This window comes from Ammodytes marinus (genome assembly GCF_949987685.1).
Source record: "Ammodytes marinus genome assembly, chromosome: 14".
NCBI classification, from domain to species: domain Eukaryota; kingdom Metazoa; phylum Chordata; class Actinopteri; order Uranoscopiformes; family Ammodytidae; genus Ammodytes; species Ammodytes marinus.
In genome coordinates, this window is record NC_137218.1 from 17,199,920 (window position 1) to 17,334,574 (window position 134,655).

Sequence of the window (134,655 nt, forward strand, 5' to 3'; positions counted from 1 at the left end):
ATAAGTTCTGGGTCCATTAAAACAAGTTGTGTCGCCTGTGCAGAATATTCGTAGGGTTGCTGGGTCCTGCTGAAGTAAAAGGTTTTTCAATGTTACAGGCAAACTGGACGGGCTGTGGTGATTCCTAACATAATCCATTTACAAACTATAGTGTTTCTTCATAGCATTAAAAAAATTAAAAACAGTCAAAAAAAGAACCAAAAAAAAAGAGGTATTACTAGAGTGTAAACTCAGTAGGACAGTTTCATGTGGTTTCATCCGATTTGATTGACAGCAAACAACCCAACAATTTGAATTCAAAAGTAGCTAAGTCCTGATTGTTCAAATCTAAGTATGTTATGTCACCATTTTGCTAACTGAGCTTCACCCAATTCAGTTCGGATTGAGACGAGCAAAGATACAGAAAAAATTAATTGGAAAAAATATCTGTTAAATAAGAAAAACTGTTCATCGCTCACGGTCAAAAAAGAAACAATTTGGGTTTTCAAGGCCTTTTGAAATCACTCATGACTATTGTGTGCAGTCACCCACTTAACTATGAGGTCTAAAAACAGCTGGAGTGGCTGTGTCAACACACACATCCCCCCTGTTGGACTGCACATTCCCAGAGCTCCCGGGCCAGAGAGTGTGACATGACGAAGACCATCCTCCTCTTCTGTGCTCTGATTGGGGGAGGCTGTGGTCCAGGCTCCCTCAGGGTCAATCATGTTGAGCCTATGCCCAAGAAGAAGTTCAGCTGGATGTCACAGGAGGCAAAGTCAGTAAGTGACCTCTACGTGTGGTTTGATAATGTTTTTCTATTGTTATACACCCATTGTTTACACATAAAGCCACTATGCTACCATTGCTTTTGTAGCAACATATCTTTATTAAAAAAACACGCCTATTTTGTACTGCTTATAACAAATTATTGCAGACAGGTGGTTTTGCTGAACCCCTATGTTAACTCACTCCAGAATCAGACCCACATTAACAATCCTCTTAATCGATCATTTCTAATTTCAGTGAGCTAAAAGGGAACCACTTCAATTAAAGACCGAGAAAACAGCCTTTGCCACAAACAAAAGTAGGTACTGAATGGTTGTTGCTTAATTAATTCCTTACTCTTTCAGCTATAATTCAACAACAGAGCTTTTAATGATGACAGAACAAAACAAAAGAAATTGACTAAATGTAGCAAATCAAGTGAGGCCGACTGAGCAAAATGTACAATTATAATTTTCCTAGCCTGGTCCTTCAGACCATCGTACTTCCTTTCATTTGTACAGAGGGTCTGGAATCGCTCAATTGCCAAACGTCAACTCACTTGAAGGCGGGTGTCTGTTGGAGTTTAAAACTATTGGATCTGCCCAGTGCCAATCTGGATCTGCCAACCAATCACATAACGTTTGGTTGTGACGTATGTCATGCGCCGGCTTCTGACAACAACTGAAACTCAACGTTATTGTTCTCAGCCTTTCCCTCTGTTCGCTGATTGGACCGCCAACAATCTGGTGGAGAAATCCCGCGAATATACCGCAGGCCCAGACTGACTACTGAAGGGAAATGAAAATTGAGCGGAAATACATAGATGAGGGGTGCCAGGCTATAATTTCCCCCCAGGAAGAAACAAAGAGATAACTAAAATGTCTTCCAGCAAAACTATTACCGTGGCCATTTCTGGAGTGTTAGTAACATTGTTTGCCTGTTTTCATTCGTTTTCATGGTTTCCCCATTACAGTGTGTGTGTGTGTGTGGAACTATGCAAGCCTTATAAGATGATTCATTGCTGTGCCAGTAGCGTCAAACAGATTAGCGATTCCTTGTACGCAATTCTACAATGATGATACTGATTCATCAACTCAGAGGTGACAGACCGCAAACATTCAGGTGACTTTCATGAGGTAATTACTGTGTATTTATCAATGAACTGTCTTAAACTGAGGGTGCAAAGGTCTGAAATGATTGCTGTTATGGACTTATTTCACCTCTGAATTGCTGTTATTTCAGCTGCTTTCACATCGATTGTTGCTTTATTTCCTTTGTGGTCACAGAGTAATTTTCACAACCCTCAATCAAAATGAATCACAACATCTTAATGAGTTCCTCTTAGTGTGAAATAGACTGACAACAACACCCACTGGGCTAGATCAGGGCTCCTATGGAGACTGTATTTTAATCATTCTCCGTCTCATTTCATGTGTTAAAAAGCCGATTTATGAGCGAGGCCGTTCCGCCAATGATGCGACAAGCTGATCTCATGTTCCAATGACAATAATAAATATCTTTACTCTGAGCTGAGATACAGTTTGACACTCTCAATTTCACATGTTGTGATTGGCTGAAATGGCATCAAGGTATCTGCATTGTATGACATGGTCGCACTGCCACAGCATTCAAGGCCATGTTAGCAACACATGACTAGTGTATGCATTATTTCTGAATGAGTAATGCTCAACCTAAAATTGTTTGTTGTTTTATTTGACCTGGCCCTGTGTCTAATCAGAGAAAATGCTGCTTCTTTGCCTTCATTTCACCTCTGCAGTGTTTGAACCCTTTTTTCCCTTTTGGTTCAGGTTTTAGGACTTGGTTCCTGTGCTATCCCTTTGAGCGGGCCCCGTAGCTAATCAGAGCACCTCTTTCTGCCTAGCTGTCATGCAAACAAATTCCCAGCAGCACATCCTTATTAGCCCTGAGTCGAAAGCGCACCAAAAGTCAACTGACAAGGCCCTCCAGTCCCTTCAGGCAAGAGCAGTTCTTAAGAAGGGTTTCATTCTGTCTGTCAGAAACACGTGGATCTGAGCTGCTGACTTTGCATCTTATGCCTGAGAGCCTCTCCTCCCACCTCTGTGACTGTTTTCAGGGCGTGATGATTTCAGTTTGAGGGGGCCGTGGCGGCTGTGTGTATGGCAACTGCCATCATTTTCACCCAACATCAAATCATCAGTAAGTGTTCTGGTTGTCCCTAGATCCCCGCCAAAAAAAAATGGTTTTCAGTGTTTTGTTGGCAAATCATACGCCACTAAGGTCCATGGATTGCTTTTTTGCCCGCACACCCCAGGGTTTAGCGAACAATATGAACTCATAAATAACAACATAGCTCCCTCATGAGCTGAAACCAATTTTTTTGAAACTCCTGCATCTTGTCACCAAAACGGCGAGAGCTGACTGGAGGAAGTGTGAGCTACATTATTGCTAGCTAGATTTTTTATTTTTTGATTCCAAATGTTTAAATGTGAGCATAAGTCCCTTGAGATGCACCACTTCGGTTTTCAAGGGGGTCCTCATTACAATCCTGTACTGAAAGGACCTGAAAGAGGTGTCAGTCAGAGTGACGTACTGAGGGAAAAGATACTTGGTTATTTATTCAGTGATTCATGAGAAGTGGGACAAAAGACCGTCTTAAAGCTGGGGTGGAGGATTTGGGGAGAAAATGGCAGTTGGGATAGAGATTCAAATCCTCAACCTCCACTTGTTCTCTTTGGTCCCTCCCCTATGGTCCCTCCCTGACACGCTCTACACCAACAAAGTCGTGCCAAAGTGAATGGACAGTCCCAACAGCCAATAAGAACAGAGAACCGGAGCCTCGCTCTGATTGGTAAAAGTGTACAGCTCATGTTAATTTTGACCAATCAGAAATCACATACCCCAGCTTTAAAGTAACTGCTGTTATGTTTAAAAATAAAAATATTCAGAGAAGGGTTCAATCATTCATATGCAATTAAACTGATTAAAAATCTATACTTTAAAGATTAAAAAGTGCTTGTTTCATCGAAACAACACTTAACAATCTCTCATAAAAATAAAAACTGTTTTTCTACAACACATTCATGTTTTATAAGGTTTCTAAGTGGTGACAGACAGGCTCTGATAAGTGTTGTAGTTTTAAAATATTTTACATTCAAAATTTTAATGTTCTGCGTAACAACCATGATATGTCTACACCGACTTCCAATTACTGAAAAAGTTATTTGAAATGTTTGGATAATTGTATTGTCCTGAAGTAGTTTATACTAGCACCAAACATCAACAGAAAAACAAAATGGCTACTAGATTAACTCCATTTGTTTTGTTTAAGAAATGTGAAATGTGTCAACACCATCAGATGTCAACTTGATGATATTCAATGTGAAGGCATTATATTTTGGTGGTTTTCATGTCTATAATTATATTAAATATTTAAATTAAGGAAAACAGAACCACTTCAGAGATCTCATGGAAACTCTCAATCTTCCTTTGTCATAGATGATTCTTAAAAAAATAAAGGATGCTTTACAAAATGAGGCGATTTGGTGTGACTTTGTTACGAGTCTGTCTGATTGAAAGACTGTAATGTGAATCTTGAATTAACGCCCAACCAATAATATTCTGTTACAAAATCACCACAATTAATTATCTCTACGTATTTGATGGTTAAATTGACTAGATCTGGGTTTTTGTCACCACTGTCAGATATGTCAACTCCGTCAGATGTAGGCCTACTTGTCAACTCCGTTAGATATGTGTCAATTCCGTCAGATGGTTGGTCATATGTGAAAATCTAACCTGTCACCTAACATGAGAATGTGTTTTGAAATTTGACCTACATTAACCGTTAGCTCGCGAGCTATCCGCTAGCTAACGGCTAACCTCTACTAGCCATTGGTAGCGCTAACCGCTAACGTCAGCTTTACTTTACTCTGACGTTCAGCACACTAGCTAACCATTAGCTTCAGTAAACCATGGACCTATTATAAATGGGGCAGTACCGGGCAGTACATGTGTGGTTTGAACAATTGCGGTGCTGTAATAGGTTCATGAGCTGCCGTGAGCATCGCAGGTTTGTTTTGAAAGCAGCGCGGGGGTTAACCTTTGACTCAGGAAGATGATGCTCTGTCTTAAAGAGTGAGTATGACAGCTGATCCTGACTGCTAAATGGAGAGCTACTAAACAAACAAACTAAAGGGATTTATTGAACTGAATCAGGCATTGTTCATGTATGAATCCTTTTCTATCTAAGTCCAAGGAGAGGTATTCAGGTGGGAATTATGAGAAACATATTTTAGTGGAGCTAAAAACAGCAGCAGGTAAACCGAGGTCAAAACAAGTAAATATCATGTGAATGTGAACTGTGAATAGTGGAAAACATCAATGTTGCTGAATTAAGATGAATGCTCATTTTTGTGAATTTCCAATTTACTTAATGTGAAATTTCATTCTAGGTTTTTGACTGAGTTTGGGACTGATACGGATGGACAGTTCTGTGACAGAGATACCAGAGTTACCAGAATGGCAGCTTAAAAAGGTACGTATATTTTCATTTAGGCCTAGATATACCGTTGAGATGTTATTATGAAGGGACAGAAAGCAAAATGTACTATCTTGCTAAATCATTATTGGTGTGAATGCTACAAGCATTCACACCAATTAAAAAAATTCATAATTTCATATTTTTTCAACGTTTTATGAAAAATATTCAAATCCCAGCCACTCATTCATACTTATTCCCACAAACTTCATATACCCTTCCAATTGTTCAGCTATTTCAGGACATTAATTTGTATGTTTCAGAATTTTTTGGAACCTCCGCAAAATTCTGAGATAATTAAACTTTTATGAATTTTAATATTTCATGCAAAATTATGATCATTCCTACTCGTTCATACTTCATCGTAGAAACTCCATCAAACGTTTTTCCTGTTCGTCTTGCACAGGTGCACACTTTCATAATTCACTATTTTTTCATAAAATTTATAACTTCAGAGATATTAAAGCTTATAAAAGGCTTATAAAAGTCTCTCCATGCAAATGAATAGAGAAGGATCCAAACGCGAAGCGTTTGGACATGACGCCAAACACTACTCCTCATTCATACTTTATCCTAGAAACTTAATTCAAACAGATAAATATTCAGCCGACTTCCCTCTTTCATAGCTCATGAACAATTTTTTCAACAAATGTATAGTTCTCACATGAGCCAGCCTAGTTTGAAGGCACGCAAAATCAAAATCAAACAGTGAGTGGATTGAGCAACGTCCCTAGAAAAGAGGCCAAATGTACTCCATTTTCAACTTGCTGGCCTAGCCAAATTGTTTACACTACAGACCCAAATTTCACACTGAATATTAATTGGAATCTTCTGGTTCTCACGGTATAATTATTTTTTCTGTCAGACAAGCGGTTTGCGAGATACGGCCATTAGTTCGGGCTTAGCGTTCATTTGAAATCGCCTGTCTGTTTCATCCCAGAGGGGGAGAGATCTCTAACTGCATGCATAACAGCTGTTTGCAATTGACACACTGATTAGCTGTCAATCACTATAGAGACCTCTGCACCTGTCTGTGACATCATAGGCTAATGTAGGTCAAACTCCAATCATTAGGATCCATAGAGAGAGAGAGAGGGAGGGAGAGACACACACACACACACACACACACACACACACACACACACCCTACACACACCACAGAGACACACACCCTACACACACACACACACACCCACCCTACATATACCACAGAGACACACACACACATGCACACACACACACACACACACACTCACACACACACACACACACACACACAAAAGCCCCTTTTACACAGCCAGTGAAAGCCGGGAATATGCCGGCCTTTCGGCCCTCCGCCCTGCTGTATAAATGCGACAGTTGCGGAACGAGGGAAGAAAGGTGCGAGAGATTGTTGCGGGAATTTTACTACCTCGGGGGGTAGTAAGATTCCCGACACAATCAGTTCCGCCTCTCTGTTTAAATGCTCCAGCTTGTTGTTGCGGAACAGGGAGGCGTTTGACGTTCCATAGTCTATGTTCTAAACATGCGACCATGTTAGCAGTTGAAGGACGTGTGTTTAACATTAATCACGGCGGCCTGATGTCCCGTAAAAATCACCAAATAAAAGGAACGGTGTATAATCTAGCTGATCATAAGGTCCGTTGCTCAATCCAAACCCCCGCGCTTCATTTTGCAGAGTGTATGAGTCTATTTCTGCCCAGGAGAAGTTGTACAATGGGAAAGCTAGGCTAGGCTAAGTAAGGGATAAAGTATAGCGAACGGGTCACTTGCTAGAAATAAAGACCGACAAGCTGAAGCAGAAGCCCGACGCGCAGCGGAGGGCTCTTGTTCAGCTTGAATGTCGACCTAGTAACGGGGGAATAGTCTGCTCGCCCCGCTAGACTGTCTGCTTCAGCTGACTGAAGGCTCCGGCTCAGCACAACACATTCCGCCGCCGCTATTATTATCCTAAGTCTGAGCGTATATCCACACTTCATTTCTGTCTACAGTAACGTGACTTCACACACTGTGTGTATGTGTATGTTTATGTCTGATTGGCAGATCTCTGCCCTCACAAAGAGACTCGCTTACAACCAACCTGTCACACACACACACACACACACACACACACACACACACACACACACACACACACACACACACACACACACACACAGAGGTGAAGCGGTCGGATTGATTTAGTCAGTTTGGTTAACTGTCCCAGTGATGTTGGACTCAGCGCGTAGCGAGATCAACTGGCACATCGTCGGGACAGTAAAATACGGCCCTCTTACTGCAAGCTCCAGCACTTCTGCTCTCAATTCACCGGCCAGTGTTGTTGTAAAGCAGCTGACCGGCGCGGCGCTAAATGTTTACGTCACACCTGACGCTGTTCACAAGCACCTCTTTCATTCCGGAGCGCTGTGTAAAAGGGGCTACTGATGCGCCAGCAGGCCGGCGTTGCTTGGTTCTGTGTAAATAACACAGAAGCAAGCAAAGCCGGCATTTTGGAGTGATGTTGTTCCGTCAATATGCCGCAATCTCTGTGTAAAAGGGGCTAATGACACACACACACACACACACACACACACACCACAGTGAGACACACTCACACACACACGCAGGCACGCACACACACACACACCCTACACATACCACAGAGACTCACACACCACACACACACACACACAAAATTCAAGTTGCGTTTACTCAGTCAGTTTTCATCCGATAAACTTCATACCACATTCTACATGTTCAGCTCCTTCAGGACATTACATGGTAGTATCCTGATTGAGCTGAACACAGGGTTGGGGGTTCAATTCCCCGTTCCAACACCAAATTTTAGACTTCACCGGATTTTCTTCAAATTTTGCACAGATGTTGATTATGACTCAGAGATGACATCACAAGAGTTTAGAGGTCAAAGGTCAAATTTCAAGGTCACTGTGACGTTGCCTTTTGTGACTGCATTCTCATGAACGCTTCCACGGTTTTTCTTCAAATTTTGCACAAATGTTGATTCTGACTCAAAGATGAACTGATTACATTTTGGAGGTCATACTTCAAGGTCATAATTCATTCCTCAATTCAGCTAGAAAGTCCATTCAAACTTCCAAATATTCCACATTTCTCAAACATTCTATTTTTCAACCATTCTGTTCATTCAGATATATTCATCCTTCGTTCTTCATCAACATTCAGCAGTGAAGTTTATTCAGCATCAGCTTCAGTTCAGCAGCGCAGCATTCACACCGCAATTTCTTCAGGAATTGCATTTCTAGTTAGGGGGCCAAGCCCGAGCAGGAGCTGGGACCGCGTTTTGCACAGCAACGCGGTTCCCAAGCCCTGCGGGGCAGGGAACCCTATTGTTTTAGTGGCGATTGTTAGGGGGCCAAGCCCGAGCAGGAGCTGGGACCGCGTTTTGCACAGCAACGCGGTTCCCAAGCCCTGCGGGGCAGGGAACCCTATTGTTTTTGTAAGGATTGTTATTATTATTATTATACTTCGCCGCATAAAACTGTGTCCACAGCCCAAACCGTAAAGGGTGCAGACATGCCAATAGCATCATTAGTTCAGACCCCCGGCCTCTCAGCCTACAAAAAAATTCAGACATGCCGGCCACTAGGTGGCGCTACAACGAAGGAAAACGCGTTTGGGGTCATAACTCCCACACCGAACGTCCCACAGTCAAAAACTTTATATCCACAGATGCACTGGAGTCAGCTGCATCATTTGGCATAGGCCACGCCCATTTGCGATATTATAGATTTTTCGCAAAATCGCGAAAACTGCAAAACATATTTTTCGCTACTCCTCCCACAATTTTTGGACAATTGACACCAAACTTTGCACAGAACATCTACCGACCCACACGGAAATAAATCCTGCTAAAGCATTTTGATCCGACCATCGATAACGAAACGGTAGTGTTTTAAATATTTGTTGATTAGCTACGTTTTACGAAAAAATTCATAAATCCAAAATCATAAGTCGGATCAAGTCCAAATTTTAGACATATGTTGGGGCTACCCTTAATTGCGTTCAATAAAAAATTTGGAGAATTTTGCCATAAGGGGGCGCCATAAATTAGGAAATTTTATATCTCCTAATTGGCCAGAGGAATTTTCTTAAAACTCACGGGAAACCATCAAGGGGCATACCCAAGTCTATATGAAAAATATGGCCAAGAAATAGTAATGTTTAAGGGACTTTTTAATAAAATTAGATTTTTTTTTTTCCGTCAAAGAAAAAAGGCGGGAATGTTAGCATGTCCATTGACATTACATTGTGCAATTAGCTCCGGCGGCCATTTTGTCAAGGCTGACAATCTGCTTTTGCTCATAACTCGCCAACCACACATCGCACATTAAAAAACTTGACATCCACTTGTTCTGTGAATTGAGCTGCATCGTTCCACCGTGGCACTTTCGCGAAATTCATCCGTAAACAGCGATACCTATACAACTCCCGCACCGAACATCCCACGGTCAAAAACTTTACATCCACGGATTCTGCGAAGTGAGCGGCCGGCGCGGCGGTTGACGACGAGTCGCGTCGGAGGCTTGGCCCCCGGTAAAAACTGCTTGCAGTTCTAGTTATTCTTATTATTTGTCGCCGCTAGAACTGCGTCCACAGCCCAAACCGTAAAGGGTGCAGACATGCCAATTGCATGACTAGATCCAGGTCCGTGAAATCTCAGCATACAACAAAATTCAGACATGCCGGCCACTAGGTGGCGCTACAACGAAGGAAAACGCGTTTGGGGTCATAACTCCCACACCGAACGTCCCACAGTCAAAAACTTTATATCCACAGATGCACTGGAGTCAGCTGCATCATTTGGCATAGGCCACGCCCATTTGCGATATTATAAATTTTTCGCAAAATCGCGAAAACTGAAAAACATATTTTTCGCTACTCCTCCCACAATTTTTGGACAATTGACACCAAAGTTTGCACAGAACATCTACCGACCCACACGGTAAAAACTTGTGTAAAAGAATTTTGATTTGACCATGGATAACGAAACGGTAGCGTTTTAAATATTTGTTGATTAGCTACGTTTTACGTAGAAATTCATAAATCCAAAATCATTAATCGGATCAAGTCCAAATTTTAGACATATGTTGGGGCTACCCTTAATTGCGTTCAATAAAAAATTTGGAGAATTTCGCCATAAGGGGGCGCCATAAATTATGAAATTTCATATCTCCTAATTGGCCAGAGGAAATTTCTTAAAACTCACGGGAAACCATCAAGGGGCATACCCAAGTCTATATGAAAAATATGGCCAAGAAATAGTAATGTTTAAGGGACTTTTTAATAAAATTAGATATTTTTTTTTTCCGTCAAAGAAAAAAGGCGGGAATGTTAGCATGTCCATTGACATTACATTGTGCAATTAGCTCCGGCGGCCATTTTGTCAAGGCTGACAATCTACTTTTGCTCATAACTCGCCAACCACACATCGCACATTAAAAAACTTGACATGCACTTGTTCTGTGAATTGAGCTGCATCGTTCCACCGTGGCAGTTTCGCAAAATTCATCCATAAACAGCGATACCTATACAACTCCCGCACCGAACATCCCACGGTCAAAAACTTTACATCCACAGGTTCTGTGGAGTGAGCGGCAGGCACGGCGCTTGACGACGAGTTGCGTCGGAGGCTTGGCCCCCGGTAAAAACTGCTTGCAGTTCTAGTTATTATTATTTTTATTTTTCTCCGAGTAAAAGTGGTGCTGCAGCCCAAACCGTAAAGGGTTGGGACATGCCACTTGTATGACTAGTTCAGACCCCCGGCCTCTCGGCCTACAAAAAAATTCAGACATGCCGGCCACTAGGTGGCGCTACAACGAAGGAAAACGCGTTTGGGGTCATAACTCCCAAACCGAACGTCCCACAGTCAAAAACTTTATACCCACAGATGCACTGGAGTCAGTTGCATCATTTGGCATAGGCCACGCCCATTTGCGATATTATAGATTTTTCGCAGAATCGCGAAAACTGAAAAACTTATTTTTCGCTACACCTCCCACAATTTTTGGACAATTGACACCAGACTTTGCACAGAACATCTACCGACCCACACGGAAAGAAATCATTTGAAAGAATTGTGATCCGACCATGGATAACGAAACGGTAGCGTTTTAAATATTTGTTGATTAGCTACGTTTTACGAAAAAATTCATAAATCCAAAATCATAAGTCGGATCAAGTCCAAATTTTAGACATATGTTGGGGCTACCCTTAATTGCGTTCAATAAAAAATTTGGAGAATTTCGCCATAAGGGGGCGCCATAAATTAGGAAATTTTATATCTCCTAATTGGCCAGAGGAATTTTCTTAAAACTCACGGGAAACCATCAAGGGGCATACCCAAGTCTATATGGAAAATATGGCCAAGAAATAGTAATGTTTAAGGGACTTTTTAATAAAATTAGATTTTTTTTTTTCCGTCAAAGAAAAAAGGCGGGAATGTTAGCATGTCCATTGACATTACATTGTGCAATTAGCTCCGGCGGCCATTTTGTCAAGGCTGACAATCTGCTTTTGCTCATAACTCGCCAACCACACATCGCACATTAAAAAACTTGACATCCACTTGTTCTGTGAATTGAGCTGCATCGTTCCACCGTGGCACTTTCGCGAAATTCATCCATAAACAGCGATACCTATACAACTCCCGCACCGAACATCCCACGGTCAAAAACTTTACATACACGGATTCCGCGAAGTGAGCGGCCGGCGCGGCGGTTGACGACGAGTCGCGTCGGAGGCTTGGCCCCCGGTAAAAACTGCTTGCAGTTCTAGTTATTATTAATATCATATATTATTACGTATAAACTGTGTTCGAACAACATATTGGGTTTTTTATTGTATTTCGATCTGCATCACATTCTATACTATTAGATTTTTGTCTGAGTGATCTTTCAAATGGACATATCTTCGTGTACTGTCTGCCTTCTGATTATAATTCTTCCAACAGTGTTGTTTTAGTTACATTTGTTTTCTGTTTTTTCACATTTTATTAGATATCACAAGACTTCCAGCGGCTTCATCCTGAGGCGACCCTTGCAAACCAGGCTGCTCTCGGTAATGACCAGCGAGAGAGAAAACTACGGCTGGATGACAAAATACAAGGTAAGATATTTCATATAGTAATATGTCACAATCCATTAAACAAATGTTATTAAAGGACAATTTTGTTTTTGTATAGTTTTTTCTGTAATAAGAATGTCATTTATGTATTTAACCCAGCATAGGTTTAATTTAACCCAATAGGTTGGGTCAAATTAATAACCCAGTTTATGGGTAGTTATAGCCCAGCATAGGGTTACCGGTAATTCAACCCAATAGGTTGGGTCAAATGAATAACCCAGTGTATGGGTAGTTATAGCCCAGCATAGGGTTAATTCAACCCAATAGGTTGGGTCAAATGAATAACCCAGTGTATGGGTAGTTATAGCCCAGCATAGGGTTAATTCAACCCAATAGGTTGGGTCAAATGAATAACCCAGTATTCTGGGTTAAAAACTGTAACCCAGCCCTTGGGTCAATTCAACCCAGCACGTGTTCTGTCCAATAGTGACCCAGGAGCTGGGTTATGGTTGGGTTGTTTTTTAACCCAGTACTTTTTAGTGTGTAGTTGGCTTTCTGTAGGTCTTCCTCCGACTGTCAGCGCCTGCAGATGTGCTCCCACTGAAGCTTATTCTGCTTTTTTGTGGCTGTGACAGAAGCGATGGATTATTCAATAGTGTAATGAATGAGGTGTCAGAAACATTCAGCTCCGCTGTTGGGCAGAATGATTTCTCTCTGTCTACCTCTGCAGAGCCATACGTTGCACTTATTGATTATGATGAGGCTTTCTCCTCTCCAGTTATTACAATATTGATCACAAGCAGATGTAGAAGAGCCGAGTGAATAGAGGGGTGAGGTGTTCAGAGGCTGACAAACTAAGAGCAGAGACGTAGAGATGAATGGATGGGTAGGGACCACATACCAGCACAATAAGTGAAGTTTGGTATTGCTGTGAGAGAGGTGGTTGACAGTTTAAATAACCAATGTAAGCTTCATCTTTCAAAAGAGGACTAAACCTTTTTGGGACAGATGAGTCCCCAGGAGACACACCATAATTTTTTGTGGTTCACACACAGGCATTCCACAGCCGTCTTTTGTTGGTGACATTGTTTCTTCCTTTCTAGTCAAGCACAATAGGCATTGTTTTTTGAAGTTGAACAGCTGAGTCGTTGGCAGCTTATTATCTTTTATTTGACCTTTATTCAACCAGGTAGGTCATTAAGAAAATAATCGTATTTAAAAAGACGGCCTGGCCTGTTGTGTCCATCTCTGCACTCCGTAATTGACTCTGTGATTTAAATCACAACCCAGGTAAGGTAACTAGTTTGCAGAGTAACAGTGAGACATATTGAGGGATCAAATCATATGAAATGTCTAAATCTTAAAGGTCTTAAAATAACAAATTATTTTTGTCCTCGCCTTCACAGATATTGCATCAATCAAATTAGAGTATGTAATGATAGTGTAACATCGCCCACTGGTGAACACTAATGTAGAGGGTGCTATCATAGCAGAAGAATAAACAAAACTGAAAACAATTTTTTTTAATTTTGGTTATTACAGTTTTCACCATGTTACAATGTTTAAAATCCTGGTTACACTATCTATTAATGTACAGTACATCAATCATATTGAAGAAACGCTGAGTTTCTCACATTTAAAAAAATATTTTGATTCAAGTGAGACTTCACTCCGACCAAACGTCCCTTAGGTTTTGTATCAGGTTTGTCCTCAGTGTGTCCCCAACTGTCTCCCTGCACTTTGTCTCTAAACACAAACTCCACCATGGTCTGGGGAGGTTTGCATCCCCTCACTTTATTTCTGTGTCTGTTTTCTCCGTCCCTTAGCGCTTAAGAGAGACAGTCTCTCTCCAAACTCAGCCTCCCCCGGCGTGCGACCTCAATTACAGCGGCAGAGAGATTATGGGTCAGAATTAATACCACTCTTAATCTGTACACACTCCACTCCAACTGCCTCTATCTGCTCATACCCGTCGTCTTTAGTGACTTGATTCCATGCCAGTTTCATTTAATAAACAGAGGATAGGTGGACCTCTGATTCTTCCATAACTTCCCATTATTTCTGTCTTCGTCTATCACAAGTGCACAGACATGGACTTTCTTCACCCCACTTCTGTTCTGTAGGCTTATTTTGTGCGCTACGCATCATCGAGGTTTGTCTGACATATTGTCCTGTGGTTTTTTTTATTTTTTTATCAAATACGTCCCACAATGTTTTCCATACATGTCCCCCAGTCTTGCAAACACTGCAGACATTACTGTTAGATTTTTTTCTTCTTATATTGGCTGGAGCTTCTTTAAAATGCATGGTTATTTTTGAGAAAATTAACTGAAATCACAATTTTCGCAGTGACCTGCTTGCTATTTTTACCCTCAACAGAAAATGAATGAGTTTCTCTTCTCTACAACTACAGTACATTTCATCAAGGTTGAGCTTCATTGTCATTATACAATACAGGATTTCACTATGAACCACAGTTGTAGCCTCCTCCACAGTACAGCTGTGTACAATATGTGCAATATAAGTGTAACAAGTAAATTATAGTGTGAAACCTTCAGTTATTACATCAGACCGACAAAACAAAGAATAGTTTCAAGTAAAATTCCCAGATGCGGTGTAATGTACAGAACAGTGTGCTATCTGCAATCATATCAGTAAACACTTCACATGCTCTACACACTCTTAAGTCTAAACTTGCTCATTAGATGATAAAGTTCACATTAAGAACAAACACACACGCACATCTATTATTCTAATATTTGAGCGTCAGTCATACTGCTGCCATTAGTCTTGGCTTCTTGTCTTGTTTATTTTGGAAATGTTTTGCTTATGTATAAGTTATCACTTCTGCAGAGATTTGTTTTGTCATCTTGACTGTCGAGACGACTGTTTGTCACAGTGCTGTCAGCTGTCATCAAAGGAAATAAGCTATCTGCTGTCAGTTGCCAACAAACACGAGCTGAACTTATTTGCATATGAATACCACCATCACAATTATGTTTATACAAAATAAGAATGTAAGAGAGAGCAAATCACTGAAATTGATTTTAAGTTGAAAAGTATGGTGCCGAAGTACATTAAAAACATTTCCTGTCACATTTGCTTGTCGTGTTGTGTCGATAAAATAATCGACTACTTATACCTTCACTTACTCACATGAATTGTGCATATGGCACACTATCAAGGTGTTTCCTTTCAGACTGAAAGCATCTATGACAAAATAACATTCAACTATTTATTGGGGGGATGCCTCATGCAATAAAACATCAAAACAAATACATTGGCAAGTGAAAAGTCTACAAACCATGACTTGCCAATATCAGCACATAACAATATTAAGAATGTTAATATCATATTAATTTTAGAAAATACAAACGTATAACACTGATATCCTGACACTGCAGCTGTTTATGTAAGCTGTGAAAGAGTGAACATCTTATTTTACATGTGTTATTAAATAGATAATTTGAGATCAACTTATGTTATGAGAAGAGAAATAAAAAAATTATCGTTGTTGGTGTGCAGTAAAACATGTTCCTCTAGAGTGACCAGCAATGTATAAGTATGTTGCAGTTCAGTGTTGTGCATTGTGACCATGGAAGCACAATAAAATGTGAGTTGAATAACACAGAAGCTGAAAGACATGGTTTATTCAAAGGATAATTCCCCTGGTGTTAAAAGTTCCCTGCACCCAGTTTCTTGCCATCAACATGAGAGCATGTTTACTTCTGTTCTTATACTAATCCTCGGCAGGCTGTTCCGTATATATTGCTAGATTTAATGGGTGGCACAGTTTGTTGGACTCTGTTTGTGTTTATGATGAAGGAGGGGGGGGGGTGCTGGAAAGGGAAGATAGTAATAGGGAGAAGGCAGGAAAAAACCTACAACTTGAAAAAAAAAGAAGGATTTATAACTGTAAAGCCCTTGGCAGTATCTATACCTCTGAGATATTCCATCTACCCCTCTTCTCCATCCCCTCTTTCACTCCCATTCTGATATCCCTTCATCCCCCCTGTAATTCTCCACATTCCCAGACATTTCTCTCCGTTCTCTCCAGTCCATCTATCTGAGCAGCGAGGGCCAGAGATGAATCCATTAAGTTGCATAATTTACCCGCAAAGCAAAAGTCTTAAAAAGGCCCTCTGCCATTGTGCGTGTTTCAATAGAGATGAAGAGCTTTTGTGTAAGCCTCACCCTACCAGACAGTAGGCTTTTAAGATCTGTCCACCGGCGTGATGTACTCAAAAGACTAAAAAGCCAGTTGGGAATCTCAGCTGAAATCCGCCCCGTGATGACTTATACTTACATTAAATGAAAATAAATAAATAACAATACTCACAAACTACTACTTATAATGCATTTAAGTTTCAAATTGTGTCCAGGTTTTCACATAGATGTGGATAAGTGTGACAATATATTTGGAAGAACAAAGGGCTGCCATGTCGGTCTAACAGATGTAAGTGCAGTGACATCATCAGAGATCCACCCTGGCTGGCATTTATAACACCATAACAATCTGATTGTGTGTGTCTGCACGGTTAACTGTAGCAGTGTATTATTATTTGTTTCCATATTATGTGTATTTCCATTTGAGTCTGTGTTGGTGTGATGTACTACGAATATCAGCCATCTCAATCTCAAGGTGGATATTAAGCCTCAAGGTGAAAAACATCCAAGTGAACGTTGAGTGTTTTAAAAGGGACTTAGAGTTTACAGCCTGCTACTCAGACACAGTAGAGCTTAAGCCAAATGCTAACATCAGCATGTATAAACAGTAGCAACGTTACCTTGATGTTGTTTAACAGGTCAAATGTTCACATGTTCACTGTCTTATTTTAGGGTTTTAGCTTTGCACATCAATGTATGTGAATTCAACACTGCAAGCAAAACAAAAAATCAACATACTTTTGAAACACAGATTTCATTGCACATGGTAATCTATTCAAAGCAGGGTTTCAAGTAACTAATAAAAGTGTCTGTTGGCTGAAACGAGAACTTGTTTTGCTTCATCATCCGTGGCTCAGCTGATGAGTTTACATGACTTCAGGCGATATTTAGAAATAAAAAAATTAAGTAGTTTACAATATCAATGTGAGCTTTTACTTGCTGAATCTATACATACATCCAGAACACTTTTGTTTAAGGCAAGGACTAATCGACTTTTTTCTTTTCTTTTTACACAATTTGTGCAAAAGAATTAAATATGCTATGAGGAACTATTAAATATTTATGAGACAGTCAATTGTTTTCTCTGATGATTATAAATTACATGTATCAGCAAACCATCAGTGCAAAGAATGCTATTTTTACATTGTTTTTCTTAATACCTTTGTCATGTGTACGCTCACCCAGGAACAACAGCTGGCATAGTAAAAACACAACCGCTTTTGTCCAAAGGGGGTGCAAGAATTAACACAAACTGAAAGTTCCTCGGAGCACCTTTAACTAATTTATCAGACTTGCAGCTCCCTGCTGAGCCTTGGAAAACGTATACAACTGCTGTACACTGAAGGAACCCACTCTACCTGCATACAGCTAACTGACATCTACGACTGAGTTATTTTTGTTGCACTTGAGGCTATTCTCAACAAAAAAAAACACTTGGTGAAATAATGGACAGACATTGAACACACACACACACACACATTCAGTGGCTGAAATGATTAACTTTGATTCTGGTCACATTCTGGATATTGCAAACTGAAATTGAAGATTCTGATTAAGGAGCATATCATGTTTTGCTTTGTTTTTATCACTATTTTGTGGCAGAGTGGGTGCTGCCACTTTCATGCCAGCACTTAATTATGGCTATGCTTTATATTCACAGACCTCCTTTGTGCTTTCAACACTGTGCATCCTGGAGCATGAAGGTTTAACAGCACCGAGCTCTCACTCATCACCTTTTATGCTTATACACTGACAGGCTGCCCTGTCCACTAGCAGACTTATTCACTGGCAGTGTTTTGTCATTAAGGCCACTCTTGTTCTAAAGACATGCATCAAACACTTCATCTTCATTTTCCTCCCTCTCTCTTTCTCTCTCTCCTCTCTCCAAGCAGACACAATATTTCTGCACGCTATCTCTGCGTGTGTAATTTGGTAGAGGATGAGGCATAACGACACACAATCATTTGGCAAAAATACAAATGCAACCATATGTAAAGAGTTACCTTTATTGTTAAAATTTTAAATCAAAATTGTAATATTCTTTTGTGTCAGCACAAAGGCTAAAACACCACCTCATTGCTTACTTAATAGAGTCATACATATCAATGCATTTCCTCAGGGATCATTTTAAAGCTCATTATTGTCTCTCCTAATAACGTTTGGATAGTTATTCAATGGACAATGGGTTTTACTCCCCACGTCGCATTCTCTCTTAGTATCAGTGCTGTCAGCCTCTCTGGGCCTCCTCTCTCCATCTGTTGCCTTGTGTCTCTCACTATGTGCTCTCTCTCACAGAAACATTTCCTCCACCTCCCCGTCAACCAACACCCTGTCTCAATCCCTCTCCTTTGCGCTTTTCGCCAACTAGAGCTGTAATATTGTTGGCCTGCATTTGTAAAAAAAAAAAAAAAAAACAATACTTAAAGGTGCACAATGTTACTTTGGGTTGTCTCAGAGAAGTGAACATTTTCTAAGGTATAGTCTCACGACTGAATAAACAAACTTGTCTCACTGGGAAATTGGAACCCCTGGAACACAGTTTGAAGTTAGAAAGCTTCCTGAAAAGTTACTTTTTCACTGTTGGTGTTTACAGCAGCAGGGCTTTAACGGTTGGTTCTACTGGTGCCTCGAAATAATTTAGTTTTGATGTATTCAATACTGAGAATTACATGTAGGGGAGAACGGGGGAATCTGAGGCATCGGGTAATGTGAGCCACCCCCTGTATCTAGGCAACGGAAAACATTTATGGTCATGTGAGAAATATGTTTTCAAGCCCCTCTCATTTCCCCATGGCCCTGAAAGAGAGGACCTCATGGTGCTGTGGTAAGCATGTTTTTTTCACCAAAATAGGTATTTTGCATGTAAAAGTAAATTTTCTTGCTGTCAACTTAATCAACTGTTGTGCCAAAGCAGATGTATTCACGTAGAAGAACTTCTATCATACGTGTTGATGAACTACCAACATATGAAACCATGTGATGCTGATAACTGAAGATAGCCTGAAATGCTAAGAGAGGTAGTTTTTTCTCAAATTGTGGTGGTGGGGGAAATTGAGCCAAATGCTGTGGGGGAAAGTGAGTCACTGTCTCACTTTCCCCCACCATGAGGCACAAGTTAAGTTTAGTCTTAAACATATTTTAATGTAATATTACATAACATATGTTTTATTTTAATGTCATACACATTGTAGAAAAGCCATCATGCCAAGGAAATACACAAGGAAGACGACCTGGGGCAACCACACGGAAGAGCACCTTCTCATCTTTCCCTGTAACCTTCAGGGCTGTAATGTAGAGTAGGCCTAGTTGTAGAGTATGACAGGCTGATGTTATAATCCAGTTGGGTCTTCTCCTGTGTTCTGAGTCCCAGGCTGTTCTCGCTGGTTCTGATTTTCCTATGCTTTGACCCCCAGACACTAGCTGGCTCTAAGGATCCTGTGTTCTGACCCCCAGACTGTGTTCTAATCTAACTGGTTATATCTTTCATTTGAATCTTATTAAAACATTTTGAATTATAATATGTTGTATTTGATTTTGTTCAGAGTTACTTTCAAGTGTTTAGAAAATTTGCTTTGCTTAATTGACCAAACCCCATCATTCTTTTACTAGTCCGACATTAGTTCTGGAATGTGTGGCTAGCTTTCAGGATTGTTACTGTTACAATATGTGTTGTTATGGTAGTTTCAGAGTGGAAAAAATAAGTGGATCAGTTTACCCCACAGCTGGGGTAAAGTGAGCCACATTTTTAAAACAATCATATTTTCACTGCCCTTTGTCTTGAAAAAAATCTGCTAATGTCCATTTCTAGGAAACATCCTGAATTAATGGGAAATGTGTAAATTTGAGTGATAAATCATTTTAGCTCCCTCAGAGGGGAGCAAATGTAAAAAGTGGCTCAGATTACCCCGTTCTCCCCTACAGTCAATATATTTTGTTAACTGGCTGCAGGCTCTGCATATGTAAACAAATCCCCCTCCCCTCACTTCACTTTTCACTCTTGTATAAAAAAAAGTGAATGTGCCTACTGCAGTTCCTTCACATTCTCCCATACGCCTTTGTTTTTCCAGCCTTTATGTTCGGTAGAGTCTGTGGGAATTGCTCTTCTCTCCTGCTTCCTCTCTCATCATTCTGTTTCTCTTCTAGGTGGCTTTACTTATTCAGCCAGCAGCTGTGTGTTGGCTGTGGCTCATCTCTCCCTCGCTGCCTGTCTGTCTCTCCCTGCCTGTGTTAAATCCCGGGCTTTCCATTAATCTCATCCACCATTCCTGCACAGACAAACATCTCTATGTGGACAATGCAGCGGGTCAGTATAGTATTCAAAGCTCAGATTTATTTTCAAATTCTTACCCCCGACCTATTTGGACCAGTTGCACACAAAATGCTGCACAAACTCTTTGTCATACAATTTTATGATTAGTTGACTGGTGCCATGAAGATATTTTCAATCACAAGAAAAATTGGTTGTAACAAGGAATTATTCTTACCCTACTTGACCAGATATACTGTAGGTAACAACCTGAAACTTCTGCAGCAGGGGTTTGTGTTGCAATTTGACTTTGCAATTTGACCTCAGAGAAAACAAAGTCATATAGGAAAAGTGCATTTTGAAACTGTATTAATTCAAGGAAAGAGAAAACAGAATGCATTGTCCATTCATCTATTTTAAATATGGTATGTTGTGTGTGTGTGTGTGTGTGTGTTCCCTTAAAGGCCTACTTCACCGGTTTGAATATGAAGGTGTATTGAATTCTGAGATCCTATGTAGTATAAATGTGCAATTTTTTTTAAAATCGGTTCATCCTAGCCTGAGAAAAGGCAGAAAGAGTGTTTTTTAACCCTATATTTCTCTTTCTCGTGACATCACAGAAAGAGAAATATAGGGTTAAAAAAATACTTACTTTGTAAATATTACTGTGATGTCTTTTACTGTGACATCACAGTAATATTTACAAAGTACGTTTTTTTTAACCCTATATTTCTCTTTCTGTGATGTCACGAGAAAGAGAAATATAGGGTTAAAAAAACACTCTTTCTGCCTTTTCTCAGGCTAGGATGAACCGATTTTTTTTTTTTTTGCACATTTATACTACATAGGATCTCAGAATTCAATACACCTTCATATTCAAACCGGTGAAGTAGGCCTTTAATTATGGCGTGACAAGAACACAAAAGAGTATAATGATGCATCATCCCTCATCAAAATCCGGGCAGTGGTGTTCGAATAAATATCATCTGAGGTATTAGGTTTGATAGATGTGTTGAGGACAGATTTGGTCCACATTTGTCAGATTCTCATTGAAAGAATACTCCGCGGTTTTTCACCATATTTTCCATGTTTTTCATACTAGAGGAAGTGGGTGTAAAGTCTGTCAATTGTGCCTGAATTGCTAAGGCGATCAATCCAAAGCATGTTCTTAGTTGCTGCAGCACTGTCATATTTAATAGCAGCAGTAGGGTATCATTAAAGGGCAATGTCGTACAGGTAGGCTACATGCTGAAGAAGTGTGGCCACCTTTCTTAAATAACCTTATATAATATATAAATAATCATATTACCTACAGCCTTTAATGTAAAATGCGTGTATCTACAGTATAAATAGAATACATGGATATTCGACTTTATTAAAAAAAACTTAAAAAGGGGGAAAACCTTAAAAGTATCAAGAAAGCTCTTTCAAAGCAACATTTTTCATTCTGATAGTTTTGTCTCTTGTGATGGAGTTTATCACAGTCAGCCATTAGTTGTAGATTCTAAGACAATGAATACAATTAAATTTAAGTTTTACTACAGGCTCACTTAGAATATAAACCAACTTTCAGTGTAAATATACGTTTTTTTTTACTAAGGAGGATGGAATTAATTTAGATGTCACTTTCTGCTATTTGGATTTCTTCACAGCAGAATCCCAGCAAGAGGAAAAGATCATGGATTGCAACGTTAACAGTTAGAGCCCTCTCATAGGCCTTTCACACCGCCGCAAAATCGGAGCTAGTTCTGGGCTTGTTCGGAGTTAGAGCCAGTGTTTTGGTTTCACACCGCCAGAGAGCCTGCTCCGGGCCGTAAAAACCGGGGGAACTCATACCCCAGGATTGAGCAGGGTTTGATAAGAACTGCTTGCGCGAACGGTTGGGGGAGGGATTATCCTGACCAACCAGAGCAACTCAAACCTCATGCCCGCCATATTTAAAAACACCGCTACTACGAGACGTAAACATAACATAATTACCGAACGTAGCGATCAAATTGACCGGCGAGAATACGCTGTATGGGTCCTGTTTGCTTAAGAAAGCAAAGCGAGAGCCAACAAGTGTAAAAATAAGACGTATTCGCCGCTGTTGTTGTGCTTAAAGCTAGCGGTAGCTTTAGCGTTAGCCACAAGAGCAGCGGCGTCGGGTGACGTACACACACGTTTACAGTGACGTCATGACGTTGCTCTCTTGCCGGCTCCATGGCTGTCTCCGGTCGATGTGAAACCAACCGGTTCATAACTGGGATAAGGCTGTAACCAGTTTTGAACTGACCCCAACACCAGCCTGGAACTGACTCTTGGTTCATTTTGGTGTGAAAGGCCTATCAGTGTAGCTTTACATTAGCAGGGGTGATAAAACTATCCAAACTAATAGAAAAGTTTAAGTGTACAGCGGACAAATGCAAAAATGGAACTGACAGCATTGGAGAGTGAAGTAACCAGTGCTGCAGTGCTGTTTCAGTAGGATGAAAAAAAGAAGACACAGCCAACAGGCACAGTCAGAGTTCAGACATGATGGTATATTGTAGGGCAGGTGGAGGAGGCAGAGAGGCTTGTCAAAAGAAGCTCTTAAGCAAAGAAGGGACAGAGGCTGAGCATTGAGGACATGGAGAAAGTTGCAGGGATGAAAGCAAACCTGTTCTCAGGTCAGTCTTTATGTATTAGAGTTGCTACAACAACCTCCCGTTGCAGATTCTCAAAGCACTTAATTAAACTTGTGACGTACCATCTTTAAATCTGCTCACACGACAAGACCTAAAGGTCACGCTGTATCTTTCCCATAGAGAGTTATCACAACACTGTTGATCCTTTGCCAAAACCTTCCACACATAACCGTCAACTCCATGCTGACATCACTGAAAACTATCCAGTACATCACAGATTCAATGACCCGTGTCATTGCAGCTATAGCGAATATGGTCAATAAAATCAGATTGCGCCTTAGCTTATGAACGTACTATTATCACAGAGTCCAATTTATGGCATCATCACATAATCCCTCCATGGTAGATGAACACAATGTTCACATAAATTTGTCTTCACAAAAAAAAAAAAAGTTCTTGGGGAATCTCATTTCACAAAATGTGTTGACTTTAGCAGCAGTGTATTGTAGGCTGACATGCCTAGAGCTTCTGCACTGTCATACCAGATATTTATTGGCGGATGTGTATCACTGTAGGGCAATCTTTATATGCATAGCCACTACAGGGAGGGTTACGACTATCCATATGGAAGAAATTGTGTAAATAGTCCCCTTTTCCAAACATTTAGGCAATAAGCAGTCTGAGGTGAATTCAATGAGGCATTGTGATTGCAAGCATTTGCATATGTTTGTGTTCTCAGGCAGAACTGTTTGCTAGATGTTATCTTTGCAAACAGAAATAAATAGAGCAGTAATGTTTGTCAAATAAATATCAGTGCAGAGTCTTACACTAAAATGTCTAAGCTATATAGTCAACCCTAGCAGTAAGGATGCCAAAAAACACCAAAAAGTTTAATGGAGGGTTAGGTAACAGACCTCCCGACCTGTATGCATTGTGCGTAGCGGGATAATGCCTATTGACATCAGAGCACGCTGGTACGAAATGTCTCTCTAAAACATGCAAGAAGCTTAAGCATTAAGTATCAGCAGCCATTTAATTGGCTAAGACAGTTATATTGTCCGTGTGAAGCAGGAACATCACTGTTAATAAATAGTATTCATAATATTATTTACTGCCACCAAACCCATAAACATAATAAGAGGTGATGTGCATGGCATTGCTTGCTGAAAATAAAAATAAGTGCATGCACTACACACATTTCTGGAAAGTTACAGAGAGAGATGTCCACGCCTCAGCATCTCCAGACTTCCCCACTATGCATTCTGCACAGTCTGAAATATTAATTAGACATCGGTCATTAAGGACCAGAAGATAATAATTGGACATCGAATCAGATGCATTTTCAGAGCAATGTTTTTGTTTGTTTTTGAATTATAAAGGGATTAAATGACAACAGAAATGGCAACACTAGTTTAACAATCGGATAAATTCCCAGGATTAAAATAACATGAAGTGAGTGTAGAAGATCTCCTGGAGAAGGCATCTAGGATCTTGACGTCAAACTGTGTTAGCTTTGCAGCTGAAAATGCTGCAGTAATGCAAGGCTTAACAAAAGGATTTGCAGCAGAGGACCAGCTTATCACAACATACAGTTATTATTTTATAAAATATATAGCCAACTATATTTAGATTTCTGACATTTACAAAATTAGTTTTCTATCCAAAAGACTTTCTTCAAGGATGGCAGGTATTGGCCTATAGTCCTCCACAAAAACAAACCAGTAAAAGCCTTGCAAAAAAGCAAATTGGCAAGTTGCTCTAGCCCGTTTCCAGCATTTATCGTAATCTATGTAACCACTTGTATATTTACTATATACAAATTAGACTGGTTGATCGATCATTTCATCTACCTCATCACAGGAAAGCAAGTATACAAGTTGTTTTATTAAAAATCAACCTACACAGAGGTGAAAAGGGAAATGTGCACATCCTGAAAGTGAAAAGGGGACCCTTTTAGGATCCATCCAAATATTTCCAACATATTATGAAAAGTAACTGTCGAAAAACAAATGAAATTAGCAAGCTAAGTAAAAAAAGTGATCTTAAATTGAGTTCCAATTTTGGTTCATTTTATTCATCCATTTGACACTTAGGGGAAGTTGTGAGAAGAATAATGTTTTGACAATTAGGATGTACACGCACACAAACACAAACATCCAAACGTGTCCTCATTTCAAATGGGAAACATTTAAACTAAAATACTTTTATTCCTTCTTCAGCACAAGACTCTATCGTATCAAGACTAAAAATACGTACAAGAGTGACGTGCAAGTGCCAAACATTATTTGATTGCGCTTATCAGCCTGAAATCACCAAACAACAAAAGTCTTAGCTTGATGATTGGGACATTACATGGCTGTCATAACAGCCCTGTTCCACCACTGCCTCTGAGGCTCTGTTCACTGGTGTAGTAAGATAAAGTGCTCTGTAACAACTCAGTCAGTCAGATGTGGAAGCTGCGTGGATGATGAGAAGAAAGGATGAGATGAACACATTTTTGGCAGAGATGAGGACAAGCTAATTTCAAATATTAACCATGAAGAGCTGAAACATTACATTGGTGGAACTATGCAACCCTGCTACACATTTTCTTCTTCTTGTTACATACAGTACATTGTTTAAGAGCATATTTTTTCCCTGTCCAAGTATTTTTGCTCCGTATTTATTAGATATTGGTTTTATTTTAATAAACAATAGGGCAGAAGAGCCTTGGCACTATACATCCTTGTTAAATGTCTGAGTAAAACAATACAAATCTGTAAAAAGTCAATGACAGATTACTGTATTGTATTTCTTACTAATAATCCTTTCTTGACATAGATGAACAACTACTTAACGACATACATCGTTGAATGGGAGGTTCCTATTTTTACTTACAATTGAAATACTAAAAATGACCTTCAAAGTACTATGTATTTACTCAATATGCTTTGTATACCCCCCACCCCACCCCCACACACACACACGCACACACACTCAAACAAACACACACACACACGCACACACACAAACACTTTTTGGTGACCAGAGGATGTATAATATAATGTTATAATATTATTACCTTGTGTCAGGAAGGGATGGTTATTTCAAGAGGATAGCCTCTTTCTCATCTGCAATCACCAAAGTACTTCGCTGCAAGTAGCCCTATTTTCTTTGCAAAATGTCACCGCACATTACAATCAAGGTCTCTTACAGGTGGATGAAAATAATTGCATGACATCATTCTGTATTTTTTCATAAGAATACATCTGATCTACAGGTCCTGTATAAACAGGTGTGCTGGTTGTTATTTACAATTAAAAATATTCAAGTCTACAGAAGGTCACTGCACTCTTTCTGCACATTTTCTCTGAGTTGTATCAGTATTTTATGATGCAATAGGGAATAATTGGCTAAAATCCAACATCATAATGTCTGAGCAAATCCTGGTAACGTTAATGTGACTGTACATCATCAATTAGCTGGCAAAAATAAATGTTGTATCCTCAAAATAGTATAAATAGCTAAGTTGCTCTCTACATGTTGCAAATCAGCAGGCGAACCAGCTCTGTAAACTGGTGGGCGGTTAATTGTCTTACTTATGAGCACACAAAAATCATCCGGGTGTGGCTGACATCCTTTTTCCCCATCACTGCTCCACTGTGTTCGATGCCCACGAGACACATCAAAATAACTTTTTGTCAAAATCAGTGAATATCACTTCACGATCCACTACCTGTCCATATTGTGTGTGTGTGTGTGTGTGTGTGTGTGTGTGTGTGTGTTGTGTGTGTGTGTGTGTGTGTGTGTGTGTGTGTGTGTGTGTGTGTGTGTGTGTGTGTGTGTGTGTGTGTGTGTGTGTGTGTGTGTGTGTGTGTGCTGAAGGGAACTCTAGTGTTAACTAGTGTTGACTAGGCTGTGTAAATGGGTGTGTAAACAAAGGGTTATCAAAGTGTCTATCATAGAGTATTGGCTGTGTTTTAACACTGGATTTTCTTCCAGCGCATTGGAACTGGTATTGGATTGTGAGGAGATATTCACTGATTTTGACAAAGTGATTTTGAAAATAAAGGTTCTCCAGAATCGCTGACTCCATCTTTATAACCAGAAGCAAAAGGCAAATCACTGTGTCACCCCAAAATCACAACCCGCAATGTAAAATCATCGCAAGATTGTTTTTAGCAAATATTTTTCAACTGTCTAAAAGGGAAGTTTGAAGTCTGTTTGCAGCACATCATGCTAACAGAAAATGTCTGTTCAATCACAGTGAGAGTTAATCCCATAAATGATTACACAAGCCTCAAATGAACTTTTATAACACATTCAGCAGGCTTTGACTGATTAGTATACCCTTTCTGGTTCAAGAAATCTTGTGTTTTATGATGATGGAAGCCTGGCGGACAAGTGACTCGTTTTGTTTGAAAGGAAACATTTTCTGTCTCCTTTCACTTTTAGAAAGTGCTTTTTTGCAAATGGCAAATAGTTGTTGCTTTCCCTTTTTTGTGTGTCGGTATGTGGCAGCTGAAAAGCAGCATTCAAAATAATAAGCCTCCTGTTAAAGTTTTCAAGTCCAAGTGACATGGACTGGAGCTGGAACACATTCATTTGAACCATTTCTTTCTATTACAGTAACAGGACATTTTAATTCATGTATTTTTGTAAATGTTATAGTGTTGAAAAGGTTGAGGTTGAGACAGAAATTCAAATCCTGGCTCCTTTCTCACGTCTGCTCAGATGGACATTCACAGCATGAGTTGTGTGTGAACGCTGTCAGATCATCGGTTTCAGACACAGCCCACCGCATCCAACTTCAGAAAGGAGTTAGGGTAGGGGGTTTCATAAGCAATTTGACCATCCCACAAATACTTCTGAAGGAATGTACAATAGCATCTTGAAACTTACCATAGGCGGGACTGTGGACGGAAATCCTAAACCCTGCTCTTACAGTCTTATTCTTTGTGCATGCATGCAGTGATTGATTCACTCAAAAGAAAATGAACCAGGCGCCAATGAGTTTTTTTTTATTATCACAAAACAATTCAGTCCTTTATAAGATCCTAATTTGTACAAGACTGTGGTGAGGCTGCAGTAAAACAAGGCAATGGAGTATGGAGAGGAGACATTTCAAGTGTGCTACAGCTGAATTTTGTACAGCAATTGTACAGCAGACTTCTTTTGAAGGAAAATCTAAATATTTCCACTTGCCTGTGATTGACTCTCCATAATGATAACAATTGAAACCTGACCGATACTTTAATATTCCCTTCTGTTTTCATCCATGAGCTTCAAATTTTACTGTAAATCACAATAAAACAGCCTGTATCACTTTTACCTGAATAGTGTTTTCCACCTTATGCCGAGGGACTACCTCATCAGACGTTCAGGGGAACAGAACATGGCAATTCACTGTAGACCTGTTTGAGTGTGAGACATATTTTCTGGACCAACTTTGTCCAAAACCCTGCACCCACACAGTCCTGTCAACGTCATTTTATCAAGCAGGTTAAAGTGATCAGATCTAGTTTCATCAAAAGATACATTTAAAATAAGATAGAATTGTGCTTCCGTTACATTTTTATTTAGTAGACCATGTTTGTATCTGTGTGGGGGATTGGGGAAAACCCCAACAAGACCAGCACTAGAAATCCACAGTATTGTGCAGGTTGTGGTTAAGCCATGAGATAGGTGTGTAGAGTTTTGAAAATTGTGTTTAAGCAATGAAAAACGAGCTACAGTTTGGTCCGAATGAACCGCTGCTCTGCATACTGTGGTTAGAGTTTTGCACTTGTCGTTCCAGTTGTGCCCACTGTGGTTTAGCAATCGTAAAAAAATGTAATAAGAAAACCTAATTTTCCCTTTGTGCGTTAAGATTCTGAGTTCATGCCTCGGTTAATTTTAATACATTGTATGTAATATGTGAAGAACAGTACAGCATGTTGACATAGGATTATCCGCCAGTGAATGCACAATTTAACCTTATTAATAAGCACATTAACATAACTGCTTATCTTTTATATAGTATAGAGAAATATTATGAGGACATTGCTGGGACTTTAGGTGGCTCAAATGCCTACTGGGACGGCACAGTGGCTCAGTTGTGATTACTGTCGCTTCACAGGAAGAAGGTCCTTAGTTTGAAGGCCAATATAGAGCTGCACTGTGAAGGCAGGTGTTCTCTCCTGTGTATGCTCCTTCTTCTTCAGACCCTCAATTGCATATGTCAAGCCAGTAGTTGGTTAATACTGCTGTTTTCTATTAAAGGTACAGTGTGTATATACTGAGATTCTAAATTGCAACGCTACCTTGCTAACCCCTCTGTGTTGGAGAATTTACAGGAGCTGCGGTGGCCTTCAAGGTCAAGAAGCATGTCACTAAAAATGGCATCAATAGTTGTACGCTAAACAATGATGTCATTTTTTGGGGAGCAGTTGGCAGAATTTTTGACAAAAAAATAAATAAAGGCCCAGAGCCCTCATGATGTACTTTTTATAATTAAAGGGCAGGGTTATGCCAGTTTCAATTACAGCTTTTTGTTTTTAAATATGAATCATTACACTGTAGCTTGTTCCTGCCACAATGGTGTCATTGTGAATGTAGAAAGTCCAAGACCCTGAAATGACCTCTATCAGTCAGAAGTAGCCGTGAAACAGAGAGAAGCAGCAACTTATCATATATTTACAGCTTCTTAATTATTCAGTCTTTGAGTAAAGCAAATTAAAGTCCAAATAGGATTGATAATGTATGTTTTAGATTGTACCATAAACATTCAACAGTGGTTATTTGCACTGAAACTGACACCAACACGTGTTATCAACACTCCCAATCCCACCAGGATGTATCAGTATTTCCATGCAACACTTGTTGAGCAGTGTGTTAGAAGTTCATACACAGTAGTCATTCAAAGGCAAATCTTTCTCTGTTGGACTGGGAAATTGTCAATGTGACCTTTATTCTTTTTTAACAAATCAGCACACTGTTCAGCAGCTATGTCACAAAATCACACACAGTTATTACACGTTACAGTCAGAATTATTTGGCATGTTTGATATGTCTTTAAAAGAAGGTTAGCATGTAGCACTGTCACTGTACAGTCCCTCAACTGGATTCGTCAAGATACAAACAAAAAACGTTATGGTTCTTGGAATATTCACTTCGTTTTCTCAAAGAAATTGAGAGTAAGCTTCTTTTTTTTTCTTTAAAACTCCTCAACTCATCAAACAAAATGCAAGCCATGTTTGATGTATGTTTACTTTACATAGTGTACAAGTATAAACAAAGCAATTGAAATGTGATGATACACGTAAACTCACATTCACTCATTTAGGCCAGAGCGAACTGGATGCAATTATTACGTAACATTTGTCACTGGATTATGCTGTTCTTTGATATTTTTTGAACAACTGCAGCATCTGTCACCGCACTGTTACACTGTGATTGCTAATGTTTCTCTAGCATGTTTAATTTTTAATATAGTCTGGTTCTGGTTCATGGGTATCCAGCCAGACTTTATATTTAATTTATACTTTTCTTGTACCTAAGCTCGCCGTCACACTTCACAGCTTTGTTAACTGCGATTTCCTCCTGCACTTCTGACCCTCCTGAAGAGAAACTCTCAACAAAATTGTTGTCAAAAACCTGGCATGATGTCATTTTGCCCTGACGCCAGTAACAGTCACTTCATGTCTCTACAAACCTTGCAATATCCCATTAAGTCCAACTTTTATAAATCAAACTCAAGCTTGAAGAAGTGTCAGACCTGCAATTGAAAACCCTCAGCTTTTACACTTCCAGTGCAGTCCTGCTTTTATACTGCCTGTCCTCATCAAAGGGTCTGTCTTCCTGCCAATTAAACCATTGTGTAAACAAGTCCAGCTTTGGTGGCGGTGAAGTGGCGTGGCCATACAGCCTCTTCAAGTGATATTCAAACATCCAAAGAGTTTTCTTTTGTGATCAGTCTTTGGACAATTTCCGTTCTGATCCGTTTGAAGTCGGCGGACTGCTGTTTGAAGTCACCCATCATTGTATAGCTGCAATTTTTACATTACATACAAAGTTCTTTTTAAGGGGGAAATACATGTGTAACTGCTATATAACATCCTTGCAGAACACAGGCAGGTTACTTCTTGCCAAATATCACTATACTTCCTTCCACCTACATCCTTCCAACTGCTTAAATTCACAAGAAAATTAGCCATAAGAGCATAAATCATTAACATCAGAAAGAGCTATTTCAGGCAGAGAGAGAGAGAGAGAGAGAGAGAGAGAGAGAGAGAGAGAGAAAGTGTGTACAGCTCAAAGTGCTGCTCAATGATCAGAGCAGCCAGCAGGCTTTTCAGCCTCTTGTGTCCGTCCCTATCTACGCATCTCGCTCTCACGCACCATCTGAAGCACATGATGGGGAAAGAGCACTAAAAACACACCTCCTAAGGATAAAAAAGGGAGAGGGTATGACAGCAGTAAATTGGCTATTTCCTCCCCTGAGCCTTACTCCAGACATTCCCAGCATGCTGAGCAATTTGAGTTGCGCCCGTAATTGCTCGTGTTGCTTTTCTCTGCTCTTTACTTCCACAATGGAATTTGATCTAATGACTTTCGCCCGTGGATGACTTGTCAGCCACTCGTCCTTTGTAGGAATAATACTAAAAGTGGCGTGTTCACAAAAGAAGCAGAGCATATTACAGTTGCACTCTGTCATATCACATCTTTAAATGAATTGATTTAAAAAAAAAGTGTTTATTCTTCCACTGGTACAAAGCACTTTAAGTGTGGTGGTGCACTTTCTTATTAGCTTGTTGTAAAGTGGATTATCTCACTCAACCATAGAATGAAGGAGGAAGGAAGGAGGGAGGAAGGAAGAGCCGAAGGGGCAACGGAGAAACGGATGTGACATGAGTCATGAAATAGAAATCAAAGCCGTGCCCGGGCCTGGTTGCAATGGAGTAGAGTGGTTAAGGGTTTTCGGGAGTTTGTGTGTAGTGGATGTGCCCTTAGGCGGTGTGCTTCTTTTGAAAAGAGGGGATGTACTTTGAGTGTGAAGCAGGCTTTACGTAGAGTATTTGCCCAGAACAGCATTTCTAAATTCACCCATGCACTCATGTGGCTGCTGCACTTTATTCCCTTCCGTTCATAGGCGAGGGCTCGAGTGAAGACATGGCAGATACTGCAGGACTACTGATATCGTTATTTAAGCTGTTGAGGAGGCAGCGATAGGAGACAGGATACCCACGCAGGGTATTTGAATGGGGGGAAAAAACATGGGAAAAGAAATGGAGTGTTTTCTCCTTGCAAATGTCATGTGTGGTTCATTGATGGTTGCCATGATGGTTTGTAAAAAATGGTAGCTAGTGTAAATTACGAGTGGAGAATGAGATGGAGGCTTCAGTAGCTCCAAAACTGACAGTCCAGGATGAGTGTGGGCAGCAGAAGCAGCAGCAGGAGCGGTAACTTGGGCACCGCTCTGCCAGCTGCTCCACGCTCACTCCCCCTGGCCCTCGATTCAACGTTAGAGTCCTTCTCGGAATAAGGCGGGATGACGTTGAATTCCTCGCTTTCTTCTTCCTCTTTCTCCTCCTGCTCCTCTCCCTCGCTGTGCTCCATCTGCATAAGCGGGGAAAGAGTGATTCTTCCAATTAACAGAAGTGCCGGAGCGTGGACTTCAAGGGAAAGTCCACATCAACGCAGAATTTAAATGTGAATATATATCCTAAAAGCTACAACCAAAACAAACCAATAAAGCTTACTTATTATCCTAAGAGTTTGAACGAAGCGTGACTGTGGACCAACTGACAAAAAAAGTTAAACAATAATGATAATTCAGTAATGATGTAAAGGAACAAAATAAAAACTTCTAGCAGGCCAAAGTCCCTGCAAAATATGATATTTTACCCATTATGAATGCCTCCAATTTATGCTATACAATACAATTATCATAGAATTTTCCCTCCAATTGTTCCACCAACAAATGTAAAATGAGGAGGAAACACTAACACAAATAGCACAAGCTGCCATAGTGAACTGGGAAGAGACTGAGCTTTCGGAACTTTGCTTCTGCCTGACTTTCATTATTCATAAACCTTATTCAAAATGGCCTTGACATGATTTAGACTGGCATTGAGCCACCAACCCTGTAACTTGCATCAAAAAGGATTGAATCATCTAGTGGATTGTGGCGTAGCTATCATGTTTCAGTCTCCATTTTAACATTTGAATGGGCAATTTAGTTTGATATTACTCTTATATAGTTTATTATAGGAGACATTTCCTTTATTGCTGGAGTTCGATTGCATCATCTCAACTTCAGTACTGCATATAAACGAGGAAACTCAAATGCATCATCTTAAAATAAAAAGATACAAATAAGTGTATAGCTGGATGTCCGATATCATATGCAGCCGACCAGGGTTTAGTGCTGGGTAGTGGCGATTGTGAGACTCAAGGGTTAAAATGGTAAGAAAATGGAGAAATTTGGATCAGATAGGTGTGCATATGTGAATATTAACAGTGTGAGTTTGAGTCTAATGCTGCAAACACCTACAGCTAATCCTCATCCACAATGAGGGTATAGGGGTAGAGGAGGGAGCTGCTGGGCTGAACTCACTGCTACAGTCCCTGGTGATACATAGCTGTTACCAACTGATATAGTGTCAAACCTATTCTTAAATTCAGCTTGTAGCGAGTCGCTAACAGTAGCATATGGTGAAGAAGCAGAGAGCCCTTACAGTGTTGAATTCTGGGATAGTGTTAACACTGACGTGGATCCTCTCCTGGTAGACGCGTGAGGGCGGCTGAGAAGCTGGCACTGGAGTGTTCTCCACCGGAGGAGGTGCGGGGATTCCCATGGAGCTGATGGCATTGCCTGAAACAGAATCAGCATGTGGCCTTTAAATTAGGTACACGTTGTTAATTATCCTCGCAGTGCCATACAAAATATTATCAGTGACTTTCAAAAGCATAGTTAGAGCTGCCAACTCTGTAAATACTGTACACGATTGGGCAAAATACTATGGGATATATTAGTCAGGAAATGACTTGTACTCTTGAGCCAAGTTAGTTGGTGTATTATTGGTAGGTCACTTTGTCCACTATGTTGGTCCAGTATGTTACATCTCCACAACTATTGGATGGATTGCCATGACATTTGGTAAATACATCAATGTGCCCCTCAGAATGAACTGTGATAACTTTGGTGATCCTTTTTTACTTTGTTTTTAATCATTAAGTTGAAACTTTTTATTTTTGTAAAATACTTTGCTCCTCATCAGCCTTAGTTATACTTCTTGTTAGTCTGTTAATGCTAAGCACTTATTGCTCCAAACATTTTTGGTGGGTTGGTCAAAAAATGTATTAAATATTTTTATCAAAACTGTCTCTGGATCTAATATGGTTGTGATAAAAGATAAAAGTACACTTTTTTAATTCAAACAACATTATTCCTATTCTCTTAGTGTTACACGTTACATCACATTTTATAGCAAAACTTTACAACTTAAACGGTGCCTATTGAGTAGGTAGCTCTTTGCAACCCTGCTGGTATGGCAACAATTCAACAAGAAGCCACTTTGTGTTTATAAGATTAATTGATTCCACAAAACTTGGAAATCACATGCATATTGGCAGCCAACCAGACACAAGAGAGAATGTGCCTAGACATTCCTTTATATATGAAAACATTTGGGTTCAATGGTTTGCCCTTTCAATGATCAGTGACCCGCCTCAGTTGAATCCTGTATCAATGCACATTATGAAATGCTCAGTTGGAGTAGAGCAGCATCTCAGAAGCAATATCTTCATTAATCATATTTGACAGCTAAAATGGAACATTTCCTCTTTCATTATGTTGGAACGAGAGGGACAGTTTTTGTAGCCAATTACCATAACGTCAAAATGAACAGTGTCTGACATTTCAAAACATTTGTTGCTAAAATAACTGGATTTAAATGATTGATTTACAAATGGCAAACAACATCTCTTAGTAACTTATTCCAATTCCACAAAGTGTAATAATAAAAACCCATATTATTACTAGCTGAAGGACTGCAACAAAACCCTTAAGTCTGGATGAAGAAAACAAATATGAATAAATATAAACAATATTGGCCGCGTTTCCCAGATTCGATCGTTCTTTGGGACCAAAGAAGGGTCGAAAGAAGGGTTCGCCTAAGAAGGAGCGCTAAGATACGGGTGTATCCCTGATGCCATCTTAAGTGCCTTCTTTGGAGAACGTGTAAGATGAAGCGAAAGAAGGTTCTTAGTGGGAGCTGTCCACCGCGGTGGTGCTGAAACTGAATAAATCGATGCCAGGCGAATCGATCACCCACCTCTTTATCAGCGCATAAGTCACACACAGCGCCCCGTGGTCTCCCCCACACAGGTGGAATTAGGCTACGCATGTATCGTGTGTGTGTGGGGGGGTGTGTGGGTGCGGGTGCGGGTATCCAAGTAGTAATCAAGCCCATTAGCGCATATATACCCCGTGGATATAGGCACACACATGTGAGAGTGGAAGAAAGCGGCAGCAAAAGAAACAAGCGGGCACTGTTGTTTACCGCGGAGGAGATGGGCGTCTTAGTGGACGAGGTCTGGCAGCACCGGGGAGTTTTATTCGGGGAAAAAGGGGCAAAAAGAACATCACGGTGAAGAACCGTGTTAGGCAGGCCATAGCCGAAAATATGTCCCCCTCCAGCCCATGTGGCCTGCGTGACTGGCGTGCTGTGAGGAAGAAGTGGCAGGAGTTCTAGAACCAAACAAAAAGGAAGAGTGCGAAGGTTTGACTAATCAATCTCCCTTCGTTGCAGGTGATGCAGACGCCCAGTAAAGACAGCGCGGAGTAACCCCTCCCCCATATGGTTTCAATAAACTATTTTGGTTTCTTTTCAACCATGTTTTGTGTGGATAATTTTGCATTGAAATGAGGGTGTCAAACCTAGCAACAAAAAGTGCCAGGCAATTTTTAATTTATCTAAGCGTAGGTTAATGATGTGTGCGTATTGTGCGCCCTTTCAACAGCATTCCAGTGCCAGACTTTCAGGTAAAGCACCCGGACACTGCAGCAATAATCATAGTGTGCAGGACGTTACATGTAGCCTACATCTGCTGGTTCTGTTTATTTATTTCAGCCTTCAGGCCTGAGAGTTGATATGGGTGATGTGGTGGTTGTGGGTTTATGGTTTAGTGCTCAGTGCTTGGTGACTGGTGACTGGTGGTGAAGAGGTAGGGGCTGGGGTTGTTGGACCTCAGAAGAGGTTGATATGTTCCTAAAAACGCAGCACAGCGAGGAGCTGCATCTCCGGGCTGAAAGCAAAATTGCAGCAGGTTGCTCTGGATGTGTGGAGACACCAGAGTGATCAGCCGTTGGATCTCCGCACGGGGCAGCCGGTACTTTGCCTGGACGGCCCGGTCTGATAGCATGTCCAGTGGGGAGAAGTGCCGACGCACGTATGCATTTATGTAAACCGTCTGGCTTCGCGCACGGCGCAGACTTTGGCAACGCCTTTAAAGCAGGTGGAGCCGCTCTGGATGAGGTTCAGCTGAGTTCAATTAAATCTGTTTCCTTGATATCGGTGAAATGCCACAGGGTTGTTGATGTTTTTTTTTGTATGTGTAGTAGTACTATAAACTCACGTGTGTGGAAAACGTAAACGTCTAATTCATTAAAACAATTTTTTTTCTCTACTATTAGTCTATGTTTCTTGCGCCAGTGGTCCGCATTGAGCATTGTTTTATTATTTCGAAAAGTGGAAGAAATGCATTTCCCTGACGCAGCATGTTCACTGACGATTTGGTCGCTAAGAAGGTTGTAAGAGTGGGTCAGCTCCATCTTACACTTCCGTGTAAAATCTGGGAAACGCATTCTTCTTTCACATCGTTCTTAAGAGCGCTCCAAAGAAGTACTTAGCTCCAAAGAGGCTCTTAACGAATCTGGGAAACGCGGCCATTACCAACATGACCAACATTCATGTGAGAAAGCAAATTTTAGTTTTTCTGGATTTTCTGGGAAATAAGTCTGCGTCATGATTTGTTTAAATAGAAAATGTATGTGTCATATACTGTATACATATTATTATCATGGTTAGAGAAATTCTTCATACGCAATTATCCAAGTAAATATTGATCTGTTTTGAAAGGTCACACTTGGGGGTTGAAAATTACTTAAAGGGACTCACACCCATCGTGCAATTGAGAATTACAGCACTATCTACATCCCGCCTCCATCCAATGCCCCCACACCCTCGTTCCATGCTTGTATCACTGGTTTCACTTCAGAGGTGTCGGCCAGAATACCACTTATGGCCAAAGGCGTCAGACTATAAGCATGAGACTAGGAGAGGAGGAGTAGGGTTTTATCCGCTCTTTATTTTCCTTCTTTCACAGGCACAGCATATAGATCGCGGGAAAAGAACAAAGGTTTAAACTCCGCTCGTGAGGAGACGTTACAACAGCTGTTGCGACCCGCGAATCACATGCAAACTATATATATAACAGCGATCGGGACTGCATGTACATACTCACACACGGGTGATTCACATTTAAACTCAGATAAACACGTTTCCATGTGGAATGATCGCTTACTGCGGCAACGCTCACACATCTGACCGAGGGAGAAGAGAACGGAAACTAAACAGCCTCTCTGTCCGACTGACGTCACGGCCCTAACTGACTGCTATCCACACTGAACAAAACACATTTTAACACTCTGTAAGAACTAACAACACTGTAACTTATGAACGTTGGGTCCTTTTCTACAATGGTCGCTACTCGCTACTGTCTGCCGTGGAATCAAAACAAACCTTCTAGTTGAGAATGCGCAATACAGAAGCAGACCGCAAACAGACAGGTCTGTCGGCCAATCAAATCGTTCGGTCCGAACGATTTGATTGGTTGAATTTTATATATATTTTTCATAATATTATGAGATTGAAATCATTGTTTGTTTTTACTCCTGGTGGGTCTGTCTTATATTTTAGAGTGTAATTACCTTATTAATACCATTTTAACCTAATCCAAAAAAAGTGTAAAAATGCACCAAAGGTAAGAGTCGCTTTAAAGGGAAAGCAGGCAAAAACATAGCTTTTGCTAGCCCTGGTCAATGTTGATGCTCATTCTAGTATAAATGAAAGGTCCGAGTGCAAATTTAGATGTTAATTTTACTCAACCTTCTCTGTTTGCATCTATGTATTTCTCCCATACAACCATCTTTTTCAGTCGTTCTCAACATAATTTTTTCCCACCTCTTTTTATCACATTAGTTTTTTTCATTTACATCAACAAAACTTTCCATAATCTTTCTTAGTACTATTTCGAAGGTTAATATGTAGGGATTTGTTCTTATGTTGTTAATTGTCTGATTCATGATACATTTTGATCTTGAAAGCATGCCAAAAATGTGTTTATTAGAGACTGTACATAGTATTCTTGAAATCTGTTAAGGAAGACATTAGCTATTATTATTATTATTATTATTATTATTATTATTATTATTATTATTATTATTATTATTATTATTATTATTATTATTATTATTATTACAGATTATTTTTTTAGATATTACCAAACTTGCATATTTATTCAAATAATTCTGAAAATGTTTTAATAGATTACAAAACAATATCTATTTAATATAAGTAATCAACTGGCAAAGTTTCATGAATAAAACTTTCCACCCTATTTACCTGTGTGCAGTGTCTCGCCTCAACTCACACTGCATCCCTTAACACATTTTACACTATTGAGTCTTGGTGAATCACTGTGGACATGTGGCCCAGAAGGTGTATTATATCACGTGCCATGACCTGGTGACATTCTACTCACGCAGACATATATTGTTGTTGAACATGTGCAGGATGCGCTGACAGCCCTGCCATTCGTTCCCACTGCCGTCACATGTGCACCACTGGGACACTTCTGTGCTGCTGTTGCTCACATAGTTTGGCGTCATGATGGTTCCTGGTTACAGATAGAAGATCAAGGTTCAAGGTTCAAGGTTTTTATTAGTGTCCCAAGATGGCAAATTGGTTCACAGCGAGGAGTGGCTAACAACACACAACAGTACAATACAATAGCAGACACAAAACATCACAACATGTACACAGGCCTGGGCAAAAAGTGCAAGAAGCAGGGAAAAAAACAACACAACAAAGTCAAAGTGCCAATGCAGTCACAGGTCTTAAGGTCATAAAATCATAAAATCATAACATCATAAAGTGCCAAGATATAAAGTGCTATGTGGTCACTAGCATCAACAGCATCAATCAGTAGCAGCAAAATAAAGTGCAGAGTGCCGTTAGCGGCAACGCCAACAGCAGCAACAAGATCAACAGCACAGTACCAGAACAACACACATTCTGGATCAAGGTCGTGTTAGGCAATATTTTCCTTTAGGCAGCAGATTTCCATTTCAGCACACACACACTTCTATGGAAGGTAAAAATACAACTTGGGAAAAGGGGTATAATATTACCCAGATCATTATGTAGCGCTATTGGAAATGCAATTTTTCAATCAAGTTTTTTGAAGTCTTTCTGAGTGGATCCCTAGGGCAGCAGCTTTTGGCAGTTGACCATTGTGCAACACAATAAAAAATGATTTAAGCCAGATATAATTGGAAGAGACCTGCTAATGATTTCCAATAACGAGTCCTTTGAGAAGCTCTGTGTGTGTTTTTTTTTTAACTGAATTATTTCTGAACTGTTTCTCCTTCAGCCTCCTTTTCCGCCTTAATGTGTTTTTCTCCATCTCACCTATGAGTCCGGCATAGGCCTTCAGGCACATGGCTCTGCTCTCTCGCATACAACCAGAGGCAGACAGAAGAGAGGGCTGGCAGTTGTGTTGGAAATCAGCTAGCCGGGATCTGAAAATACACGCACAGACAAAAACAAAAAACACACACAGAAAACACAGAAAAGTAAACGTGTCAGCACAAAGAAGCAGAGTCAGCATTTTAAAGTAGTTTGACAATTTCATTTTGGAGCTACAACGAAACAACGAAAACACAAAAGAGGAAAGAGAAGAATATACGGTTGCATCAAAACCATGTGGGATTGTTCAGTGAAACCTTGGTCAATTTTATTTACCTACCAACAACACACCTCTCTTTGAAAACCTAATCGGACACCTTCAACGGTATGACAAAGCAATGAAAGCTAATTGTCAGAATAGTAACAAACAGTAGTTTTATCAAAGCAATTACAATTGTCATAAATATAAGCTCTGACAGTGCCAGTTAATTTAAAAGGTTTTCAAGCTATAGATTTTTAGTAGAAGCCTTAAATTCGCAATTATTGTAGGGTACTAAATATGCAGACGCTGTCTAACAGCTTGCAATCATACCTGAATCACAAATTTCATCAATAATCGAAAACAGACTCATTACACCGTAGGCTATATCTTGAGCTGAAACTTAAAACCCTATACGCGTGTGATGACAGTTTCTGTGCTTTTCCCAGGCTTTTCAGAAGAAATAAATGATAATCATGTGTGTGGAACAAAATCCACCCCATGTTAGCTGTGGTGAACACCACCCCCGTCGTCTTTCTTGTTTCAAATCTGCTACAAATACTACAGAGGGGAGGGGGGATTGTCCATGACCTTCTCAGTTTCAAATAACTAACATTATCCTCAATAACGTCTAACATTTACACAAAGGTTAGAATGTAATAAATGTAAGAAAGCCCTCTACATTTATGCAAAGAGCGATATAATCAGCCTCCCAAAATCCAGTATATTTCAATACCATCTGCAAGGGCATAGATCAATTCAAAATATTAATTAAATAATTTTTCCAGATTTTGATCCTTGAGCTAAGAATCGCACATCCAGGTATCCTCTACAAAGTTAATTTCAAGAAGTCATGGATTTTATCCTGGTATTTATTTAACTGGCCACATGGCAGAAATAGGCAGAAAAACATTATTACTTTAATGTTGCCATTCTTGTAGCCTGCGTTGAATAGGGATGAACTATTCAGTCTTTGTGTGCAGCAGATTTGAAGCACATTTTACAAAAATAAAACATATTTCTGGTACTTCATACCATGGTGCTTTATAGTGAGCATTGTGGTAGTGAGCATTGTGAGACCTGCATTCATTCTGTTTTGTGTTGCTCCATACCGAAAACCTTAAAGGTGTCAGCGATTCTGGAGAATGCTTGTCAAAATAACTTCTGGTGGATACACAGCCTAGGCTCTATAAACTGACATGTAAACAAAGGGTATGTAAACAAAAGGGCCTACCGTAGCTTGCAACATGCCAGTTTACAGAGCATAGGCTGTGTATTTACACCCTATTTTTCTCAGCACACACACACAGGACAGGTAGCGGTTGAGGAGAAATTCACTGATTTTAAAATATTGTGATTTTGAATAGAATCATTCTCCAAACTCAACCTTTAAATAAGGGCACTGTGTGTGGGGTATCATCCCTAACACTACTGCTGTCTTACCTACACAGCTCGTCTCTGGAACAGTAGTTCTGCAGGCTGAGGCAGTTGGGCTTGCCCACTCTTTCCTCTCCCCTCACACTCTCCTCATAGGAACACGAGGGGACGATGGTTTTCCTCCGACGCTCGCCACACAGAGTGTCAGAGCAGGGACAGAAGAGCAGAGCAAAGCTGTACTCCTCGGGCACACGCTCCAGGAAGCGCCGCAGGGCTTTGTGGCATTTCTGGCGGTTACAGCTGTTGTCAGAGGCCGCTGCTCGCTTGGTGCAGGCCACGACATACTCTGATCGCAGCGAGCCACATTTCTCATACAGGCCGCAGTCCTGGGCAGCCTTCAGACACTGGTTTTGGCCGTCCACAGAAAGAAATTGAGCTGAATGTCGTCAAGAAGGAAACAGGGTAAGGTATACCAGTAATTAAGGAAAACCTAAAATAAAGGTTTAAATACTGTATAAGAGCATTACCTGACATGATGGAGGCCATACGTGACATCTCAATGTTTCTCACAAGGTTTAACTGCAGCTCTTCGTATGGAGACACTTCGTACTCATCATATGCTAAAAAAACAACAGGGAAAAGTATTGTCACATGGTTCATTCAGCTGAGAATTAAAAAATGCCCCCCTCCACACACACACAAACACACACACACACACACACAAACACACACACACACACACTTGCACACACACACACACACACACACACACATGCCTAATGCTTAAACCTGCACCTGCAAATCTCACAGTCCAGTAGACCCTGAGGCAGTGTTCCTCCCTGCGAGAACCACGCTGACACTTGCAGACTTGAAGTGGGCGGTAATGCTGCAAGGCATTCTGGGCATCCAGGCACTCGGTGCGGGCGTCTGGGCCGAGGGGCGACACAGCCTCCTCGGCTGCACAGTACTCAAGCAGCCGATAGAGCACCATACAGGACTGCTCCTGGACGCAGCCCTGCTCCACCACCACACAGTCCAAGGCAGATACTGGCACACTACCTGGGGGGACATGTTGATATTGTCAACTGCTGGTTGCCAACATTATCACCAATTATGTGCATTGCTGTAATCATGCAAAGCAGTTGGATTTATGGTCCCACCATGTATTGTTTGCCCGTAAGCTAGAATGGCTGTAATTAAGACAACAGGGCAAAGTGAGTGCACTCCATAGACCCTCCACTGCATTACTGGGTTACAATGATATCAAACCAGGTCGATTAAATAAAAAGCACACCAGTGTATAGAGCAGCAACGTGGGCGAGTCTCTTGTATAACCTAACAACACTATAGGGTAACGTTATGGTTCTAATTGATATATAATCATCTCTTAATGTTCTCACTGGGCCTCCATAATGGACTGGTGTTTTTATGTACACAGTCTTATAGTGTGTCCTTCAATCGTTTTATATTGATGATAGTTGCACGTCCATGCAAGTTTTTTGGGGAAATCCTGCTGCCAATCACCTCATATAAAAAAGCAAAGGTTACATGATGTTCACTTTAAGGGATTTCTCGCCTCAAGCAAGGCGGAGTTATCTTACATTTTCCATACTGTATAAATGCTAACAAATAGCTATATTTAGAATAGTAAACATTAATTTATCAATATAAAATACATGTGAAACTATTGAAAATGATTGGTATCAAAGTAAAATTATACACAAATAAATGGGCTTCAGAAATGGAGAGACGCTGGGGTAGTGCTTGAATATTTTACATCTATTCCTGGACGACTTGACCAAAAGCACTGCTGTTATTCTTGTAAAAGGACACATGAACAGCTGGGGGCAAAACCTTTTGCAGCAGGGTCCCCTCCACTTGGAACACGCTTTCATCAATGTCCACCACTGTGTCCACATGTAATGCTAGAGACCAGAAAACCAATTTTTTGGTTTCCCTACCCAAACTATAAACTTTTTGCTTCCAATGCTTCAACCTGGATATCTTAGACATTGACTCCTATCAAATGTCCACCATGGGGATGTTTCCTACCCTGAAGTCCCCACCGACCAACAGACGGAGGCAAACTCTTTTCATCTGACAGATGCATAGGCACATGTTGTTCCTAAAAAATATGTTGCTTGAAAAAAATTGTGAAATTCGACTGTATATGTATTGAAAGGGATTCATCATATTTGGTTATGCAACGGGCCGTTGAGTACAAATGTGTTGCATATCACCAACCACATGTCCTCCCAAACTAATACATTATTCAGTACAAAAACAGTTATGTTGGTCCATAGTCCTTAGGCATTAAGAGGGTTTTGATTGGCAGTGTTCTGTCTAGAATGACTGAAAGAAAAAATAAACTGCAAATCATTTCATAACAATGAGTGTTGCTCCCTGAAAAAAATACAATGCATGAGGTCCAGAGGCAGCCTGAGGGGGACGGGAAAAATAAAGAAAGGCCACTTCATGAAAACGCGTTCTGATGGAGCATTTCAGGAAATTAATTTTCTCAAATGTGACACATAATTGTCCCTACAAATTACATTTCATGCAAAGTGATTCCACAGAAAGAAAATAGCTGGGCTAGGCAATATGCACACGTTCTCCTGCTGCATCTCCTTAATTTACTATATCCTGTCACTTCTTTAGTGCACAAAAGGAATAAACTGGCAATATGTTGTGCACCTAGAGGTCATTTGAATAAATATGTTGCGTTTGAACTTGCTTGTTGATAAATATCCAAGCTTATTCTATCCTCGCGTTAACATTTTACGTCAACCGAGCTCATACACAGACACACACGCTGCATTGTGTTAGATTGGTCACACACTTCGATTAAGCCCCTGCTGGCTGGCGGCGTAAAGCAAGGCTGCAATCCAATTCTGCTGCTGCATGTTTTGCAATCTCAGGCGCCACATGAGTTCCACGTCTCACTTTGGCATGAGACATATCATAAACAGAGGCTCTGCCTGGGCGACGATGCAGGACGCCTGCAGAGGTTACTGCAGTGAATCCACAGGGAGAGGTGTGGGTGGGAACAATACAAACAAGAAGGGCAATGTCCCAGGTATATGTAAAGGTAATGATTCCTTGCCTATATATGTACCACTATTCCTTGATAATTAATATTACATTTCACCATGTTTAGCTGCACTTTAAACAGGCCCCATTTAAAGGTGGAGTCAGCGATTCTGTAAAATGCTTGTCGTCAAAAACACTTCTCGTCAAAATCAGTAAATATCTGCTCAACTGTGTGTGAGCTGAAAAGAAATCTGGTGTTAATACACAGTTTAGGCTCTGTAAACAGGTATGTGAAAAAAGGGTATACAAGCTATAGCTACATGCCCGTTTACAGAGCTTAGGCTGTGTATTAAAACTGGATTATTTTTTTCAGCACACACACATTATGTATAGCGGATCGTGAGGAGATATTCACTGAATTTGACAAAAAAGCGATTATGACAACTCCACCTTTAACCTATACCCTTAAGGCAGTAAACAGTAATTATTTTTTCTCAGAGTTTATTTTTCCATCATTCCTGCTCCTTCAGGTTACCAGTTGAATATTGATGATTTAAAATAAAAATCACTGTATTCACATTATGCTGTTTGAGATGCAACACATTGCTAAAGCAAAAGTCTGCGTTAAGGGGATAGTTGGTCCGACTCCGAGTATGCAGAAAAAAAGGAAAAGGAGAGAAGCGGATAGGAAATGAATTACTGCAATATGTGAGCCATAATACAACCTATTGATTTCTCCCTGGGGTGATTAATAGAATTTGCGAGGCAACACTGATGAAGGTTAATTCCATAAAGGAAAAAAGCGCACACCAAAAAATGACAGGGAGTGAACTGCTTTGCGCAAATTCTTCTTCCGTCTTTTCAAGTACAGGAGGGCCAGCAGAGCATCCAGATTGTTGGACAGTGATTTGTTGTAAAATGTGTTTGGAGATGGTGACAGAGGGGACTTGTAGATAGGAAGTCACAGGCTGGAGGAGGAAGTGGCAGCGAGGTGACAAGATGGAGCTAAAAGGGAGAAAAGATGCCCATGACTGCCTCTGCTCGTTACTACTCGCACTCATTCACTTCACAAGCAGTCAAACTAACGGGATTCCTGAGTGGACTGTAAATGAGGGTGTTTACACGCACATCAATGATCCACATAAAGGCCTGCTGTGGTCTTAATTGGAATATGGTAACCATATGTAGTGATAGTTTTTGTAACTGTGAATATTATTTTATAATCCAGAAATAATTTAAAGCAGAACTCACTTGGTCCACCCTCCTGGTATATGCAGATTCATAATTATTAAAATAAAAACTATATCATAATAAATAGAGTCCTAAAATCAACTGCACTGTGATGGATTGTTAATGTTAGAGTAAACACACTAATTGAGAGAGACCATACAGGAAATGTGGGACTAATGAATGGGTGCAAGTAAGCTGCAGGACAATAGTGATTGTGAATCGAAATAAGGATTTCCGTTTTATTTCGATTTAAGCTACTACATTTTTAAATGTATACATTTATTAAAAATTGGACAGAGCAGATGGTAAATCAAAAAAGAGTTATTTGTAAAGATGAGCAACCGCAACTAGTAGATTAGTTCTAAAATAAATCATATTCCAAAAATGAAATGCATTTATTTCCTACAGTAAATTCTGATTAAAAACAATGCACCATCTTGTCCCATTAGTGTTTATACAGGATCTCTGCACTGATTCAATGTTTGGCAAGACAGATTCCTCAGGAGGGACACAGCTTGTGTGGGCCAATCATCACAATCATTTCCGTTAGCTCTAAATGCAGCTGCCTCCAGTCAGCTCATCGTCTTCTAAAATTAAACTTTCTATTAGCATTAAACATACTGTATGCATTGCTTAAAAGGTTTGAAAATGTCCTCTTTATTATGAGGACAATTACAGGCACTGCCCAGGGCAACCTCAGTCGAGCAGTTATTTTTAAAGAAACAGGATAGTACCATTTAATTTGATTATTTTTTTAGTATTGTATTACTGTCTGATCTAGATGGACAACATTTTCTTTAGATGTGTTTTGGATTTTCAATTTTTCTGTTTTTTTTTACTGATTCGATTCCTCAATTTCCTTCCCTACTTCAGCCTTCCTAGGACCTTTTCCCATTTTGCTGAAATCTTGTAACTTCCTCATTCCCTCCATGATGCTGCACTTTCTTGCCTCCAATTTGGTTTTGCCAAATCATCCAAAAATCTCTCCTCACAGTATGTGTTCATTTCACATCTTTCCACAAGTGGCTCCCGACGCTTTCTTCTCAGTGGCGGTCACAACTGGATCCCACACATGGCACCAATACATACTGAGCCTAACACGCATAATGTAACCATAAAATTGCATCTTCTGTACAAAGTTCATTCAAAAGAACTCAATTTCTGTTGTGTGTTCCCCCTAATAGTACCCTGTCTTCTCAAAATGCTGCAATTTCATTTAATCAAACAACACTGGCTGAGACAGGCACCATGCAAGTTTCTTTACAACAAAAAAAAGCTTGGAGAAATTACTCATTTGTTTGCTCCTCGATTCATGCAAGCTAAGAAGACTAACTCTGTGTGTGACAGAGACATTGAATAATCCAGCACAATTGTATTTGCCTTAATCCGTTATTATGCGCACACCCCACAGAGACACTGTCCTACAAGATACACACCGGAGGTGCGACCATTGTAATTACAATTGCATACAGTCAAGATAGGAACAGCTCAGATACAGGGGTAAACTATCTTACACATGTTACACGCATCACACACATGTTTTGAGCTAGAGAGTAGTTTTTTGAGGACAGGTTTTAAAAATCTGTGAAAACAAAACAAAAAATGTCACGAATGACTTATGCCTGTTCAGGATAAGTCTGACAAGCATGTGGTAAGGGTTCCAGCATCCAAAGGTGACAACTCTACCAGTGTTCACACAAATCATCATTTTGTGTTCTGATTTAATGGTGTATCCAGTTTAATGAGCTGCTGCTGTACTGTGCAGACCCATCAAGCAGGCAGCGTCACTGTACTCCAGGTAAAGTACATACTTGCATGGGGTGTCACATCAGCCAGTCAGAGAGTGTGGGGCTGTGTTAATATTTCAGACTTCTCCCGTCTGCCGCATACTGTGTGGTAACAGTCCTATTCACTGGGCCAAATCGTTTCTTGGCCAGACAGCGACACACAGATTGACAGTTTCCATCAGGGCATTGTTGTTTTTCTGTTGGTGCCATCAGGTTTGTGTGCAAGATAAGTAAAGTAGAACAGGCAAAAACACATTAATGCCATAAAACATTCAATTTGTATTCAATGAGATGGTAGAAATTAGATTAAAAACTCACATTTCATTTTGATAAAAAAATGTTTTAAAAGGTTCTATGATTAACTTTTAAATATTTCTGAAACAGTCTAATTTTTCCTCTGATGATCGTAAATTGCATGTAACAGCAAACGAGACCATCAGTGCAAAGAAAGCTATTTTTATATAGTTTTTCTTAATGCCCTTGTCATGGGTACGCTCACCCAGAAACAACAGCTGCTGTTGGTAAAAACACTACCGCTTTTGTCCAAAGGGGGTGCAAGAATTAACATAAACTGAAAGTTCCTCGGAGCACCTTTAAAGTAGAACTTGAAATATTTTAATTAATTGCATACCCCAAAGCGTTATTTGGTGTCTGTTTTTGCTTTAAGCAATGTCCAATGGGCACATTGCCAACTTCATCTTTGTGTGCTGTCGTCCTAAACGAAACTGAATTACAGGAACAGTAGAGTATGTTAAAGCAGTGCCTCAGCAGAAAGACAAAGAGAAAAATTAAGTCTACGGCACAGTGGAAAAGATAAAGAAGCCAAGGATTGAATAAACCCCTGCACAATGTTAGGTCACTAAGACAACTTCACACAATGTGTATATCAAAACGTCAAACCCTGAACAGAAACAGCTCCAACATGTGGATAATATCAGTCCACATTAGACCTGCGTAACTTAACTACACAACTATGAAAAAGAGCTCTAATACATGTATAGCAACTGTGTTATGGCTCAACCCGTCCACAAAATAACCTACCAAAATAGCAACACTCCATCACCAGTTGCAGGCTGTACGGGGACTTTAGCAATAATCCACAGAGGCCTTGCAGCAAACGGTCAAAGTCAGGTTAAATGTCATTCAACAATAGTCAGCTTTGCCTTTAATTTATCTGGCAAAGATATACCATATGGCCACGTTTAAAGTGATCTCATGCAAAAAATATTCATTTGGAAAACAAAAAGAAACAAATGCAACAACACATGCAAGCAATAAACACAACACAGAGAACAACTGATGTGACATTTGAGTATTAAGTCCAATCAGCAGCATTAACTGGAGGAAACAACGGGCTATTAAATCTAGAATGTGTTTTGCACACACAACACGCTATCCTCATATGTTGTCCCATATGTTTTTTTTATTTCAAAGTATGAAGCCGACTTGGGACCTTTTTTCTACAGGGGAGTTAGAAAATCCATAATCTACTCAGACAGGTGCAATTCTCATTTTGGGACGTTCCAGTCTTGTCAAGACACATTAATGATGGCTTTGGGTAACCCTTAGCTTCGCCGAGAGCCGTTGGTGATGGTGACAGACATGTTGGGGATGGCTCTACCGGTCTACCTGCAAAGTTCCCACGGCCATTGTATATATATATATATAGGTCACATTTGTACAAGGCCAGATATAACACAAGGTAAAAAAAACAGCAATGAAATCAAATACAGTTCAGTGTGGCTATTTATATAATACCTATATAGACATACACATGGAACGCCCTTCAGCACTTAACAGTCTATGATTAGGATGGAGAAATGCCTCATAGAAACAAAGCAACAACAGATGTATTCCTCCAATTAAAAACTAACATAGGCTACTTCCTTTTTCTTCAGTGGTGTCAATTAACACCATTTGAATCCATTTATTTTTTGCAATTAGGTGCAATGGAATAATTCAACATCGTGACAGTCTGTCTAATTTGCATCTGCAACAACTCAGATCTCTATTAAACAGCACTCGGAAATAACTGCCTCTATGGTGTGATTCCACCTAGGTGCCTGGCAGGTGGGTTTGACACACCGGATGATAGACTGGGTGCCTCAGAGGTTTGACATTCACAAGAAAGCATTCATCATTTTATGATACTAATCTCTAATGTGCATGCATTATGTGACATTATCTGAATTTTCCTCAATGCAGTAAAGCGTGTGTGTGTGTGTGTGTGTGTGTGTGTGTCTCATACGGTGACTATTTCTTATGGTCTGCATTAACAATGGATCAGGATACATGACCTGTATACAAACACAATCATAATGATAAAGAATTTCAGCTCCGGCTCGAGCACTGAAGAACACTTAAAAGGACATGATTCAATATTGATAGCCACAGATCAACAAGGTTTGCGCTCCGGTGGGAGATTTCTTATCCAGTCACACATAATTGAATCGAATGATCATATCTCATTTTGCAGGAGCTTGCGTGTGCAGAGATATCCAAACGCATCTCCTGCAATGTCAGAAAGGTATTTTGCCCCCTTGATCATCAGCAAAGAAAACAATATTTTGAAGCAGTGACAGCACTAACTGGTCCCTTATGTTACTGCTATGAATTTCACATCGAATCCCCACTCCTATCGTAGAAATTCAATATTTTTCACTTGTTGTTATTTACACACAAGTCAGAAATACACACATGCACAAACAAGACCTTGCACATGTACATTCATGCAGAGATGTTGGTGCCTTGCTCGAAAGCAAGTGCCCAGGGGGTGAAGTGGCACCTCTCCAGCTATCAGTCAACACTAAATCAAAATGAGTATGGAATTGAACCGACCACCCTCTGAATTTCAAGCCAAGACCCCACAGACTGATTAACCGCCGCCCATGTAGAATATAACCCTAATGCACAACTTATGTAAAATGTCAATGATTTTCAGATGTGGAAGCCAAACTGCTTGAATGTAAAGTAGAACATCTTTCAGTTTCACAGTTCATGGGGGAACTGTGGGATATTACCATGATCTGGGAGTCTAATCATTATTGGGGAGCTCCATTTGGCAAAAATTACAGACCTGAACCCAAGATGTCATCCAGATGTAAAAATCTAAGGATGCTGCTACAATGAAGGGCAACATGATTTTATGGAACTTTTCAGTTTTATTTTGAGGATCATGCCAAAAGTTTCAATATAGGCTACTGTTCAAATCTTTGAAACTAAGAATATGCATAGCCTATTTCAGGTTACGTTACGTACATTATCTTACAAAAAGTTACCACTTAATGAATAAGTTATAATGAGTCTGGAGAATCTTACCAGTAATATAGCCTACATTTAACGTGATATCGTGCGCAGCTGGGCTGGGGTATATAGGCTATTCCTTACATCTAAAATTGTTGCTATTCGCCATACATTTGCATGGAGAAAATCTAACCAACAACTGTTCTGTGTAGGCTACTATACAACAAGATTCTACTATATTCCAACAGTGAATGGTCCAGATTGAACAGAATAAATTAATCAAAACACAATAGGCTATAGTGACGATAAGAAAAATAATCTTCATCTAAAGGATAAGCAAACCAGCTGTTAGAAATGAACAAATGTTGTGCTCACCATGAGAGAAGACATTGAGCAGAAGTCCAATGATCATCATCCTGTCCTGTGACATTGGAGACTCGGGGACTGGGTAAAGTCGCACCCGGCTTGCTGCAGCTCAGTGACCCGTCTCCTGCCACATCCAGCCTCCTCCTCTGCTGCTGCTGCTGCTGCTGTTGCTGTGCCCGCACGGACTGACACAAATCTGATGGTGCTAGTACACAAAGTTGTCCAAACTGAACCGTGCACACATTACTGTAGCGATTCTAGTTCTCACGGTGTTTATTTGTGTCCCATTTATTTCTACGGATTCCAGTTACATTGACCTCTTGAAATATAATATAGGCTGATATAAAAAAATAAATAAAACTACAACACACGTATCCAAAAAGTTTCTGTGCAGCTTATCACCATTCAGTTCCACTCACAGTCCGACAACAAGGCTCCGAGTGCAAGTTGTGTCGCATTTGGACGCGCGCGTGGTGTGCGTCGCAGCTCCACAGTTGTCCAGACCAGAGTTGGGAACAGAGCGCCGAGACTGCATGGCGCATCTTTGTTAAAGGCGCAATGTGATTGGACCCTGAAAAGACTGACATAAGCCCGTGATGTTAAAAGGTTTTCTGTGGAAGAACGTCCACACATCAACATGATGGACAACACAAGGTGTGAATCCTACTATAAATTGCATTTTAAGGAGCACATTTCTTCGAATTATCACTGAATAATCCAATCATTTTTATTTTAAAGGTTGAACATGCTGAAACAAATCACAGCTGAATAAACAACATTAATGGCTTCCAAATTAACACTGAACTTATACTAAATGTGCAATCAAACAGCAGTTTCCTTCTATTTCCATTAGAATCCACTGGTGTAATTTCCCCCATAGGTTTCATGTCTGCTGGTTTGAGCTAGGATGTTAAGTCAAGTATGTTTGCTCCTCTGCCTTGAGACCAGACTCTAGCCCCAAAACCTTTTCATTACATTTATTTAATTTTAATTTGATGTATTTTCTTTTCACAGCAGCGTACAGCAGGGCTGTCTTTCCTTGATCCTGTGCTGCAGCTGACCTGTGGATGGAAAGGGTCGGTCCACAGGGGATGAAATGCCAGTGATACTATAGCAAAGTCTTCTATTCTATATATTATATTCTTCTCACACACAAACCCAAAAACAACCATTGAACATTAGATCAAACAGAAGAAGTCACAATAATCCGTTTGAAAACAAAAAAGTCACTCCACGCTAATTTTGTCCACTTTCTTCGATTTGTGTAACAAACAGTTCCATGACTTTTATGAAATTACTCAATTTACAGTCATTTAAATGAATTAATACTTAACGACAACAAAAATACTGTCCTAAAATATGACTAAACAAACCCAGCGCTGTGTGACTGACTGAGAATAAAAGCAATTTTAGAATTGCAAAGTGCATGGCACTGACCTGTTGTCCCCACTGTAATTACAGCAGATAGTTTAGTGGATTAATTTACACCTACTGTCCTATAGGTGCTCAGGAGTAACACAATTGGACAGTCATTCAAATGCTCACCAAACCAAACAAAAACAACAAAGCAGTGCATAAGGCCCTGTTATCAACAGTAACCATGGCAGCACGAGGAGACCTTGCACCACACTCAAGAGTAAACAATTTGCTCTTGTCAAAGTTGCTTTTAACAGCTGACAACATATTACACAATAGCTGAGGGAATCATTGTTTTATTGTTTTTTGGGCGGCAGTGGCATAGTGGGTAGGGAGATTGCCTCTGGAGTGCAGGGTCAGAGGTTCGATTCCCCGCCTACCCGCCAAATGTCGAAGTGTCCCTGGGCAAGACACTGAACCCCAAATTGCTCCTGATGGTTCAGTGAGCGCCTTGCATGGCAGCTACTGCCATCGGTGTATGGGTAAGAAATGTAAAGCGCTTTGGGGCTGAGAAAATCGGCTAGAAAGCGCTATATAAGTCCATTACCATTTACTAGTTGTTCTTATCTTCGTCAGGTTTTATTCCCTGCTTTCTTGATTTTTCTCCTCCTGCTCCAGCTTCAGAAGTTTGCAGGATTCAAAGGACCGCACGGTGTAACTGCAGCTCCTCCCTTTGGTCAACCCTGTGCATCACACACAACGTACACAGGTTAGAGTGAGTTAAAGAGAGAACTGCTTATTGCTGTGAGATAATGGGTGTTTTAATCAGAAGTCTTATCTGAGCTTTGTGTGGCCACACTAAACCTGGTAAAGCCCTGGAGACAACTTTATGTACCAACTGCTGGCATTGTCTTAATGTGAAGCATATACGCTAGGACATAAAGTTGGAATAAAATATTTTTTACCTCTTCTCATAAAAATGATTGTGATAATGTGATTTATTCTTGATAGATAAAGTGTATATCTTCTCAGAACTGTATTGCTCAATATCATCCAAACTTATCACAGTGAAAATTAAACCACAATTAACATTTGCAAACTGTGTAATTCAGGCTTAAACAAAATTGGGGAACGCAGGCCATGGCACGATAAAGTTGTTCCCAGGCAATAGTTCTCCAGGATGTCCTTGTACACGACAGCGTTGACGTTTCCATCCAGCACCACCAATGTTGTTTTTTCTCCATAATGAATACAGGCCCATACCATCACTTAGCTGCCACCTTCTTGAGTGGTTTCCTGGATGCAGTCATCACAGAGGTTCTAACCACTTAATCGCTGCACCCTTTGTCTTCGGTTAAGGGTATAGCGGCTCTTATCCGATAGCCCAAGCTGTTATGCCTGTGTGGAATAAGTTTTTTGTTGAAGAAAACTTCACTATAGTCCAATATGAAAACAAATCTTTACTTAGTTTCAAAAGACAATGCAGATGATTATGGTCAGCTTTCATGCATGGAGAGAAAACCATAGCATCCTACTCAGAGCAATGCCAGGGTCTTGACTGAATTGTATACACAAAATGAGCTGCTTTATACAGAATGGTTGACATGGTCAGATAGGTAGAATAACAATGGAACAATCAAGTTTGGTTCTTGATGACATCAATGCTAATCTGAATCTGGGAGCTTCCAGGATGGCCCACACCTAGGGTGTCAGCCCAATCGAACTGATTTAATTACAATAGAAACTCCAGACAGGTTACATCAGTAGTTAAGATGAGAGGAATTACACTTCATACAATGACCAAATAATGAATGTAGAGACAAGAGTAGGATTAAACTAATCAATATAAAATTGGCTTCCACACCTGTAAGAGGTGGCCATACTCAATATTAGTGAGTGAGTGACATTTGAAAGAATAATATTGGACATTCCTATGCATGAAATACCCACAAATTTGTGTTTTATGTTCAATTGACCAATGTGCAAAATGTTAAACAAAACCGTTCTTATTGTTCAATACCCCAATTGTTTAATTTTGTTTAAGCCTAAATACACAGTTTGCAAAGGTTAATTGTGTTTTAATGTTTTACCGTGATATGTTTGGATGAGATTGACCTATACAGTTTTGAGAAGTTAAACACTTTATCTATCCTGAGAAGAGGCCAAAAATATTTGATTTCAACTTTATGTGTGACCATGTATTTGACTTCCTGTTCTGTTGCTCGATGAAGCTTGAAATAAAACATAAGGGGTATGAAAAACTGTCCGAGGAACATATTCATCTACTACAAGCAGGAAGAAAACAATGAGTCATATCTGCCGGTTGGGTCTTGGATATAATGTGATCTGACACAGATAAGTTAATTACAAATAAAAAGATCAATAGTTGGATAGATTGATCGATCTTTTATTGGTTAATTCTAAAATATTCTATCAATGGTATTTAAAAAAATAATAATTTCAAGTATTAAGGAAATGTATGTATAATGCTTTAATGTCTTATTTTTGTCCATCTTTCTTCTTTATTGGACATTTAAGATTGAACAAGCAGGAACATACAATATCTCATAGATTATCATATCAAATAGGCCACACAAGAACAAAAAATAGTGAATCTTGAAGAAGACAAGGGGGAATAGTGAAAGGGGGGATTTAAGTCAAATTAAGCGATGTTTCTATTAAAAAGGGAAAACAAATCTAAATAAAACGTCAAGGACATAAACTGTACAAAATGGAGAAAAGACCTTGTGATCCAAATGTGAGGTCCAACAATAAATGAAAATGTATAGTTTTCTGCTATTTGTCTTTTTGAACTCTGTTAGAGGGCATCTTTTCCAGTTCCCTTTTGCGTGCTGCATGCAGTAGCCGAGTCTGTGGCTTCCTCCAACTGACCTTCATCAGCTAACTAAAGATAAAGCCTAGGTCTCTTGTCGCCCTCTGGTGGACACATTTGGTCAAGCCTCAATTCAATGAATGAACCTTCCATTTTTGAATTGAGGCCCTTTATTTATTTATTTACTTATGCAGCAGTGTTCCCCATCCAAGATAGGCCTACGCAGTGCCACTAATTTGCTGTCGCCTATAAAAATCTAAACAAGTTGCATTTCAGCAGGTCGGCTCGTTACGTGGAGAAAAAATAGCAGGTCCATCTCATAGACTGCATAAAAGAAGTCTATCTATAGCCAAACTTGCGAAGGTTTAATCGCACACGTGAAAGGCTATAGCGTCCAGGTTTTTACAAACGGCACAGAAATGCAACAGTGTCTTGGTAAACAGTACACCAACCATGGACATATAAAGAAACACCAACGGGCTGCACTAACATTTAATTTGTTAGTTACAGGCGAGGTTACACAAAACGTTAGGCTACTACAAAAAGGAATGCATCTCGCTGAGAACATACACAAACAGTCTCGTTTTTTTTGACGGTCGTGACATTCACTAAGAGTTGTTTAACATTAGAGTGTACGGTGAGTGTGACCCCTTGGAGACCTTGGCAGACTCTGCAGGCAGGCTTCGACCCTGTGACTTTCCTCCACAATGATTTCCAGGTCAAATGTGATACTGCCAAAGGAAGCTGCTCACCACGTTTGGTTTCTGGGCGCCGCGTGACTCTGGGCAGGAAGCCAAATAAGAACAAGTCCACAGCGGAACTCATTTTCTGTCTAAATTTAGTTAGGCTACTTACTTCACGTGCATTATATGATATCATGATTTACTCGCCCAGGGCCTAGAAAAGTACGCAAAGTGACGTCACCACCAACTACACGACTTTCATTTGCAGATAACCACGTGATGTTGAGGGATTGGCCAAAAATCAGATCCCGTGCACTATCGCGATTCATTGTGTTATATAAATCCCCACCGCGGCTTCGCAATCGGCCATTTCGTCGGTATAGGCCATCAGCTGTAGAGGGCAGCGGGATATATCTAGAGTACTGCATTGATCTGAGAGGCACGTCAAGAACATCTAATCATGACGATGAATGAGACAGCTATATCTTTCGCCAAGGATTTCTTGGCCGGCGGAATCTCTGCTGCCATCTCCAAAACAGCAGTGGCCCCCATCGAGAGAGTGAAGCTTCTCCTCCAGGTAAAAATAAAGTGTTTTCCGGTAGGCTTGCCGCGTTAGCCCGGCTAGCTCTTGTCATTGGACAAAGTTAAGCACGTATCTTTGCCGGTTCTTATCACGCATCCCCAGGCTATGACATTCACACAGCTCAAACGCATGTGTTGATGAAGAAACAACGAGTGAATTAATTGTGATAAGTTCAGGGATATAAGGTCACCATGGGATGGTAAATGACCTACAGTAGCCGGGCTGCTAACGGTAGCTTCACAAGTTAACCTTAGCCGGCCTAGCTAACAAAGGACAAACGCTTAAGTAGTTACATAAGGACATTGTGTACAAAAAGGCTGCAACCCATCTGATATATTCACATCTAAACTGTTTCATGGACGGTTAAATCTGGAGAACATGTTCATCACATTTTTACTTAAATTGACAGGGAAATGGCGGATGTACCTCCTAGCTTACGGTGGGACAGGTTGTTCTAAGGCCCGGCGACTTTCACTGCCGGGTCAACCAAGTTTTTCATACTTTTCTAATAAAACTCGCCCTGCGACATTGTGGTTAAACATTCCTATACGTACCCAATTCGACCTGACTATATTGTATTTATAAAATTATTACTATATTTCTAATTAATTAATGGTGGATCAAGACTTGATCATCGCAGCCATAATCATTTGATTGCCAGTAAACATAGATGGCTGTATTAAGTTGCAAAGAGATTTTTCATCGACTTTACAGGCTTGACATGCATCAAGGTCACAACAAGGATACCTTGTGATTGGCACATGCTCAGCAGTTAATTGGCTTCCCTATTTTAACCATTTCTCCTCTTTTCATCTTCCCAGGTCCAGCATGCCAGCAAGCAGATCGCTGTCGATCAGCAGTACAAGGGAATCGTGGACTGTATTGTCCGTATCCCCAAGGAGCAGGGTTTCGCAGCCTTTTGGAGAGGTAATCTTGCCAATGTCATCAGATATTTCCCCACCCAGGCCCTCAACTTCGCCTTCAAGGACAAGTACAAGAAGGTCTTCCTTGATGGCGTTGACAAGCGCACCCAGTTCTGGAGGTACTTTGCTGGTAACCTGGCCTCCGGTGGCGCTGCCGGAGCCACCTCCCTCTGTTTCGTGTACCCCCTCGACTTCGCCCGTACCCGTCTGGGCGCTGATGTTGGAAAGGCAGGATCTACAAGGGAGTTCAATGGTCTGGCTGACTGCCTGAAGAAGATCTTCAAGTCTGATGGTCTCAGAGGCCTGTACCAGGGTTTCAACGTATCTGTGCAGGGCATTATCATCTACAGGGCTTCATACTTTGGTATCTATGACACAGCTAAAGGTACGTTGGTTTTACATTTACATACACTCAAAACTACTGGAGAGGCTTGTCTGCATCTTCTACATCTATAATATATCTTCCCTCTGTGCCTACAGGTATGCTTCCAGACCCCAAGAACACCACTATCTTGGTGAGCTGGATGATTGCACAGTCTGTGACAGCCGTCGCTGGTTTGACCTCATACCCCTTCGACACGGTCCGTAGACGTATGATGATGCAGTCTGGTCGCAAAGGAGGTGAGTTTATCACGCGGTAGAGAAATGCACCTTGGGAAGAAGTCAGTTAATTGATCTGATGCCTCTGTAATACTACAAGTTTGATTTATACCCACGTCATCTAATTTCTGCTTTTCTTGCCTTCCTCAGCTGACATTATGTACTCTGGCACCATTGACTGCTGGCGTAAGATCGCACGCGATGAAGGTGGCAAGGCTTTCTTCAAGGGAGCCTGGTCCAACGTGCTCAGAGGCATGGGTGGCGCCTTTGTGCTTGTGTTGTATGATGAGCTGAAGAAAGTCATGTAAATTTCCATATTGTCATGTCACTGTCCAATTTGGCTAAATGTAATAACTTTCCATTTCTATGGACTCAGCATTCTGCCTTATTTATGGGAACAAACTATAGTGTCACTCCACTAGCTGTGGGCGACGTCTGTATGTTGTGCATCTTTATTTTAAACGTTCCACACCCTCTTTACCATGTCATTCCTCTTAACGATATCTGATACCTCCTCCTCCTGTCATTCACTAGGTTTGTATGGACCCAACTTGAATAAATTTATTCTGGGGAACAAACTCAAACATTGATGTCCACTGTCTCTACTGTAAGCATGGGATGAGCACTCACTGGATAATGAAATGCACGAAGTGGATTACACCCGACTGCTAATTTTACTCGCGCTTATCTCTTCCTGAGCCGTTCTAGTTTGACCATGATGAAGAAACATGTCTGTGCTTTAGCTCCTTCTTGGGAAAAGGCAGGCCACTGAATGTCAGTAGCAGATAATGAATTGTGTCCTTCATTTTTGTGGTGAACAGTCTCTTAATTTATTATTCTAGATAACCTTATACAGCTAATCCAAATTACTTTCAGCAGTGCACCTTACTCTATTAAAAACGGCATGGAAACAATACAAAGCTTGTGCATGATACCCATATATCAATCTATAAGTTAAGATTGCCCTAGAATCTCATGAGAAGGTTTTTTTTTTTTTGTGTGACGCATAGCAGACCCTGCAATGCAGAATTACACCAGCTGAATGCAGAGCTATTTTGGCTTTAGTCACTATCAACCTGTATACAGTAGTAGGCTAATTCACACCTGCCACACAGCGCATGAATGAACTGAGTTGTGGATAGGAATATTTCGGAGCAAACATGGTAGAAGGCGTATAGCAGAGATAGGTAAGTGTACGCCCCATTAGTCATATCGACTACAGCCGGTAGGTAGGCCTAATTAATTATAACATCGTACTGTCTATTTGTTCTTGGTACTAGCCTAAGCATTTGATGCGCAATGATATTTAAAAAATCTAGGTGTCCTTAGTAGCCATTATCTCACGTTATGTAAGCTCATACTCGACATTTCAACACGGCAGGTGCATTTCTTAATACAGTTTATATGCACCGTTTGTCGTCCTGTGAGGATTATATTTATTCCCAACGTTGTCAGATGAAGGGAAAGACGCCGGTCAGCGAAACATTACACACTCGCCGTGGTTTCGAGGTTATCTCCTCCGTGATTTAAATTCTCATCAAGGCCTTGAATGCCGCAGACTTGACGACAGGGGGCGCCCGCTGCATACAGCTGTGAGACTCCCGCGCTCCTGTACCTTCTGCGCGTTCACTTGTTTGAGAGAAGACCAGAATGAATCTTATAACGAATGATACAGTATTGTGACTCCAGGTGTAGGCCCGATAAACACCTGTGCAATAAGATAATGATCTAACACACTGCTGCTTCTATGAATTATTCGTTACAGCTTAGAATTGATGTGTTGCTTCATCCTAAATTAATTTACCCCAAACTTTTTTTTTTTTTTTTTTACTTTGATGAACTTAATCTACAATGATATATGTGTGTTTTAACCAAAAACAATAATTTTGTTTATTGGGTTTCCCCTGTATTTTATTAATTTATGTCTTAAGTAAAGTGTTGTGTTAGCTGTAATATATGAACCTGAACGCTCATGGAACAGTCCAGATACATATGCATGGAATGAACAACCAAGGCAGTGCAAAGTAACCATCCTTTACCTCAGACAAGCTCATTGTGAATTTATAAACCTTTCTAATTTATTCCACTAAATTAATCTTGCAAAACAATATTTCGAAACAACCTGAATCCAGTAGGCCTAGTAGCATAGGCTAAATAGTAGTGAGCATCTTCTCTAGCTGCTTCCTGTCATCCTTCTTTGCCCTCTGATGTGTTTTACCCATAGATAGTATATCAACGGTTTTACCAGATTGCAACCTCAGTAGGAGCCATAACTGTAACATTAATACAATTTAATGACAAACAGCAAATTTATAATAGACATGGTGTGTTCTCATGTGTTGGACCTCAATAATTTCATTTGCCTGTTTAAACAGAAATCACTGTGACTATAGGATCACTTTATCGAAAAGGAATTTTACTGAAGTGTATTTTCATTTGGTGATGATGGTGATCGTTATACTTTTCACTTGTGCGCAGTTTTAGCAACCATTGGCTGGTAGGTTGGTGAAGCCTGAAGCACCCTGTCTTAATTTGAATATCAGTCACAAAGCTGATATTGACAGCATTCTGGTGGATCTGACAGTCATTAGGCCTACATACAATGGGCTGATCAGAGTGTGAAATCATTGATGGCCTACACTGCACACAGTTTTGTGTGGTGCTGCACAGGTTTTGATCCCTGGAGAATCTCTCATTCTGTGTGCAGTTGAAATGCGTTGGATATGTCCGCTCCCTCCCACGGTCTGAGTGAAGTGGAGTGGACGCACCTCTTGAATTATCTGTGCAGTAGTAGATGTGAAGTGAAGTAGGATTGGGAATTGTATTTTAATCATTGTCAGATTTCTCGTTGGACAGGCAGCCTGTCAAGGGTGTTTTCCTGCCTTGTGGCCAGTGCATTCTGGGATGCAATCCAGCCTGTTGTTCCAGATCTTCTGGATGACTTCAACCTGTATTTGGAGTCCACACAAGCAGGCTAACATTATTAATTTGCTTAATTCATACATCTAATTTATTTGAGACTATTCAATTCAAGAACATCTATCTATCGTTCTGGTTTTATGCATTCATTGGATGTCAGTTTGTAGTTTTTGGCAGTGCAGATCCTGAATGGAAGCCAACATGTGTTGTGTATATTTCCGGGGCAGTATATTCATGAGGAAACCCACAAGGAGAAGAAGCCGAACAATAAAACAGCAACAACACTTTCTGTGAAGTACAGGAAAGTACTAGTTTTTATTCCTTCATAATCAAACTTCACAAACAGCTTGAACTTGTACAATACCTCAGAGAGTGAAAATTACAAAAAAAGTGCTGGTAACATTTACAAAAATCATCCTTACTTAGCAACAATCAGTTTATTCTTCCACACTTTTTTTTAGTCTTTTGTATTAAGGCTTAATACTTCTGTATAAAGTATATGCAAGATAAGTCTTCACAGTTTTTCGAAAAAAGTCACAATATTATGTAACATAATGAAGCTTTTACGGCTATTTTCTTTATAATAACAAATACACATCACTGGTAAATATATGTGAAATACAGGGCTTATTGTAAAATGGCAAGTAATGATACTGTTTGCTGAGATAAATTGATTCCACACACTGTTATAGGAAAGTTCTGACATACCATTGCTATAACTGAAGGAGGAAAAGAAAATGATAAGCATAAAACACTTGGGAGATCGCCTCCAAACTTTGGCACATCCCATTAAACAATTTCACAAAATCTGAGATTTGTTTTTGAAATCATACATATGGAAGAATAGCTAAACTGGCATAAAGTGAAAACATGCTGTGTAGTAAGGTGCTAAATCAGAGATATTACATAGCCAGCCTTTTTCCACCCCACATGGACTGACATGAATAAGGTGCATTTGTAAGACTCAACGCATATAGGCCTTTTCTTAGATGTCAACAAAATATGTAATAAATACAAGTTCTCAAAAACAACCTAAATCAATTTGACCAATAGTCTTGAGGCGACCTCGTATACTCATGCATTCCCATGGATTCAGAGAAATGAATATCTCTACTGCAGTTGTGTAACTCTCTAACTGTGGCATGTGAAAGTAAAAGCTGTATTGTATTAATGGTATGTGTTATTTGCTTTTTTTTCCTATTTTTATGGTATTTTTATTTGATTTTTTTTTAAACTGTTGAAATTGTGACAAACTTGATGAGTAAGGAGATGGAATTGAAAAAACTGAATGCAAAACTAAGCCAAGATATATATTCACAAGATCCTCTAAGCTGCACTGGTTTACAGGTCAACAGATGAGAGCTCTAGCCCTAGACTTACCAATTTCACCCTCATGCATACTGTACGGTTAAAGTGACGCAACAAGCTTGCTTAAATAGTCTACATCACAAAAGCAATTTGGTTTTAGTGCAAACACAATTGGCTGGCTTCAGCTTCTCAATAATAACAAGCTCACCAAGGAGATTACAAGAAGGCACATACTTATGCTTCCTCTAACACGCAACATATTTAGACAAACCGCAACATCTTTCAACAACACCACAGAGCGGTGGAAACAGGAAAGCTACTACATCCAGATAAAATGGTGAAGTTTTGCTGTTTGTGAATTACGGGAAAATTTACACTTATTCATCAACAAAATGACGACATCAAGGTCAATAGCAACTGCTGTCATGATTGACCTTGTTGAAAAAGCATGAACGTATGATACATTTTGGTGAACACAGATTCTCTACGTACGTGGCCAATGATGCTGTCTTCATTACCTCAAAAGGTGCATTTGTAATATTTTTTTTCTTTCATAATCATTATTTCACTCTAAGGTATTTTTTCTCAGAATGAAAAAAACACTCAGAGACCAAATATGCAGAGAAAACGAGTGTTTTTCAAGGGAAAGGTGCGCACGACAGTGAACAGCTGGGCTCATATTTTGGTTATTTGTGTTTAAATGTGTTGACCGCTGTGTGATGAAGACAATGTGACTGGTTGGGAAATAGATTCCTTCCCTCATACATCCCCATGTCTCACTTTAGATCTGTGAGAGCTGCTCGATTTGTCCAAAACAATCGCAGGAGGAAACAACAGTTTTAATGCCCCTTTAAATCTGGACACTTATTACGCAGGGGTTCTGCTGGGAGAAAAAAAACAAAGAAACCCTGCTACTAACAGCAACGTTTGGATCTCACGTGCATTTAAAAAAGATGACCGATTCTGTACCTTTGAAAAAACCAACAAAAAAACCAACAAATCCAAACTTGTCAAATATCACCATTTACTCAGCATCGCCGGTGTGGGGTGACAACCGTCACAAACTATGGTTAGAAAATGTGTTGAGTGAATTATATTGCTTTTGATTGAAGAAGACCAAAATAAGTCTAGTGCAAATCTCTTTTCTGATTTGAGAAGTGGTGGTTGGTGTAATGAGACTCGACTGTCATATCTGCTCTACCACAGCAAGAACACACCGGGTGATTTTGATAACTGGATAGCTGTCAAGTGGTATCCCTTTATGGTTTTTCCTTAATATTTAAGAGAACACTCCTTCAGAAAGAAAAAAAAAGTCACCAGTCAATGCCGTGCAACAATTTGGAAGGACACACCCTATTTATGATGTATATCCAATTCTATACAACCCATTCATCACCCAATGAACGCAGTTTACCAGCACAAAGTCAGTCTAATGACTCCTGTCTTGGGCGGGAGGATGTGCTTTGTCTTTCAGCTCACGTCTGGTCTAACGGGTGTCTTCTGTGCAGTTGTCTGTCAAATACATCTCTCAACTTGGAAATGTTGGAAAACTCACTCCAGTCCAGTGTTTGACAAATCATGTTATAAAAAAAGAAAGAAAAAAAACGTCCTTGCACATACATTAAAAAAAACTTTATCCCCTATGTCAAAACAGCAGTCAATACATTTCAAACAAGCTTGTTTCATAACAATAATAATAACAAAAAAACACAAACCAACTTGGAGCATAAATTATCAAATACAAACTGAAAACACATTACTGCAGCATATATCTCAGGGTTGCTTAGTTGCGATGTTAACTATCTTTACTACAACAGCTCAACTTCTGCCAAGTTCATAACTATAGAGGAGAAGAATTTTTTTAGGGAAATAATGCAATATCAAGCTAACGTAGGCCCAAAGAGAAAAAAAAAGCTTAACAAAATATACATATTGATCTCATAGTTTAACTCAAGTGTATGTTTTACAAATGCATCTACATACAAGATATGGCAACATCACGCCTGACAGCCAGATGAAAAGAAAAAAACTAAGCTTGCTGTGTCATTTTAAAATGTGTCGATATTTGAGAACTTCTGGCCTTACAGTAATTTAATCTCCTATTTTGAACACACAGAGCTGAAAAATGTACAGCAGATTCACCTAGAACTAGATCTTACAGTAAAATAATATGGTCAGATCTCGCCAAATGGTTTACATTCTGCTTGCAGATGCTGTGTGGTTATTACAAAAATATGTCTTGTGATCACTTCCATTAACATTTGGAAAATATTTGTGATATTTGAATCCATATTACCGTTTGGTTATAATTAACTTTTATTTTGTAGTGATGGCTGGCTTTGATGGGTTTTTTTTCAGTGAACATGAACGGCACTAATATTTGCTCACAGATCATGAGCACCTCAGTTACGTTTGACTTGAATTGCTGAGACTGAAAGTATCATTATTATTCTCTTTCCTTTTACTCTCTTTTTTTGGCTTAATAAAAAACCTACAAATATGTGCAAACTTAACATCTTGGTCCATCTCAAGTATAAATGGCTAAATGTCACAATGTCAGATTAGTATTTTAGGGACAGCATTATTAGACAGTGTCAATATTTGAACTACATTGCTTTAACAAAACTATTTCGATATAACTCTGTGTGAAGGTGAACAGGTCTACACTGGTTTGCTAAATGTGTGTACAAAAGACGTAACCAATGATTACTGGGTATTGGGTTTTGTTAGAGGAGCAATGCAACATTAACAATCTTGTACATGTTTTAACATGCAATAGTTTACATCACAGCTACTGTTGTCTGATTCATTTTTATGTTTTGTCTTATTTCTTATAAAAAAACTATTTTGGTCTACAATAGGCAAATTAAAACAACCACACAACTATAAACAACTGATCAAGTGACAAACACACAGATGCATTTTCACAAGCATCCTGCCATGAGAAGAAAAAGAAAGAAACCCTATATATAAAAAATACACACACACACCCACACACACAACTGAAGCAAACTATCCCAATCGTAGGAACCCCACACACATAGAAAATAAATATTATTTTCTCCAAAAAACTTAAATGATCTCAACCCTTCTTTGGTTTGGTTTTCTCCATTTGACTTCCAATGATTAGCATCCCCCTTTTACAAATTACCACTAGCAGCCCCTCTAGGAACATCATTTTGAATCTAAGTCTGCAAATCCGTTGTGGCAGACCACATGCTGGCTGAGACAGTGACCAACGTCTTGTGTGCTGAGGGAGAGCCTCCACTTCTTTTAGCTTTTTTGTTTTCAATATTTTAAGTTTGCGCACTATAAAAAGAGAGACCTACAGTGATAGCATAGTGCATGTTGTCTATATAACCAGTCCATACGAGCATAAACTGTGCTCAAAGCTTATAAGGATTGTGATCTTGTGGACATTTTTTGAATAAACAAGAGAGATTAGATTAAAACAAACTGATTATTATATGAGGGAAATATACATTTGATTGAATGTTTTGATGATGTTATGGGCAATGTTTGCTATGACATAATCAAATATCCAAGAGATCTGGAAAACCACTAAGCGCTGGAAAGCCTCCTTAATGTTCGGTTGGTTAAGTGTGGTTAAAAAGGTGCCAGACTAGGAGTTGGAATGATCTGGTCTTGAACAGGAATGCTTTATTGTTTAGTTACGCCGCTGCACACATTAAAAAATAACGAATCCTTTTGTTGAGCTGGACTAGGCCAAAAAGAAAGAAGAAAAAGACTACAGAGAGTGAGAACACAAAGAGGTTCCATGTTTAGTCTTCAGAGTATAAATCGTGCCTAAGTCTCCTCATCATTATGATAAAAAGAAGGTACTGGGGGGCCTGTTATCGAGGGACACTCAAAATACAGTATGTGCGCCATCAAAAACAAATGTGCCCCCCTGTGTGGACTGTGCTGTGTTAGACAGGACTGCATGCTTCATTTGGACTGATGGATGGTATAGCTACTTGAGGATGACGGCTGATTCCAAAAACCTCATCACGGTAGTGTAGTAACTGCATGATGTTTGGGAGAGAGTCAAAATATAATCTAGATGTTGTTATAGCTTATAGTTTTGCTGTGTTGAACTCTGAACAGCTGCTTCACCGTATGTGTGTAAAGCTCCGGAAACCTAAACAAAATCTGGAGTTTTGACTGTAAAATCTGAGCAGATGCTGTTTGTGTGTGTGTCAGTGTAACGGTTGGATGACAGGGACTAGCTACTGTAGATCACATTGCCTATATCAATAATGCTTCATTTTAACTTCAAACGTGTATGATAAACTAGGCCTTTCGATGGTGCATCTGTTAATCATAGCTGTTAAATCCTATTTTGTTCTTGAAAACTATGTATTATGGAGGATTTAAAGATTCAAAATAAAGGCAATCACTTGCTTTTTGTATGGCGCATGTTTTTTTCTGTAATATATTATTTTGTCAAAAGGTTTTACTGAAAAATTCTAACTTAAAAAATATTATTTTTAAAGAAAATATCCTGCTTGGTTCTCACATCTAATTTAACAATAGTGGTACCCATTAAAAACAGTGTCTTTTTTTACCCCCTAAATTTGGCACAGTAACTAGGCTGGAGAAGGTTAGAGAGAAAACTGTGGTAATTAGTCCACAGGGGACAGAATAATAAGCCATCCCGAAAACCCTTTATCTTGCAGCCATTCAGTCCTGAAACTTCATTTATGGGTTTTATTCTACCAGATTTTCTTTTAGTTTTGTGCTCATGTTGTTAAACCACCCGCTTAAAAACATTCAAATGCTGTGTGTGTGTGTGTGTGTGTGTGTGTGTGTGTGTGTATGTGTGTTCTCTGTTGCCAAAACCTTCGATTTGTAATCTCATTTTGCCTCCAAGTATGGGTTATAAATATCTACCATTTGTCTTACATTTTAATGACCATTTTTGTTTGTTTTTTACATTGCTCATTGCCTGCCCTTTACAATTCCAAGCTGTACATCAACAACAAGGCTGTCGGATAAAATAAAAACTTTAATGAGCGTTGTGGGGGAAATTGGGCAAAATGGGCTTGCATGTGGAAGAGCCTGTCATCAAGGTAAAAGCACAAATGGTGTACTTTGAAAATAACTAATAATGCAGCTGCCATTTACAGTAATTGCCAGTGGAAGTAACACATACCATGCTCGTAGAAGTTATTAATCTGAACAATGGCAATAATTACTTGATAATTTTTTATTATTATTTTTTTTTATCCGAACATTTGACTTGGATTTCCACTCAATGTGGCAGGAAGCGTGTACACTTCCCCTCTTCCAGTTCATGTGTGGCTCCCTCTGCTGTTCACAAAGTGCTACTGCCCTTTCTCCCCCCCAAACATACAGTACAGGATATGGCTTGTTTGCCAATGGCAAAAACTGAAAATAATAACGGCATGTGGAAAATGCCAAGCAGCAACAAGTGAGAGCAACGTAAAAGAGATAAAAACAAAGGTCATTCAAAAGGCAAGATTTAATATTTATTTTTGCCAGGAACCATCTGAGCCTACTGAACCTACAGTATTTGTATATTGTATTCCAGACATGAAAATGTGATGTTTATATTTTATATCTTTGAATCCTCCGAAACTGTATAAATGTATGATACAAAATAAAACTTGCAGATGTAGTCTTTACTGTATATGAATAGAACATTTCATGTATTTTAAAGGGTTCTCTTAGGATGCACTCACAACCACCTGGTCTTAGCAGAAATAGTATAAATAGTATATTTATAATAGACCATTGTGTATATACTGTATCTGTGCAATGTAGGAGAGAAAAAACAACGAATATTCTGTATAGTTGCTGTATGTACTGATAGGCACTTGATAGGCATATTACCTATATCCCAGGTACTGTATACTCTAGCTGCAATTATGTCGTTATCAAACTATGTGAAAATGTATTCTGCATCTGTGTGGAGGTGGTGATACTTAAATATATATAGTATATATGTAAGAAGTTATCTGTTTCACTCTTATGTGTACTGTAGAAGGCCCAAAACAATGATGTGAAGTATTATCTGAATGGAGTTTTTACTGTATTCAAGAAATCTGACTTATACTGTGTGGAGACTGACTGAAAGACTGACAGGAAGACAGACGCATGCTTATAAGAATAAAATGAACCTGTTCCAACATGACCCTCACCATTACTACCTTCCATTCCTTGTTTTCATCTCAATGCAAAGCTTATATGTATATATAGTACAATGTGAGATAGGACTCAATAACTTGACTGTCCTTTATCCAGTTGCATGAAGCTATGTATGTATTAACAACACTACTATTTAAAAAAAAAGCAGGAGGAAGCCTTAAATAAGGAAGTATAACGATGAATTTAACATACTGCAAGAAGGACAACAATGTACTGTAGACCCTGTGTCTCTACACTAAGATAAACAAAACATGAACAGTAATATATTTGAAACACAATACAAACAGCTGCAGGCTCAAGGCTATTATCTACTTTTCAATATGTTTTGTTCTGGAAAAATATGCAAACACTTTGCAAACATAAAGTGTAGACTTTTTTTCAACTAACAACTAGAAGAAGCACGATTGAGATAAGGACTTATTTGCACAATGTTGCAACTTTTCCAACAGTTTTTCAAACCGACTTTTTCGCAACACCGCGAGAAAGATAATTAAGCACCACCACGAGTAGCTGAAGCAGAATAAGGATTATACTGTATAACTATGGACAATGAAGAGCGTGTGATGCAAATGCAACAGGGGAGAGGGGGAGCCTGGGTATGCTATAGCACGTTATAAAACAATGGAGAAAAGCTTCTTCCCCTTTCAAGCCTGGTCTGCTATCAAAACACCTTATGATACAAGAAGTCAACTGACAATGGGACGAGTTATTAGCCCTCATCCAAACAACGTTGAGATTGGCTACTTTTTGTTTATTCCAAAACGAAAAAAGATAGAGAAACAATTGATAGTGTAATTCTGAAATCAAATATCTCAAAAAACCAACATCGAGCTACTTAACCTACTATTTAGACCAATGATACCACAAAGCTGGTTGTACTCATCTAGCTACAGTCAATAGTGCATTTGATATATGTGTTTACACAAAATATGTAAAATTTAGGTGCTATGAAGGAATGCTAGATTACTGAATACATACATTACACTGAAACAATTCATGTCTCTGCCTTTGCTTTTCAAAGAAGTGATGATGTCAGTTTGGCAGTGTTTAACTCGGTACTGAACGGACAACTAACACCAACATCATGAGCTGTGTGCCATACGTGTGGCAGTGCGGTTGGAAAGAGATCTCGGCAGTTGCTTACATATTCTATTTAGTGCATTGTCTGTTAAGGCATGAGATTACCCTCCACGTGCTGTGTAGAGACAAATATAGCACTAGCATGCAGCAATACAGCTACAAACAGGAACCATACAGTTTAGGCTTATATGCACACCATAGGAGACAGGCCCAATCAAATGTTTAATAATGTGCTACTTTAACTGCGGACTAACCTAGCGCCCTCTCCCTTTACGTGTGGTCAATGTTTTGTTTTTTTGTTTGTTTTTACAGCTGAGGAGAAACCAGCACACAGAATCTTTCATCAAATCTCAGGACAAATGTCACAGGTGCCGTATGAGCCCAAAGGGTTTGGAGAGTTGCTTCTCATAGTACCTGCGTTGCATATTGCAAAGGAAGCCCTACAGTTCAAAAATTCCACTTATCAATAGTTTGATTAGGCTAAAGAGACACTCACAGACATACAAACACCAAGGAAGGGACACAACTGTGTACAATTGAAAGACAGATATCAAAGAAGCTGCATTCCATAACCTCCCCACACCTTTATACCCACAGAAAATTGCTCTAGGACACACATATAATTTATGTTACACACACACACAATATAAATGTATTATCATGAATAATATAATCATAGTTATTATTATTATTACCTCCGCCAACGGAGTTGGACGGGTGTTGTGTTTATTATTACTGTTGTCGTTTCACTGTTAATGTTGTTTGGCTTGGATGTTCTTGTCTGTTTCTAAAATAAATGCTGTAGAATAACTGTTATAGGGAACTGACTCCATAAAATAATGAATTCAAAGGTTAAAACATAGATGAGCACACATAATGGTACATATTTAAATAAAAATAAATGCTTGCATTAACACGGCAGGAGTATATACTGTAGGTAACTGCAAGCAATAAAAAAGCCAAAAACCGCTGAATTATTTTATGAATAAATTGAAACAAAGCTATTCTATTACATGTGAACTACTCTACAACCAAATGTTAGATAAAAAAGCCTATTTTCTAAAACTATAATATCTCTGTTAACAGTAGTGCACTTATTGGTTTAAGCAGTGCAACATATATGCAAGAAAATAATGCAGTCCACTTATCAAGATTTAAAAAAAAAAATGTTTTCCTTTGAAATTGAATAAAAGAAAATCATAGAAGTTAATTTAAGGAAAATGATTACATATTAAGCACAGGCATTTTAAGAAAATGTGCAAAGTAGCACTTTGTTGTTGTTTTAATCTATAGTGAATCTTTTTAAGACCACTGTATGCAGTTATTCTTTTGACAATACAACCGCCAAAGTGTTTGCTCACATCAAGAGCAAATCCTTCAGATTGCAGTTGCAGGCAGTTGCACGTGTGTGTCTGTGTATCTGTGTGTGTGTGTGTGTGTGTGTGTGTGTGTGTGTGTGTGTGTGTGTGTGTGTGTGTGTGTGTCCTGTTTTGAGTAAAAAGCAATACAAAACAATTCAAATATCAGAAATAAGCCTTAAGTGATGTGATGCGTGGATGACAACTTGCACACACTAGCTTCCAAATCTATTCTGTACATGCTGTGTCTAGATTTTTATTTTTATTTCATTTTTTTTTTAGAAAAATCAGGAATGTATACTATTGTGTAGAAAGTCCATCTGCAAAGTGTGGTATATCGGGAAACAATGTGATTTCAATGGAGCTACTTGTTTTGCTTTGAAATTGTAGTACTTGCATGCCATTTCAGCCCTCATGGAAAGCTGAGACATAAAAAGTAATGCATTTAGCTCCCACATGCTGAAATAGCTTTGCAATAGTATTGAACGGGTTATACAGGGGTTTTAGAATGAGGATGGCATTTATTTCCAATTCAATTTTTGATTCAATTAAATCCCTTCCTCTTTAACATTTTTCCAATCAACAACTAAACTAACCCCTCCCCCCCACACACACACACCCTGTGATATAATAATTTGATCATCAAATTCAAACCATGTAGGCTGCTCAATAACAACAATATTTAAAGTGACAAATTATTTTTTTAATCTAGATCCCATAACAGTCAGGTGTGCGAGTTGAAGAGCAGCAATTATGAAGGAGAGAGTTTAGTCGCATATGCCAGCCTGCCATAACTGTGAATGTGAAAGGCTAAAAAAAACATCAGCAAAATGATCTTTCTTTTTTTCTCATGTTTTGAAATGGAAGAGGTTTACTAGCCTTAACAGTCTTTTAAGATATTAGTGGCAGTGTATGCAAATGAGTTAAACTCCACACTTCAGAAAAAAAGAAACATAATTTTGCTCAAATACTGTCTCTTCAACACACCGACATTTAGTCATCGTAATCTTAACCATCAAAATGCATGAACAATTACAAAACATAGGAGAAATATTCGTCACTGTCGCCTCCGACAGGAAATTACATTTGACGAAAATGATTGAAATTGGTACCTTAACAACAGCTGCATTATAATCCCTTAATACCATAGGAATAAATAAAACCCACTGTCAAATTAACTACTCTCCTTTTTTTTTAAATTTACATAAGAAGGCAATCTTGTGACCATCAGTATTTTTAGAGGGAATATGTAGCCCCACCCCAGAATTTTTTTTTTTGTTATTGTTGTTGTTGTTGTTGTAAATTATACCACAGTAAGCTTGGACATCTATAGTTTCCAAACTGGTCAGTATGGGTTCACAACTGCCATGATTTATTTTTCATGGCAATGTACACACACACACACACACACACACACACACACACACACACACACACATACGCGCACACAGACACACAGACGGACACATGCAGATACACAAACGCTGTCAAACACATATGCACATGTATATTCATCCAGACATATCTACACTAAAGGTGTGTTTGTGTGTATGTGATTCTTTCGTAGGCCTTTCGGTAGTGTTCAACACATAAATCAGTATTTTAGGAAAGCATACATTTAGAGGCCTGTAGTTAGGATCCATCCAGTAGATCAATATCAAACTACTAAGCCTTAAGGCCACCATCTTTTTTTTTCTTTTAGAATAACAGAAAAAAAATCATTTTTTTTGGGAAACTTAATGTGCCAGTGTCTATACTCATTACTCTTCATACCTCAAAACAAGAAAAGGAAAATCTAGTGCCATTTTATTTGTCATTCTTTTTGAAAGAAGTTTATCTATTAGTACTTATCCATCGGAGACATGCATTCGCATGTGGTCATTGAAGTGCTCCATTTGGTCGAACTTGGCAGGGCAGACGGAGCACACGTAGGTGGTCCCTTCTTGGCAGCTCACTTCCGCAGCTACACCCACTCCTGTTCCAACCCCAGCCCCTACTCCAGCACCGCCGCAAACTGGCATGGCGAGGGCCACCACTCCAGCTCCAGGCTCAGGGACAGCCATAGGTATGGGGATGGAGACGGGGCCCGGGGTGCCCGCGCTCCCCGACAGCCCTGTGATGGCGCTGCCTGTGCTGTGCAGGGCCATGTGCCTCTCCAGCAGGGTCTTGTGTGAGAACTTCTTTTTGCAGATGTAGCACTCATAGGACTTCTCTCCACGGTGCAGCCGCATGTGGACGTTGAGGGAGCTCTTCTGGGTGAAACGCTTGTTGCAGATGCTGCACTGGTAGGCCCGCACCCCTGTGTGTGTCACCATGTGTTTGATTAAGTAATCCTTCAGGGAGAACGAGCGCCAGCAGATGCTGCACTGGTGAGGCTTCTCACCTGGATGTACATGCAAGACAAAAGCATTAAAATAAAAATAAATAAAGAAGAGAGACAAGAGACAGAGACAAAAGTTGACCATTAGATTTACAAATGGTTTGAATAACAAGTGCAGCAACATTGAATGCCTGTAGCCAGCAGTGTTACTGTTCTAAATCAGGAACATACCTCAGGCTTGAATTATTTAAACCTGTATTAGCTTCGTTATGATGCTGGTTCCACTACGTAGTTTGTGCTGTATGCTACATCATTGTGAGGCATGGTTTCCTTAAATGCAGCTCTGATGCCCAAATTGCACAAACCTAATATTTTATAAAAAAAATGTAATTGTATTGGATATCAAAGCAAATAATTTATGCATAAATTTGGTATTTTTGTCAGCCTCTTAACATGTAAGCTCCTTTTACATAAGTGTCTTTGCTGACATTTTGGGCTGTAAAATATTAACATATTAATCATTATTACGTGAATCTAACAGGTGGATAAAGGGACTGACAACATTGAGAATAGGCGAGTTGTATCATGCAAGTTAATGAAGTCCTGCTTGAATTTTCATTATTTGGTAATGATATTTTTGTTGTTGTTGCTATAAACAAGCAATTTATGTTGCATTTATATTGGACGGCAATACAATATTATGTTTAATCATACTGACATCCTCTTTTTGAATACTATTTTTTACAAGATTGAGTAAAGGTAATCCATCATTGGCTGACATTGGAAGTTCACTTCTCCCCCATGGGACTGATCGATCACTGACTCATCCCTCTGCTACGCATGATTGTGTGAGTAAAACAGGAGATTTGGTTTTGAAATGGCCTTCACAGCTGGCTACGGCCAAGCAATGGATTGTAATGAATAATAATGGCTATATGAGTAGGCAATTTTTATGAGATCATCTAATTATATGAAATCTAATTCTTTCTTTCTGTGATGATGATTTTCTGCAGTGCTAGCAGAAGCAAGCATAGTACAGTGTAACATGCGCTGCGGGACAAATCTACTGGCATTGCATGTCAGATATAACTGATGACAAATATATTAGTCAACTTTGACCGTGAATTTATATGTTTCCATATATAAATAGCTTGCAAACAAATACTATACACGACAGTATACAGTATGTTTTATGTGTTATGTTCTAGTGTTCATATCGTAATTCAAATAAGACCTGTTGTCCCCCAAACAAAAAATATTTGAAATATATATATTATATATATATATTTATTGTATTCTTCAACTACAATAACAGCTACTACCATTATAAATCAATTTTGATAATACAATCAAATAACTGAGCTAAATCAGATTTGAAAAAAATCATTCCTACAAATAAGACAATTTGACTTACCGGTATGGACAAACATGTGTTTGACGTAGTTCTGTTTAGCAGTAAAGTTTTTGCTGCAGAGAGTGCATTCATAGGGCCTCTTTTCCGCCTGACCAATTCCTCCTGGCACCTGTTGCTGCTGGGCTGGCGCTTGCTGTACCGACATGGGGTTCGGGTATGATGGCATTGTAGGGGGCGGCACTGCCACAAACTGCGCTTGCTGCTGGCCAGAAAGGTAAAGGAAAGACTTGTCTCTAGCCGGCTGTTGGGGAAAGAGTGTGGGCAGGAAGGTGCTCCCAGCTGTGCCTATCACTTGGGAATTGCTGGTCACGTTGAGCGGCATCCTCAGATTGCTGGTGTGTGATTCTGCCTGGCGCATGTAGTGCTGGGCACTTGGCAGGGACTGGGACATGACTGAGTTTGGCAGGGGCTGCATCATGCCACTGTCACTAGTGCTGTGGGACGTGTCCCCGTCCTCTGGGTCTTGCACTTGCTCGGGGGACGAGTCATTGACCTCTATGTGCACTGGACCTCCGTCGCCGTGCTGACCGTCCCCGTCTCGGTGATAGCCTGTCAGGTACGGCTGCTGCTCCATAGCATCTGTCTCAGTACTGATGGAGGAGCTCACCCCCGAGTCAAAACTTTCAATCTTGTTTTCACTCTCCACGCCCTCAGTATGGTCGGGGTCATCTTGGCAGTCCCCCAAATTCTCATAGCAGCTGTACTCGTCTTCGGCCTCCTGCTTTATGTGCATCCCTCCTGTTTGTATGCGTACCGGTCGGGGTTGCTTGCGGCAGTGGGTGGACTCTGCCGTGGAGATGTAGCGGTTGGCCTGCTGAGATCTCTGGATGCGGTTCATCCAGGGCGGATCTTGAGATTGCTGGTCCTTCTGATTGCCGAGAGTCGGATCATAGTTTGACGACAGAGGGTACAGGGGGCGCTCGCGGGTGCCGTTCTGCAGACCAATGCCAGAGTAAGAGTACACTGATGTGTATGTGCGATCCATGCTTTGCTGTGATGTTGCTTGCATATAACCCGACTCCGCGTCGCTGCTGGGCCCAGATGTGCCAGACTCAGGCGTGCCACGGGGCGTTTCCTGACCGGAGTCTCCCGGTATGATAGGGAATCCCCCCGGCCCGGCCAGGCCCACATTCTGGGACACGATGCGGGTGCACTCATCGATGACGGTCTTGATCTGTAGGATGCTGGCGGCAGTGAGGATCTGCAGGGCCTCTGACTGAGACACCCGCAGAATCCCACTGTACATAAAGTCAATCAGCTTTTGGACGGATTGAACCGAGACCACAGAAGGGATCTCAATGTCGCTGTAGCCCAAGAGCAGCTTGTCCTGAAAGAAGGGGCTTCCAGCAGCCAGCACGCACCGGTGAGCTCGCAGCATACTTCCATGGATCCGAACAGTCACGTCACAGAAGTGCCCACGGTTGCGCTGCTCATTGAGGGTCTCAAGTACAGAATTGCTGAAGTTGTGGAGATTGATGTTATGAATGCGCTCGGTCATCCCCTTGCAACTGATGTCACCTGCAAAGCAGGGAGCAACACACCTGACTTAACAATTCACTCACACACACGGTTACTACTTTAGCCAACTGGATTAAACACACAGGTCAATGTCAAATGAAGAGTTTTACTATTTTTCTTTTTGATGTTTTTTTTTCACATATAAGAAAAATTATTTAACATTGTTGGCTTGCAGTATAAGTAATATATTATGGGTAATACATTTGTAATTGAATAATTTAATATACACAATGTGATGATGGTAGTTAATAAAACAAACCCAGCCCAAGTATTACAAATGCATTGAATATAAGATAAGAAATTGTGATCCTTATCATAAACAGACATTAGAGTGTCCTAAAACGATAATACAGATATGGTCAATCTAAGCATTTTTCCCCCCTCAGTCCAGTCTCATAAAATGAAGATTAGAATCAAATGATTTTAACATCTGAGCTAAATTCTGTCTCTTTTTGTCTCCCAGAATAAAAATCCCACATTGCCACGGTGAAAGACAATAAAGATGGTTCCCATTTAATTATTACTGTATGAGTTTCCCTCTTACAGTGTGCCTGTCTGAAAATCCTCCAACCACCAGTAGGTGGTGCACTGGGCTCAGAGGAAGACAGGCCTCTTTTGTTAGCCATGTGTTCACTTTGATGGCGATTCCCAACTATCCTTGGAATACACTAGATGTGACCCGGCTGATCGGTTTGTAAGATAACTTAAGATGCTTTTCTTCCCGGTTAGGCGTCAAAATAAACGCAAATGTAAATCTAAAATAGATAGGAAGTTGATGTATGAATTATGTCAATTGTGGATTTGCTTTATTGCTCTAAAATGTATTGATTTTGCATATAAACATGCTTGAGTATAATATAAGTAAAGCAGTTAACCTTTTTTAAATTATTATTAAACATAGCTTCCTTTAGACCGTGGGACCTGAACAAATCTGTCTCAAAAATGTTAAAGATAATTTGTTTACACTTCGGTTGACGGTGATTAACAAATATATTCAATAAAATATATTCTGTCATATCAACACATTATTTAACTACAGTATGTATGATAAAAAAAGATATAATATATATAATTCGGAATGCAGTTACACCGTGAATTGAAATTAAGTAAATAGTGGGAGTGCCAATAAAAACACATTTGACGGTTACACATTTGTTTATCCAAATGAAGTAGAATTGAGCTGAAATGTAGGCCTACTACAGAAGCAGTGCAATAGTGTAAGAACAAAGTATGAAAGCCTATCTCCCTTATTTATTTCTAACTACAACTTAAAGGGGGGGCGGGGAGGGGGGAATTAAAATAGAATTAATCCAGTACTCACAGTTAGATGACGTTTTGTTCCGAAGATGCTTGTGTGGCTGGTGATGAATTGGGGGTCAAGCGTCAGTTTGCTGGTGGAGATGGCTGATCATTGGCCGGGTGCTAGGCAAGGCTGTCAGTCCTCTCTGTCCAAATCATGTGTTGCTCTGCAAAAAAAAAAAAATGTTTTAGGGAGAGAGAGGGAAAAAAAGACAAAGACAAATCTTTAATGCCACATACTGCCTCGTCAATATTGCCACACCCTTAATGAACCAGCGGCACACTAACACAAATATCTACCAGCAACACGCTTCAACAGATGTGCGAAGAGTTTTTTTTTCAAAGCAAGACAAAATTGGCGTTCCTGTATGCACAGGAACACCACTTACAAATCAAGGTTGAAAATACTATTCACACTAGAGCCAGTTCTTCTCTCAGCAGTTATGTGATGCAGAGGGATAGCAAAACCACACCCTACCAAGGAAAAACAATCTTATTTCCCCATAAATGTACGCAAATAAATATTTGAGAAAAAGGTCACGTTCACCACAATGTGTGTGTGTGTGTGTGTGTGTGTGTGTATGTGTGTGTGTGTGTGTGTGTGTGTGTGTGTGTGTGTGTGTGTGGGGACATGTGTAGACAGTATCAGTAACCAGTAAGACAATATCCAATACTTACAGAGCGTATAGTTGTGATAATATTAATAGAGTCCAGCAAACAAGGCATTCATTGAAAATCACAAGAAAGCCATTGAACAGCATTAAGCATGTGATGAGCTGGTTTGGTTACGCTAAGAAAACCGTACAAACACTTCAGCATGTACAAGCTTGACCTCAAAAAGTGGAAACCAAATTATGCAAAAGCAACCGCGGTAAAGTCACACACTCATGGTGTCATTTAAGGTCAGGCGAACCTGAAAAAAAGAGTCAAAAACCTGCAGTTGCCTACGGCACCAACATCAAGTGTCTCCGTAAAATGCCAGTAACTACAGTGTGTTACCGACTGAACAGAACTGGCAAGAATTTGACCAGACCTGCACAACGCTGTTGTTTCTTTCACAAATCCTCCAGCGCTCCCACAGGACACATCTCCCACTTTTGAGACACTGAGGTAAAAATCTACACATAAAAACTATCTGGATTTTTAAGCAAAATACCTCTGCATTTTTTCCACTTTATCCTGTGCAAGGAGAGGGACCATGTGAGGTGCCAAGGTAACAGATACACATTACATACTGTACATATGCCTCTAAAGTGGTCTAACAGGATAACCATTCTATCTAGTACAATACAGCAATGCAGTTTAGAAGCAGAATATCTGAGACACAAAGTGTAATAATTGAAACAGCTGTGAGTACAGGCTGCTTCGTGTCCACAGGCCCCACTTTGAGAAGTAGCGCTCGCAGCCAGGCAAGTGCTTGTTTTCTTCAAACGTCCTTGTCAACTTATTTATATGATGATTCCATAGAAGACTAAAAGTGTGTTTATCAGCACAGGGCGATCACTCGATATTCAGATGGATCAGTCACTAAAATGCAAGCACGCACACGGCTGGGTTTGTTCTTCCATCCTTGTCAGGAAAGAAAATACATTTTACAGTGAAATCTTTAACCCCTAAATCTCCAGGCAAACTTGTACTCTCTTTTTCTAACCTAGGGTGTAGACGTAGCTTTAACATTAACCTGCCGTAATCCCCTAAAATAACTTTTGTTATTAGACCTGGGTACAAGCCTGAATCCCAAACATGAGCCTTGTTCTAATATCTAACTTTAAAAGTAGCTCGAACAAAAACCATTAACCCTACTGTAGCCGTAACCTAACAGCTGTCACAGAAATTATTCAAAATGGACTCAGTCAAAAAGAAAACCAAGAAAAATATATTCATAACCTTTTCTTTAACGTACGGTTCCTAAATGCTTAAATACATTACAGTGCCAAATATTTTACTTTGACCTTTTATTTCTTTTTCAGCAGGAACTAGCTTGAGTTGTAACTGTATTCTAAAGACATGAGACCATTTTGTCATGGCTACTGCTAGACAATGCCAACGCATATATGTTCCCTCTCTGGCTTTTTCCCTCACCCATCCAGACATGTAAATCCACCTGCCTAAGGGGTAAAGTGAGGTGAATGCTGGCAACAAAGGAGCAGGCCGAGGGAAGCAGGCTTCAGTTGCCCAGACTGCCACTCACAACCGTGATTCCATTTTAGCCGTGACACAGTGGGTGAGCAGCAGCCAGTGCCTACCTGCAGTGAATTCTAATCAGCCCAGGGGTCTGTCTCCCTCCCTCCCTCCCTCCTGTACCCTGCCTTGGACTAAAGGGGCTGATGATCCTTCAAAATTAATTAGATCCTTGTAGGAGGCGGCCATTTTCTTCCACTTCCCTAACGCTCCACCAAAAAACTAAATTTGTGAAACAAACTAAATTTCGGGGCGTGTATCCTCCCTCCTCGTGCCAATCCTCTTTCTCTGTGCTCTACCTCTACCTGTGTCCCGTTTGATCACGTTCCTAAATGCGTATTTTCTTCCATCTGTCTGTCTGTCTGTCTGTGTCTGTATATATCTCTGTCTGTCTGTACCCCCCTCCTTCCCCTCCCTCCTGCTCCTCCCTTCCTCCTTCTCCTCCCTCCCTGGCGAGCCTTCCCCAACACCCTCCGCCCCTTCTCATTCTGCCTCCATGCTCCCAGCTCTGTGTCTGCCTCTGTGGAGTTTGCTGTCAATAAATCCCCAGAGGTCAGTTTGTCTGCTGGAAATCAGACACAATGCTTCAGACCGCCCCAATGCAATGCATGCTCTGCTGCTGCTTGCTGCCGCCGCCACAACAAAGACAATGACTGAAGAGGAGGGGGGAAGAAGGGGAGAAGAAGGCAGGGGGGGGGACAAGGAGGGCTGCAACTTCACCAGCCAGACTCCAGGTTAATCAGCTGCCTGTATTAGGTGACAAGCTGATGAAAATTCAGCTACATCGAATTGGACATTAGTTTGTGTGTGTGTGTGTTTTTGCGGTGGGGGGGGGGGGGGGGGGGGAATAATATGGTGTGGATGGGGGATGGGGTGGTGGAACAGACATAAGAGGCGTGCTTATGAAAGGAGCAGTATCAGCCATGTGAATAATGTACATCCCCAAATATGCAAATGCTGCATACAACACACACACTACAAGCATATACTTAAGGCCCTTGGCACATGTAAATCTGCAGACAAAGGGGACCACGGGGCATTGTGGGGAGCTTGTCCATGCATGTGCATATACAGCGTCTGGATGATGCAGATTTGCACTTATCAAGAGTGTTTTGTGTTGTGCACCTAATTAATAGTAATTTATGAGTTTGTTTGAAACCTCCACTGCTGTAGAATCAACAATCACTGTCCAACATTGTAATTATTCATTTCAATCATCCATTTAGCCCAAGAGCATTAGCATATAAACTACATCAAATGACGCTATTTAGAAGTATGGTTTGGATATGGGATCTCATTCAGGGCACAATGTAAACGAGAACACTGGGCAGATTTGAAGCAATAATCATTTGATGACGCGCTGATCTGATGGGGCGATATTTGAAGGTGTGTTCGAGAAAGACACCGTACGGCAAATCTTTACAAAGCCATTACTCACTGCCACCACTCAACATGTCAAACTACTACGCAAAATATATATTTTTAATTAAACCTCAGCTCATGCTAATTGTCACTTGGTTCCCTTTGATGACCAGAATTAAAAATAATTATTTGGGGGTAGCTGGATATTCATCTACGTCCAACAATACTGTTTTCGTTGATTAAATCTGTGTAATTCAGATTGCCCGCGACTCTTATTGCATTTGAGTGTTCGTCTATAAGGTTGTGCAGCAATTAACAGGTGAGGTATTTAATGCACCTTAATCACACTCACACACACTTCAGGACGAGCATCAGAAAAGGCCTCACAGCCTCCAGATTTAATTGATTTGCCTTTATGGCAGTCCCTGGAAATCTTTAACAATCCCAGGAAGGCTGTTGGCAAGACGAGCCAAGGTTTTTCGCACAGCATTTCTTCTTTTTTCTCCACTTCTACTTTTCCCCTTTACGGAAACTGTACGGTGTAACATAATACTACCAATGAAATCTTCCTGACACTTGTCTAAATGTCTGATGATAATTATAATAACATGCCATGAATCTCATTGAACCAAACGTTATCCTGATAATTAGGAGATGAAACATCTTGCTCTCTCTCTCAAAACAGAAGCCTGTGACTCTTTCTTCACAACTACCGTTTTGATTTCCTAGCTCACCACTGGGCACAGTTGGAAAATATGCAAACACTATAAAGTAGCATTTTGTTGATTCGTAACAACACTTTTGTCTGCTGCGAACACCCTTCTACTTGGTCAAAGCATCGTGAAGAAATTACAGAGCACCGGTGTAAAGTTGTGGCCAAGGCTTTATCAAGATTGCTTTAATAATGTTAATGTTTGGGGGCGTCCTTAGCTCAGTTGGTAGGCCGTCCCCCCCCAGGCCGGGCCCAGCAGCAGACCCGGGTTCGATTCCCGCCCGCGGTCGTTCTCTGCATGTCATTCCCCTCTCTGCCCCATTTCACCTCTGTCTCTCTGCACTATCAATAAAGCATAAAATGCCTAATAATAATAATAATAATAATAATAATAATAATAATAATAATAATAATAATAATAATAATAATAATAATAATAATAATAATAATAATAATAATAATGTTTAGTTCCGCTGCCACTACATTGTCTCAGACAGCACAGCAGATCAATGTGTTAAGACATGCAGTCCAACAGAAAGCCCTACAAACGTGACAGGCTGTAAGACTTTCAAATACATTTCTCGAGCAAACAAATAACAATACACACTGTAATACCCAATGCACAAGTAAATAACTTTTTTTTTTGACAAGACAGCTTGTTTAACTTTGTCATTTTCTGTCAAAAACACACCCACCCATCCATTACCCATAGCACATCTATTATCTAAGTACAGATGGGAGGATCATCTACTTCCTATATACTTTTTTCAGTCACACAAAAAATCATTAATTTGTGCTTTCAATCTGTAGTTTATTAGGTTTTGCCAAAAGAGCAGAGAGGGCAGAAAAACAAACCGCCACAGTTGGCTTGCGGCCACTCGAATGATAAAGACAGTATCTCTCTTTGGCAATGGAAAAGACGCTTTAAGAAATCTCCCTGAATTGGCAAATGGTTGCGCTTTTGTTAATGAGCATTTGACCAAAAAAGAACCATCATACTCATATGATAGTCTCAAAACACAACTCTAACCCTCGAAGCAGATAATGCTAAATTCAAGAGTTATCATTTAGGCACAAGTGTCCATAGCAACTGCCTCTCTACAGCTACTACACATGTCGAGGACATTTTGCCTCTTCAAAAGAAAAAAAAAGAAGAAAGATGACCTGGCAGGCGATTAAGAGAGATCTCCATGAACCTACAAAGATTCTCATGGGACATATCTGTCTGTTACTATAGTGATAAATGACAAAGAGAGGTTAATTAATTAGTTTTGGATAGAAATATGAAAAAATATAGGTCTCCTTTCGTATGCCTGGACTGTGTACGGTAGCAGTATAAGCGAGCAAGATCTCAACATGTGGACTGCGTAGTATAGGGGGGCTGTCGTACCTTTATAGCTCTGAAGTATAACAAAGTGTCTCCAGATTTTATGTCCTTGGGAGATAGACCAGAACAAGGATACTTTGTGCTGAATTATGAGAGGATAGTGTGGGACCTCTGCTAACAAGCATGCCGTTCTTAACACTGGAGAGAACAGCACAAAGCCTCCGAATATGTTTAGGTTAGGAGTGTACTGTGTTTGTCAGAGACCAAACAGAATGAAGCCGCACTCTCACACATAGAGTATTTAAAAGTAGTTCAGGAAACAGAAAAAAAAGCCTGGTTTAAGGCTGAGGTTCAAATAAGACACATATAGGGTTGTATTAAAGGTGCTCTCTCACACACATACACAAATCGATGTGGTCAAACAACAAAATGCCTTAAAACATTATAGCAGCTTGGTTGTGATATTCAGTCTGGTATACATTTTCTGCCAATTCTACAAAAAGGCTCGTCATGCCATATTTGTCTATGAAGTGAACCTGTGCTCGAAGGGAATCTGATGTAACCACCGACAGTGCATTTGCTTAATTATTTCACCATATGTGAATGTGGTTGTGTGCAGCCTCAGAGGATTGGGCACCACGTGTTACACCAGCAGCTGCACAAGGGGAGCGCGAGCCCGTGCAGAGGCTGGTCCAGCAGCACAGAGCTGAACTTCCTCAAACGTACAAGGTTTTTTTTCTCTGAGGCTAACCCTGCACCTTTTTGTAAGCCGGTCTGTGCTTCAAGGGTCAGCAAGCTTGCTTCTTTCCAAGAATTTGGCAAAGCTCAATATTTACCTTTTAAAATGAGGTTTTTTACCAAAATCGAAGCGTTGTAAAACTGTTAATATGAGGCGCGTTAACAACACTGATGCCAAGGAAACGGTGGAAATGTACTTTGTAAAAAGAGGTTATTGTGACGTATCATTCTTCTTCAGCCTGTAGCTACAGCAACTATACACATGCCATCTGGATGAGTCATTTTTCAGGTAAACTAACAAATATCTTCAACACACTGTGACTTCAGCTAGAGGTTCAGCTCATTATGTTAAAAAAAGAAAAATAAATCCAGATGACTAAATACAAATTTTCTATGCTTATTTATTTTTGTGTATTTATAGAATGGCAAGCTGTTGTGTAGTAAATACATATTATATATGTTTCATCAGCTCGTTGGACATATGAACGATCTAAAAATGTAATGCTGACAGACTGAAACACAGTCTACCACATGAGTGACCGATACACACTTTCACCAAGTGCTAGCACCTTTGGTCCAGTGGTCTGCAGGCTAGCTTAGTGACACAATTAGATATTATGACCTAAACATACTGCAGTGCAGTTTGAATTTAACAAAAGTTGGCACCAAGATTAGCTTTTCTGTTAATCCAACGCGGAAGGGGTGCAATCTAACCACATTAGGAAACTTTATCCATACAATACTGTGTTGCAAGAAAAACGTCTTAGGCAAGCCAATTACTGAATTTCACAAGAGACGAGAGAAAGGCCAAAAGACTAAACATGTCTCCTCGTTTAGTATTGTGTCAATGTGATTCTAAAGACAAACCCAAAAAGAAAACTAGATAATGCTCTGGAAATTTGAGCCGATTGAAACTTACGGCGAAAGTGCAGATAAGTCATCAGTGCCCTGAATAAAATGAGGTTTCAAAAACAATAAAGGTCAGTATTCCATAGAAAGTATCAGCTAACATGGGGCCTTTATAAGACTTACAGTCATTGTTCAAAAGAACACTGTAAGACACTTACTTACAGACACCTGCGAAAAATAAGGCTGACAAGAAGTGAACAAACGCATATTCATTCATATAAACTCCAGCTAATACTACGGAACGCTGCTTACAAGCTTCATATGAGCCACATTTATCAATACTGAATCAGTCAGAGAAAACCAGTCAAATGTGGTTTTAAAACTGTAACCAATATTTTCAAAATGACACTCTGTGGTAAATTATTTTCTAACAATGTATTTATTTCAAGCTCTGTATTGTGCTTTGTTGTAAGAAATGATATTGTGAATAAGTTTCACAGGGGCGGTTTTTCTCATATGCCAACAGCTTTTTATTTTTTGATTTATCACCAAGTTAAGAAGTGACTGCAGATATAAACTATGCTGCTGCCACCTGTCAGTGTGGTTATACTAGTTATATAACATATTATACCTGTGTACACAACACACAACAACATTATAGTGGTCACAAATGATTTATTTTTCTGTTGTGAAAAAATATATGTGTTTTTTAACTGATAACTATTATGGAAGCTACTATTGACTCTCTTTTTTGTACAGTTTTTAAACCTACTGTTATGCTTGGTAAATGTTGGTGTGGTTTAAGTTGTCTACTCTGACAGAATAGCTGTCGGTCACTACCGAGTCAACTCCCAGCTAAAAGCAAAGAGATAACACGACCACCCATCAGCGTCGTTTATTATTATCATCTGGCCTTTTGGTCTCACTAATGCACATGAAATGTTGGTCAGTGTGGTCCGTTTGAATGTAGCAGAATGATTATCTTCGATGGCAACAATATATAGCTCATAAGCCCTTGAGTGTAACCAAAACTCATCTGCTGTTCCCGGTAACATACAAATCGTCCCACATGGCTGGGAGTATTTCTAGAGTAAGTTCTGATACATAAAAGGTGTTAATTCTACAGTTGTTTACCATGGCTAAACTGAGAAGTGAAGGAAGGTTTGCATTTTATTTTGATTTCAATGTTTAAAATTTAAAGCTGGGGTATATGATTTGGGGAGAAAATGGCAGTTGGAATAGAGATTTGAATCCAAATACCTCAACCGCTCCACTTGTTCTCTTTGGTCCCTCCCCTATGGTCCCTCCCTGACACGCTCTACACCAACAACGTTGTGCCAAAGTGAATGGACAGTCCCAACAGCCAATAAGAACAGAGAATCGGAGCCTCGCTCTGATTGGTCAATGTGTACAGCTCATGTTAACTTTGACCAATCAGAAGTCATATACCCCAGCTTAAATATTAAGCCTAATAGTATACCTTTAATTACTAGCTCATGTTACCTCTGTGAGTGTTTCTGTTAGCCCAATGACCTGCCCAGGGTGTTGCTTTGCCTTCCTTTAAGAGGCAGAGTAAGACTGAAAAGCTATTTAATGAATGGACGTTGAGATACCAACCGGCAGCCAAGCCTATTACAGTCAAAGGCTATAAAAACATGTTGTCTGAAATGCATTCATAGACATTATAAAATAAACCTAAGCGTAATGTTTTTTTACATAGCAGCTGCCATGATATCTTGTATTCAAAGTTCTCAAATAAGTTAAAAAAAATGCACCAGACAACCATTGGTGTTCTAACAACCTAAACATCTCACAGAGCCCGACACATGTACTGCATCTGTACTGCAAATGTAATGCAGGTGTTACCAACAAGAGTTAGTGCTGCCACAATGATCACACTGTTTCTCTCTATCAATTGTCATCCCTATTGTAAAACAAGCCCAAGCAACTGGGACCAAACTGAAAATGAATCCTGCCAATTGTTTGTTGTTGAACAGGTTGCCTGTGCCTGTCTTTGGTCACGTGACCCAACTGTCGTAAACCAGTCAAAGAAGATAAAACATTTGTTTTTCCTAGTTGATAAAACAATGAGCCGTTAGCCAAATTAATTATGATTCCGAGCTTCTTGAAGAAGCTTATTTTGAAATCTGTCTTTATCAAGGTCGTTTTCAGGGCAATAAACAATGTCGACAGTATCAGAGAAGGTATTCCTTTCATATTTCACGATAAAAATGAAAAATCTGAAAAGAAAGTCCTTGTGAAAATAATTTATTTCAAACAAAAATATGTCTGTCAAATTTCCTGCAGCTGTATTTTTTTTTTAAACTAAAATACTTGCTCAATAAAAAGGGGGGAGGAAATACAGTTTTAGATACTGTGGGGACTTTATGGGTCCAACAATCTTCATTTAGTGATAAAACTGCAACACAAATACTATTGTGTAAATAATTCCCCCTTAGTTTACCCATTGCACAGTGCATACCAATGTACCTTGAGTAAGACTGTGCACAACCTTAACATTTTGGCTGCTGCGAGCGTTGTTTACTGGCACGAGGCTTAAAAGTCTTCCTGAAGCCAAGATAGAAGCAGAGAATACACAGCACTCATTCTCTGTAAATTCGTTTAAAAAGTTTCTGAAGGCCTTTTCTGGAAGTGTTTTTTATTTTTTTTATTTTCTTAAACCCTCTACAGATACTTTTCCCCTTCCAACTAAGCAGTGATCTCACCATGACTTGTAGAAAACCATATGGGTAGCAGGGGTGAACTGAGGACACACATGCACCTTGGCAAACATACAACTTCGCTATTAGAATCCAGGATACATTTTTCACATCAGTTGAATGCCTGGGCCTGCCGTGTGCGTTTAAAAAAAGAGAAGACAAATTAAGTTTGAATGCTTGTTTCTGCCAATCAAAAAGAAAAAGAAGAGAAAAAAGGTTTGCCTAAGATTCAAGAATACATTTTTACAACATGTTGCAGTTTTGATTTTTACTTTTGTTCTTATTGTAGAAACAACTCAAGGCCAAGTTGGTACATGATATTTACAGCACAGATTCTCAAACAGCTGACTTTTAATGAAAACGTTTTAAAACCAGCAGTGCAAAAATAAAGAAGTGTAAATCAAGAGTGGGTAAGCGAATCCAGGCAAGGTAATGGAAACACATCGTCACACCCACAACTGGATTGTGTTTGCACTGTATATACTGTATAGCACTCAAACAACAACTGCATTTGAATCAAAAAAACGCCAAAACAAATTTTGCTTTTACACGTCCAAACAAATCTTGAAAATAATAAACTAATTTTCAATGTTATAACAAATGACACTGTAAAACATTCTATTCATACTAATGTGATATGAGCTGTTAGATCTGGGATGTTGGCTTTATATTTAGATATATTTAGCAAATATTAAAACAGTTAATCCTACATCAGCGTTGTATTAACCATCAAGCTATCTGGGAACTAAGAATATTAACTTTGTTGCCTAAGACTTTTTAAAGTTTTAGAAGCGAACAAAAGCTTCCTGACAACAGCATGGCACATTCTCAAATACTTATTCAGTCTCAATGCGTGCTTTCATTACGCATTCCTGTGATACTTGCAGGGAGGGGAGATTCCAAAAACAAAAGTCCTTTGAAAACTGCAAAACATGCCTTTAAGGTTTGGGTTTGTTAGTTTCCTAAATGCTTCATGCTCTGAAAGTCTTTGGATTTCAAGTCAAATTGGGTTTCATAAAAGTCATTTTCATGACCAGTTTTTTGGTTTCCGGCTGCCAATTTGCTGAAAGGGGGAGTATTTTAAAAATCTGTGCTCACTGGATTGACAAATTGAGCCAGTCCAGACGAATGGGTAAGTATAGCTGCCAATACAAGTCTCATTTGGAAGGCATTATATGTGACAAACTGGTTGCAAAAAAAAAAAAAAGTAGTTTATATCCGGGAAAAATGGTGACCTTATCATTAATAAACAAGACACATTATCCTTATCCCCTTTAATAAGGCATACTATTTTACATCCTTGCTGGAAGGAAATCACCATAACTCATCACAACAGCATTTATATTTTGAATAATGCAGCTAAAGGGAATTCAATCTTTAATTACAAAAGCAACTTATTCGGATTGCCAATTGGATTTGCATTTGTGTTATAAGTATTTTTTCGAGAATAAGAAAAACCATGTGAAGAGAAGCATGTTATGTGTGAAAAAGGTGCTTTGTGGGTAGAAGGATCCAAGCCAGTTAGCCAGGAGGCAGCAAGGCTGCCAATCATTTTCTAGTTTGCAAAAATCCATGTAAGCTAACAATGCACCAATGCAGCGTTTTAAGTCTACAGTGGTGACTCAAATGCCATAATAAAGCTGCAATTGCTTTAAAAACATTAGCCCTAAACATCAGGTAAAAAACTTTCAGCGTTCATCTTCAAAGATAAAATAAATAAATTAAATCTTACAGCTTAAAGTCTATTAAAAGGCTTAAAAGCTATTCTTTTGTTAATTATAAGACTTACCATTAACTTTAACATGTGCACCTGAAAACAGTCTCGGTTGGCAATCACGTCAAAGATTAGTTTTGCTCCATGGGGGAATATTCTTATTACGCGGGAGCAGGAAAGGAGGGAAAAGATAAACACTGTCTGAGACACAAAAAGGCCAAGCAGTTAACAAGCACTGTGACATTCTGGATGCAATCCACAAAGTGGCTCGTTATATCGATGGATCTCTACTGCAATCCCAAAATGGCTGCCAAATATGTTCAAATGGGGTAGACCAAGTGCCAGGGCGGACTCAAGTGCATATTTTTTCTTTCGTCTTTCGTTATATACGGTCAAATACTCCATTTGGAGTTAGTTCAATTTTACTTCATTGGTCAAGCTCCACCAGTGCCCCAAGCAATAATTTTAATTTATTTTATTATCACATTGCCAAGCTTAAATTTACAACCAAATGTACACTTTCAAATTTCAAATTCAATGTTAGAATATAACACATTCTTGCTCAACAGTACATGTCAAAATAGCCAGCACTGAATGATCCAGTAGTTGTAATTCCACTCATGACCAATATTACATGCTCCCTTCCACCACTCTCGTCCCTTCAACTACACACTTTCCAATTAACCAGCAAAGTCTTAAAAATATGTTCAGGAGAGTTGTATTGAAAAAGCATAATGAACTAATATCTTCACATTAAACGGTGTAGGTTCTGGGTCTCCAGAATAACCAGGGAAAAGCCTGGTGAAACAGGCTGGATGGTGTGGGAATGACAACAACCAGAAATGTGGCATTGCGGAGGCTACAGAGAGATTTCTCTATCTTGTTTATTTGGAAAGCAGTGCCTTTGCTGAGCTTACTTTTTTTAATACTGACCTGCCATCTGTGTGCATGTACTGTACACTACAGGATGATTGTTTTATTAATTTATTTGTCTGCTATATGTCTCTTCCAGTGAAGCCCTCATTGCATTAGTACAGCATGGTATCCTTACACATTTGGCTCTCGGTTAAACCCAAATAATGGGAAAAATGTGCGAAAGAGTGTCTTAATCGTCTTGAAAACATTTGAAAATGGAACACTGCGGACACATTATGTCAGTTCGTTGGTCAATAACGAATTGCTGAATGTGATAGGAGGGGTGACAAGCCCACAGAGGACGAGTGAAGGATGGTGAAGCCAAAAGAAAATTGGGATTGATTGTTGAGTGCGGGTTAACTGAACACCTCCCACCCACCCCCCCCTCTTTTGCCTTCATCTGAAAAGGTCTACAGTTGATCTGCTGGGTCTCCTTCATATAATAATGAGTTTCCTTGGTCTGCAGACATGCTCTTAAATATTCATTAGTCATGGGTGGGTTTTCTAGCTGTGACACAGAAAGCAGGCAAATGGCGATGTCTCCAACACTGTGAATATTAATGTAGATGTGGAATATATACATTTAAAAACTCATTAGTGACTTAACAGAGATGAAACTGGGCACCTGATACTCTGGATTACAAACACACCCAAGGCATATAATGGCTGTGTGTCTGTCAGCAGCTACAGTACACCCTGTGCGCTGATAAAACGAGAGTTTTGGACATCAAGCCGTGGTGAGAGCTCACTTACACACATGACAAGTACCCTTCAATTCATCAAACAATAATACGTCCAAAAATTAAAGGGTTTACGTTGGTGTGGAGTTTCTTTTTCGATGAAAGGCATTCCATCTGGTGAATTATTTGTGACAATATAATTTTGGCTTAACTCACCCACATGTAGCTTGTCAATCAATCAATATGCACCAATTTATAGGGCAGTTATGCTCCTGCCTGGCTCAAATGTTACATCAAAGTAAAAAAGCTTCATTTCTGCTACATGCTCAGCTCTATGTTTTTTCGAAATGTGTCCATTCAGAAAACAAACCATCCAGTGCAGCCATAAGTTACATAACTGAGCTTATAGCCTACTAGCCTATAGGATTGCAGCCAATTCACATTGTGTTAATATATTCTGAATGGAGGCAAGAGAGGAGAAATTGACCCCAACAAAAGTGAAAATGGATTAATGCACAATTATTAGGTTAAGTATAAAAAATACCCGCGCGCACGCACCTACACTCACACACATACAGGTGCACATCCACAGACCGTGTCTGCGCTTGAGGAAACTGGACGCAGCGCTGTGCTCTCTCTTTCTGTGTCAAACCTGGGACCGGCCTTCTTGATCGAGTCTGCCTGCGTCTCCTTGTGGAGTCAGCTTCCAGTGACCACACCAGAACTAACCTTTGACATGACTAATGTGTTGACGCAAAAGCTTTATACCTGCGCACAACTTCTGGGCATATAGGAGAGTAGGCCTACTGTGCCTATTCAGTGAGACACAGAACGCGCCGTGTCGAAAACTACCAGCGGCGCTTCAAAGAACATCACGTATCACTCTCTTTATCCGACAAAGCCAAAGCGCTTTGGGACAACATCTGTTTGCCACACACACACACACACACACACACACACACACACACACACACACACACACACACACACACTAATATGCACGCACGCTCCCCGGCTCTGTCCCCCTTCTCATTCTCACACACATAGGCCTACACACAGTCGCGCGCACGGATAAAGAAAAATACTGACATGTTGCTCCGGCTCAACTCCCCCATGGCCCTTACAGCAAATGTTGGGGATTCATTGCTTCATTTATTAGCATGTGTTTTCCTTTTTCTTTATCGCGTAAACGCTAAACATACACAACATTTTTAACTCTATTCCAGAGGTGAAGTGCCCCCGTGCTGCCGTCTGATAGGCAAGAGCGAAGGAATCACGAGTTGCCCATGGTTATTTTGCAACAAAATGTCTCAAAAGGCATGAAGGAAGCGTCTCTTGCAACTTTAATTACACCAGAGCGTGTTCTCATAGCCTATCTAGGCCACCATTTGCAACAACCCAAAAAATACAAATAAATAAAAAACATCCTCACATCGCAAACATTTTTCACACACTGTAGATTGTGAGTACCCATAGGCTTAAAGCGGATCGCCACAATTAAAGTGACCATTCATTTTTGGAGAAACATGGCACCAAAAATCCAGACCAGAGTGCCACTAGATCTACTTCTGATTTACCTCGGAAACTGAACCTGCAGTGTTGTTTTACCTTCTCACACAAACACACACACACACACACGCACACGCGCAATGTTATAGCCAGCCTTTCTCCGCCTGACGAGCACATCTTTATGTAACCCCATCTCATAAATGCCACGCCGTATTGATATTAATTCATAAAAAATGCAGGCTAGACATCTGTCTGAGTATGGGCTACGCGCTGTGTGAGCCCCAGCTCTAACGATGTCCTATTCCAGACATAGAAACCATCTTTCCGGCAAGTTCAACAAACTGAAATGTATTTACCAAATGCATTTCTAGTGAGAGTGTGTGCGGTGGCGGTCAGTTGCAATGAGGAAACGCGTTTCCTCTGATTCAAATAACTGACCTAAAAGCCAAATGCGCACGTCGGCTGCCACAGTTGTTCCGGGCTCGCAGTGTCTAAAATGTGAACAAGCGAGCACCGCTGAGGCTCTCGCTGACTGAGAGCAGCAGACCTGTACGATCACACAGACAAACACTTTGGCCATAGTATTGTTCTCAAGTGTCCCCTGCCCCGGCTCACGGGCAAACCCTTAAGTAAAGGGCTAAAAGGTAAAGGGCACGTTGAGAATAATGACAGATGGGAAACTCGCGTCATGTCAGGGCAGCGCGTTTTTTAGTCGAATATAAATGGGCAACAAGACCAGCAGCTTAAGCTGATCCCCCCAAACATGAGGGACATTTCATCTCGTTTCACCGGCCGTGACATTTATTGAATGTCTCGGATCCTCTAAATAATGAAGTTTCCGATCATGTAAGGGCTTGATAATTTGGTTGGTAAAGCCAGCCACAACTACATGGAAGTCAGTGGCATTGCATGCATTAGCCAAAAGTCAACGAGCATGTTTCAACCTCTTGCATAAGAAATTGCTTTCATTCTCTCCTGTAATAATAGCATTATAGACATTGCAAAGACCCATCCCTTTTTTCTATACTTTTCTACAATTTCTTACCTGCACTTCGAAGCTCGTTCAAAAAGTGTCGACAGCGTATCCACGGCTCCCCCTGTTTTCCCCCGACGAAGCGCGTATAGTTTTTCTCTTCTTCTCAATATGTTCCTTTACTTTGTTTCATTTCTCACTTCCATCTTCTTTTCATCTCATCAATAAACACACGCTGCAGCCTACCTTCATAGAGCAGCTCGGTTCAAGTGTGCCCTCCCATTTTTTAACTATACATCGAGTACTTTGAGGGGTGGTGGTGGTGGAGGAGGAGGAGAGGGAGGGGGCGAGCAGGCAGGCAGGCAGGCACGCCTTTTCACTTAAAGCTGCTATTGGAAGAACAGTGCACTGTCTTCGGTTGGATCAGAAATCCGTCAACATGATTGCGCCCCAATCGCAGGGAGCTCAGTGGGACGCTGAAACCGGCTCCATAATGACTCTCTGGGAAGTGGTGGGAGTTATAGTAATAGTAGTTGTAGTAGTAGCCTAGTGTGCCTCCCACTCGGGCTGTTTAAGTTTGCTGCTGCAGCAACATAGGAGGTTGTAGCCTATTGAAATGGAAGTCTTGGCGCGTAAACATACGTGTAAAGCGTGAGGTCGGAGAAAGAAGAACAAAAATAACAGGTTCGCTGACCAGTTGCAAACCCAGCGATGTTCATTCACTTTGCCCATAAATCCCTCCTCTTTAATGTGTAGCCTTTTTCATCATTATTGTGCGGGCTGCTAAGTCTGCTGTCGCAAATATCTACGTTCACAATTGTGAATGAACTCAAATCTATCCCCCAGTCTCGAAGGAAAGGACCGGGGAATTGTCAGTTATCTGTCCATCACGCGTCTGAACTTTGCATTGGACGCCGCCTCTGCCACTACACATGGCCAGCTGCGCCGCGCTTTCCAATTGGACAGCGGCGCCGTCAATCACCCGCGCCACCAACAAGCTAGATTGTCTGCCGAGTCTTCTACTTTCTACGCATTTCTATTTTCTCATTTATTTATTTTTTAACGTCCCGAGCTGACCTCGAGTTTGAGAGCGGGGGGAAACATTCGTGTCGGTTGAGCCGGCCAATGAGATTTGGTAGAGCGATTGCTTTTTTCTCTTGTTGTTGTTGATTCTCCCCCCCCCCCCCCCCCCCCTTGTCATTATCAAACGCCTTGAGAAACATTGTGGCTGGCATAGAATAAAGCAGTAATGGGTCATGTGGGATCCCCCCGCACCCACCGCCTTAGTGCCCCCTCCCTGTCTAGACAGTGACAGGTGTGCGTGTGTGCGCACACGCTAGTCTGTAGTTCAGATCAGATTAATGAACCACGCCGGGTACTGTCTTAATAGATAGGCCTACTTTAAATATATTATTGATGTGCGTGATTGCTGTGTAGTGCCCGGGCGAGAGGGTGTCCAGCTTAAGCAGCTCTGCATCTTGAAAGACGAGCTTTTCCTGACAAAGAGGTCACCTAAGGTTACGCACGTTCAGCCCGTTAATAGCGCCCTGCCTTTGAGTTTCTTTCTGAGCGTACAGGCTACGGGCTCCGAAGAGCACTCTTTTTTGAAGAGCTGCACTCTTGAACTTTGCTTTCAAACCCCCCTCCAGCTGTACATGGGAGACAGAGGTGTCGCTTCAGACAATCGCCATCTCTCAAGCTGGGGTAAGCTCTCCATACGGATATTGTTGTGTGTGAGCGCCGTAGTGGTGAGCACCCAGGGCACTCAGTTGACTGTGCGCGCCATCTGCAGGACTGCGATGTGGATTAATACCGCGGGTTCAACGGAGGACACCCTTCCGTCACTGCTTTGACCTACATTAACCAGGAACAACGTAGGAACACCACCACCGGCCTTAATGCGTCGGCTTGTAATCTGACAACGAGGCACGTTTGCGAAAGTGATTTTAATAATCATTATAAATCAGCTTTATATAAAAAATTTTAGGATCCTCAACTGCCTCCCGAAACGGCACGCCTTCCCGGAACAGCGTTTTAGATATTTCGGTTGATTAACATGGCTCAACCGGTAGCACGTGCAGGGTGGATTCAACGTAGAGAACATTTTGTCTCAGTGGAGGCACTAAGTGCTTTGCATTTTTTAAAGGTCTTGCCCTTAAAGGCAGCGCCTTGTTCCCACCACAAGAAAATAAAAAAATGTAATAGACCTATACAATATGCTTAATTTACTTATGTTTATTTTGGCAGAACAGATGGAAAAACACAAGGAATTCCCTATTTAGACTAACGTCACATTAGTTATTTTTGCAAAGCTTCTCACTAAATATGCTTTTATTAAAAAATTGTAAACGTAAAATACAAATTACAATACAATTATACACCCATTTCCCCAAATTGTACCATAATTAATAACACATCAAATAATTACATGTACAAATGCAACTATACACAAATATGTTATTTAAGCTTCTAAGGTGGCCGGCACATCTTAAAACCTCAATGAGAATATATAAGAAAATAGAAATACTTCTTTTTAAAAAAAAGTCACCTTTGGGCCAAGGCTTTCCCTGAAGATTATGGACAGGTTAGAACTGTGCCACGATTTTTGCATTTAGAAAAAATAATCAAATAAAAATAAAGTATGTTTTCAGTGCTGCTAAATTGGTTAAGTAACCAAAAACAAATTTTAAAGATATAATTCAAATAATGAAAATTGTATTTAAGAAAAATATAGGTCCAAGCAATACAAAAGCTATGGCCATAAATGTGTTTTCAAGTATGAATTAAAGCCAAACACAGGCTTCAAATCCAGAGGGGATGGAGTAACAGATAATGAAGTTCAAGGTCATCTTATAACAAAAGACTGTCAAAGTATTTGTATCCAAACCTTGACTTAAATCGTCTAACAAAGCGTGCCAATTTTCAAATTTGACCCAAGTCAACTGTCACAGACATGAGGTTAGTATGTGTGTAGACCTCCCAATGTTCTTTATTCATTACTAAAAAAAATCCTCATTTCTGTAGTTCTGCCACTGATTATTATAACAAAAGCTGCAAGATAAGACTTTTTTATATTTAAATTGGATTTTATTAAACCTCAATGTCGGCAACCCATGGCATTGCATCTAGAATCAAGGCCTTTTGCTTTTTTTTGAGGGGGGGGACTCATATTTTACACAAAAACAGAATTCTTTGCCACTGCTAAAATGATCTCTGTGGTAAAACAGGAACATACTATAATTTCACATTGGCAGGTCCAGTCATGTCTCACTCAGCTCTGAATATAACCAATAGAGGGCAGTAATATGACTTTGCTTTGTGGACAGATATTTTATTAATTTGGTGCTCCATTCGGTTTATTCTGCTTCTTGTGATGCATTCACTGCTTCTATTCAAATAAACAGTTTACCATAACCCCTGAGCACCCTCCACTTGGAAATAAATCATTGGAGCTTCTACAGTGTTATTCTAAATGTCTGCATAGGTCTTGTCCTTGTGCATCTTTTTCTACACTAATATATTTCACAGATTGAATGGCCCACAGGCTTTTCATTGGCAACTGCTTGTGAAACATTTAGGGCAGGTGAAATAAGTTTTTCAATTCAATTTGCAGTGCAGTTCAAATGTTATTTCTGTTAAAAATGTACCGTTGGAAGGCCTATTTTGTTTTATTATGTGTGAAAGGACAGAGCTTTTTCTTGGGATTGCTCAATGTATTTATCATTATTGTTATGTGCTCCATGTGTTGCACACTCAACAGTTTGTAAGCTCCGCAAGAGTTCCTCTCCAAAAGACAGTTTGTGTTCGGGTTTAGTTTCTCTTAGCTAACACTTGAGATATTGTTGAGCAACAACAAAAACATCAAACCATATACAGTAATGATATAAAATCAGATTGCTGGAAAATCCACAACTTTATAATGTATATTCCTTCCACTAGATCACTGAGGAGGCCTTGTATTTGGTCACATATAAAGTGCTGTTTGTATGTAACACTCGTTTACAAGGCTGGCAAAGACTCAAATATTCCACACACGAGTGGCGGTGTGGTATGTTCACTGATTCTCTTTACTGTGATGCATGCTTTACCTTAACAGGGCCCTCCATGCATGTTAAACAAGGTCATGCAACACACCATAGTTCTGCGTTATCTCAAGGATAATTACACACAGATTTGTTTTTCATTTTACCGTGAAACCTGCTTATAAAGCCAGGTGAAGCCACGACCAATCTGTGAATTCCATTGTGCCATGCATGCATGAGTCAGTCGAGACACACCTTGATACTTGATCGTTTGCCACTTAATTGTTCTGATGACTCGCCATGAATCACAAATAAAAACATACAGTACGTGTGTGCTTGCATGTCTTTATTTTGAATATCTTTCATTGTCACTGTTTCTATTTCGATAGAAGCTTACCTTCTTTAACAGCAGCGATGTAGGTGTCCACAATGACAATGTTACCTCATGTCAGTAATTACGTAAACAGTTTACCAGAGGATAAATTGTATTAAGAATATTTTACATATTTTGTGATTGTCTGTAATCCAGCCAGCAAATCTCTCTTCTTCCACATGCTCCCACATTTAGTTTCAGATAAAGAAACAAAAGCAGAGATGACATCTTTGTCTTGTCACTTGTAATGTTTCATGTTTCTAGGAGAGATAAAATGGATGGCCATTAAAATTAAAATAGCTAACAAGCTGCTCACAACATTTTGTAATACACAGTAAGTTTGAAATGCAGGGAGCTACTTGCCTCTCATCTTCAAAACTGTTTGCAGCAGATATAGTTGACAATATGTTTCTTTGTTAAATATTTTCTCTCATTTTGGGAGGCTATTTGGTCTTTGGTCTTAATTTGTCAATGACGGGGCCTAAAATAAAGCATGTTTGTGGCTGTGCAGTATGCCAGTGACAACATCAGTATTGCATGTTTAATTGAAAATGAATTTTAAAATGATCACAGACAAGCCACACGTGAGAGAAAATAGGCCCCTTCACACACTGACAATGTTCCTTTTTGCGGTGCTGCTCTGTTACTACCCAGGTGTTGTACTTGTTTTATGCAGGTCATATGACATGTGTGAGGTGAGATAATAATACCATAGCTGTTAAAGGAGTAGCGCCAACCGTTCCATGAGTCATACACAGTTTAAATTTAAGGAAGAAGGAAATAAATAAATAAAAGGAGCAAACAAAATATCTGTCAAATCAGCTGCTTGTCCGTCAGGTTTTTACTCTTCGCTGTTTTGACGTATCCCTCACGCTGGATTACTGCTTGTATTTCAACCTTCTGACAGAGCAAGTGGAACAAGGACTTTTTGAGCACAATACACACACAGGGCCAGGTTGCTCTACTACACACTGCCGTACGACAAGATTGACATGTTTGGATAGACATGAAGCGTTAACTGATGCATCACTTGCAAACATACTGTATAATAATATAACTCTTGCTATTTTTACGGAAGTAAAAGACATCAATACTTTTTGCGGACAACTTGAGTGTATCTGCGATTGCCTCAAACGGTGACAACGATGACCAACCAAAACTCGGCCTTGCACTTGTGCCTTTGCAATGCTGTCTTTTCTGGGAACACGGTTCAAGTGGTATAAATGATTAATAGGCTTCTTCACTTGTCTTTCAGCTCACTATGGCCCCTGTCTGTGTCGTGCATTGTAGCTGAAATATAAGAATATGGTGCAACCAGATTCTTCTTCAACTCTCTTGCCTTGTGATCCATACTTCGGCTCACCCATTGTTTACCACAAGCACCAGAATACTACATCACTGCCCAGTAGATTCTTGTAGATTTCTCAGTCTTAACCAGTTGTTCCTGTATTAGTTTAAAAAGTCTAAAGTGCAAAAGTCATAACTGGATGAAGTCACTGTGCGCACAGAGGAATTTTCCACAGGAGACACAGTTCGATTCACCCTTTCCATAAATATGTAAATCATGTCAGTAAGTGGAATCCCAGAAGCCCCCACCCTGACCATGCCCCCCTTTAGAGTTTTCATGGTTGACCTGATGATGAAAAGTGCCCCGGCGCCAGAGGCTACGCTTGGCTCTTCCGAAGGGCCTTGGGAAGCTCATCAGCTGGACATGGCTGTCCTTCAAGTGAGTAAATTTCAGGTGTTGGCGGCAAAAAGTGTCTGAGCAATTTCGCTTCCCCCTGGGGAAGCACAGGACACTCGACCTTCAATGCTTGTTCTGTCAGATGCTCGGCCAAGACCTTGAATGACTACGCAGGTGACATTGTTGGTGGTCGGAAGGGTGGCATGTGGGAGTGGGCGCGGGAAGTAATGTCAGAGCAATCCAAAGCCTGGACTTTGACATCCTCCCATTTGTCCTGCTGTCAACTGCTTGTTGCTGTGAGGAGAATACTGCTTCCTTTGTTATTTATTTGTTATTGGGAGAGCTCTGGATATATTGGGTGGGGTAGAGGGTAGGGGTATGTATGTTCACAAAAATAACTGATAATTTTCCTTTGGAGTACATGTTGTAACACAAAAATAGATAATAATAATGAAAAATAAAAAAGAAGACATTTCTCAGTTGCTTTGTTCATTGAGTAGCCTACTACGGTGATTCTTCCTGGATGATGGATAGTTGCTTGAACCAGTGCAGTCATTTTTGGTATTCCTACCATAACTAGTGTCACGTACGCTTTAGTCTTGAACGTGTGAAATGAATTGTTTCCTGTAAGGCAGTAAGTTAGACCTGTTTTCCACCCCCTCAGTTGTAACAGTAAACGCCCTAATCTTTAAAGAGTTGAATACTTCGGCACCTATAGCCTGAGGATAACTAACACTGGCATCTGTGCCGCCATGGGGGCAGGTGTTAAGAGCATACAGAAACTGCAGTTTATAAAAGACAAAATGGACTGTTTTTAACCAGGTCTTCTCTGAAGTATATGTTTAGTTTAACCGTTGTCTCCTTACTGAAATACTTTAAAATGTTTTCAGTTTGTTGTTATAAGTTCCAGACGATGCAGCCTTAAAGCCTTACTTTAATAAGCACGACCCTGCCCACTGCTGGCAGCACCCATCTGACATACATCTGCAGGAAATAGTGTACTTTCCCCAGAACTTCCCAAACAATACTGAAAATACAACTCAAAGTACTCTTTATTTTTGGGAGGTTATTTATGTAGGGCTTATACACAAAGCTTTGGTTCAAACAGGCCTTTTCCACACAGACATTTGGACTTGATATAGTGGGAAAAGCACTGTTTCTATTGAATTTAACAGTGGCTCCATTCTATTTAAGTGTCCCAGTAATGGCAGTGTGACAGTGAACCAGCATGCACAATGACAGGGACCTGCATGCAACTGAAGCCGCTAAATGGAATACAGCCAATCATTTTATTGTTTACACCTGTGTGTTTCCTACTGTGACGACATGGCAAAATTTCTTCCGTATAGTGACGGCACAATATCACACTCAAAAGTAATGTTTGTTCATTCATGTAGCGGTTATTTGTCAAGATAAGCAATAGTAGCAATAGTTTACATTTTTAAATGTTTTATTATTCATTAGTTTTTCAATATCGTCACCCTCTTAAAATAATGGCCTAAGTCACTTTTTGGCCAAAATGATTTTTTTGCTTAAATCATCTCCTCATGATGCTGGCCACCTCTGGTAAAATGGCCTAAATCCTCAGTTGAACAGATCATGTGATTTTACTTGACATAGGCCATTATACCATATTACCAGAATGTCAAGAGTGTGTTTTAGGCCATTTTATTTTGCCTAAGTCAAAATTTACTGTTAATTTTTTTTGCAAGGACATTTCACAAGTGTGTAAAATGGCTTAAGTCACAAGTTAAACATTATTATAAAGGGTTTATTCCTAATATCTTACATAATTGACAGACATTGTTATTACAATGTCAAGAGTCATCTTTTGACATAACCTGTTGGAGTGAAATTATTAATGAATATCATATGTTCAATCTTTGGTTAAGTTTTTTGTGTTTCCTGAAAACACTGAAAAAATTACTTAGGCCATTATTTTAAGAGGGTGAAGATATGTAAAATTCAAGCATTTGTTGTAGTACATAGTTTGACCAGGAGATGGCATTCAGCTCCATACAATTAGACTTTCTTTTTTAATCAACCACAGCACAGAGTACACAATGTCGTTTTGAGTATTAAGGTTGAAAAGTGTTCAACAATGAGATATAAGTATGTACAAACATTTCATTATCATTATTATTTAGAGGTTAATAAACTTAATCCTAGATTATACCAGAATAAATAATAAGAATAATCAGCTCCGACAAATTTAGAATGTAAACACTGCATTCTTGTCACTCAATTGAGCAGCATGAAACAGTACACGCTCATGTTAAATTCATTTGTTAACATTCTAATCATGGTCATATTGCATAGCATATTGAACAATTCAAAAAAGATTTTTTTTTGACACACATTAATGCATTGTAATCAAACTTATTATTATTGCATTTTATCATTTCTTTATATATTAAGCCTTTAATAACTGAAACAAAAAGATGTGTTCTCTTTAATGACGGGTTACAATAAGATTGTATCTCTGGCTGAGAAGATCAGCAGCACACTACCACTTGGCATGCGGTTGGCTATAGCTGAACATTGTTATCCCACTGCTGGCAGCATTAAAACGAAGGTGGCTGCCTTCCAGTCAACACCCAGGGAGTAGAAGGAACTCCTTCTTGGCATTTCTCCAAAGGAAACATTAAATATCTATCACCACACCTTACCACACAAACTCAAATGCATAACCACATGCACAAGGCTTCATAATCCCATTTTATGCCAAATGGGCTGCATTTTTCTGATTAGCATGCAAACATTAAAGGCTTAGGATTTGGGAAAAAATCTTCTCAACTCCTAACAACAGCTCTGTTACTGTGACTAATATGCCTGGATGATGAATGAGTTCTATCGTTACATGCTGCAGTGAACAAGTGAATGTAACAGCAGCCTTGGAATTCCCTAGCTGCGTATTAATTATTTAGCAAGGATTGGTTACTCCACGCTAACGTGCTAGGCTAATATGACTATAACACTGACTAGATAAAAAAAAATTGCACTTGTTACATCTCCATGTAGCACTTACATGTGGCACGTTAGTACTTTAGTTTATTTGAAGCTATAGTACTCCTGTTGTTCTGAGTTTGTAACTTCATGATTGAATGCACTTAATGGAAGTCGCTTTGGATAAAAGTGTCAGCTAAATAAAATGAGATGTAATGTAATGTAATATAATATAAGTCAGGGAAGTACCTTGTTCACGGTGTGTCTGATTTTGCTTGTGCCAGTGTCAGTGAGCCAGTTGACCAGGCTGTCAGGGAAGCAGACATCATGCTCTGACAAGTGTGAGTTGAGTGGGTATAGTCATACGGTGTCCACAGGGAGGTACTTTAGATGCAATGTCACAGATACCTGTCTTATTGGTATTAGATGTATCTTACATCAAGATGTAATCAGCAAGGAGCTTGAAACTTAAAAGATCCTTTCAGAGATTTTCAGCAGGTTTTAGTCATGGTTTTCGGCATGTGGATAATGCCCATCTCTTTGCTACTGTTCTTTGTAGCGGACTGGTTTATTGAACTCACGTCAGGCTGCCACTCATGCCCACCTGGCAGCAGAAGCAGTGCTGCGCAAGCCATCACGAGGAATGCTTATACATTTGAATGGCTCCGTCAGGGTCTAACCAATTGACAGTGAAGTGGCTTTTCACGAGCCCAGCTCCACGCATGATTGGACGGTTGGGGGCACGTTCATGTCGATGTTAACAGCTCTCTCTTCTTTTATAGGTAACAAAAGACCATTGAAAATAAATTGATTATTCTCAACTGACTCAGCACTAATGTAGGCACTGTGAAAAAGGCTCCCAGAGACATAGAAAAATAATTTTCTTTGTCACCATGTGTCCAATAGGCAGCTATACTGCACCCTAAGTATACCGGAAAGACCATTGGAACAGCCTGTATTCTGTCGATGATTAGCAGCAATATTTTCCTTTGATAGACAATTTTGAAGTTGAAAACTCGTTCTGTCAACAAGCTTCTCACTGTGAGCATTCAAGACCTAGAGTAAATGAACACAACATAAAATAGTTTAAACTTTTTATTCATCATAAGGTCATTTTCGTTGTGTTTTTATCTGTCTTCTTCTCACTGGTTTAAAATGGGCGGGTATCAGTTGGGAAATTGTCCTTGCACCAATCAGGATTTAGCTATAGCTATATGAATCATAAACGGGATGACAGTTGAGGCGTTGTCTGATGGTGGTGCAAGGCCACCGCAAATCCAATCTGATTACAACACCCACACAGTCCAGTTGTATGAGATTACCTGGGTTTTTGAGTGTTTTCCAGATTTAAACTTGTACTCACTGCACTTTTAGTAATGAGCATGTGTATGGGTGTAAAAAAAAAGCTGGGGTGTGATTCTTTGCTACGAATCTCCACCAACTTTATTAAACTTTATTATTCATCGTCTACACATTAATGTCCCTTTTTAATGTCAAAAGCAGCTGTCAAATGAAAGAGGCTACATTTGTTTTAAAAGAGCTGTGTGTAAAGAGAATGTATAGGGCTGTAGTTCTACGTGGGATGTAGTCAGAGCCGGCCCAAGCCTTCAGGGGGCCCTAAGCGAAATATGATTAGGGGGCCCCTCTCCAATGTTAGCGCTGTTGAAACTATAGATCTTTGTTAAATATCATTCACACACCCAGTTTTTTCCGCTAGTGCCTCCACTGTGCGGCTGTGCGAAAATATTTGACAGGCGAGATTCAGACCCTCCTAGGGGGGTCCGGGGGTATGCCCCCCCGGGAGATTTTTTTAACCTTTTTAAAGTGAAATGCATGAATCTGGTGCACTTTGAGAGGAAAATTAAGAGGCTAAATCTGAGAAATTGTGTGAACAAATAATTTGGAGACACTGGGTCAGATGAATTAGAAGCTATTGAAGAAGGACACATGGATTTTCCATAAAAATATTAATATAGTAAGGCGTCCCCCTCCCGGGCCGGGCCCAGCAGCAGACCCGGGTTTGATTCCCACCCGCGGTCGCACTCTGCATGTCACTCCCCTCTCTGCCCCATTTCACCTCTGTCTCTCTGCACTATCAATAAAGCATAAAAATGCACAAAAAAAATCTTTAAAAAAAAAAAATATATATATTAATATAAAATAAAATATTATGGAGGGTCCTCTGGGTTGGGCTTGGAGCTCTTTTTCTTTTACGGGACATATTTCTCTGTAATATAGTGAATGCATTTAAATGCAGTGTGAGGAACTAAGCAGAAGAACTCTGTTGTCCAGCTACTGTATCTTTTTTTCCACAGACAAGGCTGAAATAGGCTATAGACTATACACAGTGCATGGGCAACTGAGGGCAGCCCCATTTCCAATTGTTTTAAATAAACTCAATACACACTGTGCATGGATGTGAACGTAACATGATCAGATAATTTCGGATTTCCTCCCAGATGAACTGATTACATTTTTAGGCTATTAATTATCTAGACCAAAACATTTTATTCCTTTTGTTGTATGATAACTCACATTTGCACAATATGATGTTAATATCAAACACACAAACTAAAAAAAAAAAAAAAAAAAAACTTTTTTTTTTTTTTTTTTTTTTGGAGGGGGCCCCCCAGGCAGTCGGGGGCCCTAAGCGGCCGCTTAGTTCGCTTATGCCTCGGGCCGGCTCTGGATGTAGTAAATAACTCTATCTAAAAGACTGAAAACAGATTGTCATGTACTTTTTTGATGACTAGCTATTAAGATAGTCATCATATATTCAGTTCTAAATGTGTTTGTGATGGGTGTTCGGAAGTTTAGAGAAAGATTCAGCAACTGAATTACAAAAGCAATACATAGCTGTTTGTTGGGTGTTGTTTACAGCTGCTTTTGGTCATAACTGATGAACACACTTTGTAAATGGGCTAATGGCAAAACATGAAGCCCTCTGGCTGGTCAAATATCCTGTAAATTGGCATAAATACTGTGACTTGAAAGATCTTCTTGGTCAGACACCTCAGTCATCCGTGGTGTGAGAACTCTATCCCACTGCTTCGAAAGATCTGTGTGTACTCTGTATTTGTGTATTAAATACAATAAGACCTTTTGATGGTTTATTTGTTTATTTCTAAAGGGAATTAAAATTGCCTCGACAGATGCAATGGGCAATACGGGCCTTCAACCATGTTGACAGGTTGGATTTTGGAATGACTGGAAAGATGCGAGCTGCAATCTTTCCAAAATAAATCCAGAAATCAATATGGGACCATAGCTAACTAGACAGCTTTTTCAAGTTACTTGTGAGGGTATTCTCCTGATTCACCATTATCCTGTCACTGGAAATGAACTAAGATCAACATATAGTGAGTGTTAATTATTGCGATTATCCATATCGTTCCAATCTTAAATTATCCAATCCCTAGGTAGCATAAACCGCATTTTTGTGGGGAAAGCAGATTCTAGTTTCTATACTTTGGCTTCTTTCTCACCTCTGTCGAAGCTACTAATAAGCATCTATACAAACCCAAATGCCTGCTTCTCACACATACACCAAGCAGAGGCAATCTTGTGAGATCTTTTTTCATTCATATCGTTCAGAAACTAATGTAACATGCATCAACCAAATCAGCTAAAATTTGCTGCCTCGGGACACACACTAAAACCTCATGGAATCCAAACTGCAGCCTGTTTCCCAAGAAACTCACACCTTCTACCTCGCACCCATCACCTGCACTTAAGATAGAGTTTTCTTTAGGGAAGCTGCAGTTACATTCCCGCTGCAGAGCTAAGAACAGGCGGGCGCAGCTAGCAGCTGCCAGAATTTTATTCACAATGATCCCCCTGAACAACACCAAAAAAGTGACACTTCCTCAAGCAAGTGTGTCAACGACCGGTGGGTGTCTCTTGGCCTTGACAACTCAGAAATGATATGTAGGTATTTATGCCAGAGGGATATTTTTGGAGCAGGGACAGAGAGATTGTGCTAGATGGAAGCCAACAAGACGAGTGATATGTTTCGTGTTTGAGAAATTCTAAAATATTCTCATTATCTCTCCATGAAACTTAAATTCTGGAGGTTGATAAAAATGTTTGAGTATTTGAAATAACGCTTATTTCAGTATGTATTGTTTCCTGACTAATTTAGAAGATATTGTAACCCTTATTTTTAGTCGGTAGCGTCCTCCGGTCTCTTCTGGATGGTGGGAACATTCGGGTTACAATAAATAATAGGTACAACTGTTCTCAGCGTTTATCTCCTTTAATTAAATCCAACACGGCAACACAGTAGTCTTGCATGTGCTTGTAAAATCATAAACTGAATCCCCCACTTTTAATGTACCCCCCTAAAACAAGAGGTGGGTAGGAACTAATATCATGGACGTAAACAATATCACTTTAAATGTTACCTGAACATGCATATATTCAATAATAATAAAATAATATTAATCAGCAGTATAACTTAAATGAGAATGAAATGAATGCAAACAATGTGAATTATAAGATTACAATATCATAAATGCCATAATATATATTAATTTAAATAAGGTAGCCCTAATGAAAAGAGTGTCATTGACTCCTTACGATAAATCAGCCACGTTTCAGTCAGCAGCCCCATGATCTGGATATTCTGCTTAGCCTGTTTAAATGACCAGTGCTTGTCCTTGGCCTACTTTCTGATTACAGGCAGCCAAAAGAATACAGAATAAAAGAGGCGACACAGGAAGATGGAGACAACATATTTCAGGGTGAGTGCTGCTTTTTCAAATCTAAAATAGAATTATTGTTATGGAGGTTTGTGGATGCACATCAATGGAAATGCTCTTTGTATTCAAGCTTGTCCACAGGGATTTGTTACTTCTAGGATAGTATATTTTTAGTGTGTGCTTGTGTGTGTGCATATGTGGGACGACGGCTTATGCGTTAAATTTTTTTTCCTCATTTACATAATTATCATCAATATTATGATGTTTTCATGTCACTAATTTTTTTGACAGTTAAAGTGGCTACGAGTAACTTTGGCGGTTGGCGGTCCCTTTGGACAAAAGCGGTATGTATTTTTACGACGCCAGCTGTCGTAAAGCTGTTTTCTAGCGCGTGCCGGCCGTGCAAGTGTCAAATGATTAGGATGCAATATAGTGCATGTCTGTGTTGAAAGTGTGAGGGCACGCAATCTTTTTGGCTCCGTGGGAGTGGTTAGTGACACTGCATCAACTCATGCCATTCAGTGCCACACACACCTGATTGCAATGAGTTGATGCAGTGTCACCTAACTACTCTCACGGAGCTGAAAGATTCCGTGCCCTCACAGAAAGCGAATGAACGAGAGACATCAGTATAGATCACGATGAGGTAATGTGTTTATGTTGTTGTAAATAATGACTATTTCAGATGAATAATGGTCATCTGATGATGATGAAGCAAAGTACACTTTGTTTTAGTACCATTCATTCACTTAGGAGTAAACACTGCAGGACTAATTCACTCCCGTTAAAGAGGACCTATTATACTACTTTTCTGGTCTTAATTTCTTGTTTTACACTGCTATAGAGCAACCTGACACGAATCACATCACAAAAAACTATGTAGATTTTCGGGAAGCTCTTTCTCTTATTTTGGCGATCCAGCACATCCTGTCAACACTTGAGTGTGTGTGCTTCGGCAATCTCCGCTCCCTCCGCCTGTGCATCGGCCATCTCCGCTACCCTCCCCCCCCTTGCAAACCCCACTCCGTTGTGATTGGTTACCTTCCTTCCGGAACACTTTCAGTGGCGGGAAGCGCGAGCATGGACCTATAATGGCGCGAGGCAGACGCGAACAGGGAAGTGACAGCATTACCATACATGGAAACATCCGCGTGGTCACGTCACAAATTTTTATGCGACGTCACGAATTATGAAAGGGTAGACCGCTTTGAAGACGTGACGTCTCGACTGGCTAGAATAGTGTTTAGTGCTCTGCACAGACACCCCAGACGGTCAGCAGGGAATACGTCGAAATGCATGTAAGTCATTATTTGATAATTTAGTATGGTTAAGCATGACTATGAATCATCATAACAACGTTTATAGGTCATAAAAGTCAAAAAGCATCATAGGTCCTCTTTAAGTTGTTTCCACGTTGCTCGGTAACGCCCTCCTCCCGCCAGTCTATCACTCTCCCTTTTAGCTTTTCTTCATTGAATTTTCTTTTTTTCTTTGATGGTTCAGCCCCGTTATCAGCCATTATGACGACAAATAACTGTCTCAAACATTGCTCCCATTCCCTTACCTGGAGGAGGGATAGGCTACTCAAAACGTGTTGCTGCGCCACTCTGAAATCTGCGACCAATACGAATATGTGACCATAGAGCCTAGCCTGGCACCGCCCGCCTACCTACTTCCGCTCAATTTTCATTTCACTTCAGTAGTCAGTCTGGGTGTGCGGTGTGTTCGCGGGTTTTCTCTTTAAAGCTGGGGTGGAGGATATGGGGAGAAAATGGCAGTTGGAATAGAGATTCGAATCCAAATACCTCAACCGCTCCACTTGTTCTCTTTGGTCCCTCCCCTATGGTCCCTCCCTGATACGCTCTACACCAACAGTCGTTGCCAAAGTGAATGGACAGTCCCAACAGCCAATAAGAACAGAGAATCGGCGCCTCGCTCTGATTGGTCAAAGTGTACAGCTCATGTTAATTTTGACAAATCAGATATCACATACCCCAGCTTTAACCGGTCCAATCAGCGAACAGAGCGAGTGGCTGAGAACGATGACATCGAAGTCGCGCGCCAGTTTCAGTTGAATGCTGCGTTCCTTTATACTCGGAACTCGGAAATGTACGACTTGGTAGTTCCGAGTTCCGACCTGTCTGTGTTCCAGTGCATCTGCTCGGGAAAGTATACGCCTACAACCTTTCTCATCCAAATAACTAAACGTTAGGCTCTAGCAAGTTACCGTTGCCAGGTACCGGTAGATCCATAGACTACAATATGTAGTGAAGTCGGAAATGTCCAAGTTCCCTGTACAACTGGAACGCACCAGCAGAAGCCGGCTCATGACATGCGTCACGACCAAACGTTATGTGATTGGTTGGCTAATCCAGAGTGGCACTGAGCAGATCCAATAGTTTTAAACTTCAACAGACAGCCGCCTCCAAGTGAGTGAACGTTTGCCAATAGCACAGTTCTAGACCTTCTGTACAAATTAAATGAAGTACGATGGTCTGGTTGGACCAGGCTACATAGAGCCTGCATGCGCAAGCCGAAAAATCGGACTGGGTGTGCAACCAGACCAAAGGCATTAATAAAAACAATATAAAAACTGCTTTCTTTGCACTGATGGTCTCGTTTGCTCTTACAGGTAATTTATGTTTATCAGAGGAAAAATTAGGCTGTTTTAAAGATATTTAAAAGTTACTCGTAGCCGCTTTAATGCTGCTCACACTGCCCATCAAAAAAATCTACTGTAACTTTTACATTGTGAGATTACAAAATATATGTGGTGCAGAGGTTCTTGCTGACTCGAGAGCAGAATTATATAATCTTGTATACAGGTCAGCCATGTTGGGATCATCTTCGGAAAGAAAAATGCTTGCAGTATATGACCCGTAACTCAGACAACCCACTTCATATGTGTACACAACTCTCACACTAACCACTTGCACTCTAATATGTAGATGAACAGCTGTCATAGCCACAGAAAATGTTTTCACCTTAATATATTGACAGTTTTTCTCATAGATACTGTTTATTACATTGTTGTGTCTATGAGAGTGGTTCTAGAGGAAGCTGTCAAAAGCTGTCAAAAAAAGTCTGCGACAAAGGCTGATGGCTGCCTTACAAATTCAGAGGTAAAAGGAAAAAGGGTAACTTACATCATTACAGATGTTAAAGTGGATATTCTTAATTATTTGTGACATTTACAGGCGGTTTTACCTATTGCTGCTTGCACCATGTCCACGCTTGTGTATAACAAAGCACAGGGGCCTGCAACGATAAACCCTAATTTCATACTACATACTAAAGCACTGATTAGTAGAGTAAACACATTTTGTCAGAATTTATAATTAAAAGAAATCCTGATTTTTTTAATTGATTGGCAAATATAAATGAAATTGACCACACTTTTAAATGAGAGGGTAACATTTTTTCAAGACCATCCTAAAACAAAATTCACTCACTGCTCACACTGTCCATGAGTGTGAGAAGTGTAGGGCTGAAACAAGATGACTACTGTAGTTGCAGCCCTAGTGTTGTCTAAATAAATATTTAAGCAAGAATAGCCTTAAAACACATATTTAATATATTGGCCATTCCACTACATGAAGGGACATTTAACTACTTGCTCAAGGCATTATTGCCACTGTAACACAATAGAATGACTAATGTGAGTAAAACATATAGGATTCGGATGACTCACAATTGCCTATTATAGTGTTAGTTTGTTTGAAAGTACAATTTAGATTCCCTGCCATTATGTTACGTTTTATCTTTCCCACTATTCATAATTAAAAACAGAAAAAATATTAATTTGATCAAAAGTAAACCTTGGTTCAGTCCTTCAGTGTTTGAAAATGCTACGAGGAGCTTTTAAATATTTCTGAAACAGTCTAATTTTTCCTATGATCATAAATAACATGTAACTAGACCATCAGTGCAAAGAATGCTATTTTTATCTTGCTTTTTTTTGAATGCCTTTGTCATAGGTACACTCACCCAGGAACTACAGCTGGTGTAGTTAAAACACTACCACTTTTATCAAAAGGGGGAGCAAGAATGAACACAAACTGAAAGTTCCTCGGAGCACCTTTAAATGTATAATAAATACTGGGGTTGCTCTTGGTGTAGTGGGTAGAGCGTCCCCCCATGAGGCTCAGTCCTCGCAGCAGACCCCTTTCGAATACGACCCGTGGTCGGTTCTCTGCATGCCATTCCCCTCTCCGCCCTATTTCACCTCTGTCTCTCTGCACAATAAATAAAGCATTCAAAATGCCAAAAAAAATCATCTTTAATAAAAATAAATAAAGTATAGTAAATAGAGTTGTCGGGGGCATCAGTGGCCGGTATGATTTATTAAATATGACATTGTGAACACTGAACAGTCAAATATTGCTCAAACTTCCCTTTGTTGGAATCACCAGAGGATATTTTACTATAGCTACAATCACATTATCTCGAATACTAACTCTAGCTTCAAACACCATAGGTTTGAAGCTTTGCATATTGTTTGGACCTAAATGTTTTATCATTTTTACCAGTGAAATAACTAACCAATTAGTTAACCAGTTCATTACGGATAAATGGCGGAAAAACTGAACACACCAGTCTGAGTGTGTAGACTAACAGTTATGTAATTAAGTAGAAGTGGAGTAATTAAGGTAGCCCGTTCTTGCATTTAATTACAGAGCTTGACACTAGTTAAAAAAAGCAGGACTGCGAGTGTATTTATAACAGCGGCCATCTGTGGGATGAGACCATATGTGGATGTTAAGCGTTTCTGTTTGTTGTATTGCACTGTACATTTCAATCAAAGCCCTTACTCTACACCCCGGGGGATAGCTGTGTGTTCATCATTAAGAATCGCTTTATTGCTGCACCATTGCTCCGGATTGGTGGGGAAGCTAGAGAGTGGGGGGTGAGGGCTTGATTTTACAATTATAGAACCAATGATGCAAAGACGCTGGAGCACCCCCCTCCACACCCACCCATTCCTCCCCCCACGCAGCCCTGAGTGGTACGGCCCACAGTCTTAAAGGCAAAGCACACAGCTGAGAAGCGTGCATACATTTTTTTACACCATTTTATTTAAACCAAACAAAATGGTTAACTTGACGATTGTGAATACTAGAAACTGCACGGTAATAATTGTTTCTGGTATGAACAATCAAGCATGTTGAATCACATGAATGTGCGGGGGGCATCTAAAAAATCCACTACATCAGTCCTGATGATCACTTATTTAAATATGATTGTCCTTCATGCCTTCTTGTTTCTCGGCCCTATTTTAGTCAACCTAAAATGAATGGACACACACACACACACACACACACACACACACACACACACACACACACACACACACACACACACACACACACACACACACACACACACACACACACACTTTGATGCACAGGTGTGTAAATCCATTGCAGCGTTCCTTCCTAAGTCCTCAGCACTACAACGGTGACCATGTAACAACAACAAGCCTCCCTATTGCCATGGCAACAACTGCACCATTGCTAAGGCAACAGCTGCAGAGTGCTACAACAAGCAGAAAAAAAGAAAAAAAAACCTTCATGCATTTTCATCTCATTATTTCATCCAGTAAACGCTAACTCCCGTTTCTCCTTTATCTCAATGCGTCTGTGTGTGTTTGGGAGAGAGAATTTGTCGCTTAAGTTGCTCTCGCGGTGCTTCGTGTTTGTCTTTTTCTGTGATGCATATGTAATTCCCACTCTCCTCCTCAACACATTTTCTTTCGGTCTAATTCCTTCTATCCTCACACACACACACTCTCACCCACTCTCCCTCTCCTTCTCTCTTTCCTACACTGTCCCCTCCCTCAGTTCTTCCTCTCCATCCTTTTGCTGTTTCGCTTTCTTATTCTCTGATTCTTTTTCCCTTTCTTTCCAGTGTGAACCTCCCTATCGCCACCCCACCCCCCCCCATTTTCTTTTAATCCCCCCCACCTCTGCATTCTATCTCTATCCTCCATTTCTTTTCATATTCACCCCATCTTTTCTCTTTCTTTTTCGTCGTTTCTCTCTAGTCTCGTAGCAAAAAATAAAAAACGGTTAATAATATCACCCTCCCTCTCTTTCATACTAAATTCCGAGACCACCCCTCTCTCCTCTCCTCTTTCTTTGCTCACTCTCTCTCTATTTCCCTGTGGCCCTCCCCCTCCCTTTTCATGTTTCCCCCTCCCTCCATCCTCTCTTTCCCTCGCTGGTTCAGTTAGTCAAAGAACAGATTCACGGAAGGAGAGAGAAAAAGGGGGGAAAGGCAGGACGACTGGAGAGAGCAGGAGTGGGGCAGGCTGGGGAGAGGGGTGTGGGGTCTCAGCCCTCTGTCGTGGGGGGTTGGGGGGGTTGAGATACACCCCGATATTTTGGTTTGAAGTACCATGGACTGCCTCTGCATTGTGACTACAAAGGTAAGCCTATCTGTTGTTCCTGACTTTAGCTGTGTGTGTGAGAGAGAGAGGGAGAGGGAGAGAGAGAGAGAGAGGAGAAAGAGTGAGATGTGCCACAACTGTATTTGGACGCAGAGAGGAATGAGGGAAGGAAGCTCTCATCTATATGACATCTCTCATTTATGAAAGTATTCATGCCATTCCTTCTTCTTTAGAACCAAACGTGTTTCTGTCTCTGGGAGCTTTTCTAAGATATGCATATTTCAGAGAAGCCTCGGGGTGAGCTGGGCTACCTGAGTGGTGTGTAGGCAGACTAATCTTTGATATTTCCCTCTCTCTGCATCCCCTACTCCTTGTCATGCTTTGCGAGTGTATAAACGAGGAGCCCGGGCTGACCTGTGTGGATGTAGTAAGAGCGGGACAGAAGCGGCGCTTGGGTTGCCTGTGCGGGTCTTTGTGTCATGCTGGAGCCGCAGAGTATGTCAGGGAGAGACCACGGGAGGGCATCCTGCATGCTAATCTCCTCATATTCTCAGCTGCTTCATCCGAAAGCTTCACCGTTTAAGCTACCCATTGTGCCTCTGCACACATCTGCCTATACCTCTCACACATATAAAGGATTGGAGCGCCGTTGTTTAATCACACACATGTGCTCAGTGTCTGCACTTGGCCCCCGACGTTCCACTGAGGCAGAAATTGGCTAATAAAATGAAAAATTGAAAGAGCTTTAATGCAGTCTGACTCCCTCTAGACGTGCTCAGAGGTCAGTCCCTACTTGTTTAGAAAGCTATAATCTTCTCTAGACCACTCATAAATCTTGGTGGATGCACTCACTCACGCGCAAATTCAAAAACAGGTGAACAATGTAGTGAAGCACTAGCAGCTGCACCTGAATGCAGTTTCTGGCCGGAAGTGATGACAAAAAGTGGGAACCAGAAATGCACACACACGTCCGCCCACCCACACACACACACACACACCCACAAACACCAACACACACACACACACACACACACACACACACACATACACACTGATTCTTACAGCTGTGTGAAGGTGCGGATAATTTGAAAATGTAACTTAAGTCTCAGTGTGCATGTGGAGCAGAAGTGAGTGAAGCCCTTTCAGACGTAAAGTATAGTGCATAAATGTGTGCGTAACTGTGGCACATTACATTCATTTGCTTATCAACCTCTCAGTTTCCTTGGCAACAGAGATTATTGGTCTGTTACACATAGGTAGGTGCAGTTAAATGAGCAGCAAGACTGAATGTTATACAGTGGAGGTTTACATTAAAGAGCATTGCATACATTTGAACTTGATTTCACACCTTCCTCTCATGAGCTAACTTTCAAGCTGATAAGCGACTGTTTGTGCCTGCTTTCATGACCAAACCAAGCACAATGCAGTGTGACAAATAATTTGTGAGAAGAAAACAAAAACAACAATGAAAATGTCAAGGTTTTTCTCCGTAAGCCTTAAACATCAGTCTCTCATGGATCGTATTGGTCTCGAGTTTGACTCACCAAGATAGTTTAGAATAAAATAAAAACCTTCTAAAAGTGTATATCTTCATCAAAGATTTGCGCGTCGTTCTCAAAGTGAGAAAAGACTTGTAAAGTGTAAAGCTGGCAGACGAAAAGCTGACTATTGCCAAGAGATTCGGAGACAGATGGTCAGTTTATAAAAGGAAGTTACAAAAGTTGGTGCACAAAAGTGTGTGGAAAAGAAGGGGACAGAGTGATGGGCAAAGCGAGTCTTTAATCAACCAATGAGATGTTTGGTAGAACATTTCACCGAATCAAATCAGCTAATCCTTTGGCTTTCAAATCAATCCAAATCAAAATGGGCTATTCACAAGTTCACAACATATCTGGAGATTCACTCAGATTACAGTTGTGCAAATTGAACTTGATCATGGGTCGAATTTGACGAAAAACTTGGTGTTTTCCTTTAAATGTGTTGTTAAACTTTAATAGAGTCTGACAGGCTGTATTGCAGGTGAGGAGTGTGGCTTGCCATCATTTAGCAGATGCTGGTGAGCAGCTCCCTGGGAGGGCAGCTCCTTGACACATACATAACTGTAGAACAGGTTATATGAACAATGTTGCGTCCCCATGAAGGTCTGTGTCTGCACAAAGTTTTACTGCGTAGGTAAAGCCACCGTACTGTGACTGACATATGTCTGACAACACTGAACAAAGCACACCAAGTTTAAGTACCACTGGCTCAATGTTTCTCATGGTTTAACAGCAGCTCAACACTAAAATGGCATTCCCAGTGAGCCACTGTGTTGAATTTCGGTGGGAAATTTACCACAACTTTGAATTTCCAATGAGATGTAATCAATTGACCTCTTGTATAGAATGGGAGGAACAATTAGAGAAAAAGTAAGCAATCTATACTAAAAGAGAAGTTGGTATTATTGGAATAGCATTGTCCTTGAGGAAATGACAAGAATTGTCTTTTTGCATGTCTGTCTGCTCCTGACAAGTTCCAACCATTTGCTTGGACACAATTTGATTTAAGATTTCTATCTCCCAAAGCCTCCAAACGACATGTTGTGTGGGACATAATGTTTTATCTGAATATTCTAATGGCATCAATCCTTTGAAGAAAAATCTGCATAACGATGAGTTAATGTTAAGTCAGCAAAGCTGCTCCAATGCCACCTTTAACAGCGGTATCATTTCATTTGGCGTAAATGATTAAAGAGATGACCCAGGAACAGTCCAAGTATCAATTCCTACCAGATATTAGACTCGTGGAATGTTGAAATCCACAGCTTACGTAATTTCTCTGCTTCTTCCCACAATACAAATCTCATAAGAAATAAATAATAAATGGCAACGTATGAAAGCAGCGCATCATACAGACGTTCCATTACATAACATTTACAAGTGGAATATTAGGGCATATCAGCTTGAGGAGACGTCACAGGATTTATATTTGGTTTGCGAGCCGCCTGACAATACCTTTAACTCTCCCTCCCTGTTTGGCACTGAGTCAGAGAAGGATGGTCTGATGTTTTAGGGACGAGAACAAAGATGGTGCACACAGGAATATGGATTTAAACACTGCTTTTCTTGCTTGCTATCGGGATGTGTCTGATAATCAAGAATAAAGTATGTTTCTCCTGTTTGGAAAAAGGAAGACATACATACAGTATATTTCTGCTAACTCTAACAGCCTTCCTCCTGCTCTGCTTGTCTTACACTCTCCTTTGATTACCATTCCTCTCCCAGTTGTCACCCTCGTTCCACTTCTCTGCTCTCACATTTTCAGTTCTATATTCCCCCCCCCCACCCTCTTCCTCCTTCACTGCCGTAATCCTTCACTTGCTCCTCTTTCCTTTATCTCACTCTACCTCTTTCCCCCTGCCTTCTGCTCTTGCTCTCCTCTTCCCAGCCCTGTCCTCCCTAGCTTATACCTTCTGCCCACCTCTTCAGCACTTTCAAGGCTTCCCTAGTTAGTGCCTATTCAAATAAATTATACATTATGACAAGATGTAGTCCAAGTCAGCAGCTACCATGTGCACTCTATTGGCTCCGGGTACAGCATTGCTTCATTCTCCGACATGAACATCATCTTGCCTGGACTGGGTCGAAGCACTCACTTTTGTAGTTATTTTGTGCTGCGAGCTGTTCATGAGGTTCAATATATATGAATATGTATGTGTGTTTGCATACAAGGAGGAGAAGCTTATGGCTGCCGCATCTTGCTCAAGTCTTAAGAGTCTTCAAAATGGAGTTAAATTCAAACCCCCTCCGCTCACAAATCAAACAGAGCCTGTGTGTTCGTTCAGCTCATCCACAATTGTGCTCCTTAAAACAAGTGTCCATTCACCACACTGTGTGATGTGTGTGACAGACATACTGTACATTGTGCTGTGTGGTTGAGATTAGCCATCCAGTGGAGGGCTAATATGATCTCCGCTCAAGGGCACGAGCTTCCACAAGGCTTTTGTATGCAGGTGAGAGACATTGATCCTGCCAAGTTGCTCCCAGGGCAAAGTGAGTGAAGAAGCAGGGCTTGCCTTGGTGCAAGTCTTTTGCCATGACTGAACATCATTGAGGTTCTCTATTTTCCTAAAATAAAAAAAACACACAGCAGAATTGAAGGTGATAGCAAAGATATAAATATGTACAGACTCTTTCATGACCCTTTAGTCAGTATTTCTGCTTGCTTTTATGCCTGTGAAGAAATGTTGCAAACGCGTGTGGTCAGAAAGGTTCTGTTCCGTCTTTAAGTGCACATTGCACCGCTCACCCACATATTTCAACCACTTTCCAGAAAGAAAGCCACACACCTACACGATCAGACAAAACTTGTACAAACTGCTACATTGTGAATTGTATCAACAGACTTGCTTGGGTGCGAGATCATGTCTTGGAGAACTTGTCGGATTGAATTAAACAGGAGGTAGAAGCTTGTTGAATGGTTCTAATTTTACTGCAGGTGTTCAATTTGAGAAGCTGCAATAGTGAATGTTGTTGTTGCAGAACGTATTTGAATCATTTACAACTTTCATCAAAGTAGTCATGACTAAGATCATCAAATCAAGGTACATTTACTTGTTTTTTCCAACATACAGCTCTGGAAAAATTAAGAGACCACTCAAAATGTTCATTGTCTCTTGTTTTACTCTTTAGAGGCATATGTTTGACTAAATGAAAATTTAAAAATACTGACAACATTTCTACCAAATTCACAATAAAAATATTGTCATTTTCAGCATTTTCAATAAGTAATGTAGAGATACAGTTTTAAGAAAAATCTAGACTGGTCTCTTAATTTTTTACGGGGCTGTATTTTCTCATTAATCATCAGTCCTTTCTATGATAGCATTCTTCCAATGCAATGCTAAACTCTAGTCTTGCAACTACTCTTAATGCCAACCACCCCCCACCAGGAGCCTCAGCCAGCAAAGAGGCTGTTAAGAACCTCTCTTTGTCAAATGCACACAGCACAATCTGTGCTCTGTTCTTCTCTACAGTCTCAGAGAAGAGCAGAGCACAGTATCTGTATTGCTTTTCACTGTTTTTATGTATATTTTCATCAATGAAATGCAACGGCTAATGCGTTGTTCTTTGAGCCTAATCACCCAAACAGTAAGAATTCAAAGTGCAGGGTTTTAAACCCATTTGTCTTTAAATTTGACTTAACAAGATAGGCATGTAACATTAAAACATTAAACAAAAACAGCCTTCTTACTTTCCACAAGCAGACCCTGCTTGAAGGCCGTGCTGCTTCCTTCTTGCTGTCAGCATCACTGTCCATCCTGAAATTGTCCATACGACAGGTGACAGATTAGATCCATCATAGGTTGTTTGGGCCGGAGACTTTGTCCTCTCACGTTGAGTGAGAAGGCTAATGGTGGGACATGAGTTTGCTATGTTGGACCAGGAGGAGGACCGTGGCTAACAGCTGTACTGTTTTGTTCTTACACTATAGTACTCACTGACAAGCAAGGAACAAAATCTAAATAAACAGCAATACTGATGCAAATGTGTAGATTTGGGTTGATTGAACAGAAGAGTTCCTGTGGGTCTCTTTGGGTAGAGAGCCAAGGTCAAGGGGGGTCATCTTATCGAGTCCTTTGCAATAAATATGCATGTTCACTGGAAGCATTTTTAAGCTCAAATAGTCAATTCACTACTTTGCAATTGAGAGTGTTTTTATTTTTATTTGTAGTGCTTGTGTATGTGTATGGAGTGAGATTGGGGCTGAAAAGAGGCAGGTAGAAGAAAAATGATGGGAACAAGGATGTTAGGAGGGCAGTGCTGATATCATCGATGTGAATAGCACTAGGCATTAGCCATGCATATGGGTTCAGATTTTCTTACATTGCTGTAATAATATTTTTCAAAATAGCACACAATGACACCGTGTGGCACGTCGGTAAACTACAACACAGGAGCCCATGACAGTCTGGCACAGGGAGGAGAATGTCAAATTGGAGAAGCTTGTGTCCACAGCTAGATGCTCGGATGCTAAATTAAGCAATGCTAGAGTGCATAAGGGGTCTGCGTTAAATGGGGTGCCTTGTGTTTTTCTCTATAATTAGTTGGAAATTGCTGGACCCTGGGATTCTTTATACATGAACAGTCCCTTCCCTTGTCACAGGCCTTCGTAATATCCTCATCTGACATTCAGGTCATGGATTCAGAGTTTTTTAACCTCCTGTTTGCAAAGAGCAGGAGACTTCCCTATCAGTATCAGTCATATTTGAATGACATGTTTTCTCACACTAATGATACACCTTGCTGCCTACATGTGTGGCTTTAGCACTGATGAATAACGGGAACATTTGAATGCAAATCATGATGAGAGATAATGACATCGGCAGAGTTCAAACACACGCTGAACACAGTAATGTACAAGTGCACATATTATGTGTGATTTGTTTGTCTCTGGCTTTGTATCTTCATGTTCCTCTTATAGGTGATGTCAGTTGCCTAGCAACCAAGCAATCAGGGCTCGATTGTTGCCATGACAACATGGCAGGGGTATCATCATGGAGAGAATAGAGATGAAAGGAGGAAGGGAGGGAGAGGAGAGGAAAGAGAGAGATAGTGAAAGATAGAGCGAGCCCTGCCATTGAAGGGTGTTGATAATGTGGAGCCCACAGTGCGCAGGTAGGAGGATGACCTCTGTGTAGGCGGCAGCAGAGAAACGCTCATGAATGCAGAGAATAGAAAATGAATGTTGGGTGTTATGCGGCTGGATCCACGGGTTACGCAGCGTTTGACACTGTTCTAACAGCGCCGGCTTCATTCCAGATGGAAATGTCACGTCGTGCTCCAGTTGTCTTCAGTCACAGACAGTGAAGCTGATGCAGAAGCCACGGCTCAGTGTGCTGCGGAGGTCCAGAGGGCTTTGGGACTAACCTCCCCAGGTGTCATAACCCATCCATCACCCGACAGCAGTCCACTGTAAAACAGCCTAATAGGGTCATGGTGCATTTACTCTGTGTACTCCCTAGCTCAACCCCCCCATTGTAACATAGTGACAATTGCAGCCTACCACAAGTGACAATTAGGCTACTTCCCCCCCTCCCCCCCAACACACACACACACACACACACACACACACACACACACACACACACACACACACACACACACACACACACACACACACACACACACACACACACACACACACACACACACAGAATACAGTCATGGAGCTGAAAGCAACAGGGCCTGGGAACGCAAGGGCAGGCCCTGACCACAAATACACATATTATGATTCCAATTGAGCAACTGTGTGAACCAGAGTGGACTTGACTCTGAGTTAGTGTCAAAAATACTGATTGATTTAATTAGTGGTCTAGTAACTAGATAACAACACGGCCAACTAGTAAAAGAGGGTGACTGTATCCGCAAGTGTACTGCGATTTCTGTAGAAATTGACCTAATATTACTTGTTTTACCATTTCACATTGGGTCAAACAACATGGGCTTAGGTGGCATGTTATGTTGTACATTTACTACATTTAATGAAATACTTGATAGTTAACTACTGCTATCGTAGTCATTTGATAACTTTAACGCTTGATTTTAGTTTTTGACATCTGGAATCAAAATTTCATGAGCAAGTTGACTTTTACAGTCCAGTCAGAACAATTTGGTCTTGCTGCAGGAGAGAGAAGTGACTCAACCCAACTCGTTTGAGAGTTAACATAAAACATCTAATAAATGCAAATGGAGCTAAAATCATTGCTCTGACTTTTACAATTTAAATTGGCCTCTACGCTTTTTTTGATAATACTTAGCCTTGAAATCATTGATAAGCTGAATCTGAAATTCCATAAATACATTTAAATACATCTTTACACCATCAATAGTCATTAAAAGAAAAATTGTGTTGTGTTTTGGTATCACTTAGTAGCTGAATTAAATTTTTGCAGACATTTCTTACAACATTAGCATACCAATTGTTAACCCCTGTGTACATGTTTTCATTGAGATGCCTGTGTCAGGCTGAGTGGTAAGGTAAAAGCAGTACAGTAGGGTATATATAGATACTGTTTGCACCAAGGGCAGTCCGCAAGGTCTGATTTGAAAACCATAAGAGAAAAAATATCCTTTAGAAGAGAAAGAGATAGGGCAAGAAAGGACACACAATTTGACCTTAAAAAAGTCAGAGTACTGTTTGACTAATTTATAATAACCTTAAGATAACGTTTGTTAATATACTATATATTTTAATCATTGATCAAATTAGATAGTATACAGGGCATAAACTGTTGGCAGGTGATGCTGAGATAACATACTGTAACTATAACTTTAATACAGTTAATTAATGTCAGAGAACCAGCAGTGTTTGCTAACTGAAAAATGTACAAACAATTTAGACCCAAGTTAACAACTTTAGGCTGCTAACTACTTTACATTTGATTATTTTAAAGTTGTTTGTTTCACAGTAAATGCCATTTAAAAAGCTCCATTCCATTAAAGAGTATAACAACTGTTAAAATACCTGTATAACATGGATCAAAAACATATTCCCTTATGTTATTTGAAGAAATTGGGTAACAACCTTATTTATTTTGCACATCCAATGTATAAATAATAGTCAATAAACTGCTGGGGCCTTCACAAATAAGAACCACTAAATCTGTGCCTAGCCAAGTGTTACAGTTTTGTTTCACAACGCAGTCTTCTTATAGTTTGCTAGCTGCAGGGAGAGACCTGCTGCCTTCAAGGCCAAACTTAAAATTAAATCTAGAGCTGCAATAAAGTATCTTATATTGCTTTGGTTATCAAATGAACATTTAATCAACAGACTGACACAAAAATAGTTAAAAAAAATCCCATAGCTCTTAACGAACACTTATCAGGACCATGTCTAACCAGAATCTGCCCATTTCCATAATCCGTATATGAACGGGGTTATTATGGAGAGTCCTCCAAACAAGCATGGCTAATATTTAATATTTCGCAAGTCTTCAAGTTTGAGCTGTGGAATATGTAAGCCAATGTCAGGACAGAGGATGGCATGTATTTACACCTCAGAAATTAACATAGAGGCTAGAGTCAAAACACTTGCCGCAAAGGGATAAAATGTTATTATATAATGGTTACATAACACACATCTGTGTCAAAATGTTCCTAATTTAAAATCCTAATAGTAGGATTGAGGCTTTACTTTATATGTTTAGTACCGTATATGTGTGTGATGGTGTGTTCGATAGGGAGCAGGGAGTTGAGTTATGGACACATACAGTTGTGTTTATTTCATGAAAAGAGAAGCAAAAAGATAGAATCAGAATATAGAATTAGAAAAGTATAAAAATAATATAAAAGGTTTACCCTCTGTCTCTACGTTTCCTTGCCTCCCTTCCCTTCCCTTCCTCACTCACCAGTAGTGACAAACATATTTTATGAGTCACGGCTGGAGCAGGCTGCAAGTCCTCCCCTGCTTAGACCCTTGCCTTTAACATCAAGATATATCCAACACCAACAACTCTGGCTTCCAGGAAAACTCTCTCTCTTCGTCTGCTACAACCCCCCCCCCCCACCCACCCCTTCCCTCTCTCCCCCTCCCTCTGTTTTATTTCCCCTTACCCTTCCCCAGCCTCCCATCTCTCTTTCTCTCTCTCTTTCTCTCTCTTTCTCCCCGTCCCTCTCCTCCTCTACTGCGGGTGTCTGGGAGGCTGTTTTTCCTCTGTCTCTCGCTCATGAAGGGCCGCACTAAGCTCCCTTCTCTCTGCCCGTGTGTGGTAGGTAAATCCACCTCTCCGTTCATGTCGTTCTTCTCCTTCCATCTCTCTCTCGGTTGCTGCCTCTGTTTTGCATGTTAGCTTAAAGTCTGCTAGACGTTCTGGCAGGCTTAGGGGAGGTCTGCATCTACATCATCCGTGCATATTGCATCAAACATGCTGCCCATCTCCTCTGCTGTAATAGATTCATCAGAAATATGCTTATGAGGATTTTCTTTTTTTGTACGTATCGTCTTGGTATTTTCATTTGTGCACTTTTGGTATTACGTATGGATGTGGCCTCACACATGTGGGTGTGTATGTGCCAGTGACCATGTTAAGACACGCAGTAGGAGTTAAAACTCTAGCAGACTTGTTGATTGAAGCATTATAGATTCACGTACGCAATGGTGTTATTTTGTGTTTGGATAGGTTTAGTATACAGTATATTTTAATATAATTCATATTTTTGTGCACCTCTGTCCTTGTGAGGACACAAGCCCTGTGTCGTGAGATTTGAAAAATCCATCAGTTCACAGGAAATGGACACAAATTACACAATTTGAAAGAGGTAATTTCGACATGGGGTTAAGGGGCGTAGGCTAGGGTTATAGTGAGAGAATAGTGTTTCATCACACATCCAGGGCAAAACAAAACCCAGTTGAATACGGCATATACAATATACAGTGTGTGTGTCTATTTTAGCAGTAAACATAAGCCGTCAGATTCAGCAGGTGGAATTGTAATTCATTCCGCAACAGATTTACACTGCAAGTGGCTCTGCTTCTTCGTTGTTTTGCCTCTGTACACCATAATATTGGATTTTGAAAAAGGGTCGTAGCAAAAGCCCTGACTCTCAGCTTTAATGCTAAAGTGTTTGTATCCACTTCATATGAAGCATGCAGCAAAGGTTGTTTCTGTTTAGTGGAAGAGATCTGGATTTTAGATGTAGCGTTTGCATTTAAGATCTCTTGTATATAAACATGAAGCCGTGCCAGTGACAGTTAAGTAGGCCAACGTGAGGCAGAAAAAAACAGAATCATAAAATGTTGTACCCAAACATTTGGTACGCCAAAATCAACAGTTAATTGATGTACTGGGGAATTTTCTTGTAAACAAACCAAAGGTATGTTTACATACAGTGTTGCTCAGCTAAAACACATTGTATCAATGAGGTATAATACACTATACATCCAGCATTGTGTACATCCAAGTTTAATAGCTAGCAGTCTTCCTTGTTTTTGTTGGAGCATTGCAGCATATCTTGGCCCATTTCAGTCACCTGTAGATCAGTGGAATAGTGTCACGTCATTGGTCAAACTGTATATCTGTACTGCATATTGTTTCTACCACTTGTACTCATATGCACTCGATAAACAATACGGGTAGCCACGCGTGGAAAAACATCTCCATAGTGCTCGGTTACCCTAAGAAGCAATTATTCACATTGACATCTGTGAACAATAAGAAACTGTGAACAACCTACTGGATTTGGAAAGAAGAATAAAGTGCATGACAAAAGAAAAACTGTTTTGAAGTTTACAGCTGTCCAACAGGCCAAGAAGACACTCAAAGATGTAGGTGTATTTGTCGGAGACACCCATCAGGACAAGACTACACCACTAATGGCCTCAGCAGGGTCACCACAAGAAATCTGAAAAGATGAAAGTTGTATGTGTGTGGCTGCTGTTGGACTCTACTCACTTGAGTGAAACCATGTAAGCCTCATGTCTAGCAGATTCAGTAACCTGGCTGGAATTCTGAACTGTCAGAGCATCACAGATACCCAAGTGTCTGTTGAGGTCCTTGGGTCACAAACTTCAACCAGCTATTGACTGTAAAGGAATTTCAACCACAAAGGATGAGTTAAGTTATAGACCACATATTAAAAGGGCTGCAACCCCAACACTGTTTATCTGATGTCCTATTAATAAAACTAGCAAGGCAACATGGTCCTGAGATGTTCTGAATCAGCAACTGAAATATTAGCTTAACATTGTCAACATTATGACTTGCTGCACACAGATAGCAACACAATTACTAAACCTTTATTTGTGTCAGTCATGATGTCCCAACACTATATTATAAAATATATTTAATATAATATTTAAAGATGCTGTAAGCGGAATGGTTCTTTTAGCTAACTTCCTGTCAGTTACTGCAGTTAGCAGTCCCCTCGCTCGTCCCTACGTCACCACATTAATGCACTGCGGTCTTCAAGAAGCAAGTTATCTAGCATCATCTCAGATCCATTAGTGTGATAAAACATGATAAAAACCATCAAAACAGACATTGGGAAGGATTTTTACCTGCTCCGCCATTGTAGGCGCATGAACATTCACCCATCTGTTGCTCTGGCGTGCACCGGCAGTGAGACCATGAGTGAGACGGGTGTCGGTTTGTAAAGTTCTCTCTGTCGGGATCCTCCAATAAGTTTATTTGCCGATTACATGCAGAGCAGCTGACTGAGAGATTGGCTTTATGAAACGCGCACATTATGTAAGTGATAACTGTATGAATAAATAGCGATTTAACACTTATATTAACATAAATTAACTTCACCTTTAATGTGTGCAGTATTTATGCACCCCATTGTCTTTAGTTCGTCCTTTCTTTTTTCGGAAGCCAACTGTATGTGATGTTTCAACAGCTAGTCATTGTATTGCCATGAACAGCTTTAAATGAGTTGGATGGGCCATGTGATTGGCTGATTGGTCTACCCTATCACCAATTAGCTAAAAGGGATAGTGATGGGAGGGCAGAGGCCTATAAAGTCTCTCTCTTATTGCTGTACCTCATCAGCCATTTGGAAGGGTTATCTGTTATCTGAAATATACACTCACCGGCCACTTTTTTAGGTACACCAGTTACATTTCTTGTTAACACATATAACTAATTAGCCAATCAAATGTCAGCAACTCAATGCATTAAGGCATGTAGACCTGGACAGGACAACTTGTTGAAGTTCAAACAGAGCAACAGAATGGGGAAGAAAGGGGGTTTAAGTGACTTTGAACATGGCATGGTTCAAGGGCTGGTCTGAGTATTTCAGAAACTGCTGGGATTTTCACACACAACCAACTCTAGGGTTTACAGAGAATGATCCGAAAAATATCCAGTGAGCGGCAGTTGTGTAAACGAAAATGCCTTATTGATGTCAGAGGTCAGACGAGAATGGGCAGACTGGTTTGAGATTATAGAAAGGCAACAGTAACTCAACTAACCACTCGTTACAACCAAGGTATGCAGAATACCATCTCTGCAAGCACAACACAACCAACTTTGAAGCAGATGGGCTCCTACAGCAGCAGAAGACCCCACCGGGTGCCACTCTTGTCAGCTAAGAACAGGAAACTGAGGCTACAATTTGCACAGGGTCACCAAAATTGGACAACAGAAGATTGGAAAAATCTTGCCTGGTCTGATGAGTCTCGATTTCAGTTGCGAAGTTCAGATGGTAGTGTCAAAACAACATGAAAGTATGGATCCATCCTGCTGTGCATCATCAACTATGCCACGTTCAAAATAACTTAAACCCCCTTTCTTATCCATTTTGATGCTCTGTTTGAATGTCAGCATGTTGTCTTGACCACATCTACATGCTGCATTGATTTGCTGCCATGAGATTGGCTGATTAGCTATTTGCTTTTACAAGCAATTGAACAGGTGTACCTAATAAACTGGCTGGTGAGTGTATATTGTAACTCTGTTGAAAGGGTGAGACAATTTCGAACTTAGGGAAAGCACACGCAGCAAGGTACCTACCGACTAGTATTAGTTACAACAATGCAAGTCCATCTTAATACACTCCACACCACTCTTCTCCAGAATAGTTTGGTCGCCACATCTTACATCAGTGAGGCAATCCATAATGACAACCGCACATTCATACTATAAAGTTGTTTGGCAGTCAACCCTCTAGAGCACAAGTTGAATGCAATACTACTGGAGGGAAACAACATGGACAAAAATCAATGAAGGCGGTTATATCAAGCTGACCTAAACCACTACTCTAGAGTTATGTGGTGTAAACTCTGTGGTAACTAGTGCAGTGAAATGGGAAAAAGGTAGAGTCAGCGATTCTGGAGAATGCTTGCTGTCAAACTCGCTTTGTGAAAATCAGTGAAAATGTCCTCACGATCCGCTACATGTCTGTACAGTGTGTGCACTGAAAGAAAATCTGGTCTTAATACGCATCCCAGGCTCTGTAAAAGGGCATGCTAGCTTCTGTGGGCCCCCTTTGTTTTCATACAAGTTTACATAGGCTAGGCGGTGTATTAAAGCTGTAATCCCCTCCATTTGAATTACATTGTTGTTTCTAGTAGCCATATATATATAATTGTAGGCGCTGCAGGACCAGAGTTTCCTTCAAAACCAAAGTCAGTAGATTGTCAGTTTTTACCTACGGAAGGCTTTCTCTGTGTGTTCTGACCCAACATTGTGAACCAGAAGTTACGAGAAGTACAGACAGAGCTTCTGTATCGCTACACTATCGGCACAGTGACACTCACCCAGGCATGCATTCTGCGTTCGATTGTTCATGGAAAATCTATAACTTCAGACACGGCAGCACACAGCGTGAGCAGAATGACCTTTTCGTCAATTTAGAAAATATGGGACCTACGTCTACAAACCATAGACTGTGTAAAAGATAAAATCTAAATTAAAAAGTAACAGATGTACTGGAGCACACAGGTGGGAACTCAGTACTTCTGAGTCTGAAGATTTCATGCCCCCAGTGCATGGGAACGCACCGCTGCAGCGCGGGAAATACGCCATAGCTACTACGATAGTATAACTGGGCAAAGCAGCAAATACAGGCACTTTCATCAGTGGGTCATATGCTTAATCACCATTGTTTAAACTCACTATTTGATAGATAGGGACTTAACAGACAATAAACTTGATGAAGATCTTACAGAGTATATCTTTAACACCAGATTGTTATCTGATTCATAGTAAGGCCCTAATGGTAGAAGCCTCAAGGTTATGGTAACTATGAAAGGATTTGCAACGGCCCACTAAGTCAACCGAGGTTCAGGCTGTGGTCATGCGCGAAAACTTGCACAATCTAACAATGCAAATCTAATGTATATGAATAGCCTGAGCTGTAGTGATGAAACAAAGCAAAGAAAATGACACTAATAGCCGGCAAACAGAATATGATACACAAACAATACAACACAATAACTCTGATTTGGTGTTGATCTATTAAGACATGAATTAAACTGGAAAAACAAATTAAATAGTGAGTCTTGCATTATACAGTGAATATACAGTACATTATGGCATATACAGCAGAGCCAGCCATAGAGGTAACATGTTCTGAGGTAAGAGATGATGGAGAGCTACATGGTGGCTGCTTTAGCTGAAAGCTTTTTATCTTGTGGGTGGTTATGGTTTATAATAGACAGATTTAGTTCCAGGTTGTAGATGTAGGCGACAGTCCGTAGCAATCCTCCATCCACATTTTTTCATCTCGTACATATTAAGTTTCAGATGGAGGACAGCTGGCAGAAGATGGTCTCAGTGCTTTGGACAGCCCATTGCTGTTGTATTTGGTGTCGGGGGAGGCAAGGCACAACCACACTGTTACAGATAAAGTGAGGTGATGGATGTATAGAATTAGACTGGCACTTGCTGAGACATCATTTGCTTGTCACAAGAAGAAAGATCCTCTGTTAGACTTTCGTGATTATGCTGTAGATGTTCCCATCCCATTTGAGAGTGAGGCTTTAAATTAACCCAAGCCCAATTAAACCATTAAATAACTGTCTCCTAGCATGTCTGCAGCCACTTACTAAAGCAGAAAGACAAGTGAACTCCCGGGCCAATAGATTTCTTTCAGCTTTTGAAGCATGTTGAAGGTGTAAACTGCACACCATACTAAATGCATAATGCTTTACTCCAAGCCATCACTGTCTCCATTATGACATGTTTAATTTACAAAGCTGGATGGTTCTGCAAATGACAGAAGTGGGAATGTCAGATGTGAAACATTATGATTTGCCTGTAGAGCAACCTTTAAGTGCTGCTGAAACACCTGCAGTCGAGGTAAAGTGAGGCAAGACCCTACCACAGAACGTGTAACGTTTCATTATTTTACTTGTAAAAATGAATACCTGTGCAACTTGTGGGGTTGAGAAATGGGTTCTTAGGCTGACAATAAAAAGTCCAACTCGTCTGTTCCTGACATTTTGATGAGATGCACTTCAGCTATCTGACTATTTTAGTGCTTGTAATTTGTTTTGGTCGAACATATCCTGTTTGACAGGACAATATTTTCAAGTACAAACAGGTGAAATCCAATATTCAAGCTGGGAGGAATCAGATATAGCAGGTTCTGTGTAGGTGTGAATACTACAGTATAAGTCCCACCTTGGGTGTTTTCCTAGTCAGTAGAGCTGAGGCAGTCTCAGAGCCTCAGGAGATTCCTAGCTGTGTTTGCACTTAGAATATTTCAGTGTCAAAGCTGCTGAGTGCTGGAGGTTATAGAAGGCTGAAGACTGGAGGCTTGGTGTGTATGAGTGATTCACACATTTTCCACTCAAATTAAGTTGATACCACCCACTGATTAGATGAATCTAGATACCCTGATTTCTTTACGAAACTGTAGTTACTAATGCAAGTAAGTAATTGGAAAGCGTTAAATGAAGTGGACTAAAACTTAGCTTGTTGTTATTATGTCGAAAAATAGTCACTATGTAATCAATTGGCTGTACACCAACATAAGCAAAATACAAATCTCATAGCAACAACACAAAGCCATACAAAAAAGAGAGAAATTACATAAATAGTGGCATACAATAAAATGCATGCACACATGCATGTAAAACTAAACACGAATACGATACTCATAGTGACTGATTATATTGTGGGTAACCATAGTGAGGCATTTAGTACAGCAACTAGGTGTTGTGAAAGGGAGAAGCAAAGAGGTGTGTTTTGAATTTGCTTTTAAAATAATCAACTGAGTTAGCTTAACAGATTTGTATGGGAAGACAATTCCAGAGGAAAGGGGCTTGTTAGGAAAAGGCTTTACCACTTAGTGATGATTTATTCATTATTGGGATCGAAAGGAGCATTATGGGATTGTGGAGGCCTGGTTGGTATAAATTGAGTATGTAGGGACGAAAAATAGGATGGTGCAAGTCTGTGAAATATTTTATGAGATAAAAGGAGAATCTTGAAATCCGATCTAGCCAGAACAGGGAGCCAATGTAATGAAATTAGAACAGGGGTGATATGGTCGAAAAATCGGGTTCTGGTTAATATCATCGCAGAAGTATTTTAAACAAGTTGTAGTTTGCCAATTGTTGATTTTGGTAAGCCGGAGAAAAGTGTATTGCTGCAGCAATGTAAACTTGATGAGACAAAAGCATGAAGAGTTTCAGCATCAGCCATGGAGAGGATGGGACAGAATTTAGTGATATTCGTTGTTTTTTTAGTATGTGAAAATAAGCTGTTTATGCTATGATTTTCGAAGGACAGATTTGGATCAAACATAACTCCAAGATTTCTAATGCAGGGGCTTTCTGAGATGGTGGAACAAGCTATAATTAGAAGTGAGGTAGCAGAATTTATTCCGTATATGCTTTGGAACAAGAAGAAACAGTTCAGTTTTTCCTGCATTTAACAAAAGGAAGCTTGAAGACATCCATTGTTTCATTTCTTGAATGCAAGTACTGATTAATAAACTGAGGGGTAGCATGTAAATAGAGAAAAGATTGGGACCAAGCACAGATTCTTGTGGCATTCCATATTTGACCTTTTTGTGGCGTGAAGAGAAGTTATTATTGAAAGTAAAATTATATCAATCAGTTAAGTATTTCCCATTTAAAACAGGGCAGAGCTAGTGAGTCCTAAATAGCCTTCTAGACAATGGAGTAGGATGTGGTGATCAACTGTGTCGAATGCATCACTAAGTTCATGAAGCACCAACACTGAAGAATGTCAGAGTCTGAGGCATGAAGGAGATCGTTAACCAATCGTTAGTCAGGGCAGTTTCTGTCCTGTGGAATTTTCTGAAACCGGATTGATGGGGATCATGTAAAGTAGTTTACTGAGGAAGAGTCCATCTGTGAGTTGTTTGAAAAAACTATGTTGTCATTCAAATATTGATAGAATACTGATAAGAATATAGAAATATAGTCCAATTCAGCATAGGCACAATGGATCATTAAGAATGTGCATATTGGGAAAAAAGCTCTACGACCTTTATTGTAATTGTGAAGATTGTCATGCAATTATGGAAGAGTCCGATATAGACACAGTGTAGTTTCCCACTGTTATTTTGGAGCAGCAGCTATTTATCCAACAGACATGTGAGCTGATCAAAAATAGACATACAGTACATTCAAATGTCAAGAGACAGTTTTCATCCAATGAAATGTAAATGTGTTGGTGACAGGCCCTTGATTGGGCTTTGATTTCTTGCTTTATCTATGAACCAAAGATAAGCTATTAATGGTTTTGTGTTTCTGTCTGCCACATATCAACAAGAACAAAGTTGTCTAATGCTAGTAGAAACATGTCTGGCTCTCGCAGGCTCATGGAGCTGCTAAAATCGCCAGTGCTGAATAATGTTAGCTCTAACACAGCTCACTTTTAGAGTCACAGGCCTCTTCTTCATATTCTCTGTGTATTTGAGAAAAACACTTGCATGCTTGTCACTGCCATCGCATGTAATAGCAACATGAGGTCACTACTTTATGTACACAATCACCCATGACTGAAGCAGGCATCGTATAGATACGTTGACCAGAATGCTGCTGGAAAGTGGAGAATTTGTTGGGGATCTGCCACCCCCTGCAGATGTTGTCATGGAAACACTCCAGCTCTTTTGGGGCTCTCTCTCCCTCTCTCTCGCACAATGCAGCATTAGGATGTTAATGCTATACTCAACTCTGGAACACCACAGTTCAGGTTTTCTATGTGACTCCCACACTTACATAACGTTGTAGTGGAAGGGGGAAGCCACTTACAGTATAGGATCACCATAGAAATGATACAGTATCTATTTTGATTATAGATTGAAACATATCCATCTGTATGTACAGTATTACTTGTCTAAAAATGCTGCAGGAATCAAAAGTAATCCATTTCAATTTATAAAGATGTGCACATTTTATATCCAGAAAAAAACATTTGTTGTATACAATATAATGTAATACGTTGGTCCTATATACAGGCTGGTTCTACAAAAAATAAATCAATGACAAGTCTGTGAAAAGTGTGTACTTGTGTAACCACTGAGAGGCAGCCTAGGCATGTACTGTACAGTCAGGCTTCCCTCCTGTCAAAGCACAGTGGACTGAGGAATGGAACAGTTGCTGTGCAGCAGCAGGACCGGGTCTAAGACATTTTTCATCTGATAAATCACATTCATGCAGTAATTAGTGTCACTATACACATGAAAGAGAGAAAAGTGAAGCATCAATTTTTATTTCATGAAACTCTTTACCTACAAACTTAGAACTTAACCCTGACGAATAGTCATTGTAATATTAATAATAAAAAATATTCACACATTTTCTTGATATCTTCCCATTTAAACCCAGCAATCTAAAGGACCATTCTTGTTTGTATTAGCCATGTGCAATGTGGCAGATTGTCGATTACAAAGATGACTGATATAATCTCTATTCTATAAATTAAGGTATTGGTCCTATTTGCAAAGTATGTTGGCCAGTTAGATTCAGAGTGGAGTGTAATGTAAGGGGAGCACAAAGAGAAACTGTGTGGATGTCAATTAAAGCGGGATGGAGGGGGATGTGTGGAACCACCTTTGTGAGATGTGTGAAGAGGTGGCCTACTGCAAGTCTGTTACTCATCACTGGCCACCTCTTTTAGTGTGCAACCAAGGACAGGGTTTTCTTTTTTAGAAAGCAATATCCATGGAAACAGCTGTGGGTTTGAAAAGTCTTCTCAGTGTTATATCATCATAGTCAAATCTAGTAGTATAAAATAAGAACAATTATAAAGGAAAACATCATATATCTGGAGTACTAAAAAAGAAACTTTGTGAAAAAGTCTATACCCACATACGGAAACACAAACACGCAATTTCTCATATATATATCATGATCAAACTGATCAAATGCTTTCTAGCTGTAAATATGTTCATATTATTGTTCTGGAAATCACATAACTGTAGAAGTTTCACTCTTTAAGGTTTCTTCACACTGATTGCGTTGATCTGATGATATACAGTATAAACTTCTTCCTCTTGTCTCTCAGTAAACTGCAAAGAACATGTTCCCCTTAGGAGGTGAAACACTGCGTTACCTCACAGTGATGAAATGCATGACCTCCCTCTGTAGTAGGCCTGTGATAATCCTTCTGATGTATTTTGCACATTGCAGATTTTCCAGGATATCCACCACTCTGGGAGGGTGATACATTTATAGATGCAGTATATATATAAATCCATCGGCAGCACACTGGAGTATTTGAAACTGTTAGTGTATTTACGCTGACGTCACCCAGGAGCGCTGAGCCTTACGCCGCAGTCGGTCCTGAGATGAATGCACAATATTTAAATCTAGCCTACCTGGTTCTCTCACTCCACCCTGTGGGCTTACCAAGTCAGCACAATCACACACAGGAGTGGAGAGGAACTAAACTAAATGAGACTAATGAAAGATGCTGCCTGTTAAAACCTTAATGACAAGTACAAGGTAATTATGTTATTGATGTTCCTGGTTATCTTATCTTCGTTTCAAAGTACTACAATTTAATAGCTTAATTTCTTATTAAAATATTGTATTATTTTTAGGGTTTTTATTGATTTAAATTGTGTTACACATTCTATTTATATATCAATTATTTGTGTGTTGATTTTTTTTCTTCTATTTGAGCTCTAAGAGGGAAAAAGAGTCAACACTTGTCCATTTCAAATAACTGTCCATTTCAATCAATTAAATTGAACAATAAACAATGCTCAGCATTGGACTTTTAACTAATTACCTTTAGAGAGTATATACCATTTTAGTTAGCAAAAACATTTTTAAAAACATGTTGACTTAATTTAAACTAATCTAAACAGCTCCTATACCATGCGTGATCCTGCATTTTCCTGAATTGGCTGTATAGAACTGTCAAATCAATGCTGTGCACATTGATATCGGGACCAAGAGATTAGAGATTAGTTAGTGCTAGTTTTAAATATTGGTACAACAGCAAGATCCATACTGTGTTTGTTTACATGCATGCAGATCACATTTCAACATGCTTATTTGTTTGTTGTGAATTGAATCTGGTATTTATAAGAAATTAGATCAAAGATCTTCTTGTGGCATGCGGGCTAATTTATAAGATGCTGCGAGATGACTGAAGCAAACACTGGCAATAACCTCGTGCTCAATCAGCAAAGCAGATACACGAAGACGTTATGTAG

At 40.1% G+C, this 134,655-nt stretch overlaps 3 protein-coding genes across 3 annotated transcripts; 1 reads left to right on the forward strand and 2 right to left on the reverse strand.

Moving 5' to 3' along the window:
* Nucleotides 1–32,725: 32,725 nt before the first annotated feature.
* On the reverse strand, nt 32,726–51,521 carry LOC307261253 (GDNF family receptor alpha-4-like; the record flags this gene model as incomplete). The annotated part of the gene is made up of 8 exons (XM_080041750.1): nt 51,382–51,521; nt 42,512–42,775; nt 42,244–42,336; nt 41,783–42,152; nt 40,084–40,193; nt 39,155–39,289; nt 34,066–34,202; nt 32,726–32,944 (listed from the first exon to the last, which is right to left on the reverse strand). Exons 1-8 carry the CDS (start codon nt 51,434–51,436, stop codon nt 32,726–32,728), a joined length of 1,383 nt encoding a protein of 460 aa, XP_079897876.1. The 5' UTR covers nt 51,437–51,521.
* Nucleotides 51,522–56,617: 5,096 nt separating this feature from the next.
* On the forward strand, nt 56,618–58,934 carry LOC307261227 (ADP/ATP translocase 3). Its single transcript, XM_080041717.1, has 4 exons — nt 56,618–56,821; nt 57,649–58,135; nt 58,231–58,371; nt 58,501–58,934. Exons 1-4 carry the CDS (start codon nt 56,705–56,707, stop codon nt 58,656–58,658), a joined length of 903 nt encoding a protein of 300 aa, XP_079897843.1. The 5' UTR covers nt 56,618–56,704; the 3' UTR covers nt 58,659–58,934.
* Nucleotides 58,935–64,194: 5,260 nt separating this feature from the next.
* Nucleotides 64,195–93,686, reverse strand: zbtb20 (zinc finger and BTB domain containing 20). Its single transcript, XM_080041094.1, has 4 exons — nt 93,490–93,686; nt 77,760–77,904; nt 74,921–76,438; nt 64,195–73,569 (listed from the first exon to the last, which is right to left on the reverse strand). Exons 3-4 carry the CDS (start codon nt 76,416–76,418, stop codon nt 73,034–73,036), a joined length of 2,034 nt encoding a protein of 677 aa, XP_079897220.1. The 5' UTR covers nt 76,419–76,438; nt 77,760–77,904; nt 93,490–93,686; the 3' UTR covers nt 64,195–73,033.
* Between the last annotated feature and the right edge of the window lie 40,969 nt (nt 93,687–134,655).

Coding starts and splice junctions, on each gene's coding strand:
- LOC307261227 (XM_080041717.1), top strand. CDS start 56,705: ATGACGATGAATGAGACAGCTATATCTTTCGCCAAGGATTTCTTGGCC. Junction 56,822..57,648: donor GAGTGAAGCTTCTCCTCCAG/GTAAAAATAAAG, acceptor TCATCTTCCCAG/GTCCAGCATGCCAGCAAGCA. Junction 58,136..58,230: donor TATCTATGACACAGCTAAAG/GTACGTTGGTTT, acceptor CTGTGCCTACAG/GTATGCTTCCAGACCCCAAG.
- zbtb20 (XM_080041094.1), bottom strand. CDS start 76,418: ATGACCGAGCGCATTCATAACATCAATCTCCACAACTTCAGCAATTCT. Junction 73,570..74,920: donor ACACATGTTTGTCCATACCG/GTAAGTCAAATT, acceptor ATGTACATCCAG/GTGAGAAGCCTCACCAGTGC.